Source organism: Rattus rattus, chromosome 8, assembly GCF_011064425.1.
Source record: "Rattus rattus isolate New Zealand chromosome 8, Rrattus_CSIRO_v1, whole genome shotgun sequence".
Taxonomy (NCBI): Eukaryota; Metazoa; Chordata; class Mammalia; order Rodentia; family Muridae; genus Rattus; species Rattus rattus.
In genome coordinates, this window is record NC_046161.1 from 110,962,648 (window position 1) to 111,106,826 (window position 144,179).

Sequence of the window (144,179 nt, forward strand, 5' to 3'; positions counted from 1 at the left end):
TAAAATCTCGCCATCTAATGAAGTGTTTTTATGTCAAGGCGACTGATTCGAAAGCACAGACTTGATAGAGCATGCAGGAGAGACCGGGGCTTGAATTAGCCACAACCTTCTCTTACCGGCCAAAGAAAGAGAACACTGGCCCTCTCCACAGAGGAGCGCTTTGTGAAGGCCACAGTTTTAAAGAGCGTGTGCTCTGTCCGTGAGTAAATCTGAAATCGTCCTCATAACGCCCCCAAGCACATGTCTCTCAGTCATGTCACAGGCTGAACCCCAAGTCCCACAGCCAAACCTTTGCTGCTCTATAAGGTCGGAGATCTCTTCTTAGCCCAGGTTGTCTACTGAAAACCATGGGCTCCGGGATCATGAGGTGGGCTCAGCGTTTGCGCATGGCAAGAAGAAACTCCATCTGCCATCTGTTCTCTGTCTAAAGGCCTGGGGTAGCATTAGCAGAAGCAAGCTAGAGACCCCAGCTCTGCAAAACTTACACTTGTCCGCGCTTCTCCGCGAAGGTGGCCGGGCTTGCCTGATGGGAACCTCACCCGTCACTCAGGGAGCTACGAGGAATCACGCCTTCGTGGGTACCGTTCCATTTCCCGTCACGAGTTCCACCCAGCTTGCTGGATGGCGCTCCAGAAAGTACACTCTGAATGGAAGGAGGGTGGAGGGTATGGGGAGAGGCTTATGTGTGATTAGATGGTAAAGTAGTAAATGTGATTTTAAATGCTCTCCTGGGACGCGCTGAAACCTAAGGAAGAGAAAAGGCTGCAATTAGATAATGATTCCTCTGGCAGCCATGACAGACTCCCAAGTCTGGGGCCAGGCTGGGTCCTGAGCAGGATGGGCTGAGCCCCACCGCGCCCCTGCATGGCAGAGCGGCACCCACTGAATGCTCCCTTTCATACTCTGGGTTTGTCCCAGAATAAACACTCACACTCGTCAAAGTGTGTTTTGTCCCCCTTTGCCAGAAAGAAACAAATTAAAAACAATCTACTCTATCTCCCGTTTTCGCCTTAAAAGTTCTTTGTCGAAAAAGTTTGGGTTCCGTTTGCGAACTGTTTTTTGCAGACTTGGTGACGTAAAGCCGTAGCTTCAGATGAAATGCTGAGACAAAAATGTTCTCAAACCCAGGTGAGAGCTGAAAGGCGCCTGTCTGTAGGGCTGTGGGACCATAAGAGGGGAGGTCGCACAGGGGGCCCCGTCCGAGCTGAGCCTTCTGTAACAGCCGGCTCTGCGCAGCTGCAGGAAACCACACTGTAGTGCAGGAAACTGGCGAGCGGCCATGCTTGTCCATTACAACTTCATTTACTCAAACATCCCAAAGCAACTCAAAAGCGGCTTCTCTGGGTCAATATCCCCTCTTGAGGAGGATGGGGGTGGGGTTGTTTTTTATTTGCTTGATTTTCAAGGCAGGGTCTTATTACGGAGATTTGGTTGACTCGGAACTCACAGAAATCCACGTACCTCTGCCTCCCATGCTTTGGAATTAAAGGCCTGCACCACCACACCCTGTGAGGCTCCGCTCTTCTAGCAGAGACCGAATCATAAAGGGACAGGGGAAGGGAAGCTAAGATTCTTGCTTCCAAAATTTGAGTGTTGATATGTACACGGTAGAATTATGAACAATCCTAGTTGCCCTATTAAATTAAATGCCTTTGACGGTTTCCCACAGACATTCTATGGCTCCCGTTCCTGCCTGCTCTCAACTCCCTCCCTCCCTATCCTCTTTCCCCAGTCTTCCTCCCTCCCCTGTCCTCCCTCCCCATCCTCCTTCCCTGTCCTCACCTTCTCACTTCTCTGGTCCCCACAGTCTTATACTAACTTTATGTCCCTCTGAGTTTGATCAATGTCCTTGTGTGTTAAACGTTATAGAATTTGATGACTGTAGTAGCTTGCTCTTGTAACCCCAGGACTGAAGTTGGGGTGGGGGTGGGGGGTTGAGGCAGGAGAATTGCCCTAAGTTCAAGTCACCCTGGGATAAATAATGATAAATAGTTCTAGGCTAGCCTGGGCCATAGTATAAAAACAAATTGCACATATATATATATATATATATGTGTGTGTGTGTGTGTGTGTGTGTGTGTGTGTGTGTGTATGTGTACAATTTCTTCATTTGACAATGTACTATGGTTGAAGAAGATATTATAACTGGGGAAAAGGGGGTTAGAGTACATGGAAGTGCGATGCTTTTGCAACCTTTTGTGAGTTTTAAATTATGTCAGAGTGAAGAGTCAAGTCTTATTTTATTTTATTTTTTAATATCTGGTCTGGAGAGATGGCTCAGTGGCTAAGAGCATTCGCTCCTCTTGCAGAGGACCTGTGTTCTATTCTAGGCCTCCACATGGCAGCTTGCAACTGCCCACAACTCCAGTGCCAGAGCATTCAACAGCTTTTTTTAGCCTCCACATGGCACGTATACAGACATGCATACAGGTAAAATACTCACACATACAAAACAAACAAACAAACAAACAAACAAGCAACATCTGGGAAAGAGTCAAACAGGACGGGGTAACTCATATCCTAGTGTGTGGGATATGAGGAGGGGCAGTGCCAAGAGGACTGCTGCAAATTCAAGACCAGTTTGGGCTTAGTGTAAGACCCTGTCTCAAAAACACAAAAGCATTCAGAGAATTTACTAAAAACATCGTGTTTTTAAAATGCCAGGGCAAAGTGGAGGCCGATAGAAAGGTCAAGGCGTGGAGAGTGGGGAGGCGTGTAATCGCTCTTGGCACAGTTGTTATTTTTAGTGTGTGTGCACGTGTGTGTGTGTGTGTGTGTGTGTGTGTGTGTCTGTTCAGGTGTGGAAGGGTGCATGTACATGTGTGTGTCATGTTGATATCTCAAGTTCTGTTACTTGGGAGATGCCGTGTGTCATGTTAACAGACCCTTGCCCCAGAGAAGCCTGCTGATCGGGGTCAAATCTCGAGCAGAGCATCCTGTTCAGCTGCCCCGTAACAATCACACCAGGGGAGAAAGGAGCCATGGGGACATCTCTCCAGTGCTCTGATGACGTCGGGTCTTGGGGTGGGAGCACCTATGGGTGCTGGTGAGCCTGTTAGAGGTGGGAAGGAGGCCGTTTCTGGAGAGTTCAGGCTCCTGCTGTTGGGATAGTGTGGCAGCCACTAACTGATGGCTGTGTGTGATGGCAATGATTCTAAAACCTCTCCAACACGTCACTAGCGGCCATCCCTCTCACTACCCTTCCAGAGGAACAGACTGGATGAGACAGGAAAATGGGCATACCCAAGTGTGGTGATTTGAAGGAGATGTCCCCTGTAGTCTGAGTTCGAGGAGGCATTGCCTCTCTGGAGAGAGCATGTCACTGAAGGCAGGTTTTAGGTTTCAAAAGCCACAGGTCATTCCCAGTCTCCTCCCTCTCTCTCTCTCTCTCTCTCTCTCTCTCTCTCTCTCTCTCTCTCTCTCTCTCTCTCTCCTTTCTGCATACAGACAAGGATGCAAGCTCTCAGCTTCAGCCTCAGCCACCATGCTTGCCTGCTACACTGCTTCGCCACCACGATAGAGATGACTTCCTCTACCTCTGGACCCGTGAGCCCAGATAAACCCTTTCTTCTCCGACTTGCCTTGGTTAAGGCGCTTATCACAGCAGCCAAAAAGTAACTCCCCAAGTAAAGAGGAAGTGTGCATCTGGAGGCAGTGCCGAGACACCCAGAATCGTAAGAGGCTTCTGCTGTGGGGTCCCCTTGCGGTTGTGTGACTCCTCTCCGGTGCTCCCATCCTAGGGGCTCGGCAAGATCAGCTGCATGGTCCTTGCCACACTCCATCCTCTTGGCTTCCGTTTTCAGAGGCGCTTCTCTGGCCTTGGCTGTCTCCTCCTCTTCCACCTGGTGGTAGTTGGAGAATCGTTTGAAGATTCCATCCTAAGCCTCTTCCCCCCCAGGGCTTCAGTCACCTACCTGATATGGCATCTGAGTCTGTCAGCTCCATCCTAAATCTCTCCCCTGAATGCCACGTTTAAACATATACTAATGTGGTGGAACCCTGAGTTTCCCTTCATGGACACTCCACCAACATCTCAGACATGTTTACAGATGGACTAGTGATTTCTGCCCCTGTGCCCCACTCAGAACAATCCTTACCCAGAGAAGCCCTTCTAAGGACACTACTGCTTACCTGGACTCTCAAGCCAGGAGTCTGGAGGTTGTCTAAGAGGTTATCCTGTCTTCCACCCCCACCCCCACAGTCCTCTCTCTAGGGCCTCTAACTTGAACTCCTAGAGTCCTCCTGATTATATCATTTCTCCATCTCTGAGGCCACCATCATGGCGAGGTCAGCATACAACTTCAAGGACCTGCTAACAGGCCTCCCCACTGCCATTCTATGACCCCATAGTGCTTTCTCTACTCTGCAACTAGAATGTTCTCTACAGAAACATATATCTGATCATGGTGCGCCTCTCCAAGCACCCTGTCTTCCCGTTGCTTCCCTTTGCTGCTACAGCGAAGTCCCTGAGGCCCCAGGTGGCTCCACAATTCTAGCACAGAGCTCTCACTTTCATGCCCCTGAAGGCTGCAGTGCCCAGGTATTCAGGTACCCCACGCTCTTGCAATTAGAAGCCTTCTCAGACATTGTTCTTCCTTTTCCTCTCCCCTCTCACCTGACTCCTTCCCCATCCCCTGCTCATTTTGACCCATCCTTCTGCACATTAGACACCGCTCCCTTGAGAAGACCTTCCCCGTTTCTCCGCTGGATGGATGTTGGATTTGTTTGAGAAGACCTTCCCCGTTTCTTCCCTGGATGGATGTTGGATTTGTTTGCTTTCTGTTGCCGAGATAAACACGGTGGCCAACTCAGCCTGGGGAGGAAAGGGTTTACTTCACTTACAGTTTACAACCATCATGGAGGAAAGTCTGGGCGGGAACCAGGAACCCAGAGGCAGTAACTGAAGCAGACTCCATGAAGGGACACTACTTACTGGCTGCCTCCTCCAGGGTCGCTTGGCCTGCTCTCTTATACGATGTAGTACACCTGCCCAGGGGTACACCATCCCAAGTGGGCTAAAGCTACATCAATCATTAATCAAGAAAATGTGCATGGGCTTGACTGCATTTTCTCAATTGAGGGTCCTCTTCCCAGATGACTCTAGCGTGTGTCAAGTTGACAAAACAAACAAACAAACAAAACCTATCCCGGACAAATCCTATACCCTCGTGCAATTTCACATATCTATTTATTCCATATGTGTACAAGGACCTCATAATAGGGAGGCACCAGCCCTAACCATGACAATGCCATTGGCCTCTCCTTTGATACAGCAAGTGATTGCAGCTAGAGAGCAGCTCCTCCAACCTGGCTTGGAGTCCTGTGCAAACCACATTCTCCATGACTGAACTTCTGCAGCTGTTCTCCCGCTTCCGGCTTCTGGGCAGGATTTTATTGTTTTACCAGATAAAAGGGGAGTTTTGAGAAGAAGACACAGAAATGGTTTCTTAACTCACGCTGGATATAAAGTAACTCTTCAGGCCATGTGTTCCTCACTAGTTTCCCTGCCAGTGACTCAGTTAGCTGTCAGTGAGTGAGAAGTTACTGTTTCTGTCTTGATTAGTGTTGTCAACTTGACGGGATCTAGAGTCCTGAAAAGACAAGCCTCTGGGCATGTCTGGGAGGGAGTTTGCAGACTGTGTGAATTGAGGCAGGAAGACACACCCCGAATATAGGCAGCGGCACCCCACAGTGTGGGATCCTGGATTGGATTAAAAGGGAGAGTTCTTGGTGTCTGAGGTGAGGACTTGCTAGGCAGACCAGACTGGCTTTGAATTCAGGGTCAGCTTGTCCCAGCCTCCTCAGTGCTTGGATAAAAGGAATGTGCTACTGTGCACAGCTCATCTAGTTCTTGTGTGTACATTAACTATATAAGCCAGTATGTTCACACAGGTGTACATGTATATGAGTGTGCATTCACATGTGTGTTCATGCATGAACGTCAAAGGTAATCTCAGCTGTCATTTCTCAGGAGCCATACACCTCTTTTCTTCCTCCTCTTCCTCCTCCTCTTTCTCCTCCTCCTCTTTCTCTTCCTCCTCCTTCCCCTTCTCTTCCTCCTTCTCCTCTTTCTCTTCCTCCTCCTCTTCTTTCTCTTCCTCCTCCTCCTCTTTCTCTTCCTTCTCCTTATTCTTCTCCTTCTCCTCCTGTTCCTCTCTCCTCCTTTTCCTCCTCCTTCTTCAACCACATTGAAGTTTTTTATTAGTTAGTTAGTTTGTTTTGTTTGCTTGATTATTTTTGAGACAGGGTCTCTCCATATAGTCCTGGCTGGCCTGGAACTCTATATGTAGACCAGGCTGGCTTCAAACTCTCTATACAGATCAGGCTAGCCTCAAACTCACAGAGATCTGCCTGCTTCTGCCTCTCAAGAGCTAAATGCATGGCTCCCCATAGCCAGTTCACTTTCTTTTTGAGGCATTCCCATGTCCTGGAATTCAGAGCCATCTCTACCACCCTAGCACTGGGATTACAGTGTGTGCCATCATGCCTGAACTTTTAGGTGAGTGTTAGGGGTCAAACTCAAGTCTTCATGCTTACAAATACAAGCACTTTACCAACTGAGCTGCCTCAGCTCAACCTATCTAACTATTCTGAGGACAGGTTATATCCCTAAACTGTGATAGTGACCTATGAGGGCCTCGTGGCTTACCCTCGAATAGGTATTTGATGAAGACCTGGGGGATTGAATGGCCTTTATCTCCTATGTGGGGGAAGTGGGCAAAGGGAGGTTGAGAAGCTTCACCAGTGATAACAAACTGTGAAGTACTAGCAGAGACAAGAATGCGAAACCTCTTGTCCCAAGGCCCCAAACACCAAGCATTTCCCACCTGTGACACTTGCCTCCTTCCCGGCAGTACCTGGTCTAAGAGACTGTGGCAGTGGTCATCATCAGAAAGAGAGACTCGTGGTCAACTTCTCTGTCTTTCTGCTTGCTCCACTCCTTGGCGCCTCTGACCCATTTCTGTGCTTGCTGTGTACTCTGGACACAGGCTGAGAAGGTGGGGAGGAGCCCGGGGGTGTGTATGCTGGTAGAGCCTGGCCTCTGTCAGAACTCTAAACACCAGAGAAAGGCCAGCAGCTTGGTTTCCATGACAACCTGCCCACCCTGTCCCTGCAGCTGCAGCCCCTCACAGGCCTTGTGGCGGGGGCTATGGGTGCCCTGAGTTGGCCCTGTGCCCACATCAGCCCCCACTGGGTTCTAGGGCCATGGCAGGAGGGAGGGAGTTTGGATGCCGCTCGCTGGGAGTTGGAGGTTTGCTGGATATGGTTCCCATGGGGACAGTTGTGGGCGGGTGCTACCTGTGATCAGATGCCTGAATTCAAGCTGCCCCACCATTCTGCCAGCTCTTCTCGGCCTCCGAGAAGAAAGTCCGAGTCTGGAGTGCTTCCTACCACACCCCAGTCAAGGTGGGGGTCTCAGCACTTGGAGTTATATGGCTCTCTGATTTCATCACACCCCATCTGTGCTAGACCCTCATGGCAACAGGGTGGCCAAGGTACTGTCTCATCTTTATCACAGGTCACTTTCCCGTCAAGAGCAACTTAAGGTTTGAATAAATTTGAGGACAGAGCCCATCATGGCCAGGATGCCTTGACCAGGGAGTATGAGGGGACCTGGTCACATTGTGCTCCAGTCAGGAAGCCGGGAGAGATGAATACTGGTGCTCAGCTCTCTTGCTCGTGCTTATTCTTCTGGGCCCCCAACCTACAGAATGGCACCGTACACGTTTAGAGTGGGATTCCCTGCCTCAATCAACTCAATCTAGAAACTCCTTCAGAAGCGGGCCTGGAGGTTTTCCTGCTGGATAATTTCAGCTCCTGTCAAGTCGATAATCTTAGCTGTCAGGCTGCCCTTAAGAACCGCTGAGGAAGAGCTGTTGTGCTATCATTAATCATTACAGTACAATGTGGCCCAGCAACAGAGCAGCTCAGAGATGGAGACGTGAGGACTCCCTCACTCTGGGGAAATGTCAGAGATGAGGGGGACGTTGCAGATGACGGGGGGGCCTGCAGGACTGTGAGATGGGACAGTATGCTGTGAGGATCACAGAGTTTGGGGTGGAGCCTGCCTGGGAGTAGACAAGACCTCCTGAACTGAGCTGTCGTCCGCCGAACTCTGAAGAGGTGGCGCTACACCCCACATGACACGGGAGCGGAGTACAGAGGCACACAAACAGAATCTCAGCTCTCAGGAAGCTGAGGCAGGAGGGTTGCGAGTGTGAGACTCACTCTCAAAGCAACAGCACGGCAAACAACAATGGGTATGTCTCTCTGTACGGAAGTACTGTGCTCTGAGACGCTACATTTAGGCACAGGGGTAAGACCAGAGGGACAATAACACAGCTACAGACATCAGGACAAGGATGCAGAGAAGGACCAACCACAGAGCCAGAGATCTCTGTCCCTGCAAGCTGTGGCCAAGGCACTGACTCTGCTCGTTGGAAATGGCAGGCATGAAAGCCATGGGACAGTGACTGACACATACCTCACTCCCTGCCACAGGAGATTGGTTCTTGAGGAATGTTCAGAGATGAAGGGAAGCCTGAGGGAGTTAAGTGGGGAATGTCGAATCCTGATGGCAGGATTGAGGGAGGCAGGCCTCAGGGAGTCTGGGTAAACCCACAGAGAGGGCTCTAGAGCTGAAGGTTCTGTCAGCGTTGGCCTGTTTGGGGTGCAAAGCCCAGGTTGAGTCACCAGGTATAGAGCAATGCTAGGACCTAGGACAGGCATGGCCTAGGTCTAACAGGCATGGCCTAGGTCTAACAGGCATGGCCTAGGTCTAACAGGCATGACCTAGGCAGTTGTCCAGCCCAGATGGTCCCTGGAACACTGAGAGCACCAGTGTGCCCTCAGGACTCCCAGGGCTGGTCTGTGGATCTCTCACTGGATCATGTCCACTCATGATTTAGACTGTGACCTCTGAAACGACCTATATTGCCTTGCTTGCTGTGGGATTCTCAGCGGCTCTTATGAATGAAAAACGAGTGGGTTTGGATGAAGACGTCTAGACGCCAGCTCCTAGACTCTAGACCTCTTGTGGGGTCACATAACTGAACATGGGGAAGGTTCCCAAAGGGTTGGCAACAGTGAAAGGTTTTTGAATGCTCCGCCCCATAAAATTAATTCAAAAGCAAAGGCCATGACTTCAAGGTGCTCCTGGCCTCATTCAGCCGTGTCGTGTCATGTGACCTCACTGCAGCTGTGCTTCTGACCACACACATGTGCACCTTGCTCTGCACACTCACACCAGAAGTCACGAATGCTGCCCGAAACCTCAGCTCAGGTTCAAAACTATTCTCTCTTATGGCCTGCCATGTTTTTCCTATAAATACGAGATCTTCTCTTGCAGAAACATAATAGTTTGATTATAGGAAACCGAGACTTTTCATGTGCCCCTACCATTGTTCCCCAGTGTGAAAGCATCAAGTTTGTACAACTTTACATTGTTCTGGGCTCGAGGCTTTTAAAAACTACTGTGTAGTGGCTGACTCGAGTTTCATTTAAAAAAAAAATTATCCAGTGAACTTGGGCTGGCCCCAAACATATGTCTACGGTTTATACTATGAATTTATGCAAAAGCAGTATTCTCAGAATTGGTGATTATAAGTAGAAAATATCAATCAATTCTGAAAAGCGTTGCAGAGGCTCTGTGTCCTCAGTATAGAACATTCAGCCAAGATTTAATTCTCACGTAAAAATAAACACGCCCGCCCACCTCATCAGCATGTATGTTTTCTTTTGTCTTTAATAAACAGTAAATTATATGTATACCAAAGAATTGTTTAAGATAAGAATATGATTTGATACCAGCATATCTTTGATTTGTAAATCTATCTTGGATACCTGCGTATCAAGGATTGCATCAAAATTTATTGGCTATAGAGAGATTGGCGAATGGAGAAAATTCAGGAAGCCCTGCTCCAAGTCCTCTCAAGCTTGGGCCTCAGTTTGTGTGCTCTGAAGTCAAGAGGCTGTAACAACAGCAAAAACTACAAGGTTGGTCCTGCCTGTGACAAGGGCACAGATCCTTCTGCAGCCGCTCATGGAACTGTTAGCTTTTTCTATGGGAGAGAAAGCCAGGCTCAGAGATGTGATGCGCCGTGCTGGAGTCCATGGTGCTTGGTGACAGAAGAAGGTCTGGCTTCCGTATTCAGCCCCTGAGAGTTTATTTTACCACGTACCCTCAACCGTACTATCCCTTGGTTCCTGACCATGCCCTACCCTTGTAGGAAGACAGGGGGGATGAAGCGAGCTAGGGAGATGGCCTGGTTGTTACACTGCTTGCCTTGCCAGTGTGAACACTCAAGTTCAATGCCCTAGTACTCGTGGGGAAAGCAAGGCAGGGTGGCACACGCTTATAATCCCAGCGCTGGGGAGGTGAAGACAGGCAGGTCTCTGGGCCTTGCTGGCTAGGCTGTCTATCCCAATCGGCTACCTCCAGGCCAATGAGAGACCCTGTCTCAAAAGAGCAAGGAGAGAGTAACTGAGGCCTGACACCCTAAGTTAATCTCTGGCTTACACACACACACACACACACACACACACACACACACACACACACACACACAAATATGCATATATAAAAGTAAGCACAGGTCACTCAGAAAGCCTTCTAGAGATGACGCACCCTTTACCCAGTGTCCAGGGTGTATGTCTAAGGTCCAGGACATCTAGGCTCCTGTCCCGAGAGCCTTGGGAGGGATGCACGTTGGAAAAGATGGTCCTTGAGCGGCTGAGGGTGTTGCTTGAGCTTGAGTATTAGAGCACTCGCTTAGCATGCACGGAGCGCTGCAATCGATCTACAGTGCGATAGAAAGTGGGCCAGGTGTCCTGTCCCTGTACCTTAGAGAGTACAGACAAGAGGACAGATGCTGTCATTCTTGACTCCAGAGGGTTCAAAGCCAGCCTGGGGCTCCATGACCTTGTCTCAAGAACAAAACCAAAGACAAGTTTGAATCTCAGCAATTGCGTCTATCTGGGTTCAAAGCAGAATCCACTTGGTGAGTGGGACAGGTTGGGGAACCTCATTCTGAGAACCATTTCGATTTACTCAGGATTATCTCCCTCCAGGGCCTACATCTCCTTCCCTTGTAAATACCACTGCGAGGTGAACTCTCTCCTTCTGTCTCCTGGGAGCCATTTCTCGGCGCTGCCAGGCATTGAGGACTTTTTGCTTCCCGGCAAAAGCAGGTGCTGTCTTCCCAATTCTACACAAGAGAATGCTGTCTAAATCACAGAGCCATCGCAAAGCAAATCTGTGTGCAGCACTCCATTCACACAGCCCTGGTATAGACAGACAGATTGACAGGGTGTCTGGGTATGGGGGCAGGACTACAGAGGACATAGCTTTGCAGGCTCCAGCAAGAAAGGAGAAGCTGCCCAGAAGTGGGGTTACTCAGGTTAGATGCTAGAAGCTGCGGCAAGGTTTCTTCCCTCCCCATGGGGCATTTAGAAAGGATATTGGGGGTGGCTGGCTTGGAAGGATGTCACAGGAGTCTTAGAGAGTGAAGTCTGAAGGACAGTGAACTATGACTTCTCCTGTCTGGGACTCAGGGCTCCTTAATGCAGGCAGCAGGTATCCTTTAAGGACCCCATGGTGCCTGGAGCCGAAATAGTTGTTATTAAACAAGTGAGGTGTTTGCTAAAGTGGGTTTACCCTGGGCCCCACTCCGAGGACCTGGCTCAGGAGGCCAGATTTGGGGAGAATTCCTCTTTCCTGAGAAACCTGTAGTGACACTGGGCTCCTGACCCTCACTCCCAGCATGGTTTACTGGATGCCTCTCCTGCTCTTGTCCCAACTTTTCCAGTCTCTGAGATCCAGGTCTCTGCACTCGCTCAGGAAGGCCAAGATGGCCTTTTTGCTCTGGGAATCATGAGAGAGAGCGGTCACAACTGAGCGTGTGTGTATGTGTCTGTCTGTGTGTCTGTCTGTCTGTGTGTGTGTCTGTGTGTCTGTCTGTGTCTGTGTGTGTGTCTGTCTGTGTGTGTGTGTGTGTGTGTGTGTGTCTGTGTGTGTGTGTGTGTGTGTGTGTGTGTGTGTGTGTGTGTGTGTGTCTGTCTGTGTGTCTGTGTGTGTGTGTGTGTCTGTCTGTGTCTCTGTGTGTGTGTCTGTCTGTGTCTCTGTGTGTGTCTGTCTATGTGTCTGTGTCTGTGTCTGTGTGTGTGTCTGTGTGTGTCTGTGTGTCTGTCTGTGTCTCTCTGTGTGTGTCTGTCTGTGTGTCTGTGTGTGTGTCTCTGTGTGTGTCTCTGTGTGTGTATGTGTGTGTGTGTGAGTGTGGTCAACCTTGGATTTTATACCTCAGGCATTGTCTATACCTCATCTTTTTTTAAAAGCTAGGGTCTTTCACTGGCCTGGATTAGGCCAGGCTGGCTGGTCAGCAGACCCCAGGAGTCAACCGTCTCACTTTCCCAGCCCTGGAGTTACAAAGCCACACAACCACCTCCAGCTTTTTCTAACACCAGGTCTGTATGTTTATCAGACAAGCAGGAGCCATCTCCCCAGCCCCGGGTGCATGGGTTTTGTTGGTTGGTTTGTTTTTGTTCCAGGTTTATAGACACAAACCCAGAGCGCAGAAAGGGTTTTTCAGCCACGAGGCTACAAAACTCACAAAGGCCAGAGTCAGCACCAAACCCTGGAGTTCAGCTGAGACCTTAGAGAATCGGGCACAGAAGCGCCGGAGGACTCATGTTAGACCCTCCAGGACCTTGGATGGTCATTGTTCTGTGGGAAGGTAGAGGCGATATTCATTTGCGATGCCCGTGGCTCTGCGGAGAGCCAATTCATTCATTCAGCCCCCAATCCAAGCTCCTGGGACAAGAAGGCTGATGGGATTGAAGAGGTGCCATCTGCTGAGGGTTCACTGGGGAAGAATGGCTCAACTTCCCCTACTGGGGTTCAGACAGAGACCAACCAAGTTCATGGAGGTATGAGCTGGCAGAACTCAAGAAGAACGCCCCTTTGCAAGGAAAAGTCGGGAACACAGTATTATGCTCAGCAGAATACCAAAGGAGACATGTTTTGTTTTGTTGCCCAAGCTCCCCCATTACAATAGCCTGGGAAGTAGGTGGTGTGTGTGGGGAGCTGGGGGGAGCTCCACACATTATGATCGTTTAAAATAGATTCATATTCTTTTAAATGACAATTGTTTCGGAGTCATAATTGATCCCTGTTTTTATCATTTCAAAGTATGAGGGAGGAAATAGTAAAAAGAAACAACACCTAAGCCAGAGGCACCGTGGAATCTGAAGCTGCCGCCTTCCAAACAATAGCACTTTTTATATCGCGCTTGGCTCAAAGGAAGCTGCCCCTCCTGGTGTGGATGCTATGCAAGCTGGAGGGAGCGGCTTTCATAAAAGGAGACATTTAGGATGTCTACCCTCTTGTTTCTGAGCAGGAAGAAAGCTCGGAGTGGGCTGAAGTAAGCAAGCAAGGGCGTGCCCTAAGAGCTGTGGCATGCCCAGGAGAGAAGGGAATCGGAACACAACTGAATCTAAATGGACAAAGGAAATACACACTGGATGTTAATGGAGATTTCAATCTAAGATGAAATTTGAGTACAAGGAGCATTTCAATATAATATATATTTAATTGAAATGAACCACACACTTCTTAAACCAGAAATGAGGTTGCAGTTCCACGCAGGATGAGGGCTGCTCGGATAATCCTCCTTCTTCTCCCTCTGTGATGTTTATTCACAGAAATCAGTAGAGAAAGGTTTACCATATATACTTTGAGGGGAAGGAGGAGGTGGCTCAGTGGGTAAGAATGTTGGCCTGGGCGAGCATGAGGGTCTGAGTTAGGTCATCTATTTCAAGCCAAGCAAGCCTGCAAGAGTCTGTGGCTCCAACACTGGGAGGGTGACAGCCAACAGAGCAGAAAAACAGTGAGCTCTGGGTTCAGTGAGAGACCCTGCCTCAAGAGAATGTGGTGGAAAGGGATAGAGGGGAATACCAACATCCTCCCGTGGCTGCCATGCACTTGCACATACTTAGAATACATGCACACATGCACTCACACACAGAGTGTACCTTGAATTATGCAATTAATATCCTGTGCTTTCTAGGTTTCCCCACTGTGGAGACATATGACTTTGATGGTTGGAATAGAATGAAAGCTGGGTGCGGAGGAAAAGTTCTGGAAAAAAATTCCCTGAAGGGAATTGGTGAGATGCCTGCTCTCCTGGGTCAGAGATATTTCCCCAGAGCCAAGAATAAGCTATGAAGGGGCAGTTGAAGGAGGATGCCAGTCACAAGACTGGGCTGCCACCAGCTGCGACCGGGCTCCTTCTGAATAAGAAACTGTGGCAGATGAGGGAGCCATATTAATATTTATTGCACATAACACACATATTCTCTCTCTCTCTCTCTCTCTCTCTCTCTCTCTCTCTCTCTCTCTCTCTCTCTCTCTCTCTCTCTCAGAATGGGGTTTGACCCCTCCTAGCACATTAGCTGCTGCACTTCAGCTACGCCTTGAGCAGGAAATAGAGGAATCTTCTCCTCTCCTTTCAGTCTTAGCTCCAGCAACTCAGTTACACGAGGGTGCATTGATTACCTATGCTACATTGTATGAGGTTATTGTGCACTGATTAACCATGTGTTACATTGTATGGGGTTTTAGCCCATATTTGGACCTCACTGTTGCCTATGTATCATGTTTGTATCTTTTCTTTTAGTAGAATATAAACTAAGGCACTAGTGTGGGCTGTGAGTGACACCTTGTGAGAGACTGGTCCTCAGTCGCCAGCTATCGATTTGACTTTTGTGGGTGTGAAGGAAATAATTCACAGTTGAGCTAACCTGAGGCATAGATCACAGAACCATGTTAAGGTATTTACTGTATATAGAGTTCATGGGACTTTTTATGTTGTTACTACACTTTTATGGTGTGTGTGTGTGTGTGTGTGTGTCTGTGTGTGTGTGTGTCTGTGTGTGTGTGTCTGTGTGTGTGTGTCTGTGTGTGTGTGTCTGTGTGTGTGTGTGTGTGTGTGTGTCTGTGTGTCTGTGTCTGTGTGTCTGTGTCTGTGTGTCTGTGTGTGTGTGTCTGTGTGTATTCCAGTGTACCCTGGTACACATGTAGGGATCAGAGAACAACTTGCAGGGATCAGCTCTCCCCTTCCACCATGTGGGTATCATAGATCAAACTCAGGTTGCTAGACCTGATGACAAACACTTTTACTGGCTGGGCCACTTGCCTGTCCTCAGGGGACTTTTACATCAGAGAGGCAGAGAGGTTGACGGAGGGATAGATGGGAGGCTGATTTTGAGAAGATCTGTATTATTAAGAATTCCAATTTAAAATCTTTATTACTTATTTTAAGAAACCCCAGGGAGAGTTTTCTAAGCCTGGTGGCCTCTCCCTGTGAGTGGGGAGCTAAGTGCCCCTAAGACCATAAGGATGCATGCTGGGATGGGAATGGGAACCGAGGGCAGCGGAGGAAACAGTGAGAAGAACCGCAATGACCTCAGAGATGCACAAGCCACCGGTCAGACATGATGGGGACACAGGGAGCCACTCTCCATCACCTTCCTGTGCTGCTTCCTGGCACTCAGCAGGCGATCCAATGTAAAGATTGCCCTTGGAGCTGGGGTGGAAAAGGACTGGCCAGGGTCCCTAATGGGTCCATATGGGACGTGTGAGGGAGAGGATGGCTTTGGGTTGGAATCTGAAGTGTCCCCGAAAGTCTCGCACACTGAAGGCTTTGTCCACAGCCTGTGGTGCTGTGTGAGGAAGTAGAGCCCGGGTGTAAGGAAGTTAGGTCATTGTGGATGAGTCCTTGAAGGGAAGTCTGAGATGCTGGCCTCCCTCATTGCTTCCTGGTTGTTGGGAGGTAGAGGAGACTTTTCTCTACAACACACTGTCCTCATGATGTCATGAGGCTCACGTGACCGTGGACTGAAACCACAAGCCCAAATAAACCCCCTCCTCTCTCGAGCTGCTCCTGTCAGTTGCAGTTGGGGGCATAAGACCAGGGAGCAAGGCATCGAAAGAAGCCAATGAGCAGAAACACTGGAAACTCCTGCCCACTGAGGCTACACGCAACAGGCAGAACAGCGCAGGGAGAGTGTCCCATGCTTGATGTGTGTAAGTGACCCATAAAAGGTCATGGCTCTCCTGTCCTAGGGCCTTTGGGTTCCCAAGCCTTTGACCCACTTCTTAATAAGCTGTCCCTATTTCTACCCCCATCTACACGTATGTGGTTGGATTCTTTGTCTTGAAGCACCAGAGCCTGGAAATCCCAACACGCGCTCCCTCTAAACTTTATGACATTATGACTCAGTGGCAGAAAACTGAACAACACAAGTAAGAAACAGTGTCTCCCAGAATCCCCTGGAGAAATGCCTGCACGAGCTCTGGAATCAGCCAGGAGCTTCCCCAGAAAAGCTCCTGCCACCCACCAAGAGCCACTCTGCAAGGGTATCCTGTCCTGTTGATCACAGCTCCCAAAATGAGACCAGAGGGAGCCACTGGAAGGAAATTGTCTGACTATACACCCTAACGTGCATCTTACCTCCCAGGTCCTGACCTGGGTTGGCGGCAGGGGAGGTGGCCCTGGGCGTCAGGCAGCAGGAGTCACTTTTCAGGGAGATTAGGACAATAAGCTCCTTGAAGCTAGTTCTTCCCCTGAGAGCTACATCCTGGACTGAGCTCAAAGAATCTCAGTGGGCAGCTACCGAGAGGCAGATGGCAGTGGACCCTAATCAGATCGTAGGAAGGTAGGTGACCAGGACAGCCCACCTTCACCTGAATTCCCACAGCAGCCCAAGCACACTCAGTTCTCTGTCTCGCACCTATACGCTTGTCTGTCTGTCTGTCTGTGACCGGCTCTCGGGTAGAGTTTGAGGCTGATCTCTATGAAGGAGACTGGCCTGGAATTCTTGAGCCCCCTGACACCATCTCCCAGGTCTTAGGACCACAGGTCCACACTCTCACTCTTCTCAGCGCTCTGAGAAAACACTGCTTCCATTGCAGAAACAGTGATGTACTTTGTCCAGAAAAGGACTAGGGGAGATGCTGAGAAGGCCCATGCCCTGAGCATGTGGAAAGTTCTTTGGGAATCTTCTCAGGTACCTGACCCGTGGCTCCCCCTGAAGTTGTACCCCAGGCTGTTCTGAGGCCTGTCCTGACTTCTTGACAATTAAGGAATGGAACCATCCTTCCAGGACCGAATCCAGGAGCTCCTAGAGGAACCTGAGCTATCCTTCTATCTTCTTTGTACCCCATTCCAACCCTTCAAAGTCTAGCAAAAGTGCACTAAATATTTGATACATCTCACGGTGTTCAATACCAACGGCTATTTGCTTACGACGCTTGGCTACCTCACAGATCACTATCATTATCGCCTTCGTTTTTTATATGATCAGAGGAATGGGGCCAAGGACACCCACTAACTGTCTGCCTCCATGTCTGCCCAGAGATAGCTACACCCTGGAGCCATTGAGCACCCACAGACCAGCACTACGGTCTCTAGCTCAACGCAGCCAAATCTGTCTGTTTCCGGTCTTTTAAAACCCAGCTTCAACCCTGTTATTTCATTCTGGGCATAGATTTATACAAAAGGAGATTTTGGATCCCCGCTTCAGGGTTTGTGACACGCTGGGTGTCGGTTAAGAAATACCCACAACCACTCGAGGGAGAAGCTGAGAGGCTTAACAGACACTCAGGTGTCTTTTCCTCTGACGTGTGTGACGTAGAGATGCAGGAGGGCCGGAGCTAATGCTGCAAATCCACACTGCTGCGAGGTCTCTCGTGGATTCCCTCTTTCTGCCGCCCTTACTTTCCATTCTCCTGGAGCCCGACTCTCCTCACGTCTCTAGTTCACGTAGCAAGAAAGCGAGATGAAGAGGGCAAAATTTTAAAGTGCACAGACTCATGAATTTATCTCATTTAAAATTTTAAACTATGTTTCTTTATTTATTGGGGGATGCATGCCACAATATGTTGAGGAGGTCAGAGAATACTTTGTGGAAGTTGATTTGCTCCTTCCACTATGTGGGTCCTGGGATCGAACTCAGGTCCTCTGGCTTGGTGGCAAGTGCTATCTTGCTGGGCCATTGCTTGTTCTTTTTGAAGACTTTTCACAGAGCCTCATATGGTGATGTCTGCTTATATTTTATGGCTTGAGCTTGCCACAAAAAAAAGTCTAAATTCAAGGCAGAACAGAAAATCACAGTTTTTAAAATCAGGTTGCTTCAATACCTCCAATAAAATTATGTGTGTAAGGATGTGTGTGCACATGTGTGTGTATATGTGTGCGAGTGTATGTTTGTACATGTGTGAATGTGTGAATGTGTGTGTGCATGCATATGAGTATGTGTGTGAGTATATGTGTGTATGTGTATATGTGAGAATGTGTATGAGTGTGCATATGCAAGTGCATGTGTGAATGCATGCATATGAGTGTGTGATGTGAGTGTGTGCACATGTGTGTATATGTGTGTGAGTATATGTGAGTGTATGTATGTATGTATGTGTATTGTGAATTGTTGGGGGAGGGGTCTGGTTGGTTGATATCATTGTTCTTCCTATGGGGTTGAAAACCCCTTCAGCTCCTTCAGTCCTTTTTCTAAGTCCTCCATTGGGGGCCCCGTTTTTAGTCCAATGGTTGGTTGAAAGCATCTGACTCTGTGTTTCTCAGGCTCTGGCAGAGCCTCTCAGGAGACAGCTACATCAGGCTCCTGTCAGCATGTACTTCTGAGCTTCCACAGTATTGTCTGGGTTTGGTGACAGTATATGGGATGGATCCCCATATAGGGCTGTCTCTGAATAACCTTTCCCTCAGTTCTGTGCTCCACACTTTGTCTCTGTCTTTCTTCCCATGAATATTTTGTTCCCCCTTCTAAGAACTGAAGCATCCACTCTTTGATCTTCCAATTTCTTTAGCTTCATGTGGTCTGTGGATTGTATCTTGGGCATTCCGAGCTTTTGTGCTAATATCCATTTATCAGTGAGTGCACACCATGTGTGTTCTTTTGTGACTGGGTTACCTCACTCAGGATGATATTTTCTAATTCCATCCATTTGCCTATGAATTTCATGAAGTTGTTATTTTTAGTAGCTGAATAGTACTCCATTGTGTAAATGTACCACATTTTCTGCATCCATTCCTCTGTTGAGGGTCATCTGGGTTGTTTCCAACTTCTGGGGTTTCCCCTGTCCACACTTCCCACCTCACCACAGGAGCACTGAGATTACAGACACACGCCACCCTGCCTCGCTTTGACATAGATTCTGGAGGTTGAAGTCAAGTCTTCCTGCTCATGAGGCAGGCACCCTGAACCATGTCTCCAGCCCCAAATGTCTTTTAAGAAGTATAGGAAGGAAATTGTCAGTTAGGGTTTGTACTACTGAGGTAAAACACCATGACCAAAAGCAAATTGGGGAGGAAAGGGTTATTCAGCTTTGCAGTTCCTCATCACAGTCTGTCACCCGGGAAAGTCGGGAAAGTCGGGGCAGGACTCTGGAGGCAGGCACTAAGGCAGAGATCATGGAGGGGTGCAGCTCACTGGCTTGCTCAGTCTGATTCCTTACAGCACCCAGGACCATAGCCCAGGGATGGCACCACCCACAGTGTGCTGGACTCCCAAACATTAGCCGGTAGTCTTTTCTAAAGGGAAATAGAGGAGGAGCAGTGGATGTGGAGGAGGGAGGAACTGAGGAGAAAAGGAAGGAGGCTGCAGTAGGGATGTGTTATATGGGAGAAAAAATTTTAAAAGATAGAAAAAAAGAAAAGAAAAGAAAAAGTCCCACAGACTTGGCTCCAGCCTCACCCAATGGAAACATTGTTTCAGTTGTGGTTCCGTCTTCTCAAATAACTCTAGCATGAGCCAGGCCAAGTCGACAAAAACCAAACAAACAACAAGAGAGAGGAGACCGCTGAGTCTGATTCTGGCCAGCGACTGTTCCGCAGCTTTGCCCTCGAGTGTTCTTGGAGCACTTCACAGAGACTAAGCTGGGAGTCATTTCCACCATAGGAGACCTAGGGCTGCCTGTCTCTGCTTTAAGGTCTTCCTCCTACAGCAGCTGATGTGTTTATAAAAAGATAAAGGGGTGGGGGGATATGTTCTATGGAGGTGTGGTGAGGTCTAGGGAAAGGGGGTGCCTCCGAGGGCCCATGCTGAGGCATCCCTTCCCCCTGAGGGACCAGGCACACAATGGGATGGAATAGAATAGAGTTTATTCAGGGCATGGGGCGGAGAGTTAAGAGGGTAGTAGAGACAGAGTGGGGGGAGGGAGGGAGGAAGGGAGAGAATAGAGAAGTAGAAAAGTATAGGCCAGTGCAGTCATAAACACTTGGAGAGAGGGAGGGGGAGGGAATGGGGAAAGAGGAGAGAGCAAGAAGGGAAGAACAAGAGCAAGAACAAGAAAGAGCAGGGGGTGAGCAACCCCTTTTATAGTGAGTCAGGCTCGCCTGGGTGTTGCCAGGTAACTGTGGGGCGGGGCTTAGACAGAATGCTAACAGCAGCCTTCCAGTAAAGCCAGGGTGGTACAGGAGAATAAAGACCTCTGGTTTGGCAGTGCCCTGGGCTTTCTGTTCCCAGGTCACCAAAACTGCATTAATTATGCTTCTCATAGTTGGATGGTGTTGCTGTCACAGAATACCTGAGGCTGGGCAAGGTCAAAGAATAAAAATCTTTTTCCTCGCCATTCCTCAGGCTGGAAGTCCAAGATTGGAGGTGGACACCTGTGGAGGCTTTTTTTTTTTTTTTTAAACAAGGCACAAGGCAGAGAAAGACAAGAGGGCTGGACACACCCGATTAAGATCACTAATCCTAGCCATGAAGGTGGATCACAGTGTAGTCACCTCTCACAAGTGCCACGTCTTGGGTCTGGAGAGATAGCTCAGACAGGAGGGTACCAGCCTGGAATGAGTTTGAGTCCCCAGCACACCCAAAAGCAGTCTGACACAGTGAGCTGTGATCCCAGTCATAGAAAGACAGAGACAGATAGAGCCCTGGAGCTCACCAGCCAGCCAGATGAGCCTACTTGGTTAATTCCAAGCCAGTGACAGTCAGCTCCTGAGGAACAAGATCTGAGTCTGAACCCTTGACTTTTACCTGCACACATAGACCTGTGTTTTTAAAAAGTTTTGCCTTTTAACGTAAATGTCAACATTTATTTGAAGGCTGTACACAAACACAAACACACACACACACACACACACACACACAGACACACACACACACACACACACACGGATACCGAGATACAGACAATTATGCCTCTGTCTCTCTGTCTGTCTGTCTGTCTGTCTGTCTGTTTCACTCTCTCATGTTCCACTTTTTTTTTTTTTTTGTTTTGTTGCTATTGTTTTCAAGGCAGGGTCTCTCCATGTGACAGGCCTGGCTGTCTGGAAACTTGCTCAATAGACCAGGCTGGCCTTGAACTCACAAAGATCAGATCGCGTCAGCCCCGCAGTCTCAGAGAGTTGTTATAATGCAGTCTCCCCAGCTACTGAAAGACCCCCAGAGTGGGGAGACCCTCACTCAAGTCTCAGGATGACTCGACCCCCCCATGAACTCATGTGAGACCGTCCTTGCTGTAATAACACTAGGTTTATTGATAGGAACCAGTGCACTGGGGTGGAGACTCATATCCCATGCAGGGGTAGAGGAGTTTGATCCCGAGTAGCTGGGAGAAGGGGTATTTAAAGGAAGAAATCACAACCCAAGGGGGTAGGGATGGCGTCATTGGAAAATGTCGAGAATATCAGTGAAAAATCACAAGGAGAAGCTTCCTGTTTCTCAAGATTGTTCTTTAAGATTTTAATCTAACTTTTATGGTCAGCCAATTCCTGGAGCAGAGTCACTGAACTGGCTAACCTACATTTTTGGCTCTACTCTGTTTGCTAGGGGGTCTGAATTTTTCCTGGTCCTTCACTACCACAGCAGTAAGGCATCAGACTGTGTTTGCATTTTCACAAGTTCCTGGGAGACTCACTTGAGCAGTGAAGCCCGAGAAGGAAGCTCTTGCCTGAGGGCTATGGCACTAGCCACACGAGGCAGACAACTCCCGACCCTCACTGCAGTGTCCTGAGGAAGGCAGCTTCCTCTGGGCTCAGTCGCCCCCCATTGCAGTTTGAGGGGCATACTCTACGCTCTGGGCTCCTCAAATGTGTTTGTGACCTGAAGCGTCCGTATCAGCACTGCCTTGAGCTATGTAGAATCCAAGACCCCACCCTGAGGAGCTGCACTGAAGATGTGCCTGTGTCCCGCACTAAGGTATACCTGTGCTCCGGAAGCCCCAGATTAGGGAAAGTTGGCATAGCAGCTATCCCCAGGGGGCTGTGCAGTGATGTAGATAGAGATTGCTTTCCAGAACCTTGGAACCCAAGTGAGGTAGAATGATCCCCCTTTGCACGTCAATAATTGGCAGGTTTGTGGACTGGGGAGATGTAAGAAGGACAAACTGTTGGGCTGGTGCCACGGATGTCTGTGCCAGGCCTTTGGGTTCCACACCTGGCACGTCTCTGCTGCTAGCTAGATACATGGAGACAGAAACAGGAGAGCCAGGTGGGCTCTGGGAACTGCCCTGACCACCCTCCTGCATCCTCTCTTCTCCCCAGTCAGAGAGGCACCCTGAGGTGCACCTCCCTGGGTTTTTCCACCAGCTTCGGAACAGAGCCTGCCTTCCTTCCCTAACCAGCCTGGCAGGAAGGAAGATAATCTCAGAGGAACCACACCCCTCTCCTGGGCCATCAGAATACTGAGACAAAGTCTCTAAGGAATCGGGAGCTCCCCAGGCGTGAGGGAAGGAAAGAGCTGAAGCCAGACGCCAGTCCCAGGAAGAGACTTCATACACTTCTGACAAGTAATCATACAAGAGTGACTGGGGCGGGACAGGGATGTGCTTGATGGCTGGGACGGTGCCTCACCCAGGACTGCCGAGAGATGCACACCTCTTGCCTTCTGTTTACTTACTTATCTGTGTGTTTTGACTGTGTGTGCGTATGAGCCCTCTGTGTACGTGCATATGTGCAGTGTGTGCATGAGGTACCATGGGGACTAGACGTGGGCGTCAAATTCCCCAGAACTCAGACACTTGTGAGACACTGTGTGGGTGCTGGGAACTGAACCAGAGGCCTCTGGAAGAGCAGCCGGTGCTCTTAACTGCTGAGCCATCTCTCCAACCCCCTTCTTACTATTGAAACCTACACCTCCTTCATATCGAGAACCTAAAGATGGAGTTGGGGGTCACCAGACCTCTTGGTGTGTTGATTTTTTCCATTGTAGAATATGGAGTAAGTCTGCCTCTCTTTATGACTTGTATCTTAATCTGCCTGTTGAGGATGGTGACTGAGGATGGCTTGTTGGACCACCAGGGCCCAGGCGCTGACACTAGAAGCTGGCCTTCCTGCTATGGAAGATTCATTTGTCTAAAAAATACAAAACAAAACAAAAAAACAAAAAGACCTTTGAAACCATTTGAGACTCGGGCCAAAAATAAAGCTATGCTCCTACTCCAAGTGAACTCATAATGGAGTCTAATTTTTAAAAAGAAGCCAATTAATAGCTTTGTAAATATAAAAGAAAGGCTCTCTTCTCTCCCACCAACCTCTTGACCAAAAGGCCCCAGAAGTTAGTCCTGCAAAAATGTCAGATTCTGCTCTAAAGAATGGCAGGACTTCTTGGAGGAAATAACAGGAAATGACTCACAAAGGGGCCCCCTGCATAGTAATGCCTGGCTGCTGGCCTCAGCCAAAGGCTGGGAGGAATGTGTCCCGCCTACAAGAGGGGACATTGCCATCTTCTCTAGGCAGGGCAGCTCCATGGGGCAGGGGGGGAAGGGAAGGGGGAGCGCTGGAGGGCCGGCTGCTTGTTGGCTGGCTGGACCAGAACAGCACCTCAGAGTGGCAGCCAGGCACAAGGATTTGGTGCCTGCATTATCTATGAGTTCCTGAGACAAAATAGCTGACTTCTTGGGGGTGAGGTGGGGGGTTGTTTTGGCTCCAGTTTGAAGGTCCAATCCGACATCTGACATCTCGGGGAAGCAGCAAGAGCTTGAGGAGGCAGTAGGTCACATGGCACCCGAAGTCAGGATGCAGAGAGCTGTGAATGCTGGAGCTTAACTGACTCTCTCCTTTGTATTCAAACCCAGGAACCCCGCCCAGGAGATGCTGCCCACCACAGTTAAAGTAAGACTCCCCAGCTCGATTAGCCTGATCAAGGCAATCCATCGCAGAGGCTGAAGAGACGGCTGAGAAGGGACTGTTCCTGCAGAGGACCTGAGTGCTGCCCCCAGCACCCACGTGATGATTAGTAACCATTTATAACTCCAGCTCTGAGGGATCCAAGCCCTCTTCTGACCTCCACAGGCTCCGGCAGGCACATGGGACACCGACAGGCACACATACATATAAAATTAACAGATAGTATTTTAAGAGATAATCCCTCACAGATGTACCCAGAGGCTTGTCTTCTCAGTGAATCTAGATCCTGTCAAGTTAGTAACTGACCGACTCCAACCATCACAGTGCCTGAAGGAAACCTCCTGCCTGTAACGGTCAGTCAGAACACGGTGTCACTGATCTGGGGACAATGTGTCACCCTCCCGATGTTCTTTTAGGCTCCTTCGTGGGTTCTATGTGGTGGGTTAGGTGAGTTTGTTGCAGACCAGACCCTGCAAAGACAATTTCCTCCCTGACCTCTTCATGAACTAACTCAGGCCTGAACCATACATATGTGGGCACACGTGTGCACATGTTTGTGTGTATGTGTGTGCTTGCACACGTGTGTGTGGTTGTGTATGAAGGCTAGAGATCAACTGTAGGTATTGTTCCTCAGACACCACCTACCATAGGTGTTTTTTTTTAACAGTCTCTCTTATTGGCCTGGAGCCCTCCAAGTAGCCCTCCAGCTAACCAATCATTGACCCCTAGGGACTCACCAGTCTCTGCCCACTCAGCACTAAAATTGGAATTCTGTGTTGTTGTTGTTGTTGTTGTTGTTGTTGTTGTTGTTGTTGTTGTTTTAATGTGAGTTCTTGCCATCAAACTCAGGGTCCGGTCCTCATTCTTGCACCGCAAACCCTTTGTAGACTCAATACCTCCCCAGCCCGGCCTGAATCTTAGTCGGCAGTCTCACTTTCTCCCTGGCCTCCCCTGGACTTCCCTCTTCCTATTTCCTCTTCCTCTACTTATTTTCCTCCTTAGTCCTGGGGCTGTTACCTAGGTATTTCAAGGATGGGTGAAAAGAGACTCAGATCAGACACAGCAGCACAGCCATCATGGAGGCACAAAGAACGCAGTAATGGTTGGTGGCCTCAGCAGCCCTCACTGCTCACATGCTGAGGGTTTAGGTCCCCGTTAGTGGTATTACTTTGAGAGGTTCCAGAAGTTGGGCAGGTGGGGCCTGGATGGCAGAGGCGGGTCACCAGGGGCTGCCCTTGAAGGTGCCCCTGGTTCTCATCTTCCTCTCTCCCTCCGGGCTGCAGTAAACAGCTGTCCCCACCCCACGTTCCAGCAGCCACGGTGTTCCACCCACATAAAACGGAGCCGAACAACTGTGGCCTGAATCTTCTTGGAATTGCGAGCCCAGATAACTCCTTCCTCCCTTGAGCTGTCTGTACCAATTATTTCGATCAGAGAAACAGAAGCTAAATGACCCAGCAGTGTTCCTTCCACGGAGGCTGCAGCCTCGAGGCTGTATTAGCAAGCGGAATCCTCCTCGGGTGGTTCACGGAACAAAATTTGACTACACAGGTATCCATGCAGCTCTGCTTAGACATCTGTAGCCGTGTAATGAAGGGCCCAGTACTTGGCAGCTGAAAACAATAAAGGTTTATGGCCGCTCACAGCTTCTAAGAGATGAGGCTCTGAGAGTGGCTTGGCCACGTGGCCGTGGCTCAGGGTATCTCCCAAGGCTGTAGTCAGGCTGATTGCAGAGATGACCATCATGCAAGCATCTTGCGACTGCCCCACGGCTGCAGGGCTCTCTACGGTTATTCAAGGAATCGTTGGCAAACTGCCCTTACTTGCTGTTCAGGATTAGATGCCTCTGTGTTTAGGCTTGGGGCTTTCTCTGGTAGAGCTGTTCATAGCCTGGTGACCTGGGCCAAGAGAAAGCAAGCCAGAAGGTTTCCAAGACAGAAGCTGCAGTCTTCTGTGCATGTGCTTGTGCACACACATGTATGCATGTGTGTGAATGAGCAGGTGTACATCCATGTGTATGCATGCACCTACAGAGGCCAACAAAACCAAAACCTTGAATGTCGTGCTGTCTGTTTTATTTTCATTCATTCATTCATTCATTCATTCATTCATTTGTGTTTTTGAGACTGGCCTGGCCTGGAACTGGCCAAGTAGTCTAGGCCAGCTAACCAGAGCTGGCCAGAGAGCCCCAGGGATCTGCCTGTCTCTGGCTTCCCAGTTCTGCAGCATTGGAGGGACACAGCTGCTACTGAATCCTGAGTACAAGAACCCCGAAGTTCAGCCGGCCACAGGGAAGAGGCATCGAGGAAGTACCTGACCACAGGGGTTTCCTGCTGGGCCTCCTGTTGCCTAGACCCAAGCAGAAATCAGGCAGCGAGTGAGATGAGCAAGTTAATATGACCTGAGCAGGGCTCTCCCCACAGACAGAGACTGACGAGGGACAGAGGGTGGGTCTGAGATGAGGGTGCACTTGGGGGATTCTGGGCAGCACCCCTAAATGTTCTCTCCTGACACATCCATGTTCAACAGAACTCGGGATCCTACAACAAAAAGGTTCACCTAGCCACGTTCTCATCAGCCTCCTGTCCTCCTTTCAGCCAGCTTCAAGGACCCTCTCAAGAACCCTAGCAGCCTGTCTGTGACCAGTGCCCATGAAGCAGGTTCTTTTTCCTGACTCAGCAAAGTCACCAGTTTAGATTTGAGATGGATCTTTCCAGATTGCTGTGTGTTACCTGTGGGCCAGCACCTACATGTATGCGTGTACATGTGTGTGCTTGTGCTTGTGTGTACCTGTGCATGTGTGTGCCTGCCTGCACTTGTATGTGCCTGTGCATGTGTGTGCCTGAGCTTGTTTGTGCACGTGCTTGTGTGTGACTGCACATGTCTGTGCCTGTGCTTGTATGTGCCTGCACATATGTGTGCCTATGCACATGTATGCCTGTACATGTGTGTGCCTGTGCTTGTGTGTGCCTGTGCATGTGTGTGCCTGAGCTTGTTTGTGCACGTGCTTGTGTGTGCACCTGTGTTTATTTATGCCTGTGCATGTATGTGCCAGCACATGTGTATGCCTGTGCAGTTTGTGTTTGTGTATATGTGTGCCTGCTCATGTGTGTGCCTGTATGTGTGTGTGCCTATGCAGTATGTGCCTATACATGTGTATGCCTGTGCAGTGTGTGCCTGTGCATATGTGTACCTTTGCATGTGTGCCTGTATATGTGTGTACCTTTGCATGTGTGTGCCTGTGCACATGTGTGTCTATGAAGTACAGGCCAAAGATTGATGTCAGGTCCATCCTTCATGGCTCTTCTACCTTATTCATTCACGTAAGGTCTCTCAATCAAGCCCATGGCTTGCCAATGCAGCTAGTCTAGGTATCTAGTTTACCCTGGTAATCCAATCGCCACCTTCTGAGGCTGGCATTACCAGGAGGCCACCACACTCACCTGGCATTTATAGGATTTCTGGAGCTCAAACTTGGCTCTTCATGCCGGCTCGGCTATTTCATTTTGGGTTCTGGTACACTTTGTGGGGTCCCAGTGGCCTATGATGGGGTGGGTACTTTCCCATGTCCTTAGACAGATCTTGTTCCACAACCCAGGATCACCACAGAATGAATGGAGTTAGCCATCGAAGCTTCTGGAAATGGAGTGCGGAGTTGTCTCAGGAGGAGAACAGGAGGGGTTAAGACACTCTAAGGGATGGGTAAGAAGAGACGCAAGGCAGAAACAGCCAACCTTGTGAATGTGGAGCCATTCCTGGGGCCTGCCTGAGCTACACTGGGCATCTGAGACCAACGTGGTGCACCTGGAGCTGCCAAAGAGAGGTCTGTGCTTGGAGGTGAAGTCAGCTCTAACCCTGAAAAGAAAATGGCCACATCCCTGTCCTTGTGCTAAATTTTTGCATAATCCTTGCATGATGGTTAGAGTGGGTCCATTCTCCAAATGGCCGGAGTCCTCCCAGAATGTCTCTTTTCAGCCCCTTTGGTCGATGATGCTCCTGCCTTCTCCCTTCTCCCTCACAGACCTCTAACTTGCTGCGTCCAGAGACAGAGCCTGGGAAGAGGAATAGATGAAGCCCAAGAATATCAACCACAGTCAACGCTTCCATTTTCACGAAGGTCAAATCAGGCCCAGAGAGGGGATGACCTCATTGCAGGTTTCACAGCAAACTGATGGGAAGAAAGAGATCTACCGCCCTGCCTCGTGGAGAAAAGCAGGGGAGTTTTCTTAGCAGAAGTCGGGGAGAGACGCTCACTGCAGGTCCCGTGGCTCAGAGGCGAGCTCGGGCGCTGATGAACGTACTTAAGTGTAATTGACTCTCAGGCATTAAACTTTTACCAGAATGAGCTCACATGGCCTTTGGGGAGAGGGAAAGTGCCTCTACCCCTTAGGGTTCCTCTTGGGTGCAGAAAGCCTACAGCAGCTACTGATGGAGGCCTCTTCTGGGAGGGAGTGAGGGCGAGGTCCCTGGAGAGGCCATAGGAAGGATACAGAGTGCTCAGTGGCCATGTTTTCTCACCAGTTCTGGGTAGATCGAGGGGCCATGTACCCAGCAGCTCTCCAGTAGCATGGTGTGCTGTCTGTCACAAGAGACACAGGGAGAAAAGATGGAGGACTCCATCCCTACCTTGATCACTTTTCCCCTCACCCTACTCATTCCTCAGTCTGTTCCCATACCCATGACTTTAAGTCACTACCCTTCTCTGGGTACCAGAATCTTGAATCTGCGTGTTGAGGAGCTAAAGAAGGTCAGCCCTGTGTTTCTAAGATCTGGTGTTTCCTAACAGGGCTATCCTTGTTCTCATGCAACAATGCCCACAGACATGAAGATCCTCTCTACTCCCTCAGGCATCCTTCTCTACTGTGTTTTTCAGGCAGTTGGAAGGCATGGAGGCCTAGCAGCCATCCCTGGAACAGCAGCCAACTTTTCCTTCACATTTCAATGAAATGAGAGATCCAGAGGCCTGGAGAGATGACCATTGAGAGCTAGATTTTCAAAATTGGTTCCGTAAGCTAGGTGTGGCAGTGACTGTAAGCCCAGAGCTGGAACAATGGAGACAGATGGATCCCAAGGATCTGCTGGCCAGCCAATCTAGACCAAATGGGCACATGCTCACACACATGCATGCTCCTTGAAGTTAGACTTCACATATTTAAACAGTACATCTGAAGCTGAGTGTGGTGGTACACATTTGTAATCCCACTCTCAGGAGGCAGAGGCATATGAACTCAGGCCTTAATGAAACTCTGTCTGAAAGCAAACACAAAGTTACAACTTGACAAACTAGAAATTCATCTCCTTACATGTAAAGCTGGTACCACAGTCAAGATCGAGACTATATATATTCCTGAAAGTTCCTCATAGAACACTTTTGTGCCTCTCTTCTACCTTGCCCCACCCCAGATCATGACTAGCTTCTATCACTCTAGTTTAGTTTATATTTTCTAAAATTCTATGTAAGTAAAACCATCTTGTTTTTTATCTCAGTCGCTTTCTATAAATCTCTTGAGGCCACTTTTTGGCCCACTGTCTTGTTTGTTGAATGGGCATACCACAATCTTGTTGGTCCACTGTCTTGCTTGTTGAATGGGCATAACATAATCTTGTTGGTCCATTGTTTTGCTTGTTGAATGGCATACCACAGTCTTGTTGGTCCATTGTTTTACTTGTTGAATGGACATACCACAATCTTGCTGGTCCACTGTCTTGCTTGTTGAATGGACATACCACAATCTATTTAACCTTCCCTCTGTTGATGGATGGTGCTATCAGGTTTTGACTATTTAAAACTAAATACTTGGTTTCTACTTGGAGTACAGATTTTTGTGGGCATGTGACCTCATTTCCTGTTAGGAACTGTCCAGTGGAATGGCTTTAGGCCATCCTTTGTCAGTGTACATTTAACTTTATGAGAAATAAGGAAGCTGTTTTCCCTGTGGCTGAACCACTTTCCAGCCCCAACCCCAGTGCAGTGGGACAGTTTCAGTCACTCAACATTCTGAGAAACACAAATTAGGTCAAATTTTATTTCTTCCCTTCCCTCCTGTCTTCCCTATTTGATTCCCCTCCCTTATGTCTTCCATTCCCTCCTGTCATTTTCTTCTCTTGTCCTACCTTCCCATTTAGATGAAGTCCAATTTATTGATTTTCCTTCACTAATTAGGGTTTTGTGTATCTTAAAACTTGTGCCAACTCAAGATCACTAAGATTTCTGGTTTTCCACAAATGTTTTTCTTTTATTTTGAGATTTATTTATTTTATGTATATGAGTACACCATTGCTGTCCTCAGACACACCAGAAGAGGGCATTGGATCCCATTACTGATGGTTATGAAGCATCATGTGGTTGTTCAGAACCTTTGGAAGAGCAGCCAGTGCTCTTAACTGCTGAGCCATCTCTCCAGACTGCTACAGATGTTTTTCTAACTGTGCTTACCCTGCTGTCTACGTTCCACCTGGAGACTCGGCTTATGTGTGATAAGAGCAGGGTCTCATTATGTAGCCCAGATTGGCCTTGAACTTGTAGTCCTCCAGCTTCATCCCTCCAAGGGACAGAATTACAGAAGTGTACTGCCCAACCTAGTGTGTTTTGGTGTATCCAATTACTTTTGAGCCAGTTGTGTATTTATTTAATTTTAAAGATTTATTTCATTCTGTATACATATGTGTGTCTCCATATGGGTAAACACACATGAGTTCAGGACATGAGAGAACCAAGAAGAGGGTATCATACTCTTTGGATGTGAAGTTCCAGGTGCTTGTGAGCTGCCCAACGTGTATGCTGGGAGCCACACTTGGGTCCTCTAGAAGAGCAGTATGTACTCATACTCTGCGCCATCTCTCCAGCAGTAGTTCTCCACTTCAAACTATTAATTTATGGTGGAAAACTCTCTGGAAGTCTGATGAGGGTTCGTGAGTAAACAGCGTGTGAGGCACTTGAGTAGTTCAGCTCTGTAAAGTGATAGTGAAATACCAGAACTTAGTGAACGGAAAGACAAAACATGACCTGATGCTGTGCTGGCCCAGTAGCTCATCCAGGGTGACTGAAATCGGAGGGCTGATGGGGGAAGATGAAGGGAGGCTAAATCAATACTCACAAAGATGCATCATGGTGCCAACACTGTCAGACTGGCAGAACTGGGCTTACAGCAACAGCATTCTATTGCCCAGAGCTATAACTGTAACTCAGTGGGTGGTGCTCTTGCCTAAGGGGCACAAGCCCTAGGTTCAATCCCCCGCACCGCATTAGCTGACACGGCTACATGGCCTTGTATGAGCCTCAGTTACCTCATCTAGACGAGAAAGGCTAAAGGCAATTTCTCTCTAACGGAGCTTCGGCGAAAACTCAGCCAGGTGTCGGGGATGGCGTGATGACCTAGCCCAGAACACGCTCTCGGTAAATGTTAGCTCTCCTTCCTCACAGCTCTGCTTTGATTACTCCTTGTGTGTGAGGGACAGGATTGCCCACTGAATGACCCCAGAGGTTCTATCCTGGTTGCCAAGCAACAGGCTACCTGAGCACTCTCCCTCTCCTCCTCCATCAAGAGGGAGATTGTATGGGACTTGAACTTTTCCTAAGGCCTGAGGTGCTTGAAGCTGACATTCCAGGGCTGTTCCTGGCATAGCTGGCTCCTGAGCCCGGCTATTTATAAAGCGAGTGCTTATCTTTGTCCCATAATGCACACGGATGTAAGGGCATGGCTCTTGGTGTTTGGCGGGAGGGGTGGGAACATGGGGTCCTGATGCTCTCACAATAGGTTGTGGTGTTGGCTTTGAGCAGGCGGCCTACACCCTAAGCTGGGCTCACACTACCTCTCCCGGTCATGCCCCCTGCCTTCTGGGTCTGACTGTGCTCTCTGCCCTGATGTCAGCTGCTCCGTGGGTTTTAGATGCCTGTGCAGCGAACTCCTGCTGCACCCGACACTACATTTCTGTGCCTGTCTGCAGATGGACACCTTGGCCCTGGGATCTTGAACCAAACTGAAACAGCTTGGGGGTTTCTTCCTCTCTAATCGTGAGAACAAAAGAAATAGGAAGGAAAAAAAACTCTTGGATCTCCCTCCCCTCATTGCCTTGGTAACGTGTTTGGGTTTTTTTCCCTTTAGATGATAGTTAGTTGTTAGTGTGTGAAGTGTGTGTACATGCCATTGGGAGTGAGGTGAGTGTGTGCAGAGGCCGGTGCAGGGATAGTATCAAGGGACAGCGTGTCCTGCTCTACCATGCCTGTGCCTTCCCTTCCTACAGGGTCTCTCCCTAAACATGGAGCCAGGCCAGTGGCCAGCAAGCCCTGGTGACTGCGCTCTCTCTACCCAGTGCCGGGATTATAGGTGGGTGTGGCCAGTCCCGGCGTGTGGGGGGGGGGGTGTAGGTGCTGGCACTCTTACCCACAGAACCACCTCTCCAGTCCCACCTTGGGAGATTTTTTATTGCCGTCTGTCTGTCTTGCTACCAGTTCCTAAGTCTAAGGGCCTCCCAGACTATTCTTCTAAGGGAGCCAGCTGGTCCCAGCATCACAAACACAATACGTTGTCCCTCTGCCCTCCCTGGGTCAACCTTTCTTCTCCACCAGGGTCAATGTCACAAGTGTTTTTTCCTCCTCTCTGCCCATCACATCCAGGTATACTCTCTGCACCATCCAAACACCATTAGTGCCTCCCCAGAACCAACTGGGTATAACTCACAGTGGTATTTGAGTCTCTTCATGAGTAGGGGTGTGTGTGTGTGTGTGTGTGTGTGTGTGTGTGTGTGTGTGTGTGTACTCTTATGTACAAATGTGTATGTGTGGCTCACATGTATCGGTGTGCATGAATGTAGAGGTCAGATGTCAACTCAGGTCTACCTTGTGTTTTAAGAGAGAACCTCTCACTGGCCTAGAACGTGCCAAGCAGGCTGGCTGCCAAGTGAAGCCCAGGTGTCCCGTATTTACTTCCCCAGCACCGGAATGGAAAGCTTGTCACAACACACCTGGCTTTTCTCATAGGCTCTGGGGAATTAACTTGCATCTTCATGCTGGCAACATCAGGATGATACTGACTCAGCCATCCCTTCAACTCAGACGTTCCTGGGGTCCTGCTGCTGCCTCTGCTCTGCTCTCTGCATTTCTCCTGCTGTTCGTTGGGTGATTCAAACCACCTTATCTATCCTAGCTTCCCTGGTGCCGCTGGGGGCTGTCTCCTCCACTGAAAACACCCTGCCACACCACCTGTCTTGTCAAAATCCTCCCCATCCATCCTTGTCAAGCTCACACCACTGCCACTCAGCCGAAATCCTCCCCGTCGACATCCCGAGAGCAGAGCTGTCCCGGGTTTCTGGCATTTGTTATATTGTTACTGTTTTATCACCGTGCAAACACTTGTGTGATTCTCTTCCTAATTAGATTCTCTAAAGGTCAAGGGCCACTGGTTAGCAGCTGTCACACAAAGTGTGCCGGGTCTGTCCTCAGGACTGTTGTCTGGATTTAGAAATGGATCTACCTGGCAGAGAGGACACAGAGGACAAATGGGTGGGAGGCCTCCATGTCTGTACAGCTGTTTATTGGGATATTTGGTGTGTCCCCACCCCGGAGGAAAACACTGAGAGCATCATTTCACCCTTCTGGACTACATCTGATTTCCCAGTCCAGAAATTAACAAGCACATGACAGTATCCTGGCTTTTTCACCAGGATTCTGGGGGTTGAACTCTTGTTCTTATGCTTACAACACGAACACTTGACTGGCTGAGCTCTCTCCACCCAGCAGTCGCCCTCCTGAGGCCCCTCTGACCGCCTGGCACTTGCCCAGGGAGAGCCATCCCTGGGGGAGACTAGCTTCCAGCTCTCCAAGGCTTCAGTAATTCTCCCTTTCCTGCGTGTCCCCCTCAGCCTTCTGGTTCCCCTGTCACTGTGGGGCACTTAGAAAGATCGAGTTGGGTGTTTGCTGCCATCTAGTGAAGGAAATGTGCATAGTTCAACCTCTGCCTGGAGCCAGTGCTTGCCTTCAGAAAACCATTCCTTGCTCTAGAAACCCATTCCTAGCTAGGGCCCATGTAAGGGTGGATAGACATATGTAAGGGGGACTGAAGGAAAAATTAGGGTTTTCCAGTAGAGTCTCACTGGATATGAGGGCAGACCCCATGCTCAGCAGTAGATGGCCAAAACAAAATAAACTCAATGGTATTTTGTAGATTTTTTTAAAAATTATATTGCTTTGCTTGGGCATTTTTTTCATCTTACAGGTCTTTTGTTTGTAAAATATGTTTTAAATTTTGTGTTTTTATGAGTTTTGTGTGTGTTCCCAGGTGTGCATGTGTGTGGCATGCGTGTGTGGATATGTGTATGTGTGTGGCATGTATATGCATGTGTGTGGCATGCGTGCACATGCACACGGGCGTTTGCTGTTTCTCTGTATATTTCATTTCCATTTTTTGCCTTTTTTTATTTGCCTGTTTGAGAGAGAGACAGACAGACATAGGGGTTGGGTGAATGAGAAGGTTGCGAGAATCTAGAAGGAGATGAGAAAGGGGAAAGTGTGATAAGAATATATTGTAGGAAAAAATACTTTCGATTAGGAAGGGGAGCCCTTGGGATGGATCTATAAGGTCCCACCCTCGACTAGCTTCTATCCAAGGATCTATAAGGGCACACATTATCTAGCCTGCCTCGTCTGTAATCACCCAGACCCGAAAGGAGAGAACATCACTGTGACTTTTGAACTGGCAACTCCCTCAAGATATTTACAGTCCTGCACAGGACTCCTTGTGGCTCATCTCAAAAGGTCCCTGGTCTCACAGGCACCTCCTTCCTCTTTCCATCAAGGTACCAGGGGTTAGTCTGTTTCTGTCACTGTGATAAATGCCAAAACCAAAACAACTTGGGGAGGAAAGGGTTTAATTTCAGCTTGTAATTCCAGAAAACAATCCTGAATGACTGAAGGAAGTGAAGGCAGGAAGCTGAATGGAAGCAGAGACAACAGAGGAGTGCGGTCTGCTGGCTTACTCTCTGGCTCATGCTTGACGAGCTTTTTATACTCTCAGGCCCTCCTTCCTAGGAATGGTGTCGCCCACAGTGGACTGGGCCCTCCCACATCAATCATCATCCAGACGGTTCTTCACAGATGTGGCCATAGGGCAATCTGATGGAGGCAATTCTTCAACCAAAGTTCCCTCTTCCAAAGTAACTCTATCAAAAACGAGCAAGCAAACCCTGTCTCTCTAGGGAGCTGGGATTATGGGTGATAGTTCCAGGTTCTAATATTGCCCAGCCATGTTTCCAATTGAGCCATCCCCAACCCCCTGCTCTAACTCTGCAAACACTTTACCCAGAGTCAACCAGGATTCTTGTTGAAACCAAGAAATGATGGCTGGAGCCAATCCAGGCTGGCTCTTGGACATTTAATACACCCATTTCTTCCCATCTCACTCCTCAATAACTTCCATGTTTGTAGCCTGAAACCAGTCACGGCGGGGACATTCACGTCACAGAAATCTGTGACACTGAGACACAAGGCCTTTTCTACCCAAAGAGCCAACGGCTAACCACCTTCCTGATAGATGACTGGCTCGGGGCTACGTCAAATCCCTGCTCACACAACCACCAAGCAAGAGGGACATTTCGGCCCCTGACTCAATGAAATGCAAACTAGATGTTTCTTTTACCTATTTATTCGTTAGACACCTGGGACAGAGATTGGAGCGTCTGAAAGTCGGGGCGCTGACTGACAAGTCAGAGTCATGCTTTTAGGTTTGAGTCATACACCCAATTCCGTGATGCTGGTAGGAACACCCGCAGCAAGCTATTAACTTACTGCGGGGTTTTGACGTACATGCAAAAAAGAGCTACATGTGGCAGGTCACATACTCAAAACACCGAACAGACACATTGGGGAATGTACTGAGAACACAATCTGAAGTTTTCCTGGGATCTTCCCTTCTTGTTTCTCATCTCTACGTAAGTTGGACTGTCCTCCAGGCCTTCCGTTACGGTCGGTGCCCTTTGCAGTCCCTCCTAACATCTCTCTACATGAAATCTTTCCAAGAGTCATTTAAAAAATGGACGCCAACCTGTCACCTCGTTCAGCCAAGAACACAGATCGAACGGCCTGTGTTCAGTGAGTCCGCCGCCTGCTCGCCAGAGGCTGGAGGCTAAGCTGTGAGGCTGTGAGGTAGGGGTGGAGATGAGGGTTCAGTCATTGTGAACCTTGACCTTGGCCACATCCAAGCTGGACAAGTCTCCATTGCAAAACACCTGGTGCGATGAACTTGACCTGTCCTTCAGCCTCAGCTTGACCATCTTCTCCATGTGTCTCCGGTAGGCCCTCTGGATGACGGCGGCGCCTTGCTCCTCCTCCTTCCTCTTGGTGGTGGTGACTATGGGCTCGTAGAGCTTCTTAAAAGGGTTGGCCTCCATAAACTTCTCCTCCATCATGGTTTTCATGGTATCCAAGCCGCTGGAGTCCCCGAGGACCCTGGTAGTGAAAGCAAAGAGAACATCCATGCAATGGAGGCGGTCGCCCATCACCATGGGCAAGTCCATCACTAGAAACTGAAACTTATTCGGCTTGGCCACACGCAACGGCTCCGGCAGGGCGTCGGCAAAGTCAGAGAGGGCCGAATACTGGATGAACTGCGACGCCTCGGGGTCAAACTTCTCCCAGACCTCATAGAAGATTTCAAAGTCGTCCTCTCCCAGAGGGTCCTCGCTCTCCTCCGTGGCTGTGTTGAAGTTCTCGAGGATCACGGCGATGTACATGTTGACCACGATGAGGAAGGAGATGATGATGTAACTGACGAAGTAGACGACGGCTATCTGCGGCTGCTGACAGCTGTCTTGGGAGGAGGAGTTGCAGTGTTCTTTTGCCTCCAGCATGGGGTTGAGGAGGGTATCCCAGCCAGCCGAAGTGGTTATCTGGAAGAGGCACAGCATGCTGCCCGTAAACGTCTCGAAGTTGAAGATGTCGTCGATCCCGGAGCCCTTCTTCACTTTGGAAAACCAGCTCATCCCAAAGATGGCGTAAATGAACATCACCAGGAAGAGCAGCAGACCGATGTTGAAGAGAGAGGGGAGAGACATCATCAAAGCAAAGAGGAGGGTCCTGATTCCCCGGGCCGCCCGGACCAGCCTGAGGATTCGACCAATCCGAGCCAAGCGGACGACTCTGAAGAGCGTGGGCGGGAAAGGAATGTCACTGTCCTCCAAGCGGGAAACCAGGGTACCTAGAGAGGGAGGACCAGTGAGCTCCCAACAAGCACTCCAGCTTCGAACCCAGCCAGTCTCCCACCTCAGAATCCTGAGGGGGCCAACTTGTTACACACGGCTTCTCATTTATACACAAACTAAGAACTGGTCACTTGTGTTTCTATTTGAAGAATAATCTCTAAGGGCCATAGAATTTTAGATGGAACTTTTGGTGGGGGCTGGGATGCCCACGCCACTGAAGGCAAGGAAGGAAACTATGGCAGCTTATACTATGCAGGGTTTTACCTGTTGCATTTTCCCACGGGGCCACACCTGCCACGATGTTTCCCTATTTACTGGATGTAGATGGGACACGGGCCCTTTCTTCAAATGTTGACTCTCCCAGAGTGCACGGAAATGCTTCTCCTAGAGTATGGCTGAGACCCCCAAGCTTACTAAAAGGGACGGATGCTTCTTCATCTGGGGTTCTGAATGGGGCTCTGCCGTGAGGACGGACTAACTGTGCTGTGTAGAGCTGCAGGGACGCAGAACTGAGCTTTCCTCTACTCTGAAGACGCCCACTGATCCCTGTTTGATGTTCTGCTCACCCTGAGGTCCCGCTGAGGTCTCACGAAGCTCACACATGTTCTCTGCTGTGGACAACCCAGAAATGGTGTCTCCGAGCTTTGTGAAAACTGGTGAATATTTGGGCCTAAAATGTCACCCTGTTTTCTCATTGCTTGCCCAGCAGGTACATGCTATGAGCAGTTAAGGCAATTTACATTTTGGCCCAAATATTATAGAATGGCTGGAACATGCTTGCCTTGTGTAGGCATGGTCTTCCCCTTGCTCTGAGGTCATTAGGGATCATGGCAGTGAAAATGCTTTTGCCAGTCTCCTAATGACTACAGAGAGCTCACTGGCTAAACCTTGTCGTCTGACTATATAAAAGACACACGCTAGATGGGCAGACAATCCTAGCAAGGATAGTGCTCGCTCAGCAATACCAGCCCTTTCAGGCTCAGCCTTAAATCCTTTCTGGACTAACCGGGTCTGTGTGAATTTGTCTTTTCTCTGAGTGTAGTTTTTTTTCTTTTTCTTTTTTTTCTTTTTGTGTGAACCCCATGACTTGGTATTCAACTAAAATGAGTAAGCCTTACTTGGCAACTAGACAGCTAACTCCCAGACCCACTCATTTTTGCGTTACTGTAAAAGCTCAGGGAGGAGCCAGGGGAAAGTGTGGAGACCAGGTGCTGGGTGTGTGTGTGTGTGTGTGTGTGTAGACCAGGTGCTGGGTGTGTGTGTGTGTGTGTGTGTGTGTGTGTGTGTGTGTAGACCAGGTGCTGGGTATGTGTGTGTGGGAGACCAGGTGCTGTGTGTGTGTGTGTGTGTGTGTGTGTGTGTGTGTGTGTGTGTGTGTAGACCAGGTGCTGGGTGTGTGTGTGTGTGTGTGTGTGTGTGTGTGTGTACCAGGTGCTGGGTGTGTGTGTGTGGAGACCAGATGCTGTATGTGTGTGTGTGTGTGTGTGTGTGTGTGTGTGTGTGTGTGTGTGTGTGTGTGTGTACCAGGTGCTGGGTGTAGACCAGGTGCTGGGTGTGTGTGTGTGGACCAGGTGCTGTGTGTGTGTGTGTGTGTGTGTGTGTGTGTGTGTGTGTGTGTGTAGACCAGGTGCTGGGTGTGTGGAGACCAGGTGCTGGATGCAGACACACATGGGACTCTGCATGTCAGTGAACAATGTTTGGTTTCTTGTGAAGGTTGGGCCTACATTGGAGCATGTGGGATTTCCATCATCTGGGAGCTGTTAGAAGGATTCCAGAGATAATTCTAGAAGCTGCACAGTCCCCAGCACATCCTGGAATGGGTGGTGGAATGAGGATCCTCTTCACTTATGGGAGGAAGGGCTCACGGTGCTCCCTTTGGTGCAAGGAGGTCCCCGAATCATCTGTTCACCATTCTCCAACCTCAATTGACATCAATTTCACCAGAACTTAGGATCGGGACTAATTAATAAGGATCATAGGTCTATTTTGCTGCCAAGAGATGAGCCTATTTAAACTAACTACATATACCTCCGAGCTTAGAACCCAAGCAGACTCCCTGACAGCCCGCATTACTCGATATCGAGAGAAGCCACTCAGGTCTAAACCTGTGGTGCAGTCTTTCTGAGATGGGATGAAGCCTCCATTTGTAAAATTTGGTTCTCCTTGTCTTCATTGCTTTCTGAACTACGAGAAAGACTCTGGGACCCTCCTGCACCATGTGAAAGACGAAGTTAAGTCAGATGTGACAGCACACACCCATAATCCCAGCACTCCGGAGGCTGAAGTAAGAGGTTTAAATGAGCTTGAGGCCAGCCTAGGCTGTATGGTAAATTCTAGGTCAACCTGCACTAGAGCGACACCCCATCTTAACATTCCTTCTCAGAAAAAGAGAAAGAGGGGGGAAAGTCAAATTAATGGATAAGTTCCAATCAAATTTCAAGGACCCAAATAAATTCTAATCTCTTAGCCATGAAGAAGTATAATACTTAACATGCACAGGGCTGAATTTTGATTCTCAGCACAAAAGAAAGAAAAAAAAAAGAAGGAAGGAAGAAAGGTGGGAGGGAAGAAAGACAGACAGGAAGGAAAGAAGGCAGGAAGGCAGGCAGGCAGGCAGGCAGGCAGGCTAGAGACGGCTCAGAGATGAAGAACATGAGCTTCTGTTGTGTTGCACTTGAGTTTGATCACTAACGTCCATATCAGGTGGGGGCCTGGAACTCCAGCTCCAGAAGTTCAGTGTCTTTGGCCCTGGTCTCCTTGGTCACCCATACACATAATTTTAAAAACACGAAAGAAGAAAGGGAATGAGTGTGTGCTAATAACGCTCTTTCTCCCATTTGCTCTGTGCTTGATACGGCGGGACTGTAGCTAGGAAAACCCCACTGGTTGTAGAAAGAGGCTTGCCGGCCATGGTGTCAGCTGAGACGCATGCAGCCCAAACCCTGAGTAAACAGAAGATTCAGGTCAAGGAGTGTGTACTGCTTCTCATGTGAGGTAGTCTTGACAGCTGAGTGGGAAGCAAGGGAGCCCCAGCTATGGATCCTGCTCCAACAGCTGCTCTAGTACCCTTGTGGGTTTTGAACCCAGACACCAACATCAGTACTAACGGACAAGCTCCTAAAACCACAAACTGCCCACGGGGGCTCACGGTAGCATGGAAGAGGTGGGAATTCCTATTCAGCCACCTGAGACATCAGGAACCACGGCAACAACTGTTAATGGAGATACTTTGTTTCTCTCCGTTGAACAAGCAAACGGGTCAAGAGAAAGGAAATTACCGCCTGTGGCAACTTTCCAATAGAGCCGGCCATTCTTAGCCCCCTACCGCCACCCGGCGCTACATTAAGCATAATCTGTTGCTTTGTGGAAACGCTTGATACACTTCCAAATGATTATCTTTAGGGTTTATGTCTGCTTCTCCTGGAAAGTCCTGGCTACTGGTTTTACTTACTAATGATAGAAAGAACCACGACCACACAATCAAATAAGTTCCAGCCATTGGTGAAGTAGTGTTGCCTCAAAGCAAAGACTTTGATGAGACACTCTACGGTAAAGATGACCACGAAGGCTATGTTGAGGATATCAAAGGTTTTCTTCACATTTTCGGGCTGGTCGGCAGATTCAGCCATCATGATAATCATATTTAAGACAATAAGACCCAGAATGATGACATCAAAGACCTGGCTTGTGACCAGGTCGAACACAAAGGCTTGACATTTGTTCTGAAGAGGAAAAAGGAAAGAAAAAAATTATGTCGTTAAGACAACAAAATTCATTTTCTCTTACAATGGAGGCAACTCCTTGAAATATACACAAGACCCCTTCAAAGGACAAGAAATTCTCATAGTTTCCCATTGTGGCTTGGGTAACTGTTTTATGTGCTCAGGCCTGTATTTTCACTTCTACTTTAAAACAAAAACATAAATCAAAAGTATCCCCAGTAGTGACACAACTTTGATGTGATGTGCAGTCAGTGAGGCTGAGCTAAAATGGCTCATGTATGATGTGATGTGCAGTCAGTGAGGCTGAGCTAAAATGGCTCATGTATGCTTCAACGACAGAAAGATGGCCCTTGATGTCTGTGTCTGCATTTACCCAAGAGATGGACGCAGAGAGCATCTACATCTTGGGCAAAGCGGAACAGACAGAGATCTCTGTCTACCAGTTCAGAATAATCAGCAAAACTCTTCATTCACACAATCCTTAAATGTCAGTGTTTAATTCCAGTTGGAATAAGCTAGAAAAGCAACATTCCAGCCCAGCAGTTATTAAAGATGGAGAACTGATTATTTCATAGTATGACTGGGGGTGATGTTAAACACTGTCTCCTTTTTTTTTTAAAGTTTTAGATTTTTTTTAAGATTTATTTTTGTTGGGTGTAATGAGGTATGTCCTTAATCTAAGCATGTGAGAGACAGAGGCAAGGGGTTCAAGGCAGCCTGGTCTACATAGTGATTTCCAGGTCACCAGACCTACCTAATGAGACTCTGTGTTAGTAGAAAAGTAACTCTCAGACTCTCAGTAGTGAACATGCATGTCTAATTTTCCTAAGGACTTGGGTGCATATTGGTTCTTTAAGTTCTAAGATAACACATATATATTTTAAAGATCCTGGGGTCTGGAGAGATGGCTCAGTGGATATGACTGCATACTGCTCTTGCAGAGGTCCTGCGTTCATTCCCTAAGCATCTGGGTCAGATGGCTCACCACTGCCTTTAGCTCTGGGGGATCTGATGCCCCCTTCTGGCCACTGAAAGCACCACACTCCCATGAACATGTACACCCACAAAGATGCACATACACAAATACTTTTAAAACAATAAAAAGAATACTTCCTTTAAAAATTAACAGGCTTTTTAGAAATCTGCGTGTTTAGATCATGCATCCTGCATGTGTGCTTAGAGTTAGTTGCTCTCACCAGGGGCCTTGGGATGGGCTTTTGAGGTTTCTTGGTTCCTAACTTTTTCATTGCATTGTAATATTTCTTCTGTTCTTCTGTCATAAAAATGTCTTGGCCACCTAAGTGCATGAAGAAATCAACCGTCAATTAGCCTCTGCTAAGCCATCTTTGCAAATCAAGTCCTGAATTTTTAGTAACAATTTTAAAGTTACATGTCACTTTTATCAATAGTTCCTACTCCAAAAGAACTTGAAAGAATCTGGACTCTGGGACCAGAAGGAAAATTGATTTTAAGATAAGGGATAAGAGAGGAATAAGGTCATGCCAGTCAGCTATGGCTCACTTCTTAGAACACACAGATGACACATTTTAATGAACATCCTATGCAATCTGTGTAAAAACTAAATACACTTCAGGCTGCATAACTTAAATCATAATAGAGCTAGAATAAAAATTAGCAATAGAAATATTAGACTAAAATATCATAGCAGAGGAAGGTTAAAAGAGGGAAGAAGGGAGGACCAAAGTACATTATATACACATGCATGTACATATGTATATGCACATGTATGTACATATGTATATGCACGTGTATGTACATATGTATATGCACATGTATGTACATATGTATGTACACGTGTGTGAACATGTTAGTTAAAATAAAACCCACAATAACTAATATGCACAAAGGAAATAGGAAAATTTTAAAAAGACAGAAAATACTATGTAATGATACTAAAATTACTTAAGTAACTAATGTAACATTACTAACAAAAGTTAATTAAAATCTTCCTAGAAAAATTCTTAAGAGGAAACATATGAGTTTTAAATATTTTTACCACTAATAAGAAAAACAAACCAGGATTTCCATCTCTAGAAATTCATGAAACCAAAAAGAAAAAAAATCTAGAAATATCAGATAAAATAGAATAAAATTCTTTTAGAAATATGCAGCTGGACTTTTACAGAAGTTTGGAAACAGTAAAGAGAGGTTCCAGGCTCTGAAAAGTAAGAAACAAAATGGTAAGTTAGTCCTAAAGGCACTGCTGGAGGAGGCTGGAAGGTTAACACTGAATGGCTCTTCCGGAGGCCCCAAGCTTGGTCCCCAGCACCCATGTCCAGCAGCTCACAGCATATGTAAGTTATCTGGGATCTGGTGCCCTCTTCTGGCCTCTTCATGTACTGCACTCATGTGTGCACACCCCCATCCACACACACACAATAGCATCTTTTTCAAAAGGAAAGTGTCCCCTGACAGTCAAACCCAATAAGAAGCACTGCTCACTAGCAGTAAAGCACTCTTGAGACTGTAATACTAGAATGTATGTGTCTGGTGTGAGGACAATGAGTAGTTGTGGATGTTTTAAATATTTATTTTGTTTTGAATTATGTGTATGTATGTGTGTGGGTATGTTCATATGACTGTAATTACCTACAGAAGACAGAAGACGGCATCTAATACCCAGAGCTGGGTTTATAAAGTCAGTTATGAGAAGCTCGACCTAGGTGCTGGGAATCCAGCCTAGGTCCTTTGTAAGAGCAGTGGGTGCTCTTAACTCTGAGCCTCCTCTCCGGCCCCTGACTTAACTCTGAGCCTCCTCTCCAGCCTCTGACTTAACCTCTCAGCCTCCTCTCCAGCCTCTGACTTAACCTCTCAGCCTCCTCTCCAGCCTCTGACTTAACCTCTCAGCCTCCTCTCCAGCTCCTTAACTCTGAGCCTCCTAGCTCCTGACTTAACTCTGAGCCTCCTCTGGCCCCTGACTTAACTCCTCAGCCTCCTCTCCGGCCCCTGATTAACTCTGAGCCTCCTCTCCAGCCTCTGACTTAACCTCTCAGCCTCCTCTCCAGCCCATGACTGGACCCGAAACTGTAACAGAAAAAAAAAAACAGATTTCAAAAAAACAAAAATTAATAAATCTTCCAGGAAAATGAAACATAGTTGTGAATCTTAGGTTTTAAAAAGTCTATGATCTCTGGTAAACATTGATGTGTCTGCTGGAAGGACTTTAGAAAAACAAGAACAGAGCAGTAGATGGAAAGAGATAAAGTGTATCACAGCAGAAAACAACAACATAGAAAGGAAACAATGCAAAGAATTGAAGAAACTAGGACTTTGTTCTTTGAAAAAATAAACAAGAGTAAAAATCCTCCTAGTGGCTATTAGTCTCTCTAAGAAGAAAGCCCAAATCCATAGAGCTACAGACAAGAGAGCCTTCCATGCCCACCACATACAAGGAGTCACACCCCCAAAAACGCCAAAATGAAATGCATTATTGTGCACACTAACTTAGAAAAACAATGCCAGACATGGTGGGTAGCTCATACATGTAATCTTGGTACTTGGGAGCTGAGGCAAAAGGGTTGTTATGCGTTTGGGGCCAGCTTGGGCAACACAGTGAGCTCCAGGCCAGCCTGCCTCAAAAAAAAGCAACAACATTAATAGTAATAGTGATGAGGAAGAGGATGGGGAGGAGGGAGAAGAGGATGGGGAGGAGGGGGAAGAGGATGGGGAGGAGGGGAAGAGGATGGGAGGGAAGAGGATGGGGAAGGGGAGGGAGGGGAAGGGGAGAGGAGGGGAAGGGGAAAAGGAGGGGAGGGGAGAGGGGGAGGAGGGAAGAGGGGGGAAGAGGGGAAGAGGGATAGCAGCATTTACTGGCTTAACAAAATAAAATGGAAAGGTATATGGCAATCTAAATAAGTATAATCTGATGAATTTGAAGAATTTGTTTAGAGTTTTTTAGATAATATAATGACATCTGCCACACGAGCCTGAAGACCTTCCTGAACACATGTGAGAACTGGAGGGAGAACTGACTCCATGAAGCAGCCCCCTGACCTCTACATGTCCGAACCCACCAGCACGCCATATGCATGCACACACACGCGGTGACAATAAATGAAGAGTAAAAATAGGTTGGAAAAAGTCTCGAGACCAGCCGGGGCTTCGTTGAGAAAGCCTGACTCAAAACAAGCAGACTCCGAAAATGTGACTCTTCACCTTATGTGATTAAAATAAATTTTTTTGAAATGTTTATGAACGAAATGAAGCAAATCCTGCAGGAGGGGCCTGTGGGGCATCTCCGGGAGGCAGGAGGATGTTCTTTGGTCATAAATATGATGCTGGGTGCTGGATATTTTGAGGTTTGTTCTAGAATGTTCTTGTGGACTTTTGAAATTTTCCATAATGTAAAAGCAATGAAAGGATGTGGCTGTGTGGTGCGCATCGTTCCAGCAGAGGGTTAAGTCGACATTGCAAGGCCGACACCCAGGTTGCTGGTATTGATTGCAATCAGGACGGGCATCACAGAGGGGACCCAGAGTCGCCTCCTGCTCCCTGAGCGGCAGACTCAGTAAGGCAGTGCCACAGCAGCACTGGACTTCCCCAGCAGAGAACGGAGGTTGGCAGCAAGGTACGGTTCAGATGATCAAAGAGATTGGCAGAAAAATCTAAACGAGGTTTGGCACAGTTACAAACACCAACGGCCAAACACCAAGCCGGGGTCAGAAGTGACTTGCGCCCCATAGGCAGAGTTTGGTTCCACAAAACCTCAGGTCTATAAGAGTTTTAAAAATATATAAGTACACTGCCACTATCTTCAGACACACCAGAAGAGGGCATCGGATCCCATTAGATGGTTGTTAGCCACCATGTGGTTGCTGGGATTTGAACTCAGGACCTCTAGAAAAGCAGTCGGTGCTCTTAACCACTGAGCCACCTCTCCAGCCCCGAGTTTTAAAAATATATACAATAATAAACAAGTAAGAACTGGAGCAGGGAGGGCGGTAGTGGGTGGTGCCTGCTTTCCCAGCATAAGGACCAGAGCTTGAGTCCCCAGAACCCACGTGAAAAGCCGGGTGCAGGGCTGGGTAGTATGGCTACGTGGTAGGGACTTGCTTAGCATGGACAAGCCATTGGGTTTCATCCCAAGACTGAAAAGATAAAGGTTATCAGTGTGGCAGTACGGGCCTGCAATCCCAGCACTGGGGAGGTAGAGACAGACAAAGTCAGTGAGTTCCAGCTTCAATGAGAGACTCTGTCTCAAAAAACAAGGTGGAGAGATGCTGAGGAAGACTTGCACACACACACACACACACACACACACACACACACACACACACGCACAGAGACACACACAAAGACATACACACACAGAGACATACACACACACAGAGACATACACACACAGAGAGACACACACAGACACACACCAACACAAACAGATACACAGAGACACACACAGAAACACACATACAAACAAATATACACAGACACAGACACACACAAAGAAACACAGACACGCAAAGAGATACATACAGAGACACACACAAACACACACAGAGACACACACAGAGACACAGATACAGATAAATACACACATAGACACAGATACACACAGAGACACAGATACAAACAGATAAATACACACATAGACACAGAGACACACAGAGACACACATACAAACAGATATACACAGACACAGACACACACAGAGAAACAGACACACAAACAGATACACATAGAGACATACACAAACACACACACATACACACAGACATAGACACACACAGACACACATACAGATACACACAGACACACAGACACAGACACACACAGAGAAACACAGACACACAAACAGATACACACAGAGACACACACAAACACACACACAGACACAGACACACACAAAGACATACACATGCACACACATGTGCACACAAACACAATGTAAAAAGAAAGTCACAAAATAGACTTAATAGATTGAATATGCATAAAAAAGAATGATGATTTGTCTTTAAAACAGTCAAAAGATGTAAGCAGACAGTCCTTACCAATGTTAGGACCACTGATCTAAAACATGTCATGATCACTAATGACCAAGTAATGGCATATAAAACCATGGTGCAACACTTTCCGCTGTCTAGGAAAGCGATTGTAAAAGCTAGTGATGGGATGAAGAGGGCTCAGTCCCAGCCATTCTCAAATCTGGGAAGTGATTGGGCAATAACTCTCATATTTTAATAACAGGAAGTTATACTAAGAAAATAACCAGAATTTTAAGGATGCTCATGATTGCTTAAGCCATAGAGAAATGTAGAAAAGACTTAGACGGTGAAAAAGAGGAGACAAATTCAGTCAAATTATGGTATATAATTCAGCTCCCATGGTATGTGCGTTTGCATGTGTGCGTGTGTGTTCAGGTACGTGCATTCATGTGTGTGCAGAGAAAAGGACACCAGGTGTTCTGTTCTATCACTCTTTTTTTTTTTTTGGAGCTGGGGACAGAACCCAGGGCCTTGCGCTTGCTAGGCAAGCACTCTACCACTGAGCCAAATCCCCAACCCCATCACTCTCCATCTTGTTCCCATGAGACAGGGTCTACCACTGAGCCTGGAGCTGGACTGGAAGCTAGCAAATCCCTGAGGTTCTCGCATTTCTGTGTCCATGGCACTAGAGCTACAGACATGAGGAGCCATGCCCAGCTTTCAACATGGGGACTTGGGATTTGAACTCAGGTCCTCATGATTGCACAGCAAGCACTCCTGCCAACGGAGTCATCTCCCTAGCCCTGAAAATTCTTACAGCAAAAAAATGATTTCCTAAAATAGGGTATGACTAATGAGCTTAGACACCCCAAAATTAAAAGTATAAAATAATCCCAATGATGCAAATACACATACACACATACACACGTGCGCGTGTGCACATACACACTCATACACACTCATACACACATACACACACTCACACTCATACACACTCATATCCATACACACACTCACACACGCACGCGCATACACACATGTGCACACACTCATACACACATACACACTCACACTCATACACACTCACATTCATACACACACACGTGCACACACACTCATACACACATACACACACTCACACTCATACAAACTCATACACACATACACACACTCACACTCATACACACTCATATTCATACACACACTCACTCACACACACACACACATGCACACACACACACACTCATACATATAAGCCGTGAACAGCCTTCTTTCCGCGTTAGAATCACAGTCCCTCCAAGCACTGGTGGAACCAGGTGAGAGCGAGGATCCGGCCAGAGCAGCATGTGTACTTATCTTTTTCTGCTGCTGATTGAAGTTGTCAATAATAACACCGATAAAGAGGTTCAGGGTAAAGAAGGAGCCGAAGATGATAAAAACCACAAAGTAGAGATACGCGTAGAGGTTCGCCTCAAAGTCCGGCTGCTCGTCTTTCTGTTGGGGACATTTTTAACAAGAGAAAAACAGTTACTGAAGGAAAACACATCAAGCTGCCCTAGCTGCCTCGTTCAGAAATCCAGAGTGGATTTCCCCAGCAAGTGCAACCACATAGCGTCCTGCTGGGAGGATGCACCTCTGGACGCCCCTTCTTTGGGTCTCTCGCTAAGCTCCAGATGCACACAGTGGGGAGATGGGAGCCAGGAGGCTTGGGTATTTCTCCCAGACAATGAAGACCATTAAGAGATGAGAAGAAAGGGGGAGGGACATGGTGGTGTTTGTCTTCTGAAAGTCTCCCATATCTATGGAGACCAGGACAACTTGCAGGAACTGGTTCTCTCCTTCCACCATGTGGATCAGAGGGAAGGAACTTGGGTTGTCAGGCTTAATAGCAAGTTGTCCACTAAGTCTCTGGCTCCCTCTCATTTGAACCCAGAGCTCACCGGTAGTCTAACTGGTCAACTTGCTCCTGGAATCCCATCTCCACTCTCTAAGCACTAGAATTACAGGCAGGGAACATTCCCATGCCAACCCAGCATCTATGTGCACTCTAGGCATCCAAACTCTGGTCCTCATTCATGTACACATATCATATGCACACATATACAAACAATAAGTTAAAAATTAAACATTTAAAATGTATATATGATACACATAATTATGAGGTATAAATATTACAATGAATTACAATATTAACATTATGTCTCTATTAGCTTTGGCTCTCTGGGAATGAGATTTTGTTAATGTACTAAGAATTAAGCTAAGTGATTTATTGCTATGCACTATCTACATATAGATGCCAGTCTGTTAGGTTATGAGGAAAACTGGTAGCCATGAAGACTTCTTCCTCGGTTCTGCATCTCTCCTGCTCCCAGCCCACTTGTCTGAAGCCCTCAATCTGTTTTGGACATCAACTCTGTAGATCCCTCAGTACCGTGACTACAGATGTGCCATGGTATGAAACTAACACCCTGCCACCCATTGTTTCCATTCTTTTTTTTTAAGATTTATTTATTTACTTAATATATATAAGCACATTGTAGCTGTCTTCAGACACACCCAACCTCATTACAGATGGTTGTGAGCCACCATGTGGTTGCTGGGAATTGAACTCAGGACCTCGGGAAGAGCAGTCAGTGCTCTTAACCGCTGAGCCATCTCTCCAGCCCCATTGTTTCCATTCTTGACTCAACTGTCCTGCTCTGCATAAGTCTCTCCTCATCCTTCCACTGGACCAGACAAGGAGCAGGGAATGGGCTAGACTGCTAAGTGTGCTTCCAACTTTGAGACTCGATTTTGACTTTCTCATACGCTGAAATTCTACAGTCACTCCTACTCTCTTAGTGCTTGCCCAGTTGAGACATGCAGACCATCATGTCCTCCTGTCCATCATTTGGAGATGACCTATAGGCGAGTTGGAGGACCTTGCTATGATGCTTAGTTTCTGTCAAGTTGACACAAACTAATGTCACCCAGGAAGAGGGAATCTCAACTGGAAATTACATCTATGAGTCTGGCCTGTGGGGTGTAGGAGGACCTATCCCTAGGGAGGTGGACCCAAATTGTATAAGGAAGGTGGCCAAGCAAGCCAGGTGACGTCTGCATGCTAGTTATGCCAACTTGACACAAGCTAGAGTCACTAGAGAAGCTTCAATTAAGAAATTGCCTCTATAAGATAGGGCTGTAGGCAAGCTTGTAGGGCACAAACCATTGTGGGTGGGGCCTGGTGATCCTGGGTGCTGTAGAAAGCAGGGGGAGCAAGCCATGAAGAGCAAGCCAGTAAGCAGCACCCCTCCATGGATGGCCTCCACATCAGCTCCTGTCTCCAGGCTCCTGCCTGGCTTATGTTTCTGCCTTTGCTTCTTCCCCCCAACAACGTGATATATAAGCCAGACAAACCACTTCCTCCCCAGGTTGCTTTGGTCATGGTATTTCATTTCAGCAACCCTAAAGAAGTTAGAGGAAGTAATCCAGGTTTTCCCCCGCTGGAGTCTCTGCTTCAGTTCTTGCTTCCTAGTTCCTGCCTTGAGCTCCTACCCCATTTTCCCTCAACAATAGCCCGTAACCTGCTAGCTTACAAAAACAAACAAAACACTCTCCATCCCCCAAGTCAATTTGGCCAGTGTTTTATCACAGCAACAGAAGCCAAGTTAGCACACATGGGGTTCTTGTTCTGGTCCCATCTCCTACATGAATGGTTTTCCGCTCTTCCCTGCTAACACAGAGGAAATACTGGACTCTACAGAACACTGGGGTGTCAGACATGGAAAAGATACGTAATCGATCTCTTTATCAGGCCATTCTGCACCCTAATTTTGTCCTCAGAAGAACAAACAAGGGTGTGGGATAGTGAAGCTGCCGTACAGGAAGTTAGGGGGCCGTCCACAAACTCATAGCACCTCCGGTTTGAGCATGACATTCTAGAACACAGTGAGACATTAACTCACCTCTCTGGAATCGACAGCTGCATTCATGATTTCCAGCCAGCCCTTATAGGTTGCCTGAAACAGAAGTAGAAACCTCGGACACAGATGTAGACATTTTTTTCATCAAGAGAGGCTTGCACGCAAAAGCTTGTCAAGCCCTGTGGGTGGGTGGGTGTAAGGTGACCCTCCATCCTGCCCCAGAGAGAGGTCGGCAGGGAAGAATAGTCCTGGACATGAGGAGGGGTGTTGTGCCCAATCTCGGTCTTCTTTATTCTCCCAAGACTAATGATTTAAAAACAAATTCAACGTCTACACAAAAGGTTACTTGGGAAGAGCCAAGATAGCACACGATTTTTGTGCTGCCTGACCAACACCTGGCTGGCTGCTGTTGCTTGGAAAAAAAAAAAAAAGAGAGAGAGAGATAGAGATACTGACAATGCCCTGACCTGCACCAAAGGCTCTCCTGTCTAGGAGGTGCTCTGAACAACAAGCAAGGTACCACAGAAAACAAAGCAAACCGTTTAAAACCCTGAAGGGGGCGTATGAGTGCCGGCTAATCTTCACTGTCAGACTGAAGTGGCTTCCACGGACTGGCTCTGGAAGTCTTAGGAGACACACATCAGGGCGTGTGGTAAAGGTGTTTCTGACGATATTTAATTGACAGTAGACTCATCTTGAACATGGGCGGCACCGTCCCACAGGCTGGTGAGTAAAAAATGAAAAAGCACCAGCATCTGTCTCTTTCTGCCTACTTCCCTCCCGACTGTAGAGCCAGTAGGACCAGCTTCCTCACGCTCCTGCCGCCCTCCGCATCTAGACAATTCTCACCACCATGGCGGCCCAATCCCTCAAAGCATGTGCAAAAACAGCCCTTCCTTAAATTGCCTTTGTCAGGTACTGTTCTTTGAATGAGAAATGCAGCCCCATAAGCTTCCTGCCCCCATAAGCAAGCTCCCCGCCCCCATAAGCAAGCTCCCGCCCCCATAAGCTCCCTTGCCCCCAAAGCCCCCCCATAAGCTCCCGCCCCCATAAGCTCCCGCCCCCATAAGCTCCCGCCCCCATAAGCCCCCGCCCCCATAAGCTCCCGCCCCCATAAGATCCCGCCCCCATAAGCTCCCGCCCCCATAAGCTCCCGCCCCCATAAGCTCCCGCCCCCATAAGCTCCCGTGTTTGAACACTGGGTCCCACTTGACAGTGCAGTTGGGGAGGATTATAGAACTTTTAGGAAGTGGAACCTTGCTGGAGGAAGTGCGTCACTGGGGATGGGAGTTGAGGATTTATAAGGTGCCTATAGATGTATGTAGTGTATAGAGGAGATATGATAGCCAGGTTCCTGATCCTCCCACCATGCTCTCCCGCTGTGATGGACTGTGTTCCCTTTAGAGCTATAAGCTATAATAAAATCTAAGAAAGACTTTTAAAAGAAACTTTGTTTTTGTCTGGTATTTTATCACAGCAACAGAAAAGTAACTACTGCGCCAGGTGTTTTTGTCAAAGAAATGAGAAAAGTGAGAGACTCCAGGTGAAAAGACTGTGCCCCGCCCCACCGTGCGAGCAGGACTGGGATCCAGACTTGGTGGAGTGACTATGTTTTTAGTGACTGATCACCCTTCCAGGCTTCCTTCCTGGACGCAGACACAGACCCACAGAACTTACCACTTGCAGCAGGGCGAGATAGGCATTCCCCACGTTGTCAAAGTTGACCTGCGGGACCTTCCACGAGTAATTATTAATGTTACATTGGCTTCGGTTCGGAACTTTGGTAAAATCCAAATACGTATTTATGTCTGTCCCGTTAATGCACCTTCCAAACTTCCCAGAAAATAAATTTACTCCCAAGATACAAAATACGAGCCAGAAAATGAGGCAGACCAGCAAGACATTGAGAATGGCAGGTATGGCGCTGATCAGGGCGTAGACGACAACCTTGGGGAGACAAAACAAAGGAAAGAGTTACAAACAGGGCCACTCAACCTCTGTCTTCCCAGGGGAGACCCACTATGCAGGTCAGGGCCCCTAGAGTCCTTCTGTCTTTATTCTGAACCTCTCTCTCCTGGCCCAGCTTTCCGGTCATATGGCCACCAAGGATGACCTCCAAAGTGCCCTGTGACAATGACGCTAGACGTACGTGGGGCGTGTCTTTCCCTGGATTCAGGGAGGACAGAGCCCTTGGCTGTTTTGAGATAACCCATACCAGTCTTTTCCTTACTTCTCACAGTCCAGGCCCTGGTCTGGTTGGGTAGGACCCCAGGAAAGTCTTGATGAAAGACCGAGGGCAGTTAGCTTCTTTCAGTCCTGATAGCTGGGTTCCCACCCATCCACCTGCGCGTGTACCTTCATTCCTTCAAACTGGGACAGCGCCCGCAGAGGTCTCAGGGCCCGCAGAGTCCGGAAGGACCTCAAGCTTGGTAGATTCATGAGACTGAGCACAGACACCTGGAGGGGAGAGGCTGCCTGGTGAGGACGCCATGTCTAGTACAAATTGGCACATTTGTAATGTGATCAAACAATGCAAAACTTTCCCCACAACGGCTATCCCAGTTACATTGTTGGCGGAAATTAGAGATTTTTGATTTCCGACATTCTTCCCAACACACCTATCCCTTGAAAAAAAAATGGTTTTCAATTGAATGAGGTGTGCTCTCACTGTCACATACACTTCTGTGCTGGCTCATGAAATAAGTCTGTCATTATCTGCACATTCCAGCAACCCGGGCCTCTCCTGTGAGGCTCCATCTGTGTCATTTGCTTACCCTCACTTTTGGCTGTCATTTCCTCATGATTTGTATTACATATGTTATATATTATAGATAGATATTAATATCTGTCAGGTACTCAACAAACACTATGTCCTGGGGCCTGATTTGTCTTTATTTATAATTCCAGCATCGCTGAGAAGAAAGGTTCCACGTTTTAGGAGAGTCGGACTTACATATTTTTTGTGCTGCAGGTTCGCGTTTCTCTACTCCAAAATCATTATAAAAAATCATCATCTGGATTCTTTTTTTTTTTCTTTTCTTTTTTTCGGAGCTGGGGACCGAACACAGGGCCTTGCGGTTGCTAGGCAAGCGCTCTACCGCTGAGCCAAATCCCCAACCCCATCTGGATTCTTTTAAACTATTTTTCCATTTATCAATTTATTTATTGTGGGAGGGTGGGCATTGTATGGAGTTCAGAGGTCAGAGGAAACTTGTAGGAATTGGTTCTCTTCTTCCACCATACAGACTCTGGGGATTGAACTTGGGTCACTGATCAGGTGGCAAGCACCTTTACCTGCGGGGCTATCTCGATGGCCCCCATTGTATGTCATCCTGATTGATTTGTGTGTAATCTTGGTGGTTTTAATAAGAATGGCCCTCGTAGGCTCATATAGTTAAGTGCTTAGTCACCAGAGAGTGGGATTGTTTGATAGGATCAAAAGGATTAGGAGTTGTGGCCTTGTTGGAGGAAGTGTGTCACTGGGGTGGGCTTTGAGGTTTCCAAAACCCACGCCAGACCCAGTTTTGCATTCTCCCCTGTGGATCGGGATGTAGTTCTCAGCTACTGCTCCTGCTCCTACTGTAATAATAATAGACCAAGCCTCTGACACTGGTAGCAAGGCCGGGTTAAATGTTTTCTCTTACAAAGTCTGCCAGGGTAGCAGTGTCTCCTCACAGTGGTAAGACTGTGCCACAAATGAGACTAGAAGTTCGAAGGATCCCTTCCCTGTTTCAGGCATGGGACTGAGGAGCTGTGAAGCTGGGGTCCTTACCACAGCCTGTACAGTGTCAAGACCAATGCTGGGACTCGCCACAGGGTGCCTGCCTCCTCCAAGAGGCATAGGCACGGGCTTATATGTTTATTTTTGGCTGTTTATCTCTGTTCTTGGGTTTTGTTCTGTTTGCCTCCTCAGCGAGACTGTACTGGTATTGGGTTGGGTCTGCAGTCCCAGCAGACAAGAGGTGAGGCAGGAGAACTGGGGTTCCAGGTCATCCTCTGTTATACACAGTTTGAGACCAGCCTAGGCTACAGGAGACCCTGCCTCACAAACAAACAAACAAGGGTTACGCTTGCTCTCGGTTGGACAGTTTGCAGCTTCCCTCTTCTACTCCTCATGACAATTCGATTAATGTCGGATTTATTAAAACTTACTAAAATGTGCCTGTACAAACCACCTGGGGCTGCTGGTAATTTTTGACACTGACTTTAGAGCACTCTTTGATATATTTAGGGATTGCTGCTAGGTTCATACTATCTATTTTGACTCTGCTGAATTTATAATCTTCATTTGGGCGGTTTTTGTCTTTGTGGGTATGTACATTGTAAGGGAGCGTGGGAAGGTCTAAAGTCAAATCACTCTCCACTTTCGGTTTTGAAACAAAGTATCACTGAACCAGAGCTCACCAACCCAGCTCAGGAGCTCACCAACAAGCTAGCGAGCCTCTAATCACTACCTCTTCAGAGCTAGGATTATCCCGCTGTGATAGCCTGGCCTTTTGGTTGAGGTCTTCACGTTTGCACACCTGACACTCTGCCAACTGAAGCACCGCCCCACCCCCTTCCCTGCCTGCTTAAACAGAAGTGGAATCCATATGACGGTGTATTATGATGCACCTGTGAGAGCCTGCACCCTGGAGGGAGGCTTGCTAGGTCTGACTCTCAGCTCTGCTGCAGTTCCTAGCCTTTCTGGGTTGTTTTCTTCATTTGAATACAAGGAAAAGAAAAGTCCCTTCCACAGAGAGTGACTATGGCAAGTAGAAGAAAGAAGGCATTTGGCAGAAATGGCAGAAAACGTGGCTGTTGGAAGTTGTTTTTGTTTGTTTGTTTGTTTGTTTGTTTGTTTGTTTGTTTTCTCTCCAGACATAACAGGGTGCCATCTTGGGCTTTGTGCCTGGTAGCCATGGAAACTAGAGCAGACTGATACAGTGCTAGCCATGTCTATGGGCACTCCCTAGAGAGTGGAAGAAGGGAGACCTGGGAATCCCTTACCTGAGATCCTCCTCCTCCCAGCACAGGGGATCTTGGGAGATGCTAGAGTATATAAGAAGTGGAAGGTTGATTGATAGCAGGGCTCCTAGATGGGGCAGAACTCTGCCATGACACAGATGTTCCAAGTCACTCACAGTCCATGAGAAAGCCCAACAGACTCATCAGTCTCACCAAGTTGGACATGGAAATTGTCCTTTAGTACTGATGCCCATCTGGGATGAGTAGACAGATCTTAGCTGTTTCTCCTCAGGAAAAGCTAAAGCCAATGGTGGTACAGAGAAAGCCTCAGAATGTAGCCCACTGTTGCCATTGTTAACTTTAGCACTACAGCCCTGGTCACCACTGGTCTGCTCCATGTCCCGAAGCAGACTGTTAACCTGAGCTACAGGGTTCTTTCTCTGTGATGTGGCAGAGGCCAGGTTGGCAATGCCACTGAAGTCAGGATCTGCCTACTGGTCTGCTTTGAGAAGTCTTTAAAGATAAAAACTTTAAAGTTGGGTGGGGTGGGAGGTCTGGGGAGGCTGCTCAGCAGTTAAAGTGCTTTCCCTGCAAGCATGATGTCCAGAATTTGGATCCCCAGAACTCATGTAAATGTGGGTGGGCATGGTCTCACACCTGTAATTCTAGCCTCAGAAGGCACGGGACCCCTAGAGCATGCAGAGTAGCTGCATCAGTGAGCTCTGGGTTTGATTGAGAGCCTAGAACATGCCACATCAGTGAGCTCTGGGTTTGAATAAATAATAGAAGAGCAAGCACACACATTTGTACGCATACAAAAAAAAAACATGCATGCACACAGTACACCACACACATATGAAAATGGAAAAAGGAAAAAAGTTGGAAGGAGAAGGAAAAATAGAAGATGCCCGAAGTTCCTCTGGGTTGGACGCAAGCATGGTCCCGAAAGAGAAGTGGAGAAGGCCATTATGGAGACAGTTGGTCAGTGTGTTTACATGAGTATAAGAGGCAGGGCCCATGAGGGCTGGACCGCAAGGATGGACAGATAACAGTCAGCAGTACATACTGTAATGGGCGCTAGGATTATTTTGAGAGGCACCCACAGGAAGACAGGAAAGGCATCTTCCTTACAGTGCCCTGCTCTGATCCCTGCCCCAACCTGAAGAGGACACAGAGACAGTAAACTTACCACCACAATGAGGAAATCAAGCCAGCACCAGGCACTGGTGAAATACCTCCGGAATCCAAAGGCCACCCACTTCAGGATCATTTCCAGGAGGAAAATAAATGTGAAAATATTATCAGTACACCTTAGTAATTTCTCAACTTGGGGCCGGCTGGGGAGATTGACGTCTTCAAATATCTGAAAGAACAGAGAATAACCGTAGGCCAGGCTGAATGTTTGCAGAGCTCCTTGGTTTAGAACTTTTCATATTTTATTTTATATGGCTAGAAACTAGTCGGCGTCCTAGTGATAAGGTTTTGCTATAAACAGATTAAGGCAGGTCTTTTCCAATAAAACGGATCACTTGTTAAATGATATGGAAAGGGCTGGAGAGATGGCTCAGTGATCTGCAAGTCACACCACTTACACATAAACAAACATACATGACACATACACATACCATACACACATACACAAACACACACACCACACATACACACTATACATGCACACATCACACACATACCATACTACATACACACATACATACAGCATGCAAGCCATACCACATATATGTCACTCTTGCATATACAAACACACATACACAAACCCCCCATACACATACACACACATACACCACATGCAAGCCACACCACATACATATACACCACTCACACATAGACAAACAAACATACACACACATCCATACACACATACATACCTTACCAAGCCTTACCGAAAACACACACCATTCACACATAAACACACATACATGACACATACATGTACCACACATATACACAAACACACACATCACACATATACTCACACTATACATTCACATACACACCATACACATACCACACAAAACACACACACACACACACACTATAGATAATATAAATCTGTAACTGTTTTGTGACACACTGAAATCGAGAAGCTCTTGGTGAAAATTTCTTTGACTGTCAAACGTCCATTAAGTGTGATTATGGAAATGAGACCTGATGCTGACCTTTTTCTATGCTACATCCAAACATCTCCCTCAGTCACTGTGTGTGTGTGTGTGTGTGTGTGCACAAGAGTGCATGATTGTATGTGTGAGTGTGTGTGAGTGTGATTCTGCACAGCCTGTAGAGTTAGGGTATGATCTATCATTTCAGCCTTCATACAGTAAGAATGAAAGAAATGACAGAGAGAAGGGGCCTTGGAACTAACCCTGCCTGAGATACTTAGGAAAATACTGAAAGTACGAAGAAAACCAGTCCCATTTTAGGCACAAGGTAAGGTCACATCCTAAGGGAAAAAGAATTCATAAGAATTCATAAGAATCCGGGGTTGGGGATTTAGCTTAGTGGTAGAGCGCTTGCCTAGCAAGCTCAAGGCCCTGGGTTCAGTCCCTAGCTCTGAAAAAAAGAAAAGAAAAAAAAAAGAATTCATAAGAATCCAACCAGGGCTGGAGAGATGGCTCAGCCATTAAAGGCTAGGCTCACAACCAAAAATATAAGAATCCAACCAAACTCATTTCCACCTATCAAATAGAAAATAATCCTTGTGTTGTTTGATAGTAAAATGTCTCCCACAGACTTCTGTATTTGAACACTTGTGTTCCCAGCTGCTCCAGCTGGTTTTGGGGGAGTAGTCATTCTGGAACCTTTGGGAGGTTGGGTGAACTTGAAGTGTAACTCTTATAAACCTAAACTCACAAGTTTACAGGACAGTCCCACTTCCTCTTAGCACTCTTCTCTGCTTTCTGATCCCTGGTGTCGTGAACAGCAGCCCTACACTCCTGCTGTGTAGCAGACAGCCGCTCCTCACAAAGTTTGGCACTGTGAGCTAAAATATCCCTTCCTGGGTTGCTCATGTCATGGTTTTGGTTAGAACAAGGTGAAGAGTTGCAAACACAGCTCTTGTGTCTCCTCTCCTCCTAGTTCTCTTGAGCTTGGAGGAGGTGACACACTATGGGAAAGTATCCTGTTCCTAGGAGGCTGGGCTGAGCTCTTATCCCTGCTCACTACCCTTCAGCCCCTCCTGCTCTGAGCCCTTCACTTACAATCGTGGTCTACAAATGATCCCTGCACCCGTCTTCCCATCTGGACTCCATGCTCCTGGAGGCCAGGGACTTGCTTATCTAGATTAACTGTCTACAGAGGACAGGCAAATCTGGACAGCATTACAGGCTCACTTTCTCTTCAGGAAGCTTAGCCACAGACTAGCTAAGCAGGTCAGAGAGATACAATGAAGTTTCAAAGGCCTGCATGTCATACCAGGGCCAAGTTTGAATAAGAGGCTCTTGCCACTGCCATGTAATTGTCCAAACCCAGCCTTCTCAGAGTCTAACACCCACAAATCACCTTGGGAACTTGGTAACTGATCCAGTGGATTGGAAAGTGCTCAAGACTGGATGTTTTGAACAAGTTTTCCAATGGTGTTGAACCTTAATCTGTAGGTGTTGGTGATGGATGGGATTTTTCTTATTTTCCTTTTCATATACAGTGGAATGGACCATATCTTTCTCTGGGAGTTCTCTACGTGGCATGTTCTATTCTGCGCTGCCCAGCCTACACCTGTCTTTCAGAGAAGGAGTGAGGTCTCTTCCTACTGCTGGTAGGTCTCTCTGCTTGTGTCTTCTTTCCCTGACACCACAGATCTGTCTGTAACCTTCTGACAGCCTTCCTGCCACTCGGCACCATTTGTAAAACTAAAATAAATGCCACCGTGATAGTCATGACACGCAAGCATGGAGACTCACAACCAAAGTCCTTCAGGGAAGTTCCCAGGATGGTTCTAGAAAAACCTGCATTTTTGTGTGAGGAACAATTTCTGGTGTTGTTTGTAGAGCCTTGGGATTTATGCTAATGCCAGTCCGTGGGGAGCATGACCTATACTCCTGTTCTTTCCCTGAGAGGTCACATGGATACAAAGCATTAGACAGAAGACATGGGACTTAAGAACAAGGTACCTGGGTGGCATCTCTGTTTGCTACAATTTCGAAATGATCTGTCACTCCAAATCAGGAAAGTTTCTGTTCACTTAGCATGACCTACAGCAAGAGTTTAGTTTCATGTTTGAGCCTTCAGGGGATACAAAGACAGAAGAAGAGGGAGACAGGAAACTGAAGAGATGGAGATGAGGAAAGGGAACAAGATGTAAGTGACTTGGGAAGCTGGAGAGAGAGCAATAGTGTCGCTGGCAGGAGTGAGGAGGGGGCAGAAAGGCACCAGGGACCCTGACTCAGACTTACCTGTCTGCCTCAGTGGGATTTACACCCCTGCCTGGACCAGGAATAATCATGAACAGGACACAACGTCACCTTGTCCCTTAAGGGGCCACAAGTGATGGGAAGTATCAGAGACATTGGTTTTATCTGGATCTGTCCCTGGTACCCCTTCCTGTAATATCTTATCTTAGAAAGTAACACCATGATCTTCGGGGAAAGTGAGGGGAGGAACTGTCCGAAGGAGGAAGTATGTGGATGGAGCGGAGGGATCTAGGAATCCTCCAGAAATGCAGAGCAGGTGGGCAGGCCAAGTTCAAGGGCTAGACATCCAAAGTACTTTCTACAACTGGTCTGGGGTAGCCCCTTGACCAGGGAAAGCATCTTCAGAGTACGAATCTTAGTCTAGACATTGTGTGAAACCCTGCTCAACAAGGAAGTAGCAGTGAACACCTCCACTCCGCCATGATGCAGCGCCCCCAGCTGCCCAGCCGTTTCCCACAGACGCACCACCATGACGCAGTGCCCCCAGCTGCCCAGTTCCCACAGCCCGCGCCACCATGACGCAGGGCCCCAGTTGCCCAGTCACTTCCCACAGCCAGGCCACCATGATAGAGCGCCCCCAGCTGCCCAGCCGTTTCCCACAGACGCACCACCACGATGCAGCACCCCCAGCTGCCCAGCCACTTCCCACAGTAGCGCCACCATGACGCAGCGCCCCCACCTGCCCAGTCGCTTCCCACAGCCCGTCCCACCATGATCCAGCGCCCCCAGCTGCCCCGTTTCCCACAACCAGGCCACCATGATACAACGCCCCCAGCTGCCCAGTCTCTTCTCCAAAAGCATCCTTACCAGCGCTCCACTGCTCAGCAGGATGACAAAGATTATGAAACTCTCAAACCAGCTGTGCTTCACGATTTGGTAGCAGGTTTTCCGAATGTTCCACCACAGGACCCAGGGGGACTTTCTCTTGTCTGTTTTGTGGCATAGAAAGTGACAACTAAGGCCTGAAAGGAAACCTTTGTAGCATTAGTGTCTGGAGAGGATCTAGTTAGCCACCTGGCTTCTCATGCTTCTTCACGCCCCTTGCCTTCATGCCTCGTCCCTTTCCTCACCATCTGCTCTGATAGTGGATGCCCTAAGGACACCACACAGTGTCTGACGTGTTGGCCCAGTAAGCTCTCCAGAAGAGCTTTCTGGATACCCACTCTGTTTAAGGGGCTGTGTGGATGGAGCATACCTAAACCAAGAGTTTCTTGAAATTTCCTCTACTAGAATCTAATTATCTCATGATAGTGGTGTTGGAAATGAGGCAGTCACCCCAACCACAGAGGTACAGAGATCGCAAACCCCATTCAAAGGCTATGTGCAAAACCATGACCACTTACCCTTGGGAAAGCATCTATCTGGCTGCTTTTTGGGGGAAACTGTTTTCTGTAAATTTCTAAAGATATCATTCAGGTCAATTGTGCTGCATTCCGAGAGCATGCTCACCGAGTCAGACTTCTGCATGTGAGGACAGAGGAAAGAGACGTCAGTTGCCGAGATGGCCAAGCCGATGACCAGGCAGAGGCTTCGAGATATACGGATATGAGTACACACCATTCTTGTTGGGACTTTCTGTTCTCTACCGACCTTGCTTCAGGGGAGAATTATCTCACCTCCTGGGCTAAGGAGCAGCCAGGTACATGTGTGAACATTAGCTCAACCCTCCCCTCCAACAAATCATAGCTCTCGTAGGCTGCCAGTTAGAGTGGTAGATAACAAGAAAGCTATTCTACTGAAACTGATTTTCAGCTATCCCAACTTATAGAATAATAGGTTAGGCCAGTGGTCTGGCTGACTTAACCCTGTAGAAGACATTCCAGCGATGCTTAGAGACATATTTTTTTAAAAAAATAAAAGTGTGTGTATGTGTGTGTGTGTGTGTGTGTGTGTGTGTGTGTGTGTCAGGCCACAATATATTCCTAGGTGTTATGCTTCAGGATCTGGCCATCATGGCTTTTTTGAAACAGTCTCTCTCATTGGTCTGGAGATTAACAAGTGGGCCAGTCTGGCTGACTAGTGAGGTGAGTCCCAGAGATCTTCCTACTTCTGCCTCCCCAGTGCTGGGATTACAAGCCCCCACTACCATGCCTGGCTTTCTCTTGTGGTCTCTGGAGATCAAGCTCAGATCCTTATACTTGCTGCAAGCAATCTACCAAATGGCCATCTCTCCAGAACTAGAGACCTTTTTAATTATCATAGCTAGTGGGATATTCCTTTTTTTTTTTCTTTTTTCTTTTTTTCAGAGCTGGGGACTGAACTCAGGACCTTGTGCTTGCTAGGCAAGCACTCTACCACTGAACTAAATCCCAAACCCCAGGATGTCCCTGATATCTAGTACATGGAGACCAAAAGTTACCAATTGGCGTCCTAAAGTTCACAAGAAAGTTCACCCCAGTGGGCAGTTCTCTTGCCCCAAATGTTAACGTAGCAAAGCTAAAAGGCACTGACTCATACGCTTGTTTAAGGCTCTACCCTGGTGGTCATTTCTCCATTCATTCTGCTATTGCTCCACAAGCCTCATCTGGAGACTCCGTGTGGAGGAGTCGCATGCTCCTCCCAGCCATACCCCAGGACCATTACCTTTCGAGTACTCTGTATGCTTAAATGCGGATCTTCTTCAGAAAATACTTCCATTTCAACCCCTTGGTCATCCGGGCTAGTGAGCTGCTTGGTCTCTGGAGGGAGGTCACCGGCCTGACACACAGAAGCCCAGAGTGGAGTTAATATCACTCTGGACAGATCACTTGACGTAAAGGGAGTTTAATCTGTTCCTGAAAACTACTGAACCAAATAGGGACAGGAATGTACTGCAAAGTTCCTTAATCGCAACAGTAAATGGTTCCGGTGTAAGACTCAGCCTTTGCAGTTAACTCCGAGATGTGTGCGTGCGTGTGAGTGTATGCATGTGTGCATGTTTGTGTGTGCATGTGCGTGTGTATGCATGTGCGTGTGCGTGTGCGTGCGTGTGTGTGTGTGTGTGTGTGTATACATGTTTGCATGTAGAGACCTGAGGCCTTTCTGAATCGCTTTACCACCATACTTGAGTCTCTTGCTGAACCCAGAGCTCACCAATTGGCTAGACCAACTGGGCAGCAAGTGGTAGGGATTCTTGTCCCTGTGATCAAATCACAGGCACTTAGCAGCATTTTGTTTTGTTTTAATGCATGTGCTGGGGATCCAAATGCTTCACCCATTGAGCCACTACGCAGTAGCAACATGGAGATTTAAAATATTTTGAAATGCATGCATTCATCGCCACAATTTAGTAAAAAGTAAAATTCGCAATTACCGTGAATAGACAAAGAGTCAGAAAGATGAAAAGCAGTTTTTATCCTTTGAATATGGAGGGTTTCTTAGCAACTTAGCATGGTGTCACCTTGGTAGAATCTAGAATCACCTGGAGTGTGGACCCTGGGCATGCCTCTGGGGGATTATCCAGGAATGATAATGCAGATGGGAAGATGGCCCACTGTGGGCGGCACCGTCCCCTGGCTGGGATCCTGGACTGTGCAAGTGGAAGAAGGGAGCTGAGCAGCAGCATGCATCACTCTCTGCCTCCTGACCGTGGATGTCATGTGAGCAGCTGCTTAAAGCTTCTGCTGCCTCCTCTATGCCACCATGGTGGGCTGTACCCTGAGCTGTGAGCTGAGATAAACCTCTTCCTTTAGTTGCTTTTGTCAGAGCATTGCATCACAGCAACAGGACAGGAAGCTAAGACACAGAGGAAGTGAAAAGCATGAAGGAAAGCCAGGGTAGCACCTCGTAAAAAAACGGAAAGTTTGGCGTGGTGATCTGCAAGGGTGTCTAAAAGCAGCCTGCAGCGGCTATTCCTGGGTATCAACTTGACAACATCAGAACCAGTGATATATCGAACTGCGGGTTACTCCGTGGGAGATTTTCTGACACCTCCTATCATGCTGCAAACACAGAACTCATTAACCCTCCTGGGGTTAGCCTGGTGTGTCTAAGAACATATACATTTTATAAATGCATGTCCCTGAGCAAGTTCCCGAGATGACCATATGCTCCAACCACATCTAATGTGATGTGTGGGCCTTCCATACCTGAACTCCAGCACTATGTTGTGAGGTGGGTAGGGCACCGCCTTCACCACAATATTCCACATCGTCCTCTACCTCTGCGAGTGGGGCCAGCGGAGCCCCGGCCTGTCTGGTGTACAAAGCCGTGTCTGTATCATACTCCTTCCAGGGCCTCACATCCGGGAGGATTGAGTCTTTATTCTCACCAGCAAAGCTTTCTGTTGTCTCTTTTGGCTTTGGCGAGTTTTTCCTCCTGCATCTCTTGCAACAAAAACTCTGAAGAGCGTGCAGCATGAAGGAGAAGGCCCGGCGGAACCGATCCAGGGCTAGCTGCACTTTGGTTTTCCTGGTCTCTCCTTCCAGGCTTCCATCCTTCTCCTCGTTGCTGAAGGAATTGAGCAGCAAGGCAATGAAGAGGTTAAGCACCTGAGGGGAGTAGTAAGGGAAGGTTAGCAGAGGAAGGAGTGCTTTGAACCCCTAGAACAACCTTTCCCTCAAAGCTCAACCCAATCAAATGAGACGTCTCGCTCTCTCCCAACAACGCTCTCCTACACAGGAGGTAGCAAGACGGAGCCCGGGGAAAGAAGACAGACAAGAGACACAGAACCCAGACTCGGGAAGACTGAGACCATGTGTTCTCTTTCGTGAGCAGATCCTCTAAGGCTTTTTAATTGAGTGTGTATGTGGGTGCGAGTGTAGGTATCAGTCATGAAATAGAAAGACTACAAGATAGAAGACATGGTGTTTTTTTTTAAAGGGCAGCGGTAATGATGAACACATGTGACAGAGAGGAAAGGGTCCCACTGGGCTGAGAGGGCAAGAGCTCAGGAATATGGCTTGGCAGTTCAAGTTCAAATCCCCAGGACCCACAGAAATGCCAAGTGGGCATGGAAGCCCACCTGTGATGCCAGCCGCAGAGCTAGAGTTAAGATATCTCTGGAGGAAGCTGGCTAGCCAGACCAGCTCTGGGATTGACTGAGAGATCCTACCTCAAAGAACAAGACAGAAGAGTAGACATAATCTCAGAGCCTCTACACACCTCCAATGCACACACCCAGGTGTACACGTGTGCCTGCATATACAGGTGCCCACACACATATGGACACACTCAAGTGACACACCACATAGGAATAAGAAAAAACTCTACGTCACATATATAAATGTCACAATTTATTATGCTTTGAATACTAATTAATTTTTAACTTAACATTAGTTTTTATTTTTTACTCCTCTGTGTGTCTGTGTATGTCTGTATGTGCCTGTGTGAGTGTCTGTACATATGTCTATGTGTGTGTCTGTGTGTGTGTCTTTATGTGTCTATATGTGTGTCTGTGTGTTTGTCTATGTCTATGTATGTCTGTGTGTGTCTATATGTGTGTCCGTGTGTGTCTATGTGGGTCTGTGTGTGTCCTTATGTGCCTATATGTGTGTCTGTGTGTGTCTGTCTATGTGTGTCTGTATATGTGTCTGTGTATGTGTCTGTGTGTGTGTCTGTGTGTGTCTGTCTATGTGTGTCTGTGTAAGTGTCTGTGTATGTGTCTGTGTGTGTGTCTGTGTGTGTCTGTGTGTCTGCGTGTCTCTGTCTATGTGTAGGTGTCTCTGTGTGTCTGTGTGTGTCTATATGTCTGTATGTGTCTACATGTATGTCTCTGTGTGTATGTGTCTGTCTGTCTGTCTATCTTGGTATGCATACAGTGTATATAGCCAGGTGCTCACGGAAGGCACCAGAAGCTGGAGCTGTATACAGGTGGCTGTGAGCTGCCCTTCGTGGGGAAGTGTTTGAGGGTATGACTGGCTCTAGTCATAGATCTTCAGCTTTTCCAGGAGAATTCCTCTCCCTGGACCTTTGCTCAAGAAGAAACTCTGTACATCTAAGCCCTTCCTGAATCTTAAGCGGCCTTCTCAAGTACCACAGTGGTCAGTGGATCCTTTCTCAGGGCTCTCTTCCAACTCCCATTAGTGATGCCCTGGTTTCTGACCCTTGTGATGCTTACCAGCCTTGCAGATACCATTCATTAGGCACATAGGACAAAGCCATCCGTGTGGACAGTTACTTACGCCTGCCCCATGACCTTCTGCTTGTTCCTTACTCCTTTCTCCCTCCGTTTCCACCCCCCCCCCGTGTGTGTGTGCCATAGGGGGACATGTATAACCCAAGGTCAACCTCAGATTTTGTTCCTGTTGTTTTGTTTGTTCAAGCCAACATCTCTCCCTGCCTGGAGCTCACCTAGGCTAGCCAGCGAGCCTCAGGGATCACCCGCCTTCATGTTGCCACCATACTGTCACATAAGTGCCGGCCACCACGAGAGGCTCTTTGTTTCCATTCATTCTGGGATGGGATTTAGGTCCCTGTCTTTGTACATTGAACACTTTGCCATGCGAGCTCTTTGCCTCTTGTGCATGTTTTTAAGAATGAAAAGCTGTCCTGTGTTCCCCTAGTGTATACCTCTGTCTATCTTATCCACCAAACCGAGTCATACGGCCTTGCCTTAGCCCGGCGGATCTCAACGTGTGGGTCTCAACCCCCACAAGGGTCGTATATCAGATTATATCACTACTCAATAGCAAATTTATAGTAGCAATGAAATAATTTTACAGTTGGGGGCCACTACAATATGAGGAACTGTATAAAAGGGTCGCACGCAGCATTAGGAAGATTGAGGATGACTGTCTTAGCCAATCACTGATCAGGAGTCTTAGCCAATCACCAAGCATCAGGGGCGGGCTGGCCAATGGGCAGAGCCGGTGAAGATCACACCGCGTGTCTCCTGTGCTAAAGAGTTTTCGTCTCATGTCTATACCTTCCTCTGGTCAAAATCAAAATAATATTCTTTTCAGTTTCATTTTTACGTGTGTGAGTCTTTTGCCTGCACATGACTGTCCACGGTGTGCTTGCTTAGAATCCGAGGACTCCAGAAGAGGGAGCCAGGTCCCTGGAACAGGAATTACAGTCGGCTGTGAGCTGCCGTGTGGGTGCTAGGAATTGAACGCAGGTCCCCTGGAGGAGCCGCCAGTGCTCCTAACCAGTGAGCCAATCCCATAAAAAGGAGAATTTTTAAGATTTGATTGTCTCATACTTTGAATAACAATGGTCACTAGTGAAGTGTTGTTAAGAGACTGAGGAATGCTTAGCTCTAAACGGAAGTGCCCACCACACGCTGTCTCCGAGGCTCACAGATCATTTTGAGTAAAGACTTAAGACCCGGGAGCAGTGGACAAAGACAACAGGGAACCCGTGCCTTCCCGACACAGCCAGGCAGCTGCACACACAAACTCACAGCAGTTACGACGGCATACACCGTCCAGTGCAAACCCCAGCGGGACCAAACCCCAGCCTGAAGTCCCACCCTAGACAAGGGGAGATTTGTAATTCCTTAGCTGCCATAAAGGGGGGGGGGGTCAGTTTCCTTTAAAAGTTTTGCTCCTAGTAAATTAGCCACACGTCAATGGAAGACCACAGATCCAAGAGTATATAAAGATCACAAACTGGATTTGATGGGTTAAAAAAGAGAGAGAGAGAGAGATGTGAGTGCGGTAGGGTATGAATGAGATCAAAGCACACTGGATGAGAAAGCCCAGCAACTCACCACAAGCTTCCCGATCACCATGATCAGGACAAAGACAATGATGCACAACGGGGAGCCGTCCATATCCTGCATGCAGCCCCACATGTTCTCGATCCATTCCCCACAGAGGATGCGGAACACCACCAGGAAGGAGTGGTAGAAATTATCCATGTGCCAGCGCCGCCTGGGCCGCTCCTGGGTGGCGTAGGCAGTCTTGTTAAACTTGGTGCCAAAGAGCCGCATGCCCACCACAGAAAAGATGAAGACCACGATAGTCAGGACCACAGTCAGGTTTCCGAGCGCGCCCACAGAGTGGCCGATGATCTTAATGAGAGTGTTTAACGTGGGCCAGGATTTGGCTAACTTGAAGACCCTCAGCTGTGAAAACGGGGGGGGGGGGGACAAAGGAAAGTTACGCTCACACGTGCAGCGAGCTAGCTAGTGTGGAAAGCAAATGGTGACCCTCAACCCCAGCGCTTAACCTGCCACGCCTACCTGCGCAAGCTCTTAGGACTTTCAAAACCTGCCACGCCCACCTGCGGCATAGTCACCAGCTTCCGGTCTCAAGTTCTACTTTTTAATTTAAATCTTTTTTTTTATTTTTGAATTTTATGCATATTGGTCATCTGCCTGCAAGAGTACAACATCTGCGCAGTATTGGAGGAGACCAGAAGAGCGGGTCGGGACCCCTGGTACTGAATTTACAGACAGCTTCGAGCCACCGTGTAGGTGCTGGGAATGCACCTAGTCCTAACTGCTAGGCCATTTCTCCAGCTCCTATTTAAATCTTTTTAAAATTGCATTTATCCTTTTATTTGTGGAAACACACACACACAAAACATACCGACACATGCATGCCAATACACACACCTGTGCATGTGACACACACATAAAACTTTTAAAAATCATTTTTAAGAAATCAACCTAAACTAGCTGGGGGTGGCAGCCCACATCTGTAATCCCAGGCCTTGGGAGGGAGATTGGGAAATAGAGGCCAACTTGGGCTATCTAGAGAGGTGGATGAATACAAATTTTGTCCTAGAGTTAAGATGTGACGAATTAAGATTTGGTCCAAAATAATTGTTGAACCTATTCAATTTTTTTTTCCTATTCAGGGTGTTAGGTTACACGGTGACATAAGAAAGTGGGGCCAGGGCCAGATGTGGTGGCACATGCCTATAACCTCAGCACTGGGAGACACAGGCAAGTAGGTCTATAGGATTACAGCCAGTCTGCACTATACAAGGAGAACCAGGCCAGCCTGGGCTACATAGCAATACCCTGTCTCAAAAAGAAAGAAGAGAGAAAGGAGGGAAAAGAATAGGAAAGGAAGAGGAGGGGAGGGAAAGGGAGGGGAGGGGAGGAAAGGAAAGGAGGGGGAAAGAATGGAACAAGTGAAATGGCTCAGTGGACAAAGGCACTTCTTGACCTTAGTCGGAACCCCAGGATCCACAGGGTCGGAGAGAGCATCAATTCCTACAAGATGTCCTGTGACACTGCACACATACACACATGCACTCACACGCATGCGCACGCTAAAAGTAAGTTTAAGACGTAAAAACGAAACGAAAGAAAGCGCCTTACCACTCTGAGGGAAGCCAAGAAAGACCTATTGTTATCAGACAGTGTGTTGTAGAGCACATCAGCGAGACTCAGGAGGGCCACGATGCTGTCAAAAACATTCCAGCCGTGCCGGAAGTAGTGGTAAGGGTCGAGCGCGATGATCTTGAGACACATTTCTGCTATGAAAATTCCCGTGAAAACCTTCAATGGGACAAAGGACAAGAGGAAGTTAGCTTTGCTGAAGGACGGTCTGAGGGACCCACAGTGGTTCCTGTGCATGGTGGCCAAGGCCAACCTAAGGTCCAGGCACAGGGCACACACAGGCCCAGACGCCTCACTGCACTACCACAGCTGCATCCACCAGGAGGCGCTAAATGGCAGGTCTGCTGACTGCAGGGGCGGGGTCTGTGCCCCCGACACCCAGATCCTGCCTCTAGCTACATTTCTGCTTTAAACTGCTTTTATTGTTAACTTCTTATGATATCATACAAGGCAATGTGTTAGGTAACATTTCTCTACATAATGTCATATACTCTTCTTGTTCATTTTCCTTCCCGCTGCCCTCCCCCACACCCACTTCCCTCCCCCATTCCTCCCGCTCGGTCTCGCTAGCCCCCCTCCCCAAGAAAATACATAAAGCTGGAGAGTTTCCTTATTTTAAAATTTAAAATGTATGGATTGGCTTGTTTTGGGTTTTTTTCAGTTAAGAGAAGTGGAACTTTAGAAGAAGGTTGGATATTAACCCATTAATCCATTAATTAGAATAAATTAGAGTAAATTTACTAATTAAAGTAAAGCATCCACTGACTAACCGTAGGTTGTTTCTGACATATGAGAGACTCAATTTCCCATGAGGGGAAAAAAAAAAAACTGCCTCTGACAGGAACCATGAAAGAAAGTGGGCAAGCGTTCAAAGCTTGGCTTCCTCCTTACCTTGGGGGTTTCCCAGTGTGACCGAGACTCACTCTGTTCAGAAAGAACCCGTGACATCCAGGACGTCACTCCATCCTCTCTCTCTCTCTCTCTCTCTCTCTCTCTCTCTCTCTCTCTCTCTCTCTCCTCTCTCTCTGACATCCACTTACATCTTCCGGGCTTGGCTCATCTTCTCTGAGAACTTATCTAGATACCAAATCTACATTGTTTTGTGACACTCGGTGTTCCCAGAATGAAGAACCACGGAGGTCATTACCATGAGTGTCTGGAGATGGTTTTTTCTTGGAGGGACAGATGTTGTGAGACAGGGTCTCATGTAGCCCAGGCTAGCACTGGACTTGCTATGTGAGTGAGGATAACCTTGAACTTCTGATCCTTCTGCCTCTAACTGCTGAGTGCGGGGATCCCAAACACGCACCACCACACCCAATGTATGTGACGGTGCTGTGGATTGAACCCAAGGCTTCACACACATTACCAACTGAGCTACACCCAGCCCCAGTTTAGCAGCTTCTCAATTGTTTTTTCCTTTTTAACACCCAGAACATTTCTTTTAGGACTGTCTACTCTTCCTTCTCCTACATGGCTAAAGAGACCTTTAGAAGGCCCGAGGGAAGCTGGAGATGTGACCCTGCAGAACTCAGACCCAAACTCCTCTCTTGCCTTGATCCCATTTAAGGACGCCAAGGCTGCAGTTTGGGTGAGGCTACCGGGAACGCCTACACTTCAAAGGAGCAATGACTCGAGATTCTTTTATGCTTTACAAGAGCCCAAGATTACCCAGTTTCCTATTTTCAGTATGGTCTTTAAGTTGTCATCCATGTTGTGGTGCTCCACGGCTAAGAAAACGGTATTGATGATGATGCAGATGGTGATGGCCAGCTCAGTAAAGGGATCTGTCATGATGGTCCGCAGGACCTTCTTTATGCACAGCCACTGAGGGCTACAGTCCCACACCAGGTACTTAGAGGCCAAATTTTTCCCACATGGGAAACAAGGCTCCTGGAATTTTTCTTGTTCTGGAAAATGGAACGGAGGAACAATCAGGTGTTTGCTCTGAACCAGCCCGGCGCTCTCTGCCTACCTCTTCCCTCCTTCCCAGGGTCTTTTGTGATACTTGGCTGATCGAGCGGGCACTGATTGGAATAACCAGGAATCACCAGCCAAGCGCTGTGCAGGGGAAATGACCTCTGCACACAGCCAGCATGTGGCAACGTCAAGTACATCAGACGGGGTCCAGAGGCCAACGCTGATTGGCTATGGACCCCTGAGAGAGACAGAGGTGAGCATGAGCAAGGGGGGGGGGGTGTCCAGAGGCCAACGCTGATTGGCTATGGACCCCTGAGAGAGACAGAGGTGAGCATGAGCAACGGGGGGGGGGGTGTCCAGAGGCCAACACTGATTGGCTATGGACCCCTGAGAGAGACAGAGCATGAGCTCTGCTTTCTAAGAGAGTCCACGGTGACAGCTTTAAACCTGGCCAAGCGATGCCAGGGCTGAGGAGAAGAAAAGAAGGTCAGGTATGGGCAGAGACAACTGCAGGGACTGTGAGGGTTAGTGTGGATTATCAATTTGGCAGGATCTGAAAATACCAGGGGACGAACGTCTGGGCGTGACTGAGAGGGAATTCCTAGATTACTGGAAGCGGCAAGACCCACTCTAACATAGAAGGCACCGTTTCTCAGGCTGGAGCCTTGAACTGAATGAAGAGAGTGAGAACACCAGCAACTGGTTTCTTCTTCTTCCCTCGCTCCCTCCCTCCCTCCCTCCCTCTCTCCTTCCCCCCTCTTTCTCTCTGTCTGTCTATGTATGTCTGTCTCCCTCCTTCTTCCCCTCTTTCTCTCTGTCTCTCTCCCTCCCCTCCTTCCCTCTTTCCCTCCTCCCTCCTTCCCCACCCCCCTCTCTTTCTCTCTCTCCCTCCTCCCTCCCTCTCTCCCTTCCCCTCTTTCTCTCTGTCTGTCTATGTATGTCTGTCTCCCCCCTCCTTCCCCCCCTTTCTCCCTCTCTCTCTCTCTCTCTCTCTCTCTCTCTCCTCCCCCCTCTCTCCCTCCCCTCCCTCTCTCCTTCCCCCCTTTCTCTCTGTCTCTCTCCCTCCTCCTTCCTCCCTCCCTCCCTCCTCCCTCCTCCCCCCCCCTCTCTCTCTCTCTCCCCACTCTCTCTCTCTCTCTCTCTCTCTCTCCCTCTCTCTCTTGACTGTAGCCACAGTGTGACAAGCTGCCTCTCATGCCCTCCTCCCCGTCATAATGGAGTACACCCTCGAACAGTGAGCCCAGATAAGCCCTTTCTTCCTTCAGTTGCTCTGTCATGTTATTTTGTCACTAGTGTTCTGTCAGCTACTTGAGCCCAGGCCCTCAGGTGCCTGTAAGTCCTGATTTGCTGGGAACCATTTCAAAGACTCATGCAGGCCAAGAGAGGCCATGTGATAGTTCATGCATGTGAAAGGCCCCATCTACTCCCAGCTGTTGATGGTCTTGACCTTTCCTGGGGCTGCCCGCTGTTTGTTGTCAACCAGGGCTAGCACAGAGTCTTGGCTGGTCTGTCTATACGGTCTTGTTTGTCCCATGCAGGATCCCTGGCTCTAACTTTGAGAAAAACTGCTGCCTCCTGGTAAGGTCTTCCAGGCTGCCTTGTTGGCTACTTCTGTCATTCAGACCTCCTGAGGCTGGCCAGCCTGCTTGTGAGGTGCTGTCTGTGTTCTCAGGCTGAAATCTCTTCCTACCTCTAGCCAACCCCGACCTAGCAGCCCACTGGGGGTAGCATATCTCCCAGGAAGGCCCATTTCGATCAAGCCACATTCTTGCATGCTGTCCTTGCAGGTGGTACAGCGGGGTGGTCCCAGGAAGCTTCCTGTGTGGAGGGACTGGGGACAAGGGAGATAAAGAAATCATAGAAGTTGGCTCTCCTGGCAATGCAGAACTTACCCTGCATGGTGATGGTTAAGATACTGACGGCGCTCAGCGCTCTCTGTCTGTGGAGGGGGTCCACGTGCTCATCAAAGAGATCCACTGGCAAGTTCTGGGACAGTCGTTTGGTCTGCTCAAGGAGTTGTGGCTGTAAGAGAAAGCATGGGGAGCCTTCTAAAGGTGGGAGTTGACACTCCCCGAATTTCATAAGGACGTCAAGATAAGGAGCATTTTATACGGAGAGGTCCAGATACCGTAATGGCGTATCAGGCAATCGGTTTCCTTTGCCCATGTGGAACAGGCCAGAGAAGTAGGATTTGATCAGTCAATGTTCCTATACCGTCTGACCTACAGAAACTTTTCCACTTTCGACAAAGGGCAAACAAAATACTCTCCACCCTAGTGACAAGAATAATTCTACTAGCGAGGATCACCCAGACCTCATTCCTGTCTTTCCTCAGACAGGTGACCCACTCCGTATCTAGGCTGGGAGGCCCCAGAAGCAGCTTGACACCATGCATCCAAAATGGAGCTGGCCATCTTTTCCAACCCCTAACGCATGTCCTCTCTTTTCTCAACAAATCACCCAATAAGCCGCAAGCCCTGCTCAACTCAGTTGCCCGGCACCGCCTCCCGTGGGTAAGTTTGCTTGCCTCTCCTCATCCTTGCTCTTGGCTGTTTCCTACGGACTCAAGGGCTCCCCCCAGAAGGGAAGGGAGTCTTCTGAGACTCAGGAAGCTAAGGAAGCCCCCGAGGTTTAAGCGATTTGGAAAGCTAAAGGGTCCGCAAGGTCCACAAGGCGCAGTCATGTGGGTTTTTAAGCATTTTCTTATTTCTTGCATCTGCGTGTGTCACAGCACACGGTAGAGATCAGAGGGCAACTTGAAGGGATGGGTCCGCTCCTCCCACCCCTCCATGAGGGTCTTGAGAACTAAATTCAGGTGGTCAGACTTGGGAGCGTATTCCCTTAACCCTGAGCCATCTCGCTGAGCTGCTTCCATGGGATTATAAAATTAGTAGACAGTTGCTGGGGAGAGCAGACTGGTTGGCCACCGTTGTGTAGACACTGCTAAGATACAGCTTCTGCAAGGCTTCACCCACACTGGGGCGGGCTTTTCAATGACACAGGTGTCATAAGAGTCCCCCATGTGCCTATAAGAAAGCCCAGTAAAATTATTGGCTCACCAAGTAGGCTCAGGTGGAATCTTTCTTTGGTCTGTCATTGATGCCCTACCTGGGTAAGAAGATGTTTTATTCTCCCCAGGAAAAGTTACACATTGTTCTGTGGGGGGACTGGGCGGGGGTGGGGGGCTGGTGCAGGCTGCTGCCACCTCTTATTTGGGTTACCGTGGCAACGTCTTAATTGGTTTCCTCTAGTCTCTCCTCCAACTCCCTCTCTTCAATGTGTTTAGCTCGTTGAAAAGGAAATTTCAGCTCCAGACCGTGAGCTTTAAACCATTATAACTAGGCTCAAACACACCTTCATTAATCAAAATAGCAGCCATTACAATCAACATGTTTTTGCCAACAAGAGCTAAGTTTGTTTATCCCCATGGCAGAGGAGTCTCTGCTTTGGGGTTCCAGGGACTCTCAGAAAGCCTCCTCTGCACCCTGCTGGTTGTGGAAGCGTTTTCTCTGCAAAAAGAGGTCAAGATGCTTGAGGACCGGATGGTAGGCTGGTGGGATTGGGTGAATGCTACAAATGAGATGGGTTTCATTCCCCGCCCGTTTAACTTTTTTTTTGCGTGTGACATGTGGTCAAGCGTTGTGGAAAACTGGGCTCTTGCTGCTGGCCGATGCCAAGGGCAATCGGTGCGGTTTGGGGCACACTCACCTCCTCTTCTGAGCACATTCCCTGGATTTAATTATTTCACTTCAGGGAACTAAAGAGGATCAGGCAAGCAGTAGACTACCACAGAGTGCCTAGGACCTCTTCCTAGGGCAGGTTTGGCTCAAAAAAGTGAGTTGTGATCACCAGTCATCACTGGCTGTCATCTGTAGGAGAGCCACTCTTCCTCAGATGTCAAAATTCTATACAGAAATGGTCCATTGTCGTCATCATGGAGCATAAGTCTTCAAAACAACATGTTCTTGGGATTTTCAGTCAGCTCACATGGTACCCACTGTGCCGTGAGTTGTTCCAGCTCTCCAATGTACTTCAAATACCAAACAGCCTTGAATGTTCATGTTGAGCCCACTGGCCACTTCTCCTCAAGTTGGAAGAGGATGGGCTTTGATGGTTGACAGGCAGTGATGGTGGCTGTCAATCAACCAACATTAATTCCCATGGCTGGCCGCTAAGCTCTCTGTCTCCAAGGTCTTGCCTCCTTTACAAGACTTGTTGAGCCACCACTGCACCACACATTCACTGGGGTTGTCCCTGGGTGGGCCACTGATGTCATGAGTCATCTGCCGCTTTGTGACCCATTTTGAAATCAAGTAAGAAATTTGGCCTAACTTTGTTTCCATAGTATAAGGCAGGGGTTCTCAACCTGTGGGCCACAACCACTTTGAGGGCCTAATGACTCTTTCACAGGGGTCACCTAAGACCACTATAAAACACAGATATTTACACTATGATTCATAACTGTAGCAAAATTACAGTTATGAAGTAGTCATGAAATGATTTTATGGTTGGGGTCGCCACAGCGTTAGGAACTATGTTAAAGAGCCACGGCGTTAGGAAGGTCGAGATGACACTGGCATAAGGTAAATGTAAAATGCACAGCAGGTAGAAATATTTGGCAAGAAAGCATAAGGCAGGAGCTGAGCGTTAAAACGATGCATAGAAGATCTTTGCTTGTTAAGATTGCATTCCAATAGCAAGTAAATGTCAACAATGCAAAATCACGGTTATTTTTGTATCAACCTACATCTGAGATTTTAAAAACACACGTCTCCGGTCGGGCCTGGTGGTCCGCGCCTTTAATCCCAGGACTCAGGAGACAGAGGCAGATGGATCTCTGTGAATTTGACACCAGCCTGGTCTACATAGCAAACTCAAAGACAGCCAGGGCCACACATTGTGGCCTCGTTGAGAGAACGAGAAAGAAAGAAAGAAAGAAAGAAAGAAAGAAAGAAAGAAAGAAAGAAAGGAAAGAAAAAGAAAGGAAGGAAGGAAGGAAGGAAGGAAGGAAGGAAGAAAGAGGGAAAGGTGGGGGAGGGAGGCAGGGAGGGAGAAGGAGAAAAGGAAGGGAGAAGAGAAAGAGAGGGGGAAAAAGACTAAATAACTTTTTAAAAATAGGTGTAGTGGGGTCTCAGGCCCGTGCGTGCACGGGGGCACCCCCTCCTCTCACGGATGCCCATTCAGGGCCCGCTCGTGCGGCCTGGGGGGCAGATGGCGTTCGATTCCCTGTTCTGCGGCCGTCGCTCCAGCGTGGCCTAATGGCTGTTCATGAAAGTTGTCAAGGATAAGGCCTACTTTAAAAGATACCAAGTGAGATTTAGAAGGTGGCGAGAGGGTAAAACTGACTACTATGCACGGAAACGATTGGTGATCCAGGACAAAAATAAGTACAACACACCGAAATACAGGATGATAGTTCATGTAACGAACAGAGACATCATCTGCCAGATTGCATATGCCCGTATAGAAGGGGATATGATCGTCTGTGCAGCATATGCACATGAACTTCCAAAATACGGTGTGAAAGTTGGTCTGACAAACTATGCTGCAGCCTATTGCACTGGCCTGCTGCTGGCCCGCAGGCTTCTGAATAGGTTTGGCATGGACAAGATCTATGAAGGCCAAGTGGAGGTGAATGGAGATGAATACAATGTGGAAAGCATTGACGGTCAGCCTGGTGCCTTCACTTGCTATTTGAATGCGGGTCTTGCCCGAACTACAACTGGCAATAAAGTTTTTGGCGCCCTGAAGGGAGCTGTGGATGGAGGCTTGTCTATCCCCCATAGTGCCAAACGATTCCCTGGCTATGACTCTGAAAGCAAGGAGTTCAATGCAGAGGTGCACCGGAAGCACATCATGGGTCAGAATGTGGCGGACTACATGCGCTACCTGATGGAGGAAGATGAAGATGCGTATAAGAAACAGTTCTCTCAGTACATCAAGAACAACGTGACTCCAGACATGGAGGACATGTATAAGAAAGCTCATGCTGCTATCCGAGAGAATCCAGTCTATGAGAAGAAGCCCAAGAGAGAAGTGAAGAAGAAGAGGCGGAATCGTCCCAAAATGTCTCTTGCCCAGAAGAAAGACCGGGTTGCTCAAAAGAAGGCAAGCTTCCTCAGAGCTCAGGAACGGGCTGCTGAAAGCTAAAGCCATTTTCTATGAAGATTTTTTCATAAAGACAATAAACATTGATCAAAGCAAAAAAAAAAAAATAGGTGTAGTGGTTCACACCTTTAACCCCAGCACTTCGGAGGCAGAGGTAAGGAAATCTCTGTGAGCTTGAGACTAGCCTGGTCTACACAGCAAACTCCAGGACAGCCAGGACTGCATAATAAGACCATGTCTTAAAAACAAACAACAAAAAACAAACAAAACAAAACAAAAGAAACAAAAACACACATCTCTTGCTTCCCTTGGAAACCCTTCCCAGCTTCTCTGCTCTCACCTTCCACAGAAAAGACTGAACGAGCTCCTTGGCTTGTTTTTAAGACCTTCTGTCATTGCTCCCGTCTTACCAATACAGACTCTGTCACCATCCCCCACACACACACACTCTCTCTCTCTCTCTCTCTCTCTCTCTCTCTCTCTCTCTCTCTCTCTCTCTCTCTCTCTCCTGGGCATCTTTTCTGATTTGCTACTAACTCACTACCATTCCTCCAACTCCGGTCATTTCTAGGTTGGTTTGTACCAAAGAGATGGTGTTGGTTTCATTGCCCTATCCACGTCCCAGGGCCTCAACTCAAGCACTTCCTCTAATAGCCCCAAACCCCTTTGTCCCATTGCACAGCAAGTCAAAACCACAGCAAAATTATGATCAGTGGTCCCTAGCAATCTTTAACCAATGATGGACTAAAATTAATGTGTCTATATATAGATATAGAAATAAGACAGATACAGGGATAGACAGGCAGACAGACAGACAGACAGACAGACAGACAGACTCTAATACCCTAACTCCATGGGGTTCAGCCTCCGGCTACCTTGGGTGGCACAGTGCACTTCCTTTCTGTCCACATAACACACTCTCCTCTCCACGAGGTACGGCTGCTCAGGTAACCTACCTGCACTCCAGTGCCTTGGGCTTAGCTTCAGAGCGAGCCAACAGCCACACTGTCCTTCCCAAATTGCCTGCGTCAAAGGACACGCCCTTGCCTGTCTGTAGCTAATCTTAAGAAGTTCCACTTGGCAGACCTCAGATCATCTTCACCGGTTCAGCTCTTGATCCCCATCTGGCCTCAATAAACAGTGGGCGCCCACCACCGGGAGCCCCAATTCAGAACTCTCCATTTTTAACGTGTAAACTCATTTAGACAATGTGATAAAAAGGAACCGGAGTTCAAGGCCCCTCCTCCCATATAACGCCCAGATCATCTTAACCCTTCTCATCCCGGCCACTAAACTCCCACTACACCAGAGCCTGAATGCCAGACGTGTCTGCTGTAGCTTCCTATAGCTGAGATATGGAATCTTTCTGCTCCTGGGATTCCTTTGTCTGTGTCTTTTTTAAAAAACTAATGGTCTTTTTTTAAAGATTTATTTATTTATTTATTTATTTATTTATTTATTTATTTATTTATATACACCGTGTTCTGTCTGCATATATGCCTGAACACCTAAAGAGGGTACCAGATCTCATTTTAGCTGCTTGCAAGCCACCATGTGGTTGCTGGGAATTGAACTCAGGACCTCTGGAAGAGCAGTCAGTGCTCTTAACCTCTAAGCCATCGCTCCAGCCCCATGCCTGTGTTTTTGATGTCTTTGTTTCCTCCTCAACAAGCCTGGATACGTTGGCTTGTATTTTAATAGTTTCCTGTTTGCTGGCCTCTGTGTTACAGGTAACTGTATTATTAACAAGTTGGTGTCTTCATGAGAGGGGAAAATACTTGAGCTTCTCAGTTTGTCTGCAGACACACACACACTTACTTACTTTAGATCACTGGGTTCAGTCTCACAGGGATTCAGATGTCTTTTGAGCATAGAAAATATCAGAAAATTGACACTTTTTACTTCACTGAAAAGCTAGCTCTAGAGATGAGATGTGGCCTATCCGCTTTGGATCTGATTGTGTTTGTCTAAGAGCTTTTGCCAAAGCCTCCTTTCACGACTCTGGGACAGGGAGAAGGCATCAACCACCAGCCCAGGGTAAAGATGTTATGTGCAGATGGGGGGTACACTATTCCCGGCAGGGATTGCTAGTTTACTCTCACAGTGTTTACATTTTTCTTTCCGGTGTTTTGAGATTTTCCTGTGTGTCCCTGGCTATCCTGGAACTCGCTCTATAGACCATGCTGGCCTCAAACCTGGAGATTCACCTGCCTCTGCCTCCTGAGTTCTGGGATTTCTGTCAGTGAGAAAGCAGCAGTTAGGAGAGATCAGTGCCCACAACCCACTGAAGTCAGGTCACAAAAATGACTCTTGAGAGGGCTCTAACGGGACACGGCACATCAACTCCTCCCTCTGTTCCCCACTGTAGGCATTGTTCACAGGACTGAACTGAAGCTGGACTGAAGCCCTCCTTGCAGAACCCACGTCTTACACGCTCAGCTTAACACCCTCCAGAACTGCCTGGGCTGCTGCCAAGAAGAGACCTGACAGCTGCTCAGGGTGTGCACCGTCCTCTGTAAGCGATGCTGCTTCCACACTGACAAACCCAAACTAGCTTGAGGTGAGGTATGTATCCCCATATATACACTGTCTTTTAAATGTTTTACTCACTGAACTCCCCGCCCCCAATACCCAAACAAAATGTCCCACGTAAGCTTTTCCAGTGGATCTCATCCTACAGCAGCTCCCTCTGCTCCTGATACATGTAGAAAAACTCCTCTCAGATGCTGTGGAGAAACCCGACCCAGATACAATGTTTAACATGAGTCCTCTGTTTCCTCTGACTCCCTTCCTCTGACGCCCTGCAGCTTACTGATGCCTCTGCTGCTCACTGTGGTGCAGAACTCCTGGTAGAGGGACTGGTCACCATCACCCTGAGCCAACGCCATACCCATTTCATCCCTCAGGCTCACTCTGGCTCTCCCACCCCGACTCCTCCCGCTCTGTCCACCTTCCTGGGCCATCGGTTTTTCTCTGCAACAAAATCAACTGTGTAGAATCCTCTAAGGAGTATTTGTTTAAAGTTTCTCCAAGAATACATGATCCAACGACAGTCAATGAAGTTAAAACTCTCCTGCTAAGTGACCAGAGGACACGCTCCGTAACTAACCCCCTCTAACAGCAACCAACCTCACCTCAAAACAGTTAAAGAGTTGACATCCTGTTACCTGCTTCTTTTGATGCCCTCTCTCCTTACCTCTTGCTATGCTTTTTTTTAAGGGTTTGGAATGAGAGTGCACCCCATTCCTATGAGTTCACAGATGACTTTACCCAGCTCATTGGTGAGCACAGAAAGAAATGTCTCGCAAAATAATCCACCTCACCTTGGGCGAACAATTTCGGGAAGGAGGGAGTGCAGGAGAGATACACAGCCGACCCCATGGCTGTGACAATTCCCTCATTCCCAAGCCCACCCCCCAACCAACTCCTGCCGCTAAGAAGGGGGCAGCCAGTTTTGTCCCTGACAGACCCTTCAGTTTCCTGCAGAAGAAATACTGCCCCTCACTGTGTGTGCTAATAACACAGCCCTGTCTGAAGGTCCGACTCTGGTCTCTTTCTGCCTTCTATCCTTTAGGCAGCCTCCAAAATCTAATGGCCACAGGCTCCTGTACCCAAGGATTTTGTCCCCAGACCCTGGTCTTACTTTTGGGAGGTCACAGGCCCGCTGAAGCATGGTGCTTAGCTGACTGACATAGGCCACCATGGATTTTGCTTAGCTGACTCGAATAGGCTACCATGGGCTTTGAAGGCCATACCTTCTGTTCCAACTCTCTGCTCCTTGGTCATTTGCCACAGTGTGACCAGTCACCATGCTGCCTCATTCTCCTGCTAACTCAGTCTGAGTCCATCTTGAAGCCATACCTCCCCTGCCAGGACGTACCGGAAGTCCCTCAACCTGGACAGAAATACCTCTTTAGTCCCTGAAGTTGTTCCACTGGGAATTTTGTCATGGTGACATGGTCACACACTGTGACTGGCTGTTCACAGATATATTGGGATCACCGCACAGAGGGCTGAGTGTACCCACAAGCGAAGGAAGAGCGTTCCTTCATCGTTCTGATGCAGAGCCATTCCCCCGGAGGCACGGTGATACTGTTGATCCCTGGGAGAAGACTTACGTTTTTAGAGGCATCGTCCTCTGAATCAGACGCTGAGGCTCGGGCCGTCTTGGACCTTCTCATAAAGAAGGACTTTCTTGTCTTACTACCGAAAAACTTCCTCTTCTTCGGGGAAAAGGATGAAGCTTGAAGGGAATTAAGGGAACTTCTGTCAATTCCCATGGCAACCAGAGCCTTTGAGAGAGAGGAAAAGCAATTAATGAACAGATTATACATCGACCTCAGGGAACTACTCCCCTCTCTCCATCACACTGAACCCTGTAGGTGGCCCTTCACCTTGGTTGAACATGTAGCTGGGCTGTCATTTATCTGGGGAGTGGCTTGGTTTCTGTTTGTTTGTTTGTTTGGTTTTTTTCACACAGGCCTCGCAGGTGTCCAAGGCAGGGTTAACTCTCCTAATGCTTCCCCAGGACCAATCCTTAGCACACCTAGAATGTGCTAGGGACTGGGTATTTATTGCCTGGGGATGCTGAGGAGTTACCATGAGATTCTGAGGTATGCAGAAGACAGCAGAGTGTAAAACTATTGTTACTACCCTGAGAATCTTAGGAACGGAGGAGGGAATGTAATGGCAGGGAAACTTCTTGGGATGCCACGCAGTTGGGATGGGATTCCAGGATGGGATTCCAGGAAGGGAGGAACAAGACCACTTCCGGTAGAGCCCCAGCCCTCCCTGAGCGAAGGTTCTGAAGAAAAACACCTTTGGATTTGCATAAGAAGGTTTGCAACATAAGGGGCCTAAGTTTGCACATAAATAAGTTACATTCTAGAGCCAATAATTTGGTCTGCATTCTAGTTGGTACCCGTTTCCAGAATTTAATCATCATTGAGACCACATTCTACAGAACCCTGTGTTCAGACCAGTTTGAGAATAGCAGCAACACAGCCATCCTGCTCAAATTCTCAGTAAATCACAGGGCACTAAAGGGCTGAGACCTGGCCCCAAGAGGGGACCTTCAACCTCCCTCACAATGTCTCTGGGTTCCCGAAGGCCCCTGGAGCAGGTCCCACTGTCTAAGTCCTACCTCCTTCTCCTCCCTTAACAGCTGCTGGGCTTCCTGAAACATTTTCTCCTTGGCCTCTGTCTCAGCAGCTACATTTCTGTTCTGTTCTTCATAAGCCATGGTGACAACAGCCAGGGTTAGGTTAAGCAGGTAGAAGGAGCCCAGGAAGATGACCACCACAAAGAAGAAGACAAAGTAGATCCCAGAGGTCCGCAGGATCTGCAAGGGGCAGAACACAGCGTATATCTGTTGCACCTTCCATAATTCAACAGAATGATACAGTGGCAGATGCTCAGATCTCCAGCAGGAGGGTCTAACCATAGCCCAGGGCAACTACCTATGAGGCGAACACAGAATCGCAAACGTACTTAAAATATGAGGTATTTTGGAATGTTTTATAACTCGACCACATGGTTCCTTCTTTAAGATTTATTAATCTTTGTGTGTACGTCTGAGATGGTGTGTGCTGTGTGTGCATAGCCAGGAAAAAAAAAGATGTCAGGTCCCCTAGGGCTGGAGTGATAGGCAGTTATGAGCTGTACGATGGGCTGCTAGAAATTTCACCCGGAAGGATCGAGTGCTCTTAACGGCTGAGCCACCTCTCCAGCCCCAACTGCACTGTCAAGAGTGTAAGTGACAAATGAGTGCTACACCACCTTGCGAAAGAAATCCGTGTGTGATCTCAAAACCTGCAAGTGCAAGTGACCCCTGTGTGGCCCACGATAATTCCTCTTGGTCCACTGTGATCAGGAAAGCCAAAAGGCAAGACATACACCGCTTCTGGCCTCCTGGTGACACAGCAACTCCTAGTGTCCTCTCTTGCAGTGGAACTACCGAGCATTCACAGGGAGGCCAATCTCCATGAGTTGACCGTCCATAACTCTCTCAGTGATGTTTTCGAGCTTTCAAAATAGAAAAGGCAGGAGAGAGAGAGAGAGAGAGAGAGAGAGAGAGAGAGAGAGAGAGAGAGACAGAGACAGAGAGAGAGACAGAGAGAGACAGAGAGAGACAGAGACACAGAGAGAGACAGAGACACAGAGACAGAGAGAGGAGAGGGAGACAGACACTGAGAGGGATGTGGGGGGGAGACAGACAGAGAGAAACAGAGACAGAGAGAGACAGAGACAGAGACAGAGTTAGAGAGACAGAGACAGAGAGAGACAGAAAGAGAGACAGAGAGGGGGAAGAGAGAGACAGAGAGACAGAGACAGACAGTGAGAGGGAAGACAGAGAGAGACAGAGAGACAGAGGCAGAGAAAGACAGAAAGAGAGACAGAGAGGGGGGAAGAGAGAGAGACAGAGACAGAGAGAGACAGAGAGGCGGGAAGAGAGAGACAGAGAGACAGAGACAGACAGTGAGAGGGAAGACAGAGAGAGAGAGAGAGAGAGAGAGAGAGAGAGAGAGAGAGAGAGAGAGAGAGAGAACCTTAAGGGTAGAAATGCATGAAGAAAAAGATTTGTTTGTGCTCTGATTTCCAGCATGGTGTTTCATTGTCTTAGATTTTCTGACACAGTTTCTGAAGCACGATTCAGTTGTAGAGACAATTCAGACGATGACAAAGGAGGAGCTTATGGGTGGGTTTAAGTAAGCAATACACGGGTTGGTAAGACAGAGGGGAGTTAGAACATAAATAGGAACCTGTCGGTAAAGCCTCTCCCAGGAGTCTTGAGTCATAACCCGGAACATGGCGAGAAAGGACCAGCCAAAGTTGTCAAACTTTGTATAATTATTGTCTGGGTTCAATGTGGTTTTATCGCACGTAGAACCATTGGGACAGGGTCTAGATGTTAGAGACAAAGGAATCGAGAAAAGATTAGATTGCCTGCCCCCAGCCCAAATCCCTAAGAAAACAGAGGATGGCTATCCCCCCACACCTCCCTTTGCCTGCTGAGTTTCCCTGACGTCCCCTCAAGGATTCTCATTGACTCTCCCAAGGGATTAATGATGAAATCATATTAGCTAGGTGTTCACTGAAAGATTAAATGCAGAGCCAAGGCACTATAGCAATATAAAAACCCACGTCCCAGGAGCTGTGGGAACCAGCACAAGATGGGACCTGTCAACATCCCAGCATGGAAACCCTCAAGAGGTCCCGCCTTCTCCATGAGGAAAGATTGACAGTTAGTGGTTGCTGGGGAAGGGGCACAGCCACTGGTAAGCTCCAGTAGATAACCTCCCAGCTATGTTCCTGAAACCCTAATTAAACTCAGTGGGACACACACACACACACACACACACACACACACACACACCATATATACACACACCACATACATACACCCCACATACACCTACCACATACATACCACACCACATACACACACACCACACATACACACACCACACACATACACACCATACACATATACACCACATACATATATTCACACCACATATTACATACACCACATATACACACACCACACACACATACACACACATGCACACACATACACACATACATAATACACACACCACACACATACACATACACACACACCACATATACATACTCCACACACATGCACACACACCACATCACACACATACACCATACCACATACACACATACACACCACATACACACACACGCCACACACACACAACACACAAACATACACACACAGCACACACACACCACATCTCACACACACACACCACAAAGGACGGAGGGGGACATATTGAAAAGAAGACATATTTCAGAGGGAGAAGGAGCAGAGAGAGGGAGGGCAATGGGAAACCCCTAAAATTCATTATATACTGCATGACACTGACAAAGAAAGAAAAGAGAAATTGAAAAACAAAAATGAAATTAGAGGGGTTGGGGATTTAGCTCAGTGGTAGAGCACTTGCCTAGCAAGCGCAAGGCCCTGGGTTCGGTCCCCAGCTCCGAAAAAAAGGGGGAAAAAATGAAATTAGAGAACAGAAAAAGAATGAACTTTGAGACAATGGTGATTTGCATAATTTAAAGTAAGAATTTTGTAGCCTGAAAAATATACATGATAGTTATTAGGTCTCCCTCCTTGGTCCTGCCTACTTGGGTACAGTTAATGATTAGCTTTCTAAGCTTCTAGTTTTCCATGGAGAGAGAAACACACATTCATTTATTCATTCATCCACCTGTATCTTTCATAATAAATACTTGGGAGAATGTCTTACCAATCTGTAGCTTCCCCTCGAGAATATTGCCTGCTTTCTTATGGATTAATATAGCTTATTCTGTGCTCAAACAAGGAGGCTTTCCTTTCGGGGTCTTATAGTACTATTATTTATTAACTACTCACCTTTGAAAGAGTCAAAGATCAATTCCACAAATTTCAAATATCACTGAATTTTCTACATATTTATTGTGAGCTACCAATTCCACCTAACTGGAAGGAAACCTGCCAACCACACTTGGAGACCGTTTGTTGTTGTTTGGGGTGGGGGTGTGTCTTGAGACAGGGTTTCTCTGCACAGCGCTGGCTGTCCTGGAACTTGGTCTGTAGACCAGGCTGGCCTCAAACTCAGAGATCCACCTGCCTCTGCCTGGCATGTGGCACCACTGCCCAGCTGTGAAATAATTTTCATTTAAATAACACAAATCTAAGCTTGTGTAAGCCAGACATGGATGCATAGTCCCACATAGTCCCACATATAGTCCCACATAGTCCCACATAGTCCCACAGATAGTCCCACATAGTCCCGGCTATTTGGGAGGCTGAGGCAGGAGGATCATAAGTTTGAGGGGAATTAAATGAGTCTTTGACTTTAAAAACAAAAGTTGGGAGCCTGAGGTAGAATTAACATTACTGACTGCTCCTCTAGAGACCCAAGCTTCCATTTCCAGCACCCACGTGGCAGCACACAGCCACCTGGAACTCCATTCCCAGATGATCTGGCGCCCTCTTCTGGCCTCTACAGGCATTGCATGTACATGGTGCCCACACATAGAAATGAGTAAAATTTTTAAAAATGATAATGGAAAACTAAAGTAGATGAATAAACTGGCTCTGACACAGGAAACTCATCACTGAAGACTCCCACTGCTACTAGTTAATATGTGAAGACTATGTGCTCATATCCCAAAAGCTCGCGGAGTGGTTGACTTGGGAAGGACACGGCCCAGACCTCTTACCTGCTGCCGAGCCAGGTGCCACACATTATGAATTCTTCGCTATCTTTTTCCTTTTCAAAGCAATCCTCTAAGAGAAGAAAGCCACAGAGAAGGAGAATGCTAACATGAAGAACACTAGCAAATAGTAAGTCAGACTGCTTTTCAAGCAGATGGATTTTAATTCTCTGGAATGGTCAACACGGGCACCTAGCAAGGGATAGAGCCTTAGAGAGAGAAGAGGAAGGAAGGAAAGAGGGGCAGAGAGATGGGAGGATGGGCCGTCACTGTCATCACCTTCCCCTTCACCCACAGGTGGAACGAAGGCCAGCACTGGGCTGAACCAGACTCAGCTATGACCGGTGTGAGCAGACTATAGCAACACGAGGTTCAGGACTCACTAAACGGGTAAATCGGAGCTCTCGGCAATGGAGGTGGGCACAGAAGAAATGCTGGCATTACAAAATAAATAAATACTTGAGAGGAAGGAAGGGTCTTAGAAATTTCTGGTTCCCTCTGGACAAATCCAGGTATTTCTGAACTCACTCTGAGAAGCATGGCAGTGAGCTGAGGTCTGAATGGCAGAAAAGGCAGCAGCTGCTGCTCTGTGGACTTTGCTTCCAGATTTCCCTTTTCCAGAGAAACTGGAAGAGTGAGGTGATTCTCTGTGCAGCGTGTGTGTGTGTGTGTGTGTGTGTGTGTGTGTGTGTGTGTGTGTGAAAGAATGAGGGTGTGTGTGTATAAGAAAGAGATGGGGGAGGGAAAAATGAGTGTGTGTGTGAAAGAATGAAGGTGTGTGTGTGTGAAAGAATGAGATGTGTGTGTGGGAAAGAATGAGTGTGTGTGTGAAAGAATGAGGGTGTGTGTGTGAAAGAATGAGTGTGTGTGTGTGTGTGAAAGAATGAGAGAGTGTGTGTGTGTGAAAGAATGAGGTGTGTGTGTGTGTGTGAAAGAATGAGAGAGTGTGTGTGTGTGAAAGAATGAGGGTGTGTGTGTGTGTGTGTGTGTGTGTGTGAAAGAATGAGAGTGTGTGTGTGTGTGTGAAAGAATGAGGGTGTGTGTGTGTGTGTGTGTGTGTGTGAATGAGAGTGTGTGTGTGTGTGTGTGTGTGTGAGTGTGTGTGTGTGTGTGTGAAAGAATGAGGGTGTGTGTGTGTGTGAAAGAATGAGGGTGTGTGTGTGTGTGAAAGAATGAGGGTGTGTGTGTATGTGTGTGTGTGTGAAAGAATGAGGGTGTATGTGTGTAAAAGAATGGGTGTGTGTGTTAAGTACTGAGGGTATGTGTATGTGTGTGTGAAAGAATGAGGGTGTGTGTGTGTGTGTGTGTGTGTGTGTGTGTGTGTGTGTGTGTGGTGTGTCTCAGGGTGGACAGTCTGGCCTTGCTCCTAAGCACAGACTAATCAGACCATAGGAGTGGGGAGTTGATGGGAGTCAACCGTGCACAAAAACAAAGGGTAAACAGCGGGGACTTACTGTTGGATGCAGGGTCGGGGCCACAGTTGTGCTTAATACACTTCTGGTTCAGAATTCCCATGAACAGCTGCTGACCGACCAGGGCAAAGATGCTGAGGCAGAAGAGAGTGAGGACCATCACATCTACCAGCTTCTTCACCGAGCGCAGCAGGGCGCCTACGATGACCTTCAGACCTGAGGGCAAGAGACATGTGGGGGACACACCCCTCAGTCCCCCGACCAGACATAGGCAATGGCCAAGAAGGGCTCGGCAAAGGCCTGAGGGCTGTTGGCTGCAGGCTGGACACTGAGAGGTGACCTGCTTATGGTTCTAAAGCCCTGAGTTCCTAGCCTTAGATACCATACCAAAGCACTGAGCCCTAGGTCTTCCCCCCTGCTCTTTGGCTGCCTCGGGGCTGCTTTGAGGAGCTGTGAGGAAACTTGGGGGTGGGAGACCATGTCAGACAGATACAGGAGACTCTCTTGGGGTTGGCTGTGAAGGCACCTCCACGGCTGGGGGTCACAGGAAGCCCACACCGGAGAATGACACAGATGTGTAGTTAACATTTAGTAATTACTGACAACTGTCAAGGCACAGGAAGGGTTGTGAGGCTTCCGTGCAGAAGCAGAGGCGCATGCTAGGGCGAGGAGGGTAAATCTAAATAGTGGAAATGTGTAGGTTGATGCAGGTGAATGCAAACACGTTAGGTCAAATAAGGTGGGGACAAAGCTTTTGTAAGGGGGGAGAGAAAGAAAAGAGAGGAAGAATCAAGATGGAGACAGGGAAGGATGACCCAGATTCAGGTGGTCTTGAATTGCCAAGGTAGCTGGGATGGATTTCTGTAGGCAAATTTATCTTAAGTAGGTGGTGGTTTATATCCTTATCAATTGGTTGTGAGTTTATTGTGTGGATGGACTGTGGATTGAGAATTTAACGTATAAGTCTGATTGTTGGGTTGTGGTTTGTTGAGTCTTGATTTCACTGGGTTGTTGGGAGTGTGGGCAGAGACCATGGTAGGGAGCCTCAATAGGCCAGCCCATGCTGGACTTCGAGAGCCCTGATTACCAGATAGCTGGTACCAGAGAGATGGCGGCTAGCAGAAAGCCGCCGGGAGAGACACTAATTAGAGATAAATTATGGATAGTCCAATGGCCTGCTGGAGCCAGAAGGAGTGAGGGAGCGAGACCGCCAGGGTACAGGCGGGAACCGTTCCGACGGATTTTTATTTTTACCGCAACAGACATGTCCCAGAGGAGTGGCTTAGACCGTCAGTGACGTTAAGGCTCTCTCCTTCCCTTTTACCAATTCACTGGAGAAATATCAGTAAGCACGAGCTACATCCACGGCAAAGATACCAAGGACACAAAGGAGATTGATTATCCTGAGACGCACTGGCAAATGTCTCAGGCTGGGTCTTCAAGCAAAGGCTAGGCAAAGCCCTGATTCATAGCATTTAGAGGTTCCCTTCCTCACCGAGCTGTCTGGTACGGACCCTAATTTCCCCTTCGCCCTGAAGACCTCAAGCTATAAACACACTGCCCCTGGACAGTCTGGGATTCCTACGGAAGCACTGAAGGCCCCCCCAACAGCCAAAACAATGGGTCCTGCGTGGAGGAGCAGTGATGTCGGAATCACCACACTTGATCTCAAACTACACGACAGAGCCATAGTAATGAGGCAGCCAGAGGACTCATGGTCACCAACAAGGCAGAACGCAGGTTCGGGAAATAATGCCACCCCAGTATAGTCACCTCACTTTGACAATGTGTCAGAGACAAACATCAGATAAGGAATATCTAACTCTTCAACACACGATGCTGGGAAAACTGGAGGTCCACAAACAGGATGTCAAAACTCAGTTTGTACTTCTGCACAAAATTCTACTCAAGGTGGATTAGAGACCTTCCTGTAAGACCTGAACCTGTGAATCTGTCAGAGAAAAGTTGAGGAAAATCATTCTCAGTGCATATGTAGGCGGTGAAAAGATGCAGAGGGCTCGGAAGACTGGTCCAGGGACAAGAGCACAGGACAGGGGCAGGCAGGCAGGGAGGCAGCTGACAGAACAGGACAGACCTCTGCCAGTGCAGCTGACAGAACAGGACAGACCTCTGCCAGTGCAGCTGACAGAACAGGACAGACCTCTGCCAGTGCAGCTGACAGAGGAAGGAGGGGGGGGTGGAGAAGCTAAGAAGAACTCAAAAAGTTAAGCACTCATAAAATCAACTAAGTGGGCGAATGAATTCAATAAAAATAAATATTTAATCATTCATTTAGTCATTTATTGTTTATGTGAGACAGTGTTTCTCTGTGTAGAAACCACTGTCCTAAAATAAGAAACATTTAAAATAAGTTCATATGTATTTTAATTTTTCACACCATACTTTAAAAAACAATGCTGTCATAGAATGATTTGATACACTCTTAACCAGAAGACATGGAAAAATTTCAGATCATCGAGCCCTTTTTCTCAAATCGAACTTTTCTTTAAATCACTTTTCCTTAGTAGGTCAGTGTGAGAAGTGCACTTGGTGACCGGCCATGTCTGAATTCTGGTTGTGTTAATGGCCCAGGGGATTAAAAAACTCCCAGTGCCTCAAATGCAGCCTCAGAGGAGTAATGCATGCTGAATTCTTTTGGATGGGACTGGTTCCTGTTATTTCAAAAAGAATAATAAACGCCTGGTCTGTGTATGAAAAAAAAAAATGCTCAGAACCTTTAGCCGTAAGGGAAATGCAAGTTGAAAGTTCACTGAAAGAAAAACACATTTTTTGAGGGGACATGAGTGCGTCAGTGCAGGAGTCACTGCTTGGAGGTTTGCTTCTGGATACCCCTATAGAGGGCTGGAGGAAGGGGAGGGAGGGGAGAGGAGGGATGGTGTGAGGGAGGGAGGGAGACAGAGGGGGAATAAAGGAGGGAGGAAGAGAGAGGAATGGTGTAAGGGAGGGGGAGGGAGGGAAGGAGATGGTGTGAGGGGGGAGGGATGATGTGAGGGAGGGGGAGGGATGGCTTGAGGGAGAGGGAGGGATGGTGTGAGTGGGATGGTGTGAGGGAGGTGGAAGGATGGTGTAGGGAGGGGGAGGGAGGGAGAGAAGAAATGGGAAAGGAGAAGGAGGACCAAAGGTTGAAAATGGAAGGAGGGAAGAGAGGGAAAGAGTCAAGAGGGGGACTACTAAGGCCACCTGTGGAGGGAGAAGGAACCCTTGTATGTTGTTGGTAGGAATATAAACGAGGTGCAGACACGATGGAAATCAATATGGAGGATCCTCAAACACAAACACAGAGCCACCATACAATCTTGCCACACCACTCCTAGGTGTAGGCATATCTGAGGTCAACGTACATTCGAGATATCTGACACCCATATTTAAGGCAGGGTCATCCACGGTAGCAAAACCAGATAGCTGGCTGTCAACTGCCCAACAGGGATACTTGGAACCAAACCCAGTTCTTCTGGGAAAGCAGTAAGAGCTCCTGACTATGGAGCCATCTCTCTCTCACTCCCCGCCACACACACATCCTGAGCTCTGCCTGGTTCGGAAATGTTTTAATGCCAGAGAGCATTTTACCTAAGAGCCAGGCTTACCTGAGATAACTGAAATCGCCTTCAGAGCTCTGAACACTCGGAAGGTACGAAGAGCCGAAAGATTGACTTGGCTGCCCGGAAAACAAGTTGCGATCCTAGAAGACAAAACACAGGGAGAGCCCAGGGCTGCTCAGTGTGGCAACACTGCACGTCTCCACAGAGGCCAGAGATCGGCAGCAGCTGTCTTCCTTGGTCACTGTGCACTTTACTTTTATTTTGAGACAGGGTCTCTCACTGAACCCAGGGCTTACCAAGTGGGCTGAGCTAGCTGGTGGGCAAGCATGGTATCCTTCTGTCTCTGCCTCACTGGAGCTGGCATTACAAGCACAAGCCATCACAAACAGCTGCTTTTATGTGGGCGCTGGGATCCGTCGCAGGAGCCTTGTATGTGCACAGCAAGTACTTTACCAACTGAGCCCTTCCCCCACCCCACCCCCACCCCACCCCCCACCCCTGCTCTGGAGCCTATGCTCCTAATCTCTGAGTCAGGACATCTTCAACAGCCAGGGTATGCAAGCCATGGTCTTCAAACGTAAAACTCGGAGCTGAATGCCGAATAGCACCCCTAGCGCCATCTGTGACTGAAATGAGTAAAACTCAGGCTAAGTGCTAACCACAATGGCTGGCACAAACACCTCCAACAGATAGATGCACTACTGTCACGCTGGCGTGATTTATTGTATTTACTTCATCACTCAGGTGTCAAAACTGTTTGTTTTCCTTAAGAAAGAATCTTAATACTCATCCTATGTCTTCTACAACTAATTCAAAATGGACCCTTGAGGTTGGGGATGTGGCTCAGCCGGTAAAGGTACTAGCTATCCAGGCCTGACAACCTGAGTCCAATGCCCAGAACCCACATAAAAAGCCGGGCATAGCAGCACACATCTGTAATCCCAGAATTCCTATGGCCCTACAGGAAGCAGAGACAGGAGGAACACTGGGAAGTTCACAGACCGGCTGGCCTGGAATATGTGGTACAACAGAAGCAAGAGCCATCCTGTCTCAACAAGACAGATGGTGAGAGCAGACTCCCGGAAGTTGTTTTCTGACCTCCACATGTATCCTGTAGTATGAAAAGTTGGGTGGGGTGGGAGGTCTGGGAAGGAAGCTCAGCCGTTAAAGTGCTTTCCCTGCAAAATTGGGATCCAGTGTCTGGATCCCCAGAACTCATGTAAGTGTTGGGTGGGCGTGGTCAGAAGGCAGAGGCAGGCAATCCCTAGAGCATGCAGAGCAGCCACATCCGTGAGCTCTGGGTTTGATTGAGAGGCCTGCCTGAGTAATAAGATGGGAGAGCAGGTGGATGTTCCTGACGTCAATCTCTGGCTTCCACAAGCACACACACGTCTATGCATACAAAAGACATGTCTCAAAAAAACAACACCACAAACAAACAAAAAGCATACACCCATTCTCTCACTTAAAACCCTTCCCAGCTTCCCGGCTCCCACCCTCCACAGAAAGACTGAACGAACTCCTTGGCTTGGTTTTTAAGACCTGTGATTGTTCCCACCTTACCAATAAGACTCTGCCATCATCCCTCAAACACACACACACACACACACACACACACACACACACACACACACACACACACACACACACACACTGGACTTTAACACAAAGGCCCCCAAGTGGGAAATCACCACCACAATTCACGCAACATTAAACTTAAAAGCCCAAACTAATAAACTTCTGGACCGAAACTCTTTGTGATTTCATAGCAGCCAAAGATACTTCCCAGAGTCCTTGGTTCTCCCTACTTGCTCTGACCCCAGTACTGCAGCCCCTGCCCTGGTAACCTGCCAACCACATTGTAACTAATGTTAATCCCGCCAAGCACATTGTAACTAACATTAATCCTCTCTTTCCTCCTGAGCTGTGAGCCTCCTGAGGCTCTTTTGTTACTTTGTGTTTTATTTTTACAACCCTGTGCTTACAGAGCTTGGCACAAGTGAATGGGGGAAAATGCCTCCGACCAGGGACTTCCTGGTGTTGCTCTGAAGCAACCATTTCTACGCTGAGAGATCCATACAACTCCAGGCCATGCTGCTCTTGTAGATCCACCCAGAGCCCCAAAGGAAGTGAAGGGATGCCTCTACCACCCCAAGTACCTCTCACAAAAATCTTTAACAGTCTTACGCTGTTCCAATGACAATGAAGTCCAGCCAGTTCCATGGATCTCGGAGGAAGGAAAACTCATCCACAATGAAGCCTCTTGCCAATATTTTAATCACAGCTTCTAAAATATAAATCCCAATGAAGACGTATCTACAAAGCAAATCATTCACAAAAAGAATGAATATGATAAATGACGGGGAAAGAGAGGAGCCACCTAGGGATGGGCCTTGGAGGTGGGTATTGGCCTAAGCATGCATGAGGTCCAGAGTTCGAATCCCAGTGCCACATGAACCAGGCTTGGTAGTGCATGCCTGTAGTCAAGTGCTGGTGAGAAGGCTACAAACAGGAGTGTCAGAGAGGCTGGGAAGACGGAATACAAACAGAGAGGGTGAGAGGGGCTGGGGAGATGGCTCAGTGGCTAAGGGAACTGCTCGTTCTTCCAGAGGTCCTGAGTTCAGTTCCCAGAAGCCACACGGAGTCTGACAGCTGTCTGTAACTCTAATTTTGAGGATCCAGTGCCCTCTTCTGATATCCATGTGGTGTACGGACACACATGCAAGCAAAACTGTACACCTGAAATATGTAAATGAAAATAAAATAAATAAATACTCTAAGTATAGAAAAATAAAGTTGAAAGTAAAAGACAGAGCGTGATGTACCACACAAAGGCTGGTAATAAAATTGAAACGCCAATTCCCAGTGTAAAGAAATATTTTTTTTTAAAAATTTTCATTTCACTTAATCTTACTATGTGAGCAAGACTGACCTTGAACTCATAATCTTTCTGCCTCTGCTTCCAAAGTTCTGGGACTCATATAAAGAACTATTTTTGAAGATTACCTTTACCTAGGCGTGTGTGTGCGTGTACACATGTGGGCACTGCACACACATGCAGGTTACTCAGAGACCAGGGGAGGCTGTCAGATTCCCCGAGAGTTGGACCTATATGCAGTTGTGATCTATCCGATGTGGGTGCTGGGACCTGAACCAGGTTCATTTCAAAAGCAGCAAGTGACCTTCTGTCTGCTGAGCCTTCTTCCCAGCCACCATGAAATATGTGTAATTTTTAAATGCATTTTTTTAGATCGAGTCTCACTAAGCAGTCCAGGCTTCCCTCAAGTTTCTGACCATCCTGCTCCATCTCCTGACTGCCAGGAAGAATTTCAGGCTTCTGTCACTAGGCCTGGCTAAGAAGATAAACATTTGACCACAGAAATTTTTGAATGTAAAATGTGATTTGATTGGTTCCTAATGCTTACGGTGGCAGAATAAACTGATACAAACTTTTCAGAAAATATTTGGTATATGAATATGTGCTTAAAATATAAAATGTAGATATATTAACTATATGAGCAAGATACAAATATAAAATATGAACACATACTTAAAAGCGTTGTGACACATATTTGATCCAGGAAAGCCATTTCTAACCATCTATCCTGAGGGGAAAAAAATAACAATCTAAAAGTAACTTTATATAAAAAGATGGCTGTGAAGATGCTAACACTAAAATGCTAGAGGCTTTGCGTAATTACGGTTTACCATGTAAACTGTCATATATCAAAATAGATCCTTGTAAAGCTTTGTGAACACAAAGAATTTAAAATCCAGACACAAGAAATGTATGTGGTTGGAGGGCAGGCATAGGATCTAAACACATTCACTTATGAAGTTACCAAAGAATAAATCAGGACAAGTTTGTGTGTGCCGTTTACCACAAATACTTTAAATTCTTCCAAAGACTTTTTTTTTTCCTATCTACAAAAATAAAATCCGCTCTCCCAGCATTTATGTTGGGGAAGTGAGATCCACTCCTACACCCCCACACCCCCACCCCTGCTCATCTCCAACTTAAGACACTTGTTCTTTAAAGCATACTTTTGGGGGTTGCGGGGGGGGGTGTGTTTGGGGATTTTTTTGGTTTTGTGGTTTTGATTTTGGAGAAGGGTTTTACTGTAGCCCAGGCTGGCCTGAAGTTCAATTATCTATCCGAAGATGTCCTTGAACCTTCTGATCCTCCAGCCTTACCTCCCGAGTGCTGAGACCACAGTGTGAACCTCTGTGCTGCTTCTGCAGTGCTGAAGACAGAACCAAGGGTTTCAAGCAAGCATTCTACCAAGGGAGCCGCATCCCGAGCCCCTCGGCAAGACTTCAGGGTTTGTGGACACAGGGACGATACTCACTCGGGAATGTCGTTGTCGAAACTTCTCTCCATAGAATTCGCCATGAACATACAGTTGATGATCACCGTGCAGATGATGAACATGCTAAAGACTGTGCCAGGACCCGTTAAGGCGAGACACCGCAGGAGGCGACAGACTGCCATTGTGGTGGGGATCTCTGAGCTTGCGCACAAACACATCTGTTCTCTGTGAGAGCTGCCTCTGGACCTCTAAAGAAGGCTTGGAGGTAGATTTAACCCGCCCTGGGTCCCTGGGTCGGGGATGTTTGTAGCTCAGTTGGAAGAGCATTTACCCAGCATGCACAGCGGGTCCTCAGCACTGCAGGAACCAGGCATGGCAGCTCATACCTCAGCACCATGAACAGCAATAGTTCTACATCCTCCTTGGGTCACAGAGAGTCTGAGGACAGCCTGGACTTTTGAGACCCAGGTGCCGTGTGATCTAGGGACTCCCCACAGAGTCAGACTCAGGCAGACTTAGCTGAAACTGCAGCCGTAACTGGTTTATCCTCATCCCATCCCTTGCGGCGGCCGTGGCAGCATGAGAGGGCGAAGCCCAGAACTTGATGCACGCTAAGCAGGCGCACCACCTGCTGGGCCCTTCCTCTTTGCCTTCCTGCTTCCTTTCCTCCTTCTCCAGAGAGTTCTTCTCTACTGTACCCCTGAAATAAGAGTTCCTACCACAGACCCTGTTTCCAGGAACTAGGTGTACGGTTAGTTCCACATTGGCTTCCCTCTCAGGTCTAAAATGGCCTAACCTCTTCTGTGCTCACTTAGACTCAAATGCCTGGGCATGTCTCCTGAAGCTGATGCTCCTGGGCCACAGCTGCTCACACACTCACATGCTCGTGCACACACATGTACACACACACACACATGTGCACACACTCACAACACACACATGCACACACACATGTACACACACAGATGTGCACACACTCACAACACACACACACACTCACAACACACACACTCACATGCTCATGCACACACATGTACACACACACATGTGCACACACTCACAACACACACACACACACACACACACACACACACACACAGGAGCACTTTGAGAACAAAGACTATTTGCTTCCACTGAAAATGGAGCTGGTCAAGGGCTGGCCTAGCATACTGAAGCCCCATGTTCAACCCCCGGCACTGCATAAACGGTGCGTGGCGGCATGTTCCTATAATCCCAGAACTTGGGAGGTGGAGGTGGGAAGATCAAACTTTGAGGTTATCTTCTGCTACATGGGGCTTTCAAGGATAGCCTGAGCTACAAGACCCTGACTCAAACTAACAGTAATAGTAGCAACAGAGCACACACGGACCCCTGGGGATCACACTAGTTTCCCGGCCTGGACTTGGAGAAAGGATATGAATGGACAGAGATACGAATCATTAAGCTTCTGAGGGGATTAAAAGGCCCCAGAATGAACAAGGCCCTCTTGGCGCTGAAGCGATAAATTGTTCTCTTCTTGTTCAACACCATGAATGTCTGTGAAGAAAAATCACAACGTGAAAATATTAACACACCGGCTAGACAGCATTCTTCCAAGACCCATTAGAAAAAGTTCTAGGGAAACCACATCCAGAGCCCTAATAACAGCAGTCTCTGGTGGCAGAATTATTGACCCTGAGACTCTGGAGGCCAGCTGCTCCCATCGGCCTCAAGATGAGCATTGTGCTGTGGGCCGTTTACATCACAGGACACACTGGAGAGCACAGCCTTGAAGCCCTAGAAGCCAGGGTATGGTATCATATCTGGGCAAGGAAATCTTTGGTGCTGACATTCACAGTACGTATGTATAGAGTCAGGACTAGGAGGAGAATACACAGAAACTGAGCTTAAACAGCCGCATGCACGTAGCCAGCCTCTTAAAAGGCTACCATTCTGAAAGAAATGTTTGCAATTTGTCTTAAGCTACAAAGAGACTCTATGGGTATGCAGCAGGTGTGAGCAGCTCTAATGAAATAACCAATCTGCTTCTAACCTTTAAACTACTTCAGGGGCTGGCGAGAGGGCTTAACAGGTGAAGGTGCTTGCCACCAAATCTGGAGAACCGAGTTCAACCCGGAGGACCCATATGATGGTAGGAGGGAAATGATTCTGGGCAATTTGTCCTATGACCGTCACACATGTGCTAAGACATCATACAACACACACACACACACACACACACACACACACACACACAGAAAAATTAATTAATTGATTAAATAAACAAATGCAGACTGTTCCAAGGAAAAAGTCACCAGGTGTGACTCAGTGAGATGTATAATGTTGATGGTTTTTGTGCATCTCTGTGAAAGGACTGTCTGGATTGTGTTAATTAAGGTGGGAAGACCCAAAATGTGGGCAGCCTCACCCCACAGTCTGGAGTCCCAACTGAGTAAAAGGAAGTGAGCTGAGCACCAGCGTTCATCTCCTTCTGCTTCCTGACTGCAGGAGCCGTGTGACCTGCCACCATGCACTCCAGCTGCCTCCTGCTCCTGACCTCACAGACTATAGCCCTCAAGGCGTAAGTCAAAATTAATACTTCCTCCATTACGTCGCTTCATGTCAGGGGTTTGTCCCAACTACAGAGAGAGTAACTAACACACAAAGACCTCCTCTCAGCCCCCAACACACACAGGGCAGATCTACCTGTGGTCATTGCCTGAGGAAGGAGGTGGGCACTGCCCCTGTGCATGGAGGTTTAGCCATCTGTCAGGGATGGGGCCTCTACTGGCCCTTAGAAGCAGGTCTACAGATGCTGGACACAGGGCAGTTCTGCCAGATGACGAGTCCCCCCTCTACAGAGCCCAGTGGGCTACCTTAGTTTCCCTTCTGTCGCTCGGACGAAGCTCATTATCAGAAGCTTCTTGTGGGTAAAGGATTTGCTCAGCTCACACATCCCGGTCACAGTCCATCATGACAGGAAGTCAGGGCAGGAACCTGGAGGCAGGAACTGAAGGGAAGGTATGGAGGAGCACTGCTTGCTGGCTTGTTCCCCACGGCTTGCCCAGTTTGCTTCCTTAGACACCACAGGACCACTTACCCAAGAGTGGTACCTCTCACAGTGGGCTGGGCCCTCCCACACCAGTCACTAATCAGGAAAGTGACCCCACAGACTTGTCCACGGGCCAATCTCACGAAGGCATTTTCTCAAACCAACCAGCCTATGCACTGTGCTCTGTTCTTCCTCCTGACACGTGTCCCTGAGCAGCTCTGGACAGCAGCTTGTCACTCACTAGCTTCTGCCATCCACCCCAAACTCTCCCTTTGACAGCTGATCTGCTCTCCTTGCTGCTCTGAGGATGACAGATCACAGAGTGAGGGCCATTCTGGTACCCCATTCTGCTGCTCCTTTGGTGTGAGGGGAAATCCCACTTAACCTCGTGGTCTAGCATGTTCTCAGGTTAGAGGGCAAAGCTAGAAGAGTAGTGTAGCATAGGCTCTACACCAGAGCATTCTAGCCACCTCCTTCCCATCAGGGAGTTGCTGGACACACTGACCTGGAAGCCATCTGTCTGCAAGGGAAAGTAGGGCCACAGTGTCTGTCAGTCTTACGGCCATGGGGCTCCTTCAGTGCTGGGAGTCTATGAGCCCAAGACTTGTTAAAAGGGCTCTGTGCCCTTCCTTTGAGTAAACAGACCATTTCAGGACTGAGAATGACCTTCTCTTTGAGGACAGCCACCCCCGATGCCACAGAGAGGATGGCCACCCCTGATGACAAGGGGAAGACAATCACGGCCAATGACAGGGAGGTACAGTACAGCTCTGCCCCTGTGTACTCTGGCTCTTCTGGAGATTCCTCTCATTGCTTTAAATATTTCAGCTAATGGTGCATTTAACAACACTTGCCAGGGCTTTAATAACTAGAAGGATAAGGACCAGCTCCTCCTACCTGCTCTCGGACTCATCTCCACCTCTCTCCTCTGTAGGAGCCTCTAAAGGAGGGGGACGCTAAGTTGCCAAGAGCTAAAGAACTCTTGAGATTCGTTTCCAGTTGTCTGACCTTATAAACCTTCCATTCTTCATCTGTAGGGTAGAGCACTCTCTCATCACTGTCGAACACACATACCACATGAGACCATAGGTGTGCAGGGCTCAAAACATACCTTCCAGATCAAAGGACAAGCCCAGACTAGGAAGGAAGGAAGGGGCCCTAAAACCAGAACCTGCCCTCCAGGAGTCTGAAGCTCACAAGCTATTGCCTGTCCTGCCGGCTTCCTACCCAGCTCCAGGACAAAGAGAATTCTCCTGACTAACTCTCCTCTGACAACCATGTCTCCAAGAGATGCCTGGGAGTCTGGGGCACAATGAAAGAAGAAACAAAGAAGTGGGGTGTCTTTTTTTCTCCTTCTTCTCTCTGTCCCTTCCACATATATTCCCAATTTCCTCTAAATGGCCCATCCCCATTTGGTCTGGCAACTCTAGTGTCCCACTTCCAGACCATGCACCCAGGAAACGACTCTTAAGAGGTCACAGGTGTCAGCAAAAGGTGGTCTTAGCACCATGGTCGTTATACTAAAAGTTTTCCCAAGCTCCCAGACCTGGTCTAATGAGGGACTTTCCAACCTCTGCTGACCCATGAAGACAGCAAGGACAATTGGGTCTTTCCAAAGAAGGAATCCCCTCAGAGGACTGGGGGTGGCCTCACAGCCCAGGATTTCAAGGAGCCAAGGAGAGCCCAGGAATCAGACTTCCTCATTCTGAAGTCATTCTAGAATTTACAGCAAGAATTGCATCTGAGAGGGCTGGAGCGATGGCTCCGTAGTTAAGAACACTGGCTGCTCTTCCAGAGGACTTGGGTTCAATTGCCAGCACCTACATGGCAGCTCGCAACCATGTGTAACCCCAGTTCCGGGGACCTTACCCCCTCTCCCAGCCTCCATAGGCACTGCACGTACATGGTACCTAGACACACCTACAGACAAAAACACCCACACACACAGATAAAAACTAATTTGGAAAAAGAAGAATTCCCTCTAGGGGGTGGTGAGGTCACTCAGCAGCTGAAGACACTTGCCAAGCGGGAGAGGCGGACCCCAGGGTGCATACGGTAGGAGAGGTCCAACTCTGAAATCATCCTCTGTCCACACACATACCCATGACACATGCACATACACATTCATACACAAAGATAAATAAATAATTGTTTTTTTAAAAAAGCAGAATTATAGGTCGTGGGTAAACCATGGAGGCTTCCATAGGTTGCTGTAAGGGTCGCGTAGAGTTGCACGCGCTCACTTGATTAACAGGGACCCAGCTTTCAATGGCTGAGCACCTACCTTACATCAACTATCAGCCTGACCTTCGTTAATCTCACTTAACAGCTTAGAAAGCCTACATACGGTCCAAATGTTTTGGGAGGTGATGCTCTTGCTGAAAGGGACGTCCCTTCCCCTTCCCGGTACAGCGCTGTGAATTGTTGATGTCAGTTTGAGTCACAACTTAAAAGGTGCTTCCACTGTATGTCTTGCCTTGGAGTAGGGAGATCAGACATTGTTCCCACTCTAGACATAGGAAGTGAGGATCTGGGTGTACATTTGTCTGGAGTCATGAAGCCAGGCTCAAGGGAGGCCCGACTTCCTGTCCTGACTGACCACCATGTTCTTTTTGTTCATAACTGTTTCCTGTGCTGACCTTTTAACCTTTCGGCACAGTCTGCCTCATCTCTTTCTTTTTCTTAGAGGAAGCAAGTAAGAGCTACAGAGATGGGATGATGGCAAAGGAAAGGAGGTGTGCCTGCCTGCCACTGACCCAGATTCAGAAACTGAATTCAGAGACCCAGTAATGCATGTGTGAGCACAGGGAAGGGACACCCCACCTGCATGTGAACATACCTTATGGTCTTTGTAGAATGGGTCCAAGTCTTCCAGGGGCTTCGCTACAAGCTCAGGGGGAATGTCACCATAAAGCTTAGGTAACTTCCTGGAGGCCTTTAGGTCAAGCTGAGGCCGAGGCTGGGGCTCAGCTGCCGCCTTGTCTTTGGATTTCTTCCTCTCCTTTTGGATAGCAATCCGCTTCTCTATGGCAGCCAGAGAGTCGGAAGTGAAGGGGCGGAAATTCCGCTCGTCCGGGAAGATCACCGGGTAGTACCTCTCCTCCATCTTCACCCTTGACACAGAAACACAGCTCTCAGGATGGGGATGGCACTCAGCTTGCTCTGGGGCTCACCCTCAAGGGATAGTGTCCTGAAAGGCTACAGAAATGGGTGCTGAGGTGCCAAGGTCTGGGTATCGACTCTCTGTGGGGTAGACTAGAAAGGGCTGCCACACTGGCAGGGCAGAACCTTGGGGCATAGCATTGACAAGGGATAGGAGGAACTGGCAGATATCTTCTGTATGCTTAAGGGTCCTGGGTGTATATATTGTAAGCTGGTCCTCTGGAAAAAGCAGCAAGTGCTCTTAACCACTTAGCCATCTCTCCAGCCCCAAGAGTTAGCATCTGGACACACAGTCACCTTCAAACAATGCTTTAAAAGAATTGGGGAAATAAAGGTGCCAAAGCCATAAAAAACTGATGACCAGACTCCAGGTATGTGTGAGGGCCAGGAGACCTATCTCCACAGCAACGGTAGAGAGAAAGAACAAAAAGACCACGTGCTTGACACCTTCCCGAGTCCACCGCATAGGTCCATAGGTCTCTAAGATAGAACTGCCGAATATACATTGTTGCTGAGACGAGAGCTACAGTTACAGAGAGTGAAACACACTGTCCATGGTATATCTGTTGGATCTGCTGTAATGCCACACTCTTGGGAGACCCACTGGAAAAGAAATACCCTCTGGATCTAACATAGATTGCATTGATTCAAAATGCATTTATGAAAAGAAGTAACAAAGGGGTTGGAGAGACGGCTCAGGGGGTAGAGGTGCTTGCCACTAAGGCGGATAAGCTAAGCTCACTGCCCTAGACCCATGTGGTGGAAGGAGAGAACCAATTAGTAAGTTGTCTTCTAACTTCCACACCATGCCATGGAATACAGAGGTGGGGAGGGATGCAACAAAATTTTGTTTAAGATGTAACAAGGAAACTACTACAAAATGCCGTTTGAACTAGCCCAAACCTCAGGGCGCATCTTTAAGAGAAACCTGTTCCTAGAATGACTCTCACATGAAAGCAGAAAATGGGGCTGGAGCGATGGTTCAGTGGTTAAGGGCTATGACTGGAACCCAGAGGACCAGGGTTCAAATCCCAGCACCCACACAGTGGTTCATAATGATCCACAAACCCAGCTCCGAGGGATCCAACACCATCTTCTGGTCTTGGGTGCTTCATACACGTAGTGTACAGACATACGTGTAGACAGAACACAGGTACCTATAAGACAGTTGTTTTAAAAAAAATTAAAGTGTTTTAAAGTAAAACATATGTCTATACAGACACAGCGGTTGATCCCAACACTGGGATATAATGAAGACAGTGAAAGAAGGCAGCAGACTGCTCCAAGGGTCAGAGAGTCACCAGCAACCAACCCAAGAGAGGTCGCAGTGGACGGAATGTCAAGATTTCAAAACAATTCGTTTCTAAAAGATCAATGGATTGCAGAAAATCGTGGAACAATTAAGAAAGACAAAATAGGATGTGGACAGGAATTCATTGCAAAGATGGACATTTTCAGAAGCAAAGAGGGTCTTGGAAAGGAAATGCTTGTTGAGCTAATAAAGATACCTGAGCAGAGAGCCCCACGTGGGGTCAAGCTCAGTCTAAAGAAGGAGATTTCAGGACTTAAACACAGTGACGAATCAGAGAAACCAGGCAGTAATAAAGAAAAAAAAACAAAAAAACAAAAAAACAACTAAGAAATTACGGAAGAAACATGAAAGAACTCTAGAGGGCAGAAGCAAGAGGACCAGAAGTTCAGGGTCATCCTTGGCTACATGGTGAGTTTGAGGTCAGCCTGGGCTACATGAGATTCTGTCTCAAAAATAGAAGACTGGAGTTACATATTATTGTGCTGAAGACATGAAGAAATAGACAAAAGACACAGAGCACTCTTTAGGAAAATGGTAGGCAAACAAGAAAATACCCTCCCAAATCTTGGGAAAGATAAGGTCACACAGGTATAAGAAGCATCTAAACATAACCAGGTAAGACCTTCCCCGTGTCATTTTGTATCTATGCACAACAAAGAACTGAAGGAGAAACGACTGCCTCTCGAAAGAGGACTCCAGTAGCTAAGACAATGATAGGAAGAACTGACAACTGGGATTTTATCAATCTAAAATGTGTCTGCATAACAATGGGAAAATAAGCAGAGTTGGGCAGATAGCCTACAGAATGGGAGAAAATCTTTCCTGGCCATTCGTCCAACACAGGATTAGTATCCAGCATGTATAAAGAAGGTAAACACCAAGGGAACAAATTAGACAGACGATCAAGAAGTGGGCAAAAGCTTCCTATCCCGGCTGCCATCAAAGAGCAGCAGCCAGGGCCCTGCGCTACCCCATGGCCAGGGGCCTCAACAAGGGCCACGGTTGATGAAGACCGTCACGCCAAGACGCAGTGGGCGCCGCGGGCTCCAAGCCACCACTGGCGCCTCACCAAGCACACCAAGTTCCTGTCAGACATGATCCAAGAGGTGTGCAGCTTCGTGTCACCCTACAAGCGGCACGCCATGGAGTTGTCCAAGGACAAGCGCGCACTCAAGTTCATCCAGAAGAGGGTGGGAGTGCGCATCTGCGCCAAGAGAAAGTGGGAGGAGCTGAACAACGTGCTGGCAGCCATGAGGAAGGGTTGATGAACCCTCCCCCAATATAAGATCGTTCCAACAACAACAACAACAACAACAAAAGTGGGCAAAGGATGACACAGACCCTCGAAAGAGTAGGTAGTACAAGTGACTGATAATACATAGGGAAAGTGTTCGCCATCCTTACCCACCAAGAAAATGCCAATCAAAGATGTACTGAGATCCCATCTAAGGCTGGAGATACTCTTCAATGGTGGAACGTTTGCCTAGCAGGGGTTGGGCCCTAATTTAATCCCCGTATGGGGGGGGAAGGAAGGGAGAAAAGGAGGGAGGGAGGGAAGGAGGGAGGGAGAGAAGGAGGAAGACCAATTAGATTGCGTACCACTTAAGACAAAAGCAAAGAATGCTCAGGCGCTTGGGAAATCGAACCTCACCCACTGCAGGTGGGAACGGAAACCACTTAAGTCACGGTGAAATCAGAGTGGAGGCTCCAACGAGACTAGAGCCACAGTACGAACCAGATACAGCACGCCTAATTTCACACCCTAACAACTCGAGGACAGCATCCGACAGAGAGACCCACACGCCCGCAGTTACTGGGCCACCCTTCACGGTATCCAGCTTTGGGGATCCACCTCAAAGCTCAGCAACCGACAAGTGCGCCTTTGAATGAAATCTGCGTGTGTTGCTCGACGGTAAATTAGAATGAGAACGCGCTGCCTGCAGCAAGACAGGTTGGACTGGAGACAACCATGTTCAGTGACATCAGCCAGACGAAGGCAAGAATTACATTTTTACTCTCCGATGCGGATCCGGGTGGGGGGATAAAGAGGGTAATTGAGGAAGAGGAAAGAAATGAGAGAGTCACGAGCAGGGTCAAAGGGTATTATTTGCACATATGAAAACACAATGACGCCCACAGTCCCGTGCAGTCAACATGCAGTAACAAAAATATTAAAGAATAAATAAACAGAAAAATACGAATGGCAAAGCAGGAAGGACCAGAGGAGGGGGAGAAGCAACTCAGTAAACTCTCCCTTCTTCCTCTCGCCGACAGACACTTGTGACTTCTACTTAAGCTTGGTAAATGAAGAAATTGGGGATTCAGACGCCAGTGGCCAGAAGTAAATGCTGAATTGGTAACAGCGAGGCCTCACAAAGAGGTGAAGTGGCCCTGAAGAGCTGATGTTATTGGGTCTGTGTCCTAGACCGTGGGAGCCCCAGCACAAAGGCACTGGTGTCTGCACACAGGCTCTGGGCTCCATTTAGAGTCTCTCAAAGTCACATGACCCACTGTGCTGCACCAGCTTGTCCTTCATCCTCTCACCCTGCTCCATCATGCCCTGAGGTGACCCACATTTAGCTCAAGGGTTGGACTCCCTTGTACTCAGGTTGTGTCTAGACAGTAAACGCACTCACAGGTAACCCTGAGGGGAACGGAGAGGGGTCAGGCACATCCTCCTGCCTCTTTCTGGTCCTAGCCATCAGCCCCACGGGTAGGTTGCCATCTGCATGTGTCTCTGTCCGGTCCTGCCTTCCCTAACCCTTGTGATGTGGCGTGTTATAGCCCCCACCCTCACCAGACAAGAACTGCTCATTTCTGTCCCTGAGAACTGCCTGCACCTTCTTACAAGGTCCCTTTCATAAAACAGTCCCAAAATGCCCAATTTGGAGAGCCATCTGCTTCCTGCTGCAGCTAGTAAAGCCATTCATTCAATAAGGTTTAGAAAACACAAACAGGAAATGATCACAAGCCACAGCCGCCCAACACATGCAGGGTTAATGCTCTCCTTTTCACGGTCATGTAAAACATGACCGTCATTGTCGCTTGCACGCAACTGTACATGGTCACCTGCTCACTGAGCCCCGAGTGACAAACACTTTAACGGACTCAGATGCCGTTTAACAGTGCTTAACCTGTTCCAGGTGAAACTGTGGGCGTGTAGCCTGCATCATCTCATGCTGGTCTTGGAACGGTCTCGTGAAGCAAATGTCCTTCTGCCTTCTCGGAGGAGGGTTCCCAACTAGTGGACTGCTTTCATTTTCTCTCTAGGCAGGTGTCTGGTCAGACCCTCACACTTTACAGAAATGTCTGGGACATCATGAAAGGTTGGCAACCTGCCCACCAGACTCACTTAGGAGGGTGAGCCGTAGAATGTCCATGTCGTAGAATGTCACCGGTCACACGGACATTCATGAGTTAACAGTGACTGTAAGCTAAGCTCTCCTCCGATTATTTGTGAAAATCTAAAAGGTAAGCAGCATCGCAACATGGCAACCTGACACAAGAAGGCACCGAGGCTTAGAGAAGTCAAAAGCCTTGCCTGGGGTCCTGTATGCACGTTCTGGAGACCCTCGGGCCCAATTTCCAGGTCTCAAGCTCTCGGCTGCCCTGGAATTCCACCAAGTTGGTCAAACCCGAGGAAGGCAGGAGCACACAGTCAGGAGGAGAAAGCCACCCAGTCTCCAGTAGGGCTGACAAGGTCTTTGGCTCCCGCACGGTGTGTGACAGGCCCCCTCCCATCTTTGTCACAGGCATCCCACTGCCCCCTACCAGGTCACCTCACCCATCCACCCTGACAGGCAGGCTCCACGGTACCTCCTTGTCCACACTGCATGGTGGGCTGACCAAGTTCTTAGCCATGGTTACCACTAAGTCATTAATGTGTACTAATGTAGATTGCAACGGAAAGAACGCCACCTCCCCATCAATAGATTCCATAAGAAAACCAAGAAGCAAGTGGGCAGACGTTCACACAAGGACCCCTGTCCAAAGCCAGCCACAAGAAACCACTCTCCGACCAAGAAACCGCACGGTGATTTCTGATTAAGTGTGCATGAGGAGCCCAGAAAATATTTAGATTGGTACCAGAACCTCAGATTTCGGTAAGACTCAAGCATACCTTGTCTAGAAAACACCACCTGCTCACATCAAGCCCCCAGGCTGGTGAGGACCTGTCAGAGTGGGGCAGCCCCTCCTGCCAACTCCTCCCCACTCTGTGAGACGCGATGATGGGCTCTAATACCTGACCAGGCATCTCCCACCTGGTCTCCACCTCTGATTTCAATGGGATATGGTCACAAAGGGGCTTGATCTCAGTCTGACACAAACACACGAAGGTCTCTAAATACCAAGCCCTAGACTGAAAAGAGAGGATTGGGATCCTCCCAGCCCAGAAGGCTTACCTGTCTTCCTGGTGCGGAGGATCAGGGCACCGTATGGCTCCAGAGATTCTCACTCTGGGCAGTAGGCTAGAGCTCTGGGAGGGGCAGCTGGGAAGCTGGGTGGAGCGCAGGGAGGACAGCAAACGGGAAGGGAGCCAAAGTGATTTTAGAGTCGTGAAGGAAGCCTTGTAACCAGAGAAGTGACTGAGAGAGTACTTACATCTTGCCTTTAATCAGTGCTTAATCTAACTCTGCAAAAAGCATCATTAATAAAGAAACAGGTTGGTTTTTTTTTTTTTTTTTTTTTTCTCCTTAGCCTCATCCAAGAGTGTGAGGGAACAGAAAATCCTCTCAGAAAAGCTACCTTGGGCCCTGCCGGCCACCTGAGCCGGGCTGTTGAACCCCACATAACATGCTGCCCCTTGTGAGGAACCCAGTCAGAATCCTCCTGCCCCCTTCTTTTCCTTATGTTTGCTTATACGGGAGCCTCAGGGATGCCAAGATGACACCCCTTGGCCACCAAAGCAATTCTGCGGAGGTCCTGTGCTCCAAGCCTCTCCCACATGAGCCGCTAGGCTGCTCTGTTGTTGTTTCTTTTGCTTTTTAATTTCTGGAGAAATTTAAATCTGCCAGGAATTAGATCAGCACAGCTCTGAGACCCCACAGGAGAAGGTTCTTGGTGCAGAAGACCGTAGTTAATGCTGAAATCACAACCGGTCACACTGCAAGGAATACGTGCGGCGCGGTGCTCAGTCCCAAATGGTCATCTGTCTCAACCCCCAACCCCAAGACTCAGAGACCGTCAAAGAAGAGGGTGTGGAATGGTGGTAAGAACCAGGGGCTGGGAGGACCACCGTGAACCAGGGTCTTCTGGATGCGACAAGATTGGTGGACTCGTGACCTCAGAGCAGCTGTGGTGGCCTGCACAGGATCAAGCCAATCACCGTTCCAGGATGGAGGTGGGAGGGGCTCATGAACCGCCACTCCTGGCTAAGGAGATATTGATGGTTGACGGCTGCTGGAAGAGAGGGAGTTTCCTTTAAGGGCGTGGCCTCTGAGCGATCAACCATGTGAAGGGCCATGAGCATGGGGGCAGCACAAACTGCACTTAGTGAACTGTTAAATAGAATTTAAAATGTTCAGGTAGATCTCTAAGTTCGAGGCCAGCCTGGTCTACAGAGCAAGTTCCAAAAGAGCCAAGACTACACAGAGAAAGCCTGTCCCAAAAAAAAACTTAAAAATTAAAATTAAAAAAATTATATGTAGTCGTGAGGGCTGAGGATGGATCTGGAATGAATTAGGGGAGGAGTCAGGGAAATAATCAGATTGTACTCGCGTATGACGAGCATCTCCGTGGAAAGTTTCACTCTGTAGACCATGCTCAGGCACTGTCACGGTCGTGAGACCAGTGGGTGCACGGACTGGCTTTCATCAGCAGGCTCTAGACAGAAGTAGGTGTCTGAAAGAGGGTGGGGTGGGAACCGAGCAAATGTCAGCCCTGCCCCAGCAACACTGAAGAACACCCTCTGCCCCCCATTGATATGCTGAGGTGCTGGGCACATATTGAAGTTCCCAGGCCTTAGCTTTGTCCCTACAGAAACGGGATAACTCTTCCCAGTCTTTCTACTGTTAGGAGTGAATGTGAAGTTTGCACCTGACAAACTCTAGTCATAATACCTGCTGGTGTGTGTATGTGTGTGAGTGTGTATGAGTGTGCATGTGTGTGCATGTGTATATATGCATGAGTGTGCATGTTCATGTGCATGTATATGTATGTGTGTATGTGTATGAGTACGCTAATGTGTAGCATATGCGTGTATATGTAGGTATGAGTATACATGTGTATGCATGTGTGTATGTATATGTATGTAGGTATGTGTGAGTTTAAGTGGGTGTGAGTATGCATGTGTGTGCATGGGCATATATGTATGTGAGTGTGCATGTGTATTATATGTATGTGTGTATGTGTGCATATGTATGTGAGTGTGCATGTGTGTATGCACATGTATGTGTGTGTGCCGTGTGTAGAGGGATAGGCACAGCCCACCTTCCTTTTTTCTTCCTTATTTTTGAGACAATCTCTCCCTGACCTTGATTCTTGGGGCCAGTGAGCCCCACAGATCTGTCTCCGCTGTCCCAGTGCTAGGATTAAAGCACACACCACCATATCTGGGTTTGCCTGCTTTTTTTTTTTGTTTTTTAATATTGTGTTTTGTTGTCTTTTTTAGACAATTTTCACTATGTAGCCCAGGCTGTCCCCGAACTCACAGAGATCCACATGTCTCTGCCTCTGCCAGATTAAAGGCATGTGCCTCCATGCCCAGTAATTGTGCATAGGTATTTGTGTCCGCGTGTGAATATGTGCACAGAAGTGCCCCTGTGGAGGCCAGGGGCATTTGATCTCTTGGAACTGGAGCTGCACACAACTGTGAGGCACCGTGTGGGTGCTGAAAACTGGACTTGGGTTCTCTACAAGAATAGCAGTGCTCTCTCCCACTGAGCAGTCTCTCTCCAGCCCATTGCCTGACGGATCTTAAGGAACGAAATGCCTAGTTACTTTCTCATCCTTCTGAGCCAACATCCCCCATCCTGTGGAAAGGAACTGAGAGCACAGACATGGAGGCCTGTGGCAGGGCATGGTGTACACAGCCCAGCCACTCATTTAAGGATGTCAGGATAGCTCTCAGAATAAGAGGAGGGCAAAGAAGAGAAGCACCGGGTCTCTAAGAGTTTTTATGTGAATGGAAGCGTGTGCCTTTGAAGAGGTAGGAGCCCATTATCTTAAAAGGCTCCTGCAGGGGCTTTTTTTTCTTTTAAATATTGGAGAGATCAGGAATTCAAGGTCCATACCTAAACATAATAAAAGCAATTTACTGCAAACTAAGAGCCAATATCGAATTAAATGGAAAAATACTTGAATCAATCCCACTAAAAATCGGGGACAAGCCAAGGTTGCCCACTCTCTCCATATCTATTCAATGTAGTTCTCGAAGTTCTAGCTAGAGCAATAAGACAACAAAAAGAGATCAAGAGGGTAGAAATTGGCAAAGAAATCAAGCTATCACTATTTGCACTTGATAGGATAGTACACATAAGGGACCCCAAAAAGTCTACCAGAGAACTTCTATAGCTGATAAACAATTTCAGCAAAGTGGCCGGATATTAAATTAACTCAAATACATCAGTAGCCTTCCTTTATACAGATGATAAGCAGGCTGAGAAAGAAATTAGAGAAATAACTTCCTTCACCATAGCCTCAAATAATATAAAATATCTTGGGGTGACTCTAACCAAACAAGTGAAAGATCTGTATGACAAGAACTTCAAGTGTCTCAAGAAAGAAATCAAAAAATATCTCAGAAAATGGAGAGATCTCCCATGCTCGTGAATTAGCAGAATTAACATAGTGAAAATGGTCATCCTACAAGGCAATCTACAGATTCAGTGCAATCCCCATCAAAATCCCAACACAATTCTTCAAAGACATGGAAAAAGCAATTCTCAAATTCATCTGGAAAGGCAAAAAAAACAGAATAGCAAAAACAATTCTTAACAATAAAAGAACTGCTGGGGGAATCACCATCCCTGACCTCAAGCTCTACTCCAGAGCAATAGTGATAAAAACTGCATGATATTGGTACAGAGACAGACACATTGATCAATGGAATAAAATTGTAAATCCAGAAATAAAACTGCACACTTACACACACTTGATCTTTGACAAAGAAGCCAAAAATATACAATGGAAAAAAGAAATCATCTTCAATAAATGATGCTGGTCTAATTGGCAGTCTGTATTAGAAAAATGAAAATAAGCCCATATTTGTCACCTTGCAAAGCTCAAGTCCAAGTGGTCAAGGACCTCAACATAAAACTAGATACACTCAATCTAATAGAAGAGAAAGTGGGAAAGAGCCTTGAACTCATTAGCACAGGGGAAATTTCTTAAACAGAACTCCAATGATCAAGAATTGATAAGTGGGACCTCATGAAACTGGAAAGCTTCTGTAAGGCAAAGGACATTGTCAATAGGACAAATTAGCAACCTACAGATTGGGGAGAAAATCTTCACTAACCCCACATCTGACAGAGGGCTAATATTCAAAATATATAAAGAACTCAAAAAGCTAACCACCAAAAAAGCAAACAACCCAATCAAAAAATGGAGTATATAACTAAACAGAGAATTCACAACAGAGGAAGCTTGATGGTTGAGAAGCACCTAAAGAAATGTTCAAAGTCCTTAGTGATTAGAGAAATGCAATCAAAATGACCCTGAGATTCCACCTTCCACCAATCAGAATGGCTAAGATCAAAATCTCAGGTGGCAGATGCTGGCAAGGATGTGGAGAAAGAGGAACACTCCCCCATTACTGGTGGGATTGCAAGCTGGTACAACTACTCTGGAAATCAGTCTGGAGGTTCCTCAGAAAATTGGAAGTAGAAATACCTCATGTTCCAACTATACCACTCTTGGGAATATGCCCAAAAGATGCCCCACCAGGCCACAGGGGCACACGCTCCACTATGTTCATAGCAGCTTTGTTTGTAATAGCCAGAAGCTGGAAACAACCTAGATGTCCCACAACAGAAGAATGGATACAGAAAGTGTGGTTGAACACTGCTCAGCTATTAAGAATGAGGACATGCTGAGTTTTGCAAGCAGATGGAACAACAGACTACCCTAGCTAGATACAGTCCACAGAACTCAAAACAGTTAATAAGCTGAGGTGCCCAAGTCAGGATGCCTCAATCCCACTTGGGAGGGAGAAGAAAGCAGTCACAGGAGGGGGCAGGGAGGGAGGAGCTTAGGTGGGAAAGGGGACAGGGAGGGGAAGAGAAGAGCATGATCAGGTATTGGGAGGGAGAAAAGGACTGAAGCCCTGAGGGCCAGCAGAAAGAATGGAAACAGGCAACCTCAAGAGTTAGGAGGTGGAGGGACCCTTCAGACTGTACCAGAGACCTGAGAGGTGAGAGACTCTCAGGACTCAAAAGGAGAGACCTTAGATGAAATGCCCTACGGTGGGGATGGGGAACTTGTAGAGTCCACCTCCAGCAGAAGACGGAGCATCAAATGAGAGATGGGGTTGCCATCCCACAGTCAAAACTCTGACCCATAATTCATCCTGTTTGAAAGAACCTCAGGGACAAAAATGGAGAAGAGCCTGAGGAAAAGGGGGCCCAGCAACAAGCCCAAAGTGGGATCCAGCTGAAGGGGAGGCCCCAAGGCCTGACACCATTACTGAGGCCATGGAGTGCTCACATAAAGGGACCTATCAAGACTGCCCTCCAAAATACCCATCAAGCAGCTGAGAGAGTCAGAGACAGATATTTACACACAACCAATGGATAGAGGCTGCTGACCCCTGTGGTTGAGTTAGGGGAAAGCTGGAAGCTGAGGAGGAGGGCGGCCCTGTAGGAGGACCAGCTGTCTCAACTAACTTAGACCCCTAGATCTCTCAGACACTGGACCATCAACCAGGCAGCTGCACCAGCTGAGATGAGGCCCCCAACACATATACAACCGAGGACTCCCCTGTCTGGGTTCAGTCAGAGAAGATGCACCAAACCCTCAAGAGACTGGAGGCCCCAGGGAGTGGAGAGGTCTTGTGGGGTGGGGGTGGGAGTGAGGTGGGAGGTGGGGGGGACATCCTCGAGGAGGTGGGGCACGGGGGTATGGGATGTGGGACAGTCAGAGGGTGGGCCAGGAGAGGAATAAAATCTGGAGTGTAAAAATAATTTTCCTTTTAAAAAAAAAAATCAACTCATTTCAAATATTTTTTCCAAACCGTTAAGTCATATTTGGGGGTCCCTAAAGTTTCGGAGAATCCTTGTAGCTTCCACCTTAAAGTAAATGCAAACGATTTCAAGTACGCGGGCTTAGTTGACAGAAAGAAATGTGCAAACACAGTCCACCTGAGCAAGGAGGATGTGACTGGCCTTCTCCCCAGACTCCCAGGTCCTGTGAGCCTGGTCCCGGAAAGGACATTCTGCCAGGACCTGCTTCGTAGGGTCTTCCTCCTCAACTTCATCTTCCCTTTCCAGCCAGCTTCCCCTGAATGAGCCCCTCTTGCCTCTCACACGGACTGTCATGACAACCTTCCAGAACAGTCTGCTCCACCCTTCTGCATAAACGGTCCCACATCTTAACCCACCTTACCCGGCCACACCCTGCTCTGTGCCACTCCCTTCCCTGAGCAAGGCCTGTCCACTCCCATCTGCTCTGAGTCCTTCTATCGCTGCTGTCTCTCCTCTTACCTCCCCATCTCTGGCTCTCCCAACCTCATGCCTCTCGGTCCCTGCTATGTCCATAAAGCTTTTCTGACCTGTGTTGTGGTTAGAACTGTCAGCTGACAGAATCTAGAATCACTGGAAACACGGGTGTCTAGGCGCACTTATGGTGGACTAACTTGACTGCACTGATTTCTGTGGGAAGATCTGCCTTATGTGGGCGACACCATTCCCTGGCAGGAGACCTTTGACTGTTTAATATGGGAAAAGCAAACTGAGCATGCGTTACTCTCTGCCTCTTGGCTATGGGTACAATGTGACCAGCCGTCTCAAGGTCCTGCCTCCATGAATCCCCCATGTTGGAACCAGAATGAACTCTTTCTCCCTTAAGCTGTTTTGGCCAGGGTCCTTCATGGGGCGGTGAGAAAGTAACCCCCAACAGCCTGAGAACCACTTACTCAATCAGTGAGTCCTGTGTTGCAATGGTCAATTCCACTCCATGTCAAAGTCCTTCAAGATACTCTCTGGAGGGGGCTGGGGATTTAGCTCAGTGGTAGAGCGCTTACCTAGGAAGCGCAAGGCCCTGAGTTCGGTCCCCAGCTCCAAAAAAAAAAAAAAAGATACTCTCTGGCAATTCGGGGTCGTGTTCCTTTCAAGGCATTAGACATTTCAGCACGCAGGAGTTCATTCAGAATGTGAGTACACAAAACAGAACCACAGGAGAGAAAGTCGGAGAAGGAGCGGAAGCCCATAACGATGTGTCTGGGGTTACTACGGTAGTCAGTCTCTCTGGGGACAGCCTAAGGAGTCGTGGAGAACACACTTGCATAGCAGGAGTCTGGGACACTTATCATCTGACTCGGCCTCCAAGGTCACTTCAATAGTCTTAACATCCAGATAATCATCTTCCTAAGTAGTCTCCTGTCAAAGTGGACAGACTGCCCTCTGTCACCAAGAGGCTATTGAAGACATGACTGTGTAAAGTCCCTGAAGCATTGTCTGCTCTGTATCACTCTCTTGGGCTGACCACTCTGTAGGAAGCTAGCCACAAGACTGTGAAGACACCTAGCCCTTTACAGGGTCTGTGGTTGGAGGAACGGAGGCCTCGTGACAACAGCCAGAACCGACTTAAAACCTACAGGAGTGAGTCACCTTGGAAGCAATTTTCCATTGTGAGCTGGGGCTCAGTCTCCTTCCACTTCCAAACTGTTCAAGGGCCCAGCTTTGAAAGCTTTGTACGAAGCACCCACCGAGATAGAAACCGTGGGAAAGAAAGCAAATTTTACAGTGGGAAGCTATCAGTCTACAAGAGAGCCTCCCAGCATGGAGTTAGCCGGAATCAATCACAGGCTGAGAGAATGTGTCCGGCCACTGAAAGCAGCTGGTGTGCTCAGAGATGCCATAAAAGGTAGTTCTCACAGGGAGATCGCTCAGCAAGAATCCGTATACAAAACCGGCATGGAGGACCTGAGCTCAGTTCCCAGCACCCAGGTCAGGAGGCTCACAGCCAACACCCATACCCAGCCACGGGGAATCTGATGTCCTTTTCTGACCTCCACAGGCACACATCTAAATATTAAAAATGGAAGGAAACGTCACCATAAAAGGTGCAGCACTGGAGAGGCAGAGACACAAGGACCTCTGAGGTTCACATCAGCCAGCCTCGCAGAACCTCAGGCTCCGGGAGCCGCCATGGCTCAAAACATAATGAAGCCAGCTCCTGAAGACTGTCCTCCAACCTTGATGGACACCTGAGGAGACAGCTGCATACCAGCGATTATGGGGGTCAAGCCCCAGCTCCTGCACCCCCTTGCGTGACAGTGTTAAGAAATGCTCCGTCCTCTGGCTCCACAGCTTGCTCCTTGACCTGTCCTCAAACTTCCATGCACGCCACTTCCCAGCTGCCGATATCCATTTAGTGGTTCTTCCAGTCACACATTATCGAATCCTAACCTTAGCTAATACTAGGAGAAAAGAGATGTCACAGGCGGGGAACCAGAGTGTCATACGGAATGCAAGGGAAATGAACCTGAGGGTCCTCATGGGATTGAATTCAAACTCTGCTGGACTCTTGTTTCCGTAGCCGAGTGACAGCTCTCTTCTCTCTCTAAGTTCCTGCAGACCTAACAGAGACACAGATCCTCTCTGCTGAGGTCAGTGCTGGGAAGGACAGAGACGGGAGGACCCCTGAAGCTCGCTGACCAGCCAGTCGAGTCAAATGCATGCACTCTGGGTTCAGCGGGAGACTCTGTCTCCAAAAGACAAAAAATGATGGTGGGGCTGGAGAGCTGGCTCGGTGGTTAAGAGTACTTGATGCTCAAACCTGAGTTTGGTTGCCACCACCACCCCAGAGGCTCACAGTGTGTACAGGAGGAGAAGCTAGATCAAATGTCTGTGGCTGCAGTAAGAGTTAGCGTTCATTCACATGTGTGTCTCCTACCCACCACCACATCACCACCCTACACAGAGGTGAATGTTCTATATACACATTCCACACTTCTGGTGCGTGCGTGTGTGTGTGTGTGTGTGTGTGTGCATGTTTGAAGGTTTGTGTGGTAGGGGGGTATGAATGCCTGTGTGCACACGTACAAACAGGGTCTCTCACTGAACGTGGAGCTAGGCTGGTACCCAGCAAGCCCCAGCAACCTTGCCTTCAGTGCTGGGATTACGAATGTGTGTGACCACAACTGGTTTATTATTGTTGTCTTAGTTAGGGTTTCATTGCTGTGAAGAGACACCAAGGCAACTCTTATAAGTGACAACGTTTATTTGGGGCTGGCTTACAGGTTCAGAGTTTCAGTCCATCATCATCAGGGCAGGAAGCATGGCAGCATCCAGGCAGGCATGGCGCTGGAGGAGCTGAGAGCTCTATGTCTTGTTCTGAAGGCAAACAGGAGAAGGCTGGCTCCCATGGGGCTAGAAGGATCTCAAAGCCCACCCCACAACAGTGACACACTTCCTCTAACAAGGCCACATCCACTCCAACAAGGCCACACCTCCTAATAGTGCCACTCCTTGGGCCAAGGATATTCAAACCACCACATTTATTATTGTTGTTGTTGTTATTGTTGTTATGATGATGATGATGATGACGATTATGATGATGACGACGATGATGATGATGATGATGATGACGTAGGTGCTAGAGATTGTTGTTGTTGTTGTTGTTGTTGTTGTTGTTGTCATGTGGGTGCCAGGGATTTGAACTCAGGTTCTTAATGCTTACACAGCAAGCTCTCTTACCTGCAGAGCCATCCCTCCAGCACACACTCAACGCTCCTCCTGCCTATCACACCAACCCCTAATGAGCTGCAGGGGCTTACGGGCTTACCAGAGCAGAAGCCAGGCAGGGAAGAGATTGTTGGAAGAGGGGCAGGGACTGCGTAGGCAGACGGGCACGCTGCCAGCCTGGGCCTGGGATAGGTGGCCAAGTCTATATGGAAGCCCAGTGGAGGGACTGGCTAGAAGTCAAAAAGGAAATAATCAGCTTAGGAATCACAATAAACTTGTTGTCATGCTAAATAGCCTTTAAATATTTCCATTTACTCTGGCTTCATTCTTCTCCTCGGTTGGCCCTGACTGAAGAGTGGGGGAGGTGGAGCCTTAAAGGGCAGCACCTCCAGATTTATAAAGGGAGAAAGGAACAGGTCCACCCTTCCAACAAAATCTCAGTGCAGAGCTGGGGGGTGGGGGGGCCGGGGAGGGGGGATGGCTCAGTGAATAAAACTCTGTCAAAGGACCTGAACTCAGACCCCCTAGCGACCCTGTCAAAGCCAGAGCAGAGACAGAGGCTCCCAGGAGCTGGCTACCCCAACCAGCCTGGCCACAAAGGTGAGTTCTGAGCACAGTGACAGACTCTGAAAAAATAGGGTGGACAGGAATAGAGGAAGACACACTCAAAACGAGCCTCTAGCCTGCACGCCTGTGGACACACGTGCTCTCGCAGGCACACGCACTCATGTGCACTTGTGTGATACACACACAACACACACACACACACACACACACCAGTTTTTTTTTTTTCAGTGTCCCACCATGAAATCATACATCTGCATTAGCACTCCTTGGGGAACACTCCTTGGGGAGCACTCCCTGGGGAGCACTCCCTGGGGAGCATGATAGAGCTGAGCTGTCACGACAAAAAGACACACTCATGACTGTTAGAACTCCTGAAAAATTTTTAAGGCATCTGGCAGTGAATCAGACATGTACCGCCACACTCAGTGTATGTGACACCAGGACCTAACCCAAGACTTGGTGCATTCTGGGTAAGCACCCTGCTAGTTGAGCTACATCATCATTACTGAGCACCATATTCTAAAAATTAAGTTTATTACATGCTCTCTCTGTCTGTCTCTGTCTCTGTGTGTGTGTATGCGTGTGTATATGCATGTGCATGTGTGTGTGTGTGTGTGTGTGTGTAATACGTGTGTGTGCACATTCTACAGTGCATCCATGGATGCCAGATGAGAGCTTTATGGAGCTGGTTCTCTCCTGAGTTCCAGAGTTCAAACTCAGACTGTGATGTTCACCTTTATCCACTGAGCCATACTGTAGGCCCCTGAACATAACATTTTTGAAGCTGTCCCTCTCAAACTGAGTATGATGGCTCATGCCTACAATCCCCACACTCAGAAGACAGATTCAGGAGGATCACAAGTTCAAAGACCCTACATCAGCCCCTGCCTAACAACAACTACAAAAATTAAAAAGTAAGTAAATAAAAGCCGGAGCTGGAGAGATGGCTCAGCAATTAGGACACTGGATATTCTTGTACAGACTGAAGTTCGGTTCTCAGCTCACAACTGCAACTGCCTATAAGTCCAGCTCCGGCCTGTGTAGACACTGTACATGCATGAACACAATGCTCACAGGCACACAGACACAGACACATGAGTACACATACACACACACACACACACACACGAACACACATACATATACACACATACACACGCACGTGCACACACACATGAACACACATACACATGCACATGCACACACTCACACACACACATGAACACACACACAGACACATGAACACACACAGATGCACACAGACACATTAACACACATACAGACACGCACATGCACGTACACACACACACACATGAACACATGCATACACGCATACACACACACACACACAGGAACAGAGCTAGCCTTTCTACCTTTCACATGCATAGTTCTTAATCTCCACCACAAGTAGGTTATCCATTTCTTTCAAACAAATAAAATGTTTTCTCAAAAGAAGTTGCGATAAAGGAGAGACAAGTTCAGCCGTTAAACAAAAAAGGCTAGGCTCACAACCAAAGTGTGGAGAAATACAGCCTCAGCTCACTGGCCCTCCCTCATTTGGAATTAGCTGTAAAATTGTTTTTATTTAGTCTGTCATCACTTGATATCCAATTTAGAAAGAAAAAGATTCTGGAGCCAAACCTGGGGACACACACTTGTAATCCTAGCACTTGAGGGATGGGAACAGAAAGATCAATTCAAGGCCAGCCTGAGCTACATAGAGAGTTTTGGGCTAGCCTAGGCTACATGGGACCTTCTCTCAAAACAAAACAGATAGTGGACATTTTAGTGAGTTTTCTATTCGTGCTTTGTCTGTAATACATCTTACTCGGAAACCTTGAAGTGAGCGTGCAATCGCACGTTTGTGGGTGCTTAGGAAATGAGGCCACAGTTGGTTACTTCTAAACCTACCATCTAGGAATGGCTGCTTTTGTGATCTACGCACTAGCTGATCCAGCCTGTGAGCATGCCGAGCTCCTTGGAAGGTCCACAAAGCCTTTTCCCTCAACTCCCACTTGTTGGTGCCTCCTGAGAAGCCAGAGGGTTATGTGCACATCTGACCATTGAAGCCTCGGTGAACCTCAGAACTCTGAGATCCAGCTTGAAGAGCAGCCTATGAGGAGGCCCCTCTGTCACTCAAAGGCCCAGACTCCCCAGCCTGTCCTTCCTGGGCCCATCGTCAACCATTAGGGAGCTGACAGACCCTAGAGGGTCTGCAACCGGGGCCCCTGTGGAGTAACCAGGGTTTCAAAGCCTCTGTGACACAAGGATGCAGTTGTTCCTGCTGCATTCCAGCCACAGGTCCTGTCTCTACTGGGGATCCCTCAGTCACGCACACGGCCCAACAGTACAGACTTGGAAGACAGCAATGCAGGCGGCCTGAAACTTGAGTGGACTCTAATTGATGAGTTTATTAAAAGAGGAGAGGGGTATGCTCTGGTGGATGTGTGGTAAGGTATGGGGGAAGGGGGTTCCTTGGCAGGTCCATCCCTTCCCCCTGAGGGACCAGCTGCATGACAGTATAGTATAGTATAGTATAGTATAGTATAGTATAGTATAGTATAGTATAGAGTTTATTCGGGGCATGGGGAGGGGAGTTAAGAGGGTAGGAAAGAGAGGAGGAAGGAGGGAGGGAGGGAGAGGGAGAGTAGAGAAGTAGAAGCTAGCCATGAACATGTGGAGAGAGGGGGGAAGGGAATGGGGAGAGAGCTGGAGCAGGAAGGCAAGAGCAAGAGAGAGCAGGAGAGAGAGCAGGGGACAAGCAGCCCCTTTCATAGTGAGTCAGGCACACCTGGCTGTTACCAGGTAACTGTGGGAGCAGAGCTTAGACAAAATGCTAACACTGACTCTTCTTATTTCCTTTTACCAGGACTGAGATAAATGCTCTGACAAAAGGAAGGGTTTGCTGGTCATGATGGGGCAGACAAGCAGCAGGAGCTGGAAGCAGCTGGCATGTGACATCCACAGTGAGGGGAAATGAGAGATGAATACCTGCTTCTCCGAAGCTTTTGTGCATGTGCGCAGCCCAGGATCCCAGCTAAGGGAATGGTGCCACTCACAGTGGGCGTGTCTTCCTGCTGCAGCTGGTGCCATCTCAGGTGTTCCTAGAGGCTGACCTAAATCTAGATAACCCCTCAGAGGTTCCTCAGAGGCTGGCTGGAGGCTGGCCGCTAAGTGATGTCAGGTTCCGTCCAGCTGACAATCAATACTAACACTCAAGACTACCCAATTTCCTCTGGAAGACGGGCTCTGTCCTCATCTCTTCAGCCTTTAGGCCACAAACCCACTGTTGCAATTATGCCAAATACCCAATCAGGCCCCTCTCCCCCCTTCCCCCCCCCCCCCTCCCTCTGTTCTTCCTCCTCCCCTCTTCCTCCTCCCCCTCCCTCTCCCCTCCTCCCCTCCTCTTTCCCTGCTCCCCTCCCCTTCCTCTCTCCTCCCTCGCCTCCCCCTCCCCTCCCCACATTCAAAGGAACATTTGTCACTGGTTCAAGCCACCGTCTTTCCAGCTCTGACTTCCATCAGGCTCCCAGTCATTACTATACCATGAACCATAAGCACCAAGCCCCTCTGTCTATGTCATAAATAACCTGGTTAGACTGAAAGCCAGTCCAGGGCAAAGACTGTGTCTTCTCCCCAAACCTTTCGACACCCAGCCTAGAGTTCACGCTGAGTCAATGTAAAGGGACTAAAGACATAGCTCGCTTGGTAAAGTGTTTGCCCAATATGCATGAAGCCCCCAGCTCACACCCAGTGCTTCGTAAAGCTAGGCGGGGTGGTCCTTACCTGTAATCCAAGCAATCAGGAGACTTGGAGGCAGGAGGGAAAGAAGGAAAGAAGGAGTGGGGAGGGAAGAAGGGAAGGAGAGAAAGGAGGCGGGAGGAGGCACTCACTAAAAGCCTGTGTAATACATGGAAGAGCTGAACCTCGGAACAAAAACTCATTTAAAAGGGCAAAGGAAACACTAGATGGCTGTTAATGGCGAACCGAATATGATAAATTATTACTTAAATCACTTGGTTTCACTCTTTGTTGTTACGAACAGTTAATTGGAGGGAAGAAAATGCTTGGGAGAAAAGCTGGGCCTGCCTCTGTGGGGGTGGAAAAGCCTCCTGCAGATGCTGGCTCTGGCTTCCCCAGGACCACACAGCCACCTTGTAGCACTGCTAAGCAGGAGACCACTGCTCAGTTCCTGGCCTCCAGCAGGAGCCAGGTCCCATTTACCCACGCTCTGGTCCCCTAACAGAGGCCCAGAGAAAAGAGGATTGGAAAGGTGGAAGGCTCTTGGCTCGGAGCACCCTCCCTTCCCTGACCAGGCCCCATTCCACATCTCACCATAAAGAAGGCTAAGTGCTGGGCTAGGTCGACAGTTCCGTTGATAAAATGCTCCCCATGAAGGCATGAGCATGTGAGTTCAGTCCTCAGAGCCCACATTAAAAACGGGCTGTGGTAGCATTCTCGCATCCCAGTACCAGGATCCCAGATTCAGGTGCATTCCCGGGGCTGCTGGCCAACTTTAGGTGAGACGTGGGACACAGTAAGAGACCCAGACTCAAAAATAAAGTGGGTGCTGGAGAATTGAGCCTGTAGTTAAGAACACCTGCTCACAGTTCCAGGCTGTGGTTGTCACTGCAGAGAAGTCACGGAGGCACCTGGTGACATTATGTCCACAGAGTTCCCTACATCCACACAGCAAGCTAGGCATTCTGTGTGTGCCTGTAACACCAGCTCCAAGAGACACAGAGAGGGGCCGGAGGATCTCTGGAACTTGCTGGCTTCCAGCCTAACCAAGAAAGCACAATTCTAAGGTTCAGTCAGAGAGACCCTGCCTCAAAGGAATGGGCAGCAGGTGGCAGAGAGCCTCCCTCGGCCTCCACATGCATACACGGGCAGACAGGAATAGACCCCTGTGCACACACATTCATAGACACAAACATTCATGTTGAGAAACGATATTTAAGGTTGACCTCCGTCCTCTGCACACGTGTGTACACACTTCTGCACACATACCCATCCACATACTTACGCCCATACACGAGACGGTCATGCGATCAAAGCTATTTTTTAATTATTTTTAATTATGCGAGGGTGCGTAGGTATGCACAGTCCAGTGCAGGTTGCCTGGAAGTCTGAGGCTTCAGATTAGAATTACGTGTGGTTTCGATCTGCCTAATGTGGGTTCTGGTCCTCTGAAGGCACTCCTAACCACTAAGCCGTCTCTCCTTCCTCCTTTTTTCAATTATCCGTATGTCTGTGTGTGGGTATTTGCAGGACAGTGCAGGTGCCCTCAGAGGCCAGAAGAGGGTGCATAAGATGCCCTGGAGCTAGAACTTCAGGGGACTGTGATCTGCCTAATGTGGGTGTTGGGACTTGAACTTGGGTTCTCTGAAGAGAGCAGCAAGCACTCTTAATTGCTGAGCCATCTCTCCAGCCCCCGTTACCATTCTTGAACTGTTAACTCACAAAAGAAAGAAAGGAGAAGGGAGGAAGGGAAGAATGGACAGAGGGAGAGAGAGAGAGGAGAGGGAGGAGAGAGGGAGAAAAAGGAGAGGGAGGGAAGAGAGGAGAAGAAGGAATGAGGAAGGAAGGGAGGGAGGGAAGAGAGAGGAGAGAAAGAAGGGTTAGAGGGAAGGAGGGTTAGGGGGAAGGGGAGGGAGAGAGGGAAGAAAAGAAAGAGGGAGGAGAGAGGGAGAAGAAGGGTTAGAGGGAAGGAGGGAGGGAGAGAGGGAGGGAGGGAGAGAGGAAGAAAAGAAAGAGGGAGGGAGAGAAGAGAGAGAGGGAGTGAAGACAGAGGGAGAAAGGAAGGAAAGAAGAGAAAGAGGGAGAGGGAAAGAAAGGGATAGAAGGAGAGAGGGAGGGAGGGGAGAGGGAGGAAGGGAGGGGAGAGGAGGGGATTTCTGACAATAGCCTGCCAGTCTTACACTTTATTAATAACCATGCAGTGGGTGGGAGAAGAGGCAGGCAGAATGGGCTGATAACAACATCAGCAAAGAGAGACATTCAAGAACACACAGAGCTGTGTGACAGAAAAAAAAATCTCACGCACAATGTTTGCTTGACAACACTTGAAGAGTTTGAGGGACACCATCTACCATCTAGGAGCCGACATCAAAATGTTGAGATCTGAGTGTCTGCGAGATATTTAACACACACTGTGGAGAGGCAATTTTGTGATGGCTGAAGTAGAAAGGGAGGATTCTGAGACGTGGTACAGGTGGAAGGTTAAAGATCTGAATTTCCACTTACATTTTGTATTTAATCTCATGTTTAAAGAATACCCCACACCTTCAGTTTCATTGCCAGAAAACATTAAAAACATTTCCATCAGCCACAAGCCTTTGAGTAAAGCTTTTATTTCAGGAGAAAAAGCTTTCTCACAAGCTTGTTAATTAGAGACTCACAGATTCTCCTTGCAGATTAGAAGTCAACACCAATACCAGATGTGAATGGTGTTGGTGTGTGTGTGTGTGTGTGTGTGTGTGTGTGTGTGTGTGTGTGTGTAGTGAAAGAAAATCAAAGTGCTAACAAGACATGTGTGTAAGAAAATACTTTTATATTTAAAAACCACGGTGTTTAAGGAGCCTGGAATAATATTTCCATCACTGCGATCAAAGCAACCACAATAGATAAAACAATGAAAGGTAAAATTTTAAAAAGCTGCGGTGATTTAAAGAGTGATGCACGAAAGAAGCAGGCACCTTTTGCTCTTAGGTCTCTCTTGACATGATAGAAATGGCCCAACAAAAGCAACTTAAGGGACAAGGATCTTATTGAGCTCACAATTCCAGGGGTCAGTCCACCACTGCAGGAAAGTCATAGTGGTAGGAACTTGAAGTAGCTGTCACAAGACATCCACAGTCAGGAGCATAGAGCAATGAATTAGCACATGAATGATTGTTCTCATCTCCCTTTCTCCACTCTTTCACAGGTCAGGATTCCCGGCCTAGGGAATTGTGCTGCCCACAGTGGGCTGGGTCAATCAACAAGCAAGCTCATCTGTGCAGACAGGTCCAACATCCATAGGCTAATCTGATCTAGACAATTTCTCATGAGGACCTCCTTCCCAGGTGATTCTACGTTGAGTCAAGTTGACACTTGGAGCTGGCCATCTCTGGCTAGAAGAGTGTGTGGGAAGCAGTCTCTGCAGAGACCTGAAGACTAGGTGATCCCTTTCAGATGACTACCCAGGATGAGGACAGCAAAAATCCCAAGGGCCCTGTAAAGTCATACTCTCAAGAGGAGTCAATGTCAAGGTGTGTCACCGAGAGCTGCACCGGAATGGAAAGTAAAACAAGCAGCTGGCAGACTCAGGGAGGATTGAGGAGGCCAACACAGCCCTTTCTTGGTGGTTGTGTATTAGAATTGTAGATAGAAAACCTTAAAACCATGGAAATCTTTAAAATGAAGACTTTAAAGGATGGTTTTATCCAAGGTCAGTGTCAATGTGACTTTCCTGCAAGGATGCACTGTCCCCTGGAACTGAGAACTAAATAAACCCTTTTGTTCCTTAAGCTGCTTTTGTTAAGGGCATTTTGTCATAGCAACAGGAAGTGAAGACAAGATATACACAGCATTAACTAGCAGATGAGACACATGTGAAGAGAAAATTCAGGAATCTGGAAGGTTGCCAAAAGGAAATTAAATGAAAATACCACACAGAAATACAAAATGATACAGAAAATATTTGAGATGGATTTTTATTTTTTTTCTCTCCCTCTTGGCCGTGTGTGTGTGTATGTGTGTGTGTGTGTGTGTGTGTGTGTGTGTGTGTGTATCTGTGTCTGTGTCTATGTCTGTATCTGTGTGTGTCTCTGGGTGTGTCTGGGTGTGTGGTGCTGTGAGTGTGTGTGTGTCTGTGTGTGTGTGAGTGTGTGTGTGTGTATGTGTCTGTGTGTGTCTGTGGAGTGTGTGTGTGTCTGTGTGTGTGTCTGTGAGTGTGTGTCTGTGTGTGTGTCTGGAGTGTGTGTGTGTGTCTCTGTGTGTCTGTGAGTGTGTATGTGTCTGTGTGTGTCTGTGAGTGTGTGTGTGTGTGTGTGTGTGTCTGTGAGTGTGTGTCTGTGAGTGTGTGTGTCTGTGTGTGTGTGTCTGTGTGTGTGCGTGTGTCTGTGAGTGTGTGTCTGTGTGTGTGAGTGTGTGTTTGTATATGTGCGTTTGTGTGTGTGTGTCTGTGAGTGTGTGTGTATGTGTGTGAGTGTGTCTGTGTGTGTGTGTGTGTGTGTGTGTGTGTGTGTGTGTGTGTGTGTGTGTGTGTGTGTGTGTGTGTGTCTGTGTGTGTGTGTGTGTGTGCGTGTGTGTGTGTGTGTCTGTGAGTGTGTGTGTATGTGTGTGTCTGTGCGTGTGTGTGTGTCTGTGTGTGTCTGTGAGTGTGTGTTTGTATGTGTGCGTTTGTGTGTGTGTGTCTGTGAGTATGTGTCTGTGTGTGTCTGTGAGTGTGTGTGTGTGTATGTGTCTGTGTGTGTGTCTGTGAGTGTGTGTCTGTGTGTGTCTGTGAGTGTGTCTGTGTGTGTGTGTCTGTGAGTGTGTCTGTGTGTGTGTATGTTTTTGTGTGTCTGTGTGTGTGCCCATGGAAGCCAGAAAAGGTCACTGGATCCCTATAGCTAGAGTTACAGGAAGCTGAGGCCCACCAGATGTGAAATCTGGGAACCCCTCGTTCTCTGCAAGTGGAGCACACACTATTAATCCCCGATCCATCTCTCCAGCCCTTGATGCAAAGGTTTAAAGATGAGTCAGGGAGAGGAAGGAAAAGGTGGGAGAGTAAGCAAGCACAGTATGGAAAGCATTGTGATAATGATGGAGAACATCCCGGAACTGACAGACAAGTGCACCTTACAAATCCAAGAAGCTCAATAAATCCTAAACAAATGAACAGTTTAAAAAAAAAACCAATGACGACGCACGTGAGCGTGAAATCTCGGGACTTCAAAAGCAAAGTCTGAAACCCCCTGGAGAGAAGACAGATCGTGTGCCAAAGAGTGGCAGTTTAATTGGTGACTGGCATCTCAGTGGCAACAGCCGTATCCATCAAACAATAGGGTAAAATGGCTAATGTACTGAGAAAACAGGGGAGACACTCCAAACTGTCAACCTGGAATTCTATGCTGATACATCCATCCTTCAAGAACAATAGAGAAGTAAAGACAGCTTCAAACAAGCAATAAGGAAAGTTGAGTCACCAAAAGATTCCCACTGAAGAGAAGAAGCAAACAAGTGCTTCAAGCAGAGGAAGTGTCTTCCATGGTAAGTCTGGGAGGCAGAGGGACGGTGAGAGAAAACACGTTAATTCATGGAAGAACGTGAATTAACGTGGACAGTCCCAACAGCCACAACCATACCTGATCTGAGGTGAGAGGAAGTAGCTACAAGTTCAGTGCAGGATGATAATAGCATTTTAGTTGCAGGAGAGTAATGGCGTTGAAGCATTCGGAACCCTTTGTGTAGTCTAATTAGGCAGGAGGATTAACATACGGACAGACTTGGTGCTAAAGAAATCAACAGAGATTATACAGCGTTTCCCAAGCATGTTGAGAGGGAAATCATAATAATAAGAAGAACAGATATCAGGCATGGGTGTTGTTGGGCATTCTGCAAAGTGAGATGAACCCACCAGTCCGTCACACAATGGCAAGGACCAGAGTCTGTATGGGGTTGGGGATTTAGCTCAGTGGTAGAGCACTTGCCTAGCAAGCACAAGGCCCTGGGTTCGGTCCCCAGCTCTGGAAAAAAAAAGAAAAAAAACAAAAAAACAAAAAAACAGGTCAGGAGACTTTGCCGTGCAGTCCCAAGGACCAGTTCTTAGCACCCACACCAGGAGGCAGGCACATCCTGCAAGGCTGTAGCTGCAGACAGGAGACTGGACAGAGGTGGGAGGATCACTGAAGCTTCCTGCCTTCCGGTCTAGCCAGCACAACCTGAGCTCCAGGTTCAGGGAGAGTCCTACCTCAAAGGACTAGACAAAGAAAGATTGATAGAAGACACTCAATGCCATCCTCCAGCCTCTGAGTACATGTACAGGTGCATGTACACACAGACACACACACACAGACACACACACACACACACACACACACACACACACACACACACACACACACACTCACCTTCAACAACAGCAGAAAGCCTATAACCTAACAACCAGATGTGGCGGTGAATCCTGGCAGTCCCAGCACTCTGGAGACAGGACGATCATAAGTTTAAGGGCAGCCATAGCTACACAGCAAGTTCATCTGACCTACATGAGACCCTGGAGAGAGAGGGAGAGGGAGGGGGAGGGGGGAGACGGAAGGGGAAGGGGAGGGGGGGGAATGAGGGTCAAAAACTGTGATTCCACTAGATAGAAAATGGAATGGAGGTGACTGGCAGAGGTGGGAGAGAGAGAGCAGAGGGGAGGATGAGAGGTGGTTTAATGGATACAAAGTTTCCACACTGGACTAGGCGAGCCTGCTGGGGCAGTCTCATAACCCAGTCTATGCAGTCTACACTCCTAGACATGCTTAAAGTAGAATGTTTAGAAAACAGAAAACAAAGGCAAGCACCATAGTAAGGGAGCAGAAACTAGGAAAGGGCAGGTAGTTTACAGACAGCACTATTAATTTTTGCTCTAAATTAAAATCCTTAGGTTGTAGACGTAGCTCAGTGAAAAGAGATTGTCTGTCATGTGCAGAGTCCTGGGTTTGAAACTCCAGGAGCTGGAGAGCTGGCACAGTGGCACAGCTATTAGGAGTGTTACTGTTCTTTTATTAGAGGTCTCAGGTTCAGTTTCCAGCACCCACAGTCTTGTGGGGCATAGACCCTTAACTCCTGCTCTGAGGGATCTGGCACCCTCTTGTGGCCACCTCAGGCACTGCACTCACATGCACAGGTCCGCACAGACAACAGCATATATACCAAAAGAAAAAAAAAGTATCTTCACTCTAGCCAGGACAGTTAAATTTACCAAAGAATCAAAGGAATCTCCAGCCCCCATATTTTTAAAACCAAAATATATCTGGGATGGAGAGATGGCTCAGTGGTTTAAGAGCACTGTCTGCTCTTCCAAAGGAGCTGAGTTTAATTCCTAGCAACCACATGGTGGCTCACAACCGTCTGTAATGGGATCTGATGCCTTTTCCTGGCATGCGGGCATACAGGCAATAGAGCACTCATATGTCTACAATACATAAATAAATACACACACACACACACACACACACACACACACACACACACACACACACACACACAGAGTGAACAGTGGCCTGTCTCCCGGATTCAGCACCTCACTTTCTCAGGACTGGCGGAATAGCTCAGCCTTTCTCTAATCTTCCCTCCTCCACCCTCTGGAAGACGCCCAGCAGTGGCCAGGCATCCTTCACCAGGAACTCAGTTTCCAAGGCTACCGTTGATTTGACTTGTTTCTTCCTTTTCTTCTTCATCTTCCTAATTCAGAAAGTCCTAATGCGAGCTGCCACGTGTTTACAGGCTTCCTCTGAGGGGAGGAATGTCACTTCCTGACCCAGTGAAAAAACTCTGAAAGCAGCTGTCTCCCTGTGACCCCAAGAAGCTCAGAAAGCTGAAAGTGACTTAAAGCTGACTCCAATGTGACCTTAGCCCTGGGAGCTAGGAAAGGCGGAGTGCAGCCTCAGTGGTCAGGCTGGTAGCCAGCATGGTAAGTCAGCAGGGGCCAGCCCTGTAGCCAGCACAATAGGTCAGGAGGGGCCAGCAGAGGGGCCAAGCACAGTGGCAGTGTGGTAGTCATCCAGGCCGAAGTTGCTCCCTCCCCCGTTTTGGCCATCAGACTGCTGAAACAGATTGGAATTTCTCCTGGAATCCCATGCTGGGAGGAGGAAAAGGCTGAAGCTTGTTGCCAGGCAGAAGGGGGAGCCTGTCCCCAGAAAGAGATTTCACACAGTTCTGACAACTTTGCAAGACAGACTGGAGCCCAGGCAATGGTGCCAGTGACTGACAATGGGGTCAGGACCGCTGAGCAATGCAAGCTGTCTTTAAAATAATCGTGGTCTGCAGGATGCTGTGTGGCTAAGCCCTGAGGAGCAGCCCACGCAGAAACAGTGTGTGGATCTCCATGTTTCTAGGTTGTTCTGTTTTAATTGGGTCATGTGACGAGTGTACAACTGGATTTTTATTTGTTATGACTTATTTGTCTTGTGGCACTGAGTTTCAAACCCAGGACTCTGCGCATGACAGAATCTCTTTCCACCTTACAACCTAAGGATTTTAATTTAGAGCAAAAATTAATAGTGCTGTCTGTAAACTACCTGTCCTTTCCTAGTTTCTGTTACCTTACTATATGGTGCTTGCCTTTGTTCTCTGTTTTCAAACATTTTACTTTAAACATGTTTTATGTATATGGGTGCCTTTGACTGTATGTATGTACATGTTTGTGTACCGTGTGCGTGCAGTCCTCCCAGAGGCCAGAGGAAGCCATTAAATTCCCCGAGACTGAAGCTACAGTCATGTGAGTGCTGGGAATTGAACCCAGGTCCTGTGGAAGGGCAGGCAGTGCTTTTAACTGCTGAGCCATTATCTAGCCTCTGAGCCACATTTTTTAGAATTGTGTGGTTAAATACGTAGAACACTCACCATCTACACTCACCGGATACCGGAACCTAAACCTCACAGCCGGACCCCAGATGGACTTGAGGGGGTCACTGGGTTTTTATGTGCCTCTTCCTAAGGTGACAATCCACACAGAACACATCTCCACACCCACCCTGGGAAGGAGGGAGGCAGACAGATCCCTGGTGTTCTTGGGCCACCAAATGTCGTTGAATCGATGAGTTCCAGGCTCAGGGAGAGACTCTGCTCCAAAGCATAAGGTGAAGAGCAATAGAGGAAGACACCTCTGGCCTCCTCAGAGACTCAGAGACATAGGTGAACACTCATACACGAATATCACACACACACACACACACCCCTGAAGCCATTCTGAGCCCTGTTTGAAGTTGTGATGGCGCAGAACTGAGCTCCATGGGTGGATGAAGAGGCAGCCCCTGCGGCCTGCTCTGCACCTCCACACCTGGACCTCCTCACGGCACAGAATTCCCGGAACTTTGCACGGGTGTGCACAGCATTTGCTTGCACAGAGCAAAGGAAATTGGCTTCCTCTGCAACAAAGTGCACAGGCCTCCCTGGCTCCCGAAGGCACCTTTTTTTTTCTTAATGGTTTAATGGGCCTGAGTAAACAGTAGGCGAGCCCTGCCTTCAATGGGGAAGTCTGAGCTGGTACAATACGGCCCTGCCCTGCCGAGCTAATAAGGTGGGGTGGGAGCTGCTGCAAAGCCTCTGCTTCCACAGGAACCGGGGAGATGAGAGCGCCCTGCGGCCTCTTCCATTGAAACAGCTTAAAGAAAGGCTTTGTTTATTAAAGGAAGAAAATGTCTCTGAGAGTTGGGAACCAGTACAAACGGCACTGAGAAGATCCGTAGCCAGGCAGCGTGGAGTGGCCTGTATATGGTTACACAGCAGTGAAGGGGCAGCTGAGGCACAGGCTGGGGTCTGCAGGAAGCACCCCAGGGGGAAGCACCCTCTGCCCAGGGTCAGGAGCCAGGCAGCCCCACATCCTTGAGCACCAGCTATTAGGTCTTAGGGGAATCTATCTGGCTGGATGGTCACCAGCACCTAATCAGAGATGCCGCCATCTCTCTCTCTCTCCCCGTCTCCCTCCCCACACCTCTGTGTGTGTGTGTCTATCTGTCTGTGTCTGTCTGCCTCTGTCTCTCTGAGTCAAAGATGACCTCACCCTTGCCACTTTATACAGTGCTAGGGATAGAACAGGGGTCTGTATGAGCTACTGAGCCCCACTCCAGGCATCAGTGGCAACTTACTTCATTAGTTCAATGGTAAGTCACTTCATTAGTTCTCATGATAATCTCACAGGAAAATAAAATAAAATCTGGCTTCTCTTGGGACGTGAGAAAATCTATCTGTGGTGGGCATCAGTGAAAGATATCAGCAGACCTGCGGCAGACCCAACTGGAGTAGACGATTGGAGATGAGGCCATGAGCCACAGACCCTAGCACTTGGTCTGTAGTGCCTGAGAGTGTGGCTTTGTGGCCCTTCCATCAGATGATCTCGGTGTTTTCCACCCCAGTGGGTTGGCATTCTTTCTTTGTTTATTCTACCTTTCCCAAAAGAGATCTGAGATCACTGAGGTTAGATGTAGGCAAGGGTACTGGGCCTCAGGGTCCTCCAGTCCAAGACTCAGAGGAAGCAGCACCAGCTCAAGACTCAGAGGGAGGGTTTGGGGATGGAGTCGCAGAGGACACTGTGCCCTCTGCAGCCTGCCTCTCCCGGCAATGTCATAGAAGCAAGTTACTTAATGATGTTTGTTTGTTTGGCGATAGTGTCTTAGATAGCCCAGGCTGCCCTCCAGCTCCTATGTAGCCAAGGATGACCTTGAATTTCTGATTCTCCTGCCTCTACCTCCCAAGTGCTGGGATTACAGACTGTATCACGGCACCTGGTGCCCCTCATCTGAAGTTAATCATTGCTCCTGCCTTGTGGGGAGGTTGTGGGGGGACAGAAAAGAGATTCCTATGGGTTGTTTATGACTGTTGGGTTTCTGGTCCTGATCCTTTGTCCCTGGTGACAGTTTTGCCACCCTGTAATGAGAAGGCAAAACCTTCTCTGTCTGAGCCGGTCACGAGGGGTCAGAAGACAAAGTCCGGAGTCACGGTGGCTCAGTTCTGTGCTTTCCCACGCATTCTATTCTAAACCTGCCTCTGCACAAGGGAAGGATCCGCTTGTTGATTGTTCCCGAGGGAACCGGCTAAAGCCAGATCCTGCTGGTCACGCCTCTAATTCTTTTTTATCCCATTGCTTTGGGAAGGGCTCCACTGTAGTCACCTTCTGTGGCTCTCCGCGCTCTCCCTCACCCACCCCCACACCAACTAAAATGCCTTGGATGCAGATCCAAGAGGGACAAAGAGAGAGAGATTGTTGGGGTGGTAGAGTTTGTCACTAGAGTTATTGATGCCACAGACGGACAGACAGATACAAGTATCGGAATATCTCTCCATTCCACCCTACCCATAGCCCACACCATGGAACTGGTACATTATTCAGCCTTGCTATTCTGTGATGGACTGGGTACTGGATCTCCAACTGAGCCTTGGGAGTAACCCGGAAGACCACAGACTCTGCCCTGCAAGCATCCATCCCTCATGATGCTCCATGCAAATGGGAGTGAAGTCGAGGCTCATTTTTCCTATATAATTAAGACTTTCAAAACCAAAAGAGTGGGTTGGGGATTTAGCTCAGTGGTAGAGCGCTTGCCTAGCAAGCGCAAAGCCCTGGGTTCGGTCCTCAACTCCGGAAAAAAAAAAAAAAAACAAAAGAGCACAGTGTTAAGCCAAGCATAGGTCTCTTCTAAGTGTGTGCCCTGTGTGATTCACAACACACATGTACACACGCATAAACATACACATGCACACACATACTTACATGCATAAGCATGCACAAGCACATATGCACACACACAAATGCACACACACACAAACACACACACACACACACACACACACACACACACACACTAGCCCTGCCTGCTTGCCTGTGACTTCCGTTGAGTACACACCCTTACACCACCTAACACTCTTCTGGTTAGTTCCAGCCATGTACCCCTCCGGCCCTGTCCTGAACCACACAAGTCTGTGACTTCTGCTCAGTCTCTCTCACTTTCTAGGCCTACTCCTGCCAGTCTCCCCACTCCTGGGTCAGGCACATAGCCTGTGGTCTCACCCACATCGATGGTCTATCCCATGCTTCCACTCTCTGACAACAGTGGCACCCAGCAGCTCAGGTCTGCTCCCCGGAAGGTCCTCCTCCCTGCAGGCATTGGGCCGACGTCCCTCCTCTGTCTGCCTCTCACTCCACCCTCACCACTGCTCCTTCTGTGGTCCTAAGCGTCTGTTCAGCAGAGTCCAGCCTGCAGCTCAGGGGTCCTTGACTCTCAGCAAATCCTGCTCAGAGGTTTGTGCGGTAACTGTACTTTCAAGACTGTTGGTAAGTGACGCGACACAGTTAAAGGTTTGTTTCTGTTGCAACTGTGATGTTATAAAATGAGAAAATATTAATATAGACGGACCACGTGGCTGGCCCAAGGCCACACGGTTAGTTAGTGCATAGCCATCCTGTGACTCCAGCTTTTAGTAACTCCTATTATAATCTTATAATTCCTAAGGTACTGGAGACTGAGAGTCATAGGGACAAGAAGAAATAAGACAATGTGGTGTTTTTAAAAAGCCATCATTGAGAGCTGGGGAGTAGCTCAGTGGACAGGGTTCTTGGTTCAAGTCCCCACACCATGCACTGGGTGTGTGACAGCACACGGCTGTAATCCCACTTTCAGGAGGTAAAGCAAGGAAGAACCGAGCTCAACGTCATCCTTGGCAGCTCCAGGGCAGCCTGAGGGTGTGTGAGACCATGTCGCCTCCAACACCCATCACACCCACCACACCCCAAAATTTGGCTGCATGTTCTCGAGCACCATGGAGATGTGGGTGCCTGTGTCCCTTCCCCTGAGTCCACAAGAGACTGAGGTAAGCATAACTCTAGTTCAGAGAGAGGTCCACCTGGTCCTTTCAGGATGCTCACTGTGAGGGAGGGAAACAGGGCTGGGTATCAGAGTACCCTAAGCCTGTCGTGCCAATGAGGTCTCATCTGGGGGTGCTGGCCAGTGGCTCAGAAAGATCGGCTGCCACGAGCTATCGAGAGCCCCCAGCCAGGTGGGTTTAATCTGCAGCCGTTGCCTGTACATTCTTCCTACATAAAGCTTCCAGAAGCAGCCCTGGAGGAGAGTTCAGCCATCTCCACCCCAGTTCTGCCTGAGCCCCTGACCCACACACAGAATCTGAGAGTGTGATAAAATGCTTCCCCCAAAATTGTGAGCTCCAGTTGATGTGTTCCTCTTGCACTTGCCGGGGGTTCCCTTAACAGCTAAGGAATAATAGGTATTGTTGGGGAAGACCATGCTCGGAGAAAGCAGGCTTGTGGGGGAGGACTCTTCCTCCATCGTCTCCCTCCAGGGCTGGTTACTGTAAGTGGGTTTACCAGGAGCTGAACTCTACTTCCGGATTTAATTTCCCAGCCCCTGCCCCTCCTCTCTTCCTACTGGATGGAACTGCTGGGAGATTCCAGGAAAGCATACGCATTCACGATAGTTGTGAAGCCCCCTGCCCACCATCTGCTCCCTGCCTGCCTCGCCTTGGCAGATCCACCCTATCGAAAACATTCTCCAGCCCAAGCCATTAGCTCTCCAGAGCCTCCCACAGCTGCTCCCTCCCCTGCAGTTTGCACCTTCCCAATAAAAGCATCGCCTCTTGATTACAGAAGAAAGCTCCACCCTAATCGACTTCCAGGCATTAAAGTTTTACTGAGATGATCTCAGAGGTGCCCCCTGAGGAGCAGGGGCAGTGCGGAGCAGTATTGCTGCCCATGGGGCCGCGGTGCCTGCAGAGCGCTTCCAAAGCCAGGGACCTACATTTTGGGAGAGCACATTATAGGGAGCTAACGGAACAGCTCAAAGTAAGGCAAGTGTTTCTTCTCCTGCCCTCAGCACTGGAACGGAGGGCCGGCCCCTTGAGTCTTGGGTCCCCATTGTATCTCACTGGCCTGTGTTGGTGGGGCACAGGGGGACAGAGGCTAGGTGGCCCTCGCTGATTTGCTGCCCGCGGTTGGCTCAAAGCCTGTTGGGGTGCAATGAAGGGCATGGTGTCTGACCCTAAGGAAGCAGCGAAATACGAAGATCCTCTGAAACCGGCAGGTGCTCGGCACGAACAGCCTTGGGCCGCAGGTGCACGCGGGGATGAGTTCCGGATGGTCCCATACAGAAGGGGCTGGGGTCCAGCTTACCAGCTCTGAGGGCCGTGCTTGGGTCTCCAGGCTTGGGAGGTCGGATCCATCCCTCCTCTCCCCCTCCCACTCTCAGAGCTTTGCACCTCACACCTTGTGTTTGAAGCGAACAGAAAGAGAGCTGGGTACATTTTTAATGTCATACTGTTTGCAGGGTTTTGTACATGTACACACACACACACACACACACACACACACACACACACACACACACACACACACCCTGCAGAGATTAAACCCAGGACCTCACTCATACTAAGCATGTAGTCTGCACCATTTGCCCAGCCACAGCCTGGTAACCTGATTCTTTTAAATGGCAGAAGTATCCCCGTGGTTGCCGTATCCTGCTGAAGCGCTTTTGTACCTTAAATCTTAATCCTTTTTATTCAGTGTGTGTTTGTGCATATACACTCGTGTGCATATACTCACGTGTGCATATACACGCGTGTGCATACGTGTGTGTACCTGTGGAGTTCGTTCTCTTCTACCATGTACTACTGGGTACATGGTACATTTACCCACTAAAGCATCTCCCCAGCCCAATCTCAAACCTTCAAAACATTTTCTTTTAAGGATCCATGCATATGTGTGTTGCATATGTGTGTTGCATATGTCTATGTATGTTTTGTACTTGTATACATGTGTTGTGTGTGTTGTATATGTGTGTATCTATGTGTGTGTTGCGTATTGTGTGTCTATGTCTATATGTGTGTGCATGTTGTATATATGTTATGTTATATGTATGTGTGTTGTGTATTGTATGTGTCTATGTCTATGTGTATGTGTGTGCATGTTGTATATATGTTACGTTATATGTATGTGTGTTGTGTCTGTGTATGCATGCTATGGGTGGGCATGCATTAACACAACACACATGTGAAGATCACAGGACGACTTGCAGGAACTGAGCCTCTCCTTCTATCCCATGGGTCTCAGGAATGTAACTTAGGTCACCAGCCATGGTGAAGGACACCTTTATGTCCTGAGCCATCTCTCACGCCCCTCGATCTTTGTTTTGTTTGGGGTTCTTCGTTTGTTGAGACAGAGTCTCATGTCCTTCCAGACAGGACTCATTAAATAGCGGAGGATGACTTTGAACTCCTGATCCTCCTGCCTCCCAAGTGCTATGATAACAGATGTCTATCACCATGCCCCAGCTGAGTCTCAAACCATAGAGCATCCCCCTGAGAATGGTGTGGTTGCTCTGTTCCATATAGGCTGGGTAATTTACAACATCCCGCCCTAACCTGGTCCTTTCTCTCAGTACTTCGGGTGTGGTTCCACTGGCAGCTTTCCTAGTTTCACTTTGCTCCTGCCTTGGGCCATCACGCCTGAGGGCTTCCTGTACCTTTCTCCTGCCTTGCCCTCCATCCCTGACTCAGCCGCTGAGGCGGCTGCTGAGCTGGTCTTAGCAAGCCCTGGGGAATTGGTCCCTCTGTGTCACAGGGAGAAGAGAGAAGGGAAATTTTATCTCCTCCAGACAATTTTGGAGCCAAATTTATAATCTCCAATAAGCACACAACATGTCCAGGATGCTTTCACACCTTGTGAGCCCTTAAACTTTGATGGGGAAGATTTAAGGCTTAGAGAAAGTCTATTTGATGATAAAATAGGTCCAGGGTGTGTGGGGAGGGGGGTCACTGAAGGCAAATCTATTTAAAAGGGAAGTGGCGTTTTATAATAAGCAGTGAGGGTAAGGGGCAGATGGGGGCTTAATTTAAAAAACTGAAGCTTAAGATCTTTGAATTATTATACATTTAGCCGTATTTTTATTACAATTACATCTAGGGACAGTTTGGGAGGAAAGAAAGATAAATCAAGACTTGTTTGGGGTTCGCTTTTTATTTTCAGAAGACAGATGTAACATAGCTGGCTACCGGGCAGGGAGACGATGCAACAGTTAGAACGTACTCTGCCCTTGCAGAACATTGGAGCTTGGTTCCCAAGGCGGCCCCGCGGTGGCTCACCTGTAACTCCAGCCCTAGGGGATCGGATGCCTGCTTCCAGCCTGTGCGGGCGTCTGCACTCACATGCATATACCCACACACATACAAATAATTAAAAGTAGAAATGAAATATTTTTTTGAAAGATAGCTAACTGTGACACCTTTGCTTTTTATTTGACCTTTTTAAAGATTTATTTTTATGGTTTGTGTCCGGCCGGACCATATGCATGCAGTACCTATAGAAACCAGAAGAGGGCGCTGGGTTTCCCGTGGGACTGGAGTTACAGATGGTTGTGAGCTGCCATGCAGGTGCTGGGAACCCACTGAGCGTCTCCCCCAGCTTCCTACAGCCAAACTCTGCAAAATAGTCAAGGGCTTCTCCAGGATCCTCCCGAGGCGTCCTTATGTCGCTGCCTTTCTTTCCTTCAGCTGTAAGCAGATATTCTGCTAGACCCTCATTTCCTTGGAGACTTTTTAATAACTACCGTGTCCCTGAGCCATCGCTTCCACCTCCCTTGGGGAAGCCCTGCGTCTGTTGTCACGCCGGCGACTTCACTTTGCGGTTGGTTGGCATAGTGATCACAGCTTGGGTGAGAGCACCAGTGAGGAGCTACAGCGAGCAAGCTGTGAGCAGAGCCAGCTGTTCAAGAATCTGTTCCAGGGAGTGATCGCGCGTGCTGACCTCTGCTTCCTGACTTGCAGTTGTGCGTGTCCCATAAATCAGTGTTCAGTAGTAAGGCTTCCCTGTACTCAGAAATATAAGTTAGCACTGCCAATTCTAGGTGAAAGGGCTCCATGGGAGAAGTCCGAAGGTGGGCTCACCCCACGAAGGCATTTGGCTCTGGACTAAGTAATGTCGCCCTCAGGCGGAGCCTGGAGGCTTAAACCCTGGAGCTGTGTCCCACACTTAAAGCTGCAACGCAATGCAAAAGTCTGCTTTGTGCTACTGCTGTCTGCTGAATACAGCGCTCTTTACCAGTTCTCTCATTGTTGTGACACATGCTAGGGACAGACAGGTTGCATGCACATGACAAGGGGACAGAGAGGTTGCATGTACCTAACAGGTGGGGAGAGACAGGTTGCATGTACCTGACAGGTGGAAAGAGACAGGTTGCATGCATGTGACCAGGAGAGATAGGTTGTATGCATGGGACAGGGGGAAAGACATGTTGCATACATGTGACAGATAGGCCAACTCAACTGTAGATAGGGGGAGGAGATTTATAAGAACCAAGAAGGCTTAAAATCCCTTCCTTTTTAAAAATTGTATTTATTTATGAATGTATTTATTATTGAGGCGAGGTCTCCTATAGCCCAAGCTGGCATTGCAGATAACCTTAAATTTAATCCTTCCTTCACCTCCCTGAGCAATGAGATTACAGCTGTGTGCCACTGAGCCTGGTTTACGCAGTGCTGGGGTCAAATCCAGGGCTTTGTGCACGCTGGGCAAGCACACTACACAGTGAACTGCATCTGTAGCCCTGCTTCCTGTTTGTTTACCTTATTTCATTTGTATGGGGCTTTGCCTGCCCATATGGTTCTGTACCATGTGTGAGCCTGACTCTTGTGGGAAGCCCAGACACAGTGCTGGAGGCCCTGGAACTGGGGTTAAATAGTTGTGAGCTGCCACGTGCATGCTGTGAACTGAACCCAAGTCAGACACACGTGTTCCAAATGCTCAGCCAAGAACAAGTCAGGAACAAGCACTCCTAGCTCTTGGCCTGCTCTCTCCTCTCACATTTCATACTCTCCAAGGACCCAGCTAATCCAGACAGGGTTGTACACGCCTTTAACACCAGCACTAAGCAGGGGGGTCTGTTAGATCTCTGAGCTCAAGGCCAGCCTGGTCTACCTAGTGAGTTCTAAGCCAGCCAAGGCTACAACACAATGAAGCCCTTTGTCAAAAGGGGGTGGGGGGGATCAGGTCAAATGTCCTATCCAAGACAGTCTCAATCCCCTCAAAGTTGTTCTTATTTTTGTGTGTGTCTCTGTAGGGTTCAAGGTAGAAGCTGAGAAAACTCACTTGCTTCTGACACAGATTTATTTTCTAAGCATTCAGAGAGGAGGCCAGTTTGGGATGCGAACCCTGATCTGAAAGGGAGCTTGTACAACATTTTTATATGGTGGGAACGCAAAGCAAAGGGAGCGGGTGGGCTGTTGGCATTGAACACTTAAAATTGGTGACTGGGCCTTATCTGGGTCACCTGGTTTCAGGGTCCTTGAGTCAGCTTTTGCAGCCACATCCCTCCTGGACTCTGCTCTGGAATTTTGGAATAAGGGAACAAAGCCATGGCCAAGCTGCACACAGTCGATTAAGACAGGACAGGCAGCACATTCAAGACTCGTGTGCCTTAGGTTAGATGACAGGATAACAGCGTCTTCTCTTTCCTCCCCTTCCTGGTTAACAGACAAACCTGAAACATCTGAGGAAGCAGGATAGGAGTGGGTTCTGGGGCCTGGGAACGTGAAGTCTGTTTTGACCCTGCCAGCAAGGTGGAACTCATTTCTGAAATGGCTGAACTCAGGAAACTACCTCCTAACACATTCTTTTCTTTACAGGGAAAATAATAAAAATGCTAAATAAATTGCCTCCAACAATCCAAGACAGGGTGTTGGGGTGGGGGGATAACTTGAGAGTACTGTGCTTGTGCCAGGTGAGCGGTGCCGGCCTGTGACCTCGGCTCTTGGGAGGCTAATTCAGATCATTGTGACCCTGCCATCTGGGGCTACATAACGGTCCTAGCACCCCGTGGTGGCTCAAAACCACTTGTAACTCTGGGTCTAGAGGATCTAATGTCCCCTTCTGACATCTGCAGGCAAGATGCACGCATGTGGTACACATACATTCACACAGGCAAAATGCCCACACATAAAAACAGGACCGGCAAGATGGTCCAGTGGGTAGAGACACTTGGTGCCAAACCTTACTACCTGATCTTGATACTAAGGTGTCACATGATAGAAAGATAACCGACTCCTCTAAGTTGGCCTGTCTGGTCTCCACATGCATGCCATGGCCCAGATGTGCACATGTACACACACAGACACAGACACAGACACACACACACACACACACACACACACACACACACGTGTTCATACAGCTGTGGAGAGCTAAAGCCCTTAACATGGCTGGCTGGTGGGAATGCAGCATGGTGTAGCCATTGTGGGGAAAAGTTTGGAAGTTCCTCAAAGAAGTTAAAGATAGGTAGGCCGGCTAATTTTATGTCAGCTTGACACAAACTAGAGTCATCTGAAAAGAGGGGGCCGGGATTGAGAAAATGCTGCCACAAGATCCAGGTGTAAGGCATTTCATTCATTAGTGGTTGGTGGGGCAGGTGCTAGCCCATTGTGGGTGGAGCCATCCCAGGGCAGGTGGTCCTGGGTTCTATAAGAAAGCAGACTGAGCAAGCCACAGGGAGGGAGAAAGTATCACCTTCCATGGTCTCTGCTTCACTTCCTGCCTTGAGGTTCCTGCCCTGTTTGCGTTCCTGCGTGGACTTCCTCTGATGATGAACAGTGCTGTGGAAGCCGGGCCGAATAGATCCTTTCCTCCTCACCCTGCTTTTTGGTCATGGTGTTTCCTCACAGCAGTAGAAACCCCAACAAAGGCAAGTTGGTACCAGAAGGGGAGCACTGCTGTGGCAGACCTGACCATGTTTTGGGGAAGTCTGTGTTAAGACCATGGAATGCTGGCCTAGAAAAGACATTGGTTCAAAGAGCTCAGTGAGTTGTTCGGTGGGAGCCTGCAAGAGACGAATGCTGAGAGCAGTGCGGGTGATGGAGGCCTGGCTCGTGGCGTTTCAGAGGAAATTTTAAAGCCTGTCTAGGCCCTTTGCTAGTTTGAGCTAAGATTCTCTGGTTCTGGCTAGCTGAGGTCGGAGAATCGGTTATGACTAACAAGATACTAGATCTACTAAAGTGAAACCTTTGTGTTGCTGGAACACTTGGTGCTGGTCAGCTGGACCTGAAGAATGCTGTGAGACCCCCCATTGTTGAGGTGGGATCTAGAAAATGTTTGAGAATCTGCAGAGATTGCAGAGGTGGCCAAGATTGTTCCTCATACTGGCAGCTGAACAACTTGGTAATTTAAGACTCATCCAGGTGGTACTGGTTCTGAAGGCATGAATGGGTCATGGACTGCAGCTGAGGCTTGGCACTGTGAGAGGCCAGGAGAGGCCACTGGTGAAGGCACAGCCTCAGTGGCAGTTGATGGTCCAGGACTGAAGGGGTCATGCAAAAAAGTTGAGGCTTTGCACCATGAAGAGTGTCTTAGTGAGGGTTTCTATTCCTGCACTAACATGACCAAGAAGCAAGTCGGGGAGGAAAGGGTTTATTCAGCTTACACTTCCACATTGCTGTTCATCACCAAAGGAAGTCAGAACTGGAACTCAAGCAGGTCAGGAAGCAGGAGCTGATGCATAGGCCGTGGAGGGATGTTACTTACTGGCTTGCTTCCCCTGGCTTGCTCAGCTTGCTTTCTTATAGAACCCAAGACTACCAGCCCAGGGATGGCATCACGCACTGCACAATGGGCTGGGTCCTCCCTGCTTGATCACTAATTGAGAAAATGCCTTACAGCTGGGTCTCATGGAGGCATTTCCTCAAAGGAGGCTCCTTTTCTGTGATAGCTCCAGCTTGTGTCAAGCTGACACAGGAAACCAGCCAGTACAAAGAGTCTAAGATTCTACTGGTGAAATGTGCAGCCAGTTGTAGAAGACCCAGCGTTTTGGAGATAACTAGAACCATGGATGACCACCAAGAAGAGAAGCAGCAGGAGAACAGAGCCAGCCAGGACCGAGAAGATGAGTTCTGTGTGCTGTAGAAGGCAGAGCTGGAAGACTGACATAACCCCTTTGGAGGAGTCCAGCATCGTGAGTGAATCCCAGATATTGGACACTGGGTTATTTACACTGCTGGAGTTTGGTTTTGCTTTGTTCAGATTGACTATGCCCAGGGTGTTCCCTCTTGAAATGATGAAGTATTTAACTCTCCATTTACTGGAGCCCACAGTGGAGACTTTGAGTTTTAAAAGACTTTGGATATAGAAAAAAAAATTGGCTATTTTAAAGGGACTGAAATTTTAGTGCGTTTAAATTTGTAAAAATTGTACAACTCTTACAGTTAATCTATTTTTGTTTAGTTTTTCCACTAACTTATTTGCTTCCTGATTGCACCCCTCCAAAACCCCTCTCCAATCCCCTCTTCCCATTCTCTTCTGAGAAGGAGGACGTTCCCCCTGGGCACCAACCCACTTGGCAGCTCGGATTACTGAGGACGTGTGCTATCTTCTCCTACCAAGGCCAAACAAGACACCCAGTTATGTGTCTGGGGGTGGGGAACGGTATCTACAGGCAGGCAACAGAGTCAGGGTGAGCCCCCACAACAGTTGTTGGGGAATCTACGAAGACCAAGCTGTGCGCCGGCCACACCTATGCAGGAGACCTGGGTCCAGCCCTTGTATGCTGTTTGGTGTTTCAGTCTCTGGGAGTGCCCTATAGTTACTTATGTTCTTAATGTAAGACCTTGGAGATGAATAAGACAGGAGGGTTTCCCCAACAACTGAAGCAGGACTGTTGCTAAATTTAGTCATTGCCTGCCTGCGAATTCTGTCCCCAAAACTGGGCTTCCTTATCTGACCTTAGTGGGAGAAGATGCACTGAGTCTTGCAGTGTTTTTTGTTGTTGTTGTTGTTGTTGTTGTTCTTTTTTTTTTTTTTTTTTTTCTGGAGCTGGGGACCCGAACAGGGCCTTGTGCTTCCCCAGGCAGCTCTACCACTGAGCTAAATCCCCAACCCCTGCAGTGTTTTGATATGTAGAGGTGAGTTGATACCCAAGGGGGCCTTCCACCCTCTCAGAAGCGGATGGGGGAGGGACTGCGAGAGGGGGGGCTGGGATGGGGGGGTAGCAATCGGAATTTAAGTAAACAAAAAAAGGAAAGGAAGGGCTGTGGCTTAATAGTGATGCTTTTGTGTGTTAAGTTGACAATGGGTCAATTGTTCGAGCCAGTCTTAATGTCAACTTGACACAAGCTAGAGCTATCTGAAAGGAGGGGACTTGCATTCAGAAAAATGCCTCTGTAAGATCAGCTGCAACACATTCTCTAACGAGTCCTAATGGGGAAGGGCCCAGCCGATTGTGGGTGGTACCATGCCTGGGCTGGTGGTCCTGGGTTCTCTAAGAAAGCTGACTGAGCAAGCCATGAAGCGCAAGCCAGGACAAAGCACCCCTCCATGGCCTCTGCATCCACTGCTTCCTGTCCTGACCTCCTTGGATGACGGACAGTGCTGTGAGAATAGAATGTAAGCCAAATGAACCCTTTCCTCCTGCCTCAGTCCACTGGATTCGGCAGGTAGCAAGGTGTCCCTCCCTTGATATTAAAACTAAGGAAAAGTCTGTCTGTCTTGAATATGTGGCCATGTTCTTATTTCTGAC

General features: G+C 48.2%; 3 protein-coding genes across 4 annotated transcripts in view; 1 reads left to right on the plus strand and 2 right to left on the minus strand.

Moving 5' to 3' along the window:
* Positions 1 to 493, minus strand: part of Scn10a (sodium voltage-gated channel alpha subunit 10) — a 112,742-nt gene extending 112,249 nt beyond the window's left edge. Inside the window, exon 1 of the mRNA XM_032909574.1 lies at positions 117 to 493. The gene's annotated coding sequence lies outside the window, so the exon portion shown is untranslated. The remainder of the gene's footprint in view (positions 1 to 116) is intronic.
* A 35,276-nt stretch (positions 494 to 35,769) lies between these two features.
* Scn11a (sodium voltage-gated channel alpha subunit 11) lies at positions 35,770 to 107,981 on the minus strand. Of its 2 annotated transcripts, XM_032911129.1 has the most exons (27): positions 107,944 to 107,981; positions 101,906 to 102,179; positions 97,453 to 97,571; positions 96,075 to 96,167; positions 93,913 to 94,041; positions 91,771 to 91,865; positions 88,208 to 88,381; positions 86,760 to 86,826; positions 84,281 to 84,422; positions 82,663 to 82,860; positions 81,638 to 81,811; positions 73,304 to 73,433; positions 71,163 to 71,401; positions 69,471 to 69,650; positions 67,908 to 68,264; positions 64,345 to 64,746; positions 62,861 to 62,974; positions 61,621 to 61,738; positions 61,085 to 61,239; positions 57,043 to 57,216; positions 53,262 to 53,363; positions 52,584 to 52,853; positions 50,949 to 51,002; positions 48,361 to 48,498; positions 42,259 to 42,363; positions 40,792 to 41,062; positions 35,770 to 37,336 (listed from the first exon to the last, which is right to left on the minus strand). In XM_032911129.1, exons 2-27 carry the CDS (start codon positions 102,170 to 102,172, stop codon positions 36,306 to 36,308), a joined length of 5,298 nt encoding a protein of 1,765 aa, XP_032767020.1. In that variant the 5' UTR covers positions 102,173 to 102,179; positions 107,944 to 107,981; the 3' UTR covers positions 35,770 to 36,305. The 2 variants fall into 2 exon arrangements, with proteins under 2 accessions (XP_032767020.1, XP_032767021.1); XM_032911130.1 differs by lacking the exon at positions 107,944 to 107,981 and having other exon boundaries at positions 35,864 to 37,336; positions 42,259 to 42,359; positions 48,357 to 48,498; positions 101,906 to 102,172.
* On the plus strand, positions 76,676 to 77,626 carry LOC116907920 (60S ribosomal protein L5-like). The gene has a single exon (XM_032911131.1). It carries the CDS (start codon positions 76,680 to 76,682, stop codon positions 77,559 to 77,561), a length of 882 nt encoding a protein of 293 aa, XP_032767022.1. The 5' UTR covers positions 76,676 to 76,679; the 3' UTR covers positions 77,562 to 77,626.
* Positions 107,982 to 144,179: the final 36,198 nt, after the last annotated feature.

Excerpts from the sequence above, each read along its gene's own strand:
- LOC116907920 (XM_032911131.1), top strand. The coding sequence starts at position 76,680 with ATGAAAGTTGTCAAGGATAAGGCCTACTTTAAAAGATACCAAGTGAGA.
- Scn11a (XM_032911129.1), bottom strand. The coding sequence starts at position 102,172 with ATGGAGGAGAGGTACTACCCGGTGATCTTCCCGGACGAGCGGAATTTC. Across the intron at positions 86,827-88,207 it reads CCCCGACCCTGCATCCAACA|AGGATTGCTTTGAAAAGGAA; the intron begins GTAAGTCCCCGC and ends TTCTTCTCTTAG. Across the intron at positions 84,423-86,759 it reads GGCACCTGGCTCGGCAGCAG|ACCCTGTCCCAATGGTTCTA; the intron begins GTAAGAGGTCTG and ends TCTAACATCTAG.